This window comes from Martes martes (genome assembly GCF_963455335.1).
Source record: "Martes martes genome assembly, chromosome: 13".
Taxonomy (NCBI): Eukaryota; Metazoa; Chordata; class Mammalia; order Carnivora; family Mustelidae; genus Martes; species Martes martes.
Genome location: NC_137901.1, coordinates 49500225 through 49644403, shown reverse-complemented (window position 1 = coordinate 49644403; position 144179 = coordinate 49500225). Strand labels below are relative to the sequence as shown.

General features: G+C 36.5%; 3 protein-coding genes across 8 annotated transcripts in view; 1 reads left to right on the top strand and 2 right to left on the bottom strand.

The window, feature by feature from the left end:
• Nucleotides 1-12288: 12288 nt before the first annotated feature.
• On the top strand, nt 12289-62911 carry THOC1 (THO complex subunit 1). The gene is made up of 21 exons (XM_080821101.1): nt 12289-12382; nt 14537-14610; nt 14705-14765; nt 16007-16073; nt 19374-19492; nt 19927-19975; nt 20677-20772; nt 26199-26281; nt 29169-29242; nt 34113-34221; nt 36047-36178; nt 49797-49897; nt 51299-51365; nt 51564-51614; nt 51706-51776; nt 52192-52287; nt 52850-52915; nt 57739-57822; nt 60992-61139; nt 61891-61966; nt 62478-62911. The coding sequence occupies exons 1-21, from the start codon at nt 12329-12331 to the stop codon at nt 62771-62773; spliced, it is 1974 nt and encodes a 657-aa protein (XP_080677227.1). The 5' UTR covers nt 12289-12328; the 3' UTR covers nt 62774-62911.
• Nucleotides 62912-65102: 2191 nt separating this feature from the next.
• USP14 (ubiquitin specific peptidase 14) lies at nt 65103-112116 on the bottom strand (the record flags this gene model as incomplete). 4 transcript variants are annotated; one of them, XM_080821102.1, is made up of 16 exons in its annotated part: nt 65103-65865; nt 66534-66641; nt 66995-67055; nt 73761-73889; nt 75435-75527; nt 75676-75741; nt 78473-78587; nt 80541-80626; nt 81000-81080; nt 82039-82169; nt 85495-85553; nt 92661-92764; nt 93585-93689; nt 105504-105536; nt 108002-108147; nt 111732-112116. In XM_080821102.1, the coding sequence occupies 16 exons, from the start codon at nt 111745-111747 to the stop codon at nt 65714-65716; spliced, it is 1485 nt and encodes a 494-aa protein (XP_080677228.1). In that variant the 3' UTR covers nt 65103-65713. The 4 variants fall into 4 exon arrangements, with proteins under 4 accessions (XP_080677228.1, XP_080677230.1, XP_080677231.1 ...); XM_080821104.1 differs by lacking the exon at nt 111732-112116 and adding an exon at nt 109084-109198; XM_080821105.1 differs by lacking the exon at nt 93585-93689.
• A 29659-nt stretch (nt 112117-141775) lies between these two features.
• Nucleotides 141776-144179, bottom strand: part of ROCK1 (Rho associated coiled-coil containing protein kinase 1) — a 148260-nt gene continuing 145856 nt past the window's right edge. For 2 of the 3 annotated variants that reach the window (XM_080821096.1, XM_080821098.1), the window contains exon 33: nt 141776-143333. In XM_080821096.1, coding sequence (XP_080677222.1) covers nt 143327-143333 — 7 coding nt within the window. In that variant the 3' untranslated portion in view covers nt 141776-143326. The remainder of the gene's footprint in view (nt 143334-144179) is intronic. The other variant, XM_080821097.1, reaches the window with a different exon arrangement.

Sequence of the window (144179 nt, the reverse complement as noted above, 5' to 3'; positions counted from 1 at the left end):
CAATTGCACTACTGGGTATTTACCTTAAAGATACAAAAGTAGTGATCCAAAGGGTCACATGCACCAAATGTTTATAACAGCAATATCCACAATAGCCAAACTATGGAAAGAACCTCGATGTCCATCAACATATGAACGGATAAAGAAGAGGTGGTGTATATATATATACAATGGAATATTATGCAGCCATCAAAATAAATGAACTCTTGCCATTTTGCAACGATGTGGATGGAACTAGAGGGTATTATGCTGAGCAAAATAAGTCAATCAGAAAAAGACAATTATCATATGATCTCCCTGATATGAGGAATTTGAGAGGCAGAGTGGGGGGCTTACGGGGGTAGGGAAGGAAAAAAAATGAAGATGGGATTGGGAGGGAAATAAACCATAAGAGACTCTTAATCTCACAAAATAAACTGAGGGTTGCCGGGGGGGGGGGCGTAGGGAGAGGATGGTGGGGTAATGGACATTGGGGAGGGTATGTGCTATGGTGAGGCTGTGAAATGTATAAACCTGGAGATTCACAGACCTGTACCCCTGGGGCTAATAATACATTACATGTTTATAAATTTTTTTTAATTATTTAAAAAATAAAGACTATCTGGATGATATATGTGAATGAACCCAGTTAAGGTCTTCATATAAATTTTAAGATCTGGTGGCCAAGTATGGAGACTACCCTTGCTGCCACCCAAGTCAAACTTCATATATAAGTTCCCTTGCCTATTAAACCTGCCACCTACCAATCTGGAGTGGCCTGCCTATTTCTTCAGTCTTTTCTGTCCTCCTCGTGTGGGGGTCGGTTTCAGACTACAACTGGCAAGCTACGGGGGAGCTTGTGACCAAGCCAGCATCTTTGTCTTGTTCCTGAGTTTAGAGGAAGAGCTGTCAGCTTTTCACCATTAGGTATGACAGCTGTGGGCTTTTCATATACAACCTTTATTATGTTGAGGTAAATTCCTTCCATACCTAATTTATTGAGAGTTTTTATTATGAAAGGATATTGAATTTTTGACTATCAAATGTTTTTTCTGCATCTATTGAAATTATCATGTGATTGTTATCCTTAATTCCATTAAGGTGGTGTATTTATTACATTTATTCATTTGCATGTATCGAACTATCCTTGCATCCCAGGAATAAATCCCGCTTGGTCATGGTGTATAATACTTTTAGTGCTATTGAATTTGGTTTGTATTTTATGGCGGATTCTTGCATCTGTCTTCATTAAGGATATTGACCTGTAGTTTTCTTTCTTGTGGATCTTTCTCTGGTTTTGGTATCAAGGTAATGTTGGTCTCATTTGGAAGTGTTCCCTCCTCTTCAATTATTTGGAAGAATTTGAGGATTGGCATTAATTCTTTAAATGTTTGGTAAAATTCACCAGTAAAACCATCTGGTCCTGGGCTTTCGCTTATTGGGAGGTTTTTTGATTATGGATTTAATCTCCTTACTAGTTATAGGTCTTATTAGACTTTATTTCTTCATGATTCATTCTTGGTAAGTTTTATGTTTCTAGTAATTCAGTCATTTCTTATAGGCTATCAGGCTTTGTGGTGTCTAATTGTTCATTATAGTCTCATGATCCTTTTTATTTCTATGGCATTGATTGCAACATCTTCTCTTTCATTAATTTGATGTTGAGTCATTTTTTAGTTTAGCTAAGGTTTTGTCAATTTTACCTCTTAAAGAAACCAAATCATAGCTTCACTGATTTTTTTTTCCATTGTTTTTCTACTCTCTATTTCACTTAATTTCAAAGTCATTCAAAGGTCCTCCTTTTCCAGGGCACCTGGGTGGCTCAGTCTGTTAAGCATCCAACTCTTGGTTTTGGCTCAAGTCATGATCTCAGGGTCCTGGGATCGGCCCTACCTTGAGCCACATGCTTGGCAGGGAGTCTGCCTGAGATTCTTTCCCTCTCCTTCTGCTCCTTCTCCTACTCGCACTCTCTCAAACAAATAAAATCTTAAAAATCTTCCATTTCCAATTCCATTTACACCTTTGTCAAAAATCAAGTGGCCAACTCTGAGTCTATTTTTCGACTCTCTTCTGTTTCTCTAGTCTACTTTTTTATCCTTATTCTTTTATTGACATCATTACAATAGTTTTATAGAAAATCTCCAAATCTGGTCGTGTAATTTCTCTTTGTTCTTCAAGATTATTTTAGCTACTTTAAATCCTTTGGATGTCTTTGTAAATATTAAAATCTGCTTACCAATTTCTACAAAATATTTGCTGGGATTTTTTATTAAGATTTTACTGAACCAATTCATCAATTGGTCAAATTGATCAATTTGGAAGACGATTTTGGAAAGAATTGATACCTTTTTAGTACTGAATCTTCAAATCCATCCACATCATTTGTCGTTTCATTTATTCATGTCTTCTTTATCTCAGCAATGTTTTAAAATTTTTACATTTTTTATTAAATTCATTCTTAGGTATTTGATGGGGTTTATGCTATTAAAAATGGTACTTATTTTAAACTTTATTTTCCAAACTTTAAAGAATACTACAAAGAAAGAAAACTAGATTGATCTTATATCCTGTAATCTTGCTAAACTCACTTATTAGTACTAATAGTTCATTTTAATATACTTTTTTATACCTTAAATTTCCTACATAAAAAAAAATCATGCCATTTGCAGATAAAGACAGCTGTATCTCTTCCTTTTGAATTCTTGTCTTTCTCTTTTTTTTTTTCTTGTGTTAATACATTGGCTAGGACCTTCATTATAATGTTGAATAAGGGTGATGATTGTGAACATCATTATCTTCCAGATTTTAGGGGTAAAGATTTCCATATTTTACTATTATTATGTTAGTTGAAGATTTTTTAAAACATCTTTTATCAGATTGAACATTTTCTTTTTATTCCTAGTTTGTGGATTTTTAAGAAAATTATGAATGGATGTTGAGTTTTATCATTTTTCCTTTATCTATTGAGATGCTTATATTTTTTCTCCTTTATACTTTTCTTAAAATTTTTTATTTTGGGGGCACCCAAAATAAAAAATTTTTTATTTGGTGGATTTTTAAGAAAATTATGAATGGATGTTGAGTTTTATCATTTTTCCTTTATCTATTGAGATGCTTATATTTTTTCTCCTTTATACTTTTCTTAAAATTTTTTATTTTGGGGGCACCCAAAATAAAAAATTTTTTATTTGGGTGGCTCAGTTGGTTAAGCAACTGCCTTCGGCTCAGGTCATGATCCCAGAGTCCTGGGGTTGAGTCCCACATCGGGCTCCCAGCTCCATGGGAAGCTTGCTTCTCCCTCTGACCTTCTCCCCTCTCACGCTCTCTCTCACTCTCAAATAAATAAATAAATAAATAAAATTTTTATTTTTTTATTAACATAGAATGTATTATTAGCTCCAGGGGTACAGGTCTGTGAATTGCCAGGTTTACACACTTCACAGCACTCACCATAACACATACCTTCCCAATGTCCATAACCCAACCACCCTCTCCCTAACCCCCTCCCCCCAGCAACCCTCAGTTTGTTTTGTGTTTCTCCTTTATTCTGATAACATGGTGATATATTTCAAGTATTAAACCAAATATATATATTTCAAATATTTATGAAATATAAGTATGAAATATATTTATGAAATATAAATATATTTCAAATATTAAACCAAACTTATATTCCTTACTTGCTAATGATGTACTCACTCACCTTTTGATATATTGCTGGATTTGAGTTTTTTCTTTTGGGACTTTTGTATCCAAGTTCATAAGGGATATTAGTCTGTAATTTTATTTTCTTACAATGTACTTCTAAAACTGAAATCAAAATTATGCTAGGCTCATAAAACAAGTTGGTAAATGTCTATTCGTCGTTCATTCTCTAAAAGATCTTGGTGTAAAATTACTTCTTGTATAATAAAATTTACCAGTGGAGCCCTCTAGACCTGGAGTTTGCTCTCTGGAAATGTTTTTATTACACATTCAATTTCTTTAACAGAAATAGCACTATTTATATGTCTTATTTCTTTGTCAGTTTTGTTAACTTGTGTTTCACAAAAAATCTCCAAAATTTAAAAAGTTGTCAGATCTATTGCCTCAAAAATGTAGGAGAAAGCATTATGGAGGGATTATTGGGTAGTTAATGTTACTTTGAATTTCATGATTTTGTGACATCTGTCATGGATTGTCATTTTTTCCCCTTATTCCAAGCAAATATTCACTTTATATCTAATTTTGTATTTGTAATTTTGTAATTACAAAATGTGTAATTTTGTGTTATTCGTCTTAAAGACCAAACTGTAAAAACTTCAGGCTCGATCCATCCCTCCTTTTATGTATATCTGTTTTTTGTCTCTACCATCATAATTTTTAATTTACTAGATATACCTGTGTATATACTTAAACATATGCTCATTCTCTTTCTCCATCTAAACACACACACACACACACACACACACACACACACACACGGGAGAGCATTTGGGGTGGGGCAGGAGAGGGGGAGAGGGAGGAAGAGGAGAGAGAGGGGAGGGAAAGGGAAGGGAAGGAATGAGATTTTGTAGTTTTCCAGTCTTCTAACTCTTGTTAATTTGAACTTATTTTATTTCTTATTATCTTCTCCAGTGATCTGGGGGTATACATATTATCTTAGATTCTACTAAGGGTTATCATTTATGTTTTTAAAATCTATATAATTTAATGTATTTTTTTTAACTCAGCTAAGACCCAACTAAAAAGTTTTATTTTGGATCCCCTTATGTATGATAAAGAATTCAGCACATTTTCTCCCTTATATAGACATCCTTGGTCCTGCCTCCTATCCCCTGGACCTTCTTTTTACTCTCGTCACTGCTGAGAGCCAGCTCCACACAGTGATTCACCTCGGCTGCATCATATATCTTCTTTTTCTGCCTCAAGGTTTCTCCAATATAGCGCTATTTCAAGAACTCCGTGGGAACCCCCCCATGTGCTCCTGTGTACACAACAGCAATGGCCTGTAAGTCAGCCTTTGATGACTAGAGATTCAAAGTCAGTGCATAAATGCCTTCCTCCCATTTCTTTGGGCAGGCCATTTGGAGACACGTTATATACAGCTTCTCAAAAGATTCCAGCGCCATGGATCTCCATTCACCTACAGCAGTGACTGATACTATAAGGTAGCTTTGTAATGGCCTTTTCCTCCTCGGTTTGATTCTCCCTACTTCAACTGTTTCCCTGGATCACATTTCAAATAATTTATATGGACAGGAGTTGGCTTACTTTGGGAGTTAAGCCAAACCAAAACACTCTTTTTCCATCCCTCTCCCAAACTTCCCAAGCTCTGTTAAGAAAAACTGAGGTCTTAGCATCACCAATACCACAGAAGAGGAATCCTATTTATGAGATCACTCACTGTTCATGTAATGATAGGCTCATATTCATGTCTACAGCCATTCAGGTCATGCCTATTACTTGCCTGTGCAATCAGAAAAAAGATCTACCACCACTCTGAGGCAAAAATCCAAATACAGACTTCAGCTGTACCTCATGGGAGGCAAGTAAGGCACACACCTGCTGGATCATAATCTCCAGTGCACTGGATCCTTTGAGAGTCAATCCACCCTATTCACAACATCCGAGGTGTGGCCCTGCCTCCTCTTTGTTGGATTGAGAAATAAAAAGAAAACTAAACAATAACTTAAACTGTTGTAGATGAGCTCCTGCATTAATTCAGTCTCTCAGAAAGCAAATAAAAGAAATACAACTGCAAACAGCCTTAAACTATTATAAAAGGGAATTATTTGTGTGAAGACGGTACTGAAGCAGTCATCTGACATGAAAAAGAGCAGTGCTCCGACTCTTCTACGATTAATCTTTTCCCAACACTTTCCCATCCTCTCTCCTCACGCATCTCTCCTTCCCAATTAATGTCTTTCTCTTCGTCTTTCCATTTCCTATAGACCAGCTCTCAGCACAGTTTCTGTGTGTTGGCCTCATTTGCTCTTTCGGCAGATGGGTTCAGTCCAAGTGATAAGGAAGATGGCAACATTAGCTCAAAATTCACCACAGCCCCTGAGGTGACAGAAATTGTACTGGACAGCCAGAAGGGCCAATGGATATCATCCCACTGGCTGTCTGGCATCCAAAGACCCTTTCCAATGGAAGGGAAATCCCAAATGGGGCACACTACTAAAGCTGAAAGCAAGGAGGGCCAGGTATCACTTTTCCTCTTCTCTGGAAGCTAGAACATGAACAGAAGAGCTGAGTAGAGCCACTCAGATACTCCCAGCCATGATCTCAAACCTAGAGGAAGAGGTGCAAAGTTTGAGGACTAGAGGTGATGCAGTACAGCTGCAAAGGCATGGTGTGGTGGTGAGTGTTCAGTGACGTGATGGCAAGTGTCTACCGACCACAGAAACCAGGAACAGAGCCAAACCACTGAAGATGGCATTAGCAGGGGCATCTTAAGACTGATGGCATATATATTTTTTAAGATTTGATTTCTTTGAGAGAGAGAGCAAGCAGTAGCAGAAAGGAAGGGCAGAGGGAGAGGGAGAAGCAGCACCACTCCTCCTCCCCCGCAGCCAGGGAGCCCAACTTGGGGTAGGGCTTAATCCCCGGACCCAAGATCACAACCAAAGCCGAAGGCAGATGTTTAACCAACTGAGCCACCCAGGTGCCCCAAGACTGATGGTACGTCTTGCTTCCATTGAGGACTGTCCAAGCTTCATCTCTAGCCTTTGTTGTATTAACTTCTGGATACCCTTCCAAAAAATTACTTTACAAAACACTAACCAGAGTAGGTTTCCCTGTTGTTTATAAAACTCTAATGACAGACATATTTTCCAGACACAGAAGGAAAATTGTAAAGAGTTGCTACTAGTTAAGCCATCATACGCCCACCACTGTTTTGTCAGTTAAAAGAATGGGGTGAAGGGGGGTGGGAATGGCAAGTCAGGAATGGGAAACGTAGGGGCTGAAGAGCCCCTGCAATAGTTCTTAGAACTGAGCCATCTTGACCTTCATTTATAAACATGAATCCATAATGAAAAATCACCAGTAACATGAAGGAAATCAGATACTCCACAGAGCGAAAGCAATGTGGTCAACGAAAGCAAAGGACTCTCTGAAACAATTAATGCAAACAATAGAGAACTTTCAAAACAAACTTTTGTGTGTTCAATGAGATTCCAGAAGGCTAGAGTATACCATAGAGGAGAATTAAACTCCAGTGAAATACAAGGTCCTGAACAATCTGGCCCTGTCCATGTCTCCAACCTCATTGCCCACTGCTTTCCATCTTGCTCCCACGATGCCGCTTTTCAGTTCTCAAATATGCTAACCTCCTTCTTAACATGAGGCCATTGCACACACTGCTCCTTCTACCTGGGATGTTCTTTCTTACCTTCCCCTCCCAAGTTCCACTCTCAAAAATACAACTAAGGCCTTTCCATCCTTTAAGTTTTGGCTTTCATATGACTCCCTCAAAGAAGCCTTTTTTGACAACTCTATTTATATCCTGCTCAAGCACTGTCTGCCTGAGTCTCACACTCCTTTGATTCTGAGTGACCATGGGCTAAGTTACTTCAGCGCCGCTCAAGCTCTTCACCTATAGACTGGGAATAATAAAGAGTAAACCTCCTAAGTTTGCTGGGAAAATTGAGGGAGTTCACAGATGCAAAGCACTTAGAATTGGAGCACACAACCACACTCAGTAGATGCTATAATTCCCTGCGTGGCATTTATCACACAATGAAATTGTTACATTTTTATTTACTTTTTTAAAAAATCTGCTCTTCTGCAGAATCACAGCTCCATGAGAGCAATAACTGTTCTGTTTTGTTCACAGTGCCTTGTTCATATTTATTTGTTGAGAATAAACAAATGAAAATATTTTCCAAAAATGAATGAATAAAACATGATTATATGAATACCCTAGGATACTGTTGTGGCCCTGGAAATGTTCCACTCAGATCTTTTTGCTGTAGGGAGCACAGATGACTGACAGCCCTCGCTGCTAACTTCTGGATCCACCACACTGGCATGGAGGCCAGACTTTTGGAGGGTGCTTCTAGTCAATGAGCATGGCAGAGGTCCTAGTTCAGGCTCATTCCAGAAAACTGCAAGACTCTTCTAACAAGAAGTTTGAGGTGAGGACTCCTCATCGGCAAAGTCAGACCTTTCTTGTAGCTGCACTTCACTCAGAAACTTCCTACCTATGCCTCCCTCCTTCCCTCTTTCCTTCCACAGGTATCAGCCCCACGTTGTGGTCCAGAGGCTTTTCTGCCTGCCCCTGCTCCCTTCATAACAAATGCTTGCATGCTAATCCTGTGCTGGTGTCTGCTTCTTGGTAGACCCAAACTACTACAGTCAGAACCTTCAGAAGCACACCCTGAGGTGAGAATTTGTGGGCAAATCATTTAGCTGTTGTTGGGAGAAGCCAGTAAGGGAGGGAGAGAAAGAATCCGGACAAGAAAGGGGAACAAGTCAAACAACGGTACTATTTCATGCAAAATCTCTGCCTAACCCTGGAGGGAAGGTAGGCTTACCAGGGCAAGGAAGTCATCCATTCATCCATTTCTGTCACTTCTATTCTCACCTCAAATTATGCTCATCTGTGTGTTTCAACCAAGCTTACCACACAGGATTTTATAATGTACACTAGATAATGACATTTACAGTACTTAAAATTTAATAAAATACTACATATATAATCAATAATATTGTATTTGTGCCTGGTGGATAGTAAGCACACAATAAGTAAGTATTGAATGACTAGTACAATAGTAACAATATAAAATGCTTGAAAACTGCCAACACCCTATTAAAAAAATACAGTATCCACATATAGTTTCCATATAGTTCCTTTTTCCTCAAAAATTAAGTCCCAAATATGTACAAAGTGCTATCCCTCTTCCATTTTTATACTTTACAGTTCCACTCCTCTCCAAATGCAGGAATCTCATTCTTTTTGCTCAACTTTTCCTCTCAAACTTCAGTTCTGTTTCAATCCACTCAAGTTACAAAGAGAAAAAGAAAGATGGCTAGGGTCCAGAACATGAACCAGCAAAAGCGGCAATCCAACATCCTAATGTAGCTAGTGAGCATTTCCTTAGGCCCAGACTAGAGGATAAAGAGAACAAAAGACTAAGCTATCTCCTTGGTCCTTTTCTGTCATCATTCCAACAGTAAACTGAATCCCAGTGAAAGTACACCAAAGAAAAGAAGGGGAACCATGATGTGAATGCTTCGAATTTATCTAAGCCACCAAGCCTACAATTCTCATTGGAGGGTATTTGCTAAGGGAGCCAGTCCCTGTTCCCCCTTACCTCACTAAGAGAAACAGGTGCTCATTAACTCTAAGTGAGGTTGTTATGTGCCACTGGATGTCTGCCCTTTGAGTGTTATTACATACTTTTGAAAACTCATAATGTTTTGTTATGACAATATGATCCTCACCCTTAGTGGACTATAAGGAAATAATTTATGGGACAATAATTAGGCCTGTGGCTTGGTAATGATCCAAGAGTTAAGACTTGAGAAGAATACAGGCTCTGGGAATAAAGCTAGGCCCAATTCCCAAATTAGCTTTCTCTAGCCATGTGAGCTACGACAAAGGAACCTCTTTCCTATTATATAACTACATGGAATATGGTTATAAAGAGTAGAAATACCACAAGAAAGTGTCATAAGGAGATACTAATACTTGAGCATTATCTGTGACAATATAATATAGTGTAATGAGCATGAAATTTGGAATCAAAACTCCTGGGTAGTCTTATTTTGCTGACTGACTCTATCAAGAACCCTTAAGTTTGCTTCCTCCTGGATGAATTAATTGTAGGATAACTGTATTACCCACCTCAAAATATCATATAGAGGATCAAATGAGGTAATACAGTCAAGTGCATTTGGAATTATAAAACATTTATTTACATGATCTAAATGCTACAATATTTTTACTATAGTGGCTTTTGATGCATACCTTTCAAAAATGCATTCTCTACTTCTTGGCCTTATTGAATATAACCTTATTCTGAGTTTTCAAGATCATACCAATATTTTTGATGTTTTTGCCTTTTTTTAAGCTATCTAGCGCCATATGGTACATTTTTAAAAACAGGTTTTCTTTTTAAATTTTCATTGTGGTACAATATACATAAAATTTGGTATTTTAATCATTTTTAAGTGTACAATTCAGTGGCATTATTATTATGGTACAATTCAGATTGTTGTGTAATCATTATGACTATCCATCTCTAGAACTTTGTCATCATCCCAAGCTAAAATCTGCACCCATTAAACAGTAAGTCCCCATTGTCACCTGATTACTTTTTTCCCATACTCCTTCATCTGGTGTTGCTTCACTCATTAGCAGCAAAACATATTCATTTCTCTCCACTCCAAAATTTACTGCCAGTAATAACTTGCTATAAAAATGAATGGCTAGGGGCACCTGGGTGGCTCAGTGGGTTAAGCTGCTGCCTTCGGCTCAGGTCATGATCTCAGGGTCCTGGGATCGAGTCCCGCATCTGGCTCTCTGCTCAGCAGGGAGCCTGCTTCCCTCTCTCTCCCTCTCTCTCCCTCTCTCTCTCTCTCTGCTTACTTGTGATCTCTCTCTGTCAAATAAATAAAATCTTTAAAAAAAAAAAATGAATGGCTATCTTTCACTGTACCTTCTCTCTTCCACACTTCTGCTCATACCATTCCTTCCATTGGGAAGGTTTCTCCTATTCATTCTTTGCTACTCCCACCTACGTCTATTGGAATCCTTCAAGGTCCAGTTCATCCAGTCTATCTTCTCTGCAAAGCCTCCTTGACCACTATATATGGCATTGATTCTCTCTTTTGATCACTTATAGGAGCTATTATCTAAATTAGTCATGATAATAACCTTAGTTATTTCTTTTGGGTCAACTGGAGCTCCTCAAAAAAGAATTAAGCTATAGTACTCTGTTCATTCCATTATTTGTTCAAATATTTGTTATTCATTCAACAAATACTATCCACTATGTACAAAGTGCCTAACAGATGTTTGCTGAATAAGCAAATAGAATTCTAAGTCACTGGGCCTTGATGAATGATTCAAGAAACTCCAGCTCTTCTTCTGTTTGAATTCTTGTAAAAGAAAAAAAAAAAGACAAATTTATTTACCTTTCAGGTCTTAGTTGTGATCCAGATAGTTAATAATCATCTGTAATATAATAATAATAATCCTATTACATCATCTACCTATCAATTAATACCAAGTTTTTCAGCCAATTTGGAATTTTAAGTCATACAAACTTGAATGATTCTGTTGATTCTATAGAAGACTGTAATGCTTCAGGGAGCCACCATCGTTCACAACTCCCACTTAAGGGCAAGACTATGCAAAGTTATCTTTTGGTTAAGCTTCCTGTATTCTTGTTCGACGTCAATGAAGGGAGAAGGTACACATGGAAGGGAATAAGAGTGTTTAGGTCAGTGTTGCTTTCCCCACAGCATAATTCCAACGGAGAAAGTTAACCGCCGCTTGGCTTTTCATCGGTAAAGCCTTTCCAGTGAGGAGACAAGGGAAGAAGTTGCCGAGGAGAAAGGATTTTGCAACCGGTGCCTCTACCCTGGACGCAGTGCCACCCATTTAAAAAAAAACACCGAGCACTGCATTCCTCTTCGGTCTTTCTCTTTCAGCCGAGTCCTCTATCTGCAGCAAAGTTAATGGATACCAAGATACTGATACTGATACTCATATTCCCACTGAAGCCACATTTGTTTTCAGTATTTCATTTGGGCTTTTCGACAGTCCTGTGAAACAGGCATTATTTCTATTTCACAGTGGAGGGAAACTGCTCCTAAGCTACGGTGCCCAATGAGCTACACGGTCCATTAACTAACTGCTCAGCAAGGCAGTAGCTAAGACCACTCCCTCGGGGAGAATGGCTGCAGTCCGGAGATCACCGGCACTGTCATCACTTCCCCAGCCTGAGGCACTCCCTGATAAACCACCTGCCCCGGATTCCCAGGCGGCGGTTACCTTCCCGAGAGACTCAGTAAGCCTTACTAGCCGTCATTCACCCAGCTTCCCCAATCAGGAAAATCACTGCAGGTGCGCGTCCCGGCCTATTCCCCGCCAGGCAGCACCGAGCTTACAGGGCGAGGACGCCCATATGGCGTCACCCCAGAGGTTCTCCACGAATCCCGACTGACCACAGTGTGGTTGACTCAGCCTTCCAACGGTGGCTGAACTCTCCCCACAGCAGCTCCCAGCTCCCAGCCGGCCCACCCCTTGGCTCACAGGCCGCTCTAGCCGCTCCCGAAGACACAATCTCGTTGCTCCCGCTTGACGTCATCCGCGGGCGCCGCAGCGCGGTGGCGGGCACGCGCAGCCGAGAAGATGTCTCCGACGCCGCCGCTTTTCAGTTTGCCCGAAGCGCGGACGCGGTTTACGGTGAGTGCACGGTGGGCGGGTGGGGCCCTAACCCGGGTCTATCTTTTTCCTCCTCTCCCAGAAAATACCCGAATTTTGCCCTGGGGTAAAGCGGGAGCTGAGGTGTGTACGGCGCGGTGTAGGCTCCTGGCCCCGTCGGGGGCTGGGAGGTGGGAAAGACGCATTACTTGCCTCTTCCGTGCGTCCTGTGCTGTCTGCCGCCGTCCTTCTGCTCGCAGGTCTCTGAACCCGGCGTTCTGAGCGCCTTTGTGACCGGCGTGGAGGACTTATCCGCAGACTACCTCCGGTGCGGTCGAACTCTTCTGCAGTGCTCGCTTAGCCGGACAGGTGTCTCCAAAATTGCTTAAGGGTCAGGGTGCCTGTGGTTTTAGCCCAGAGAATTGGCTCCTGCTCCGCGAATTAATCTGCCAGGTGGTGGTCCCGGCCCCTTACTCACCACCCTTTAACCCTCCATGTCTCACTCCTAAGAGATTAACAAGGAGCTCCTGAGTAGGAAGAGGCAAACAAATCAGCTTGGGTATTGTTGCCGGCTGTCATTTTATTCTTACACAATGAGGAAGAGTAGTTTGAGCATTTGGGGAAACGCCTTGCACAGCGTTTTCATGTTAGCTTATTTAACTCAGAATAGCACAGTGAAGTAGGCGAAGTTCTGTTAACCCTGGTGGATGAGATAGAACTTGAGACCACATACACACCCCCCAAAAAAGTAAGGTGATGTACTTCGCTGGTGTTTCTGACTTCAGGCCCAGTATTCTTTTTTTGTTGCCCATCAGAGCATGAAGAACCCTGTTCTGAGTTGGTTGCCTGTATTTCTTTTCAGAATTTGCACCAATATTTCGAGTCATGATTCAACTACTCAAATATTTAATTGTGCTTATCTAGTTCTAGTAACGCCAGAGTAAAAAGTTTTCTTGTGTGCAGGTTATTTTTAAATTCCATACAATGAGGGTTGGTTGGTTTGTTAACCAGGTTAAATTTTGTTTATGCCTTCAGAGTCGTTTTCTTTCTGTGTATTTTGCTGTAATCCCTGGTGTTCTGAAATTCTGCTAAGTAACTACTAGAAATATCCAGTATTATATTAGTCCCTGAGGGGATTTGAGATTAGCTGGTGCAGTGGCTCTTAAGGTTCAGTGTGCAGTGGAATCACTTGGAGATTCTGGTTCAGTAGGTCTGGAATGGAGCCTGAAAGCTGCATTTCTCATAAGTTTCCAGGTAGTGCCACTGCTGCTGTTAGTAATAAGCATCTACCATAGCCCCCTTATTTAAGAGGAAACTGAAGCACAAAGAGGTAAGGAGATATGCCCAAGATTACACAGTCTATTCTTGGCAGAGTCAGGAATGGACGTTTCCAGTGTAAATCAAACTCATGGGGGTAATGAGATGGCTTTCCAAGTGTATGTGAATTTTCACAGAATGAATTACTTTGCAATATTTTTGTCTTTCATATTTCTTTTTTACGGTTTTATTTTTAAATAATCCCTACACCTGAAGGGGGCTTTGAACTTACAACCCCAGTGTCAAGAGTAACATGCTCTACCTACGAGCCAAAACCTCCTTTTCATTGTTTTGGCTTTCAGTTATGACTAAGACAATTAGCAAGTATACCTTGTTGACTGTGTGTCAGGGACTGGGTTGATCAAACTAGAGAAGGGAGGGCTTGCAGTGGGTCTTGAAGAATGGATAGAATTTTTACAAGCAGGTGGGAAGAACAGTGAGTGAATACTTGATAGATAATGAAAAAAATAAATAGACCTTAGTGGAGACTGTGTTAGGTGGTAGTGGGAAATAAGGTTGGGTAGACTGAGGGAGATAAGGTCAAGGACCTTGAGAGGGAGCTATCACATTTTAAAAACAAAGCTTATAAATAAGAGCATTGGGGGGGGGGGCAGAATACGCTCATGAATGTGATATTTAAAGAAATGGTAGGAGGGAAAGCCTGGAATGAGAAAGTCTAGTTGGCAAGCTCTCATCAAGTTTAAAGTGATTAGAGTCTGTATCATTAAGTGGCATTTGAATAAGAATTACTGATAGAATGATAGGTAGTTTTTTCCCAAGTATAAGTGTTTCCAGTTAGACATACTGTTGATTAGTGATGTTTTTCAGTAAATAATGAGCAAAAATCTTTCCACTTACATGCTATTTTTATTTTTCTAGAAGTCTACCAGAGAGGCCCTAAACAACAAAAATATCAAGCCATTGTTGAGTACCTTCAGCCAATTACCTGGCAGGTAAAGCATTGATATCCATAAAATACACTTGCCGAGATCTTTATACATTACCTTAAGCTGCTTGAAAAATGCAGGTGTCTTTTGTTTTTAATAGTGAAAATGAAAAAAAATGTACCCTTGACCAAGCTTTCAGAGGTGTTCTAGAAGAAGAAATTGTAAGTATGTTTTTCTTTACTGTTAAAATTTTGTTACCAAATTAATCAGTGTTATTTTTTAAATTGCTTTTATCCTCAGAGTGGATATTTATACAAGATTATTTTTTCTACAGTGAGCTTGCTACTTTGTGAAAGCTGATTTGCTCATAGCATAGGAATTATGTAATAGTTAAGATTTTGACAGCACAAGTATAATTTAAGGGTTTAGTTTAATGAATGAGCTCTCTCCAAGTGAATATAAGAAAAGTTGTTATGAGATTTTCCTGAGCAAGAACTGTATTTGAAGGTGGGTGCTCTCACATTGCTCTATAAACAGTGACACATTTTTTGGTAGCATCAAAGGTCTAGTCCAAGGATGTTCATCAAGGGAGCTGGGATTCCATGTCCTCATTTTCCTGTGGTAACCTCATCAGTTAGCATACAAAAATAACCAGAGTCTATCCAACTTGAGTAGAAAAATTTAACCTAAACATGAAAATTCTGAATTTATTTACCATTAGAGGGGCACCCAAAGGAAAGGAAAACTTTCAGCAGTTTATTCTTGGTTAAGTGAAGGTTGTGTCCCAAGAAGCTGGATCATTTTTTAATGGCCAAATACAGTGTTCCTTTCTTTTGAACAGTTCTGTATCAAAACTTATTTTTGTCCTCCTCTTCAGACCTAGGCACTTACATGTTGTAAGGCCTTGGGCAAGTTACTTTGCTTTTCTGAGCCTCAGTTTCTTTTGTAAGAGGGAATATAACATTCTTTCAAGGTTGTATAAAACAACACATAGTGAGCACTCAAAAAATGCTAGTTTCTATAATGTTACAGAATCTAAGTACTACCTCCCTTCTATTAAAACCTTTACTTAGACATATTGATGCACCAGTACAATTAATTCCCCTGCCCCTGCCTTTGCCCTGTGCCATTGATTGATATGGCCTCAGCACTTCTGTACTTCATTAGCTTGTAGCCATCATCATGCTAATGTAACCATCTTCCTAAGACCATTGGATTTTAAGTGAATCACCTTTTATTTATAATCACCCTTATTATTTACTGGATCTATTTTAACAATTAATGATTCTATTACTATTAGTCATTTTTTGTATTTTCATCTTAGAAAGTAATTTTGTTTCCTATAAGAAATATGTGTATCTTCTATTTCTTATGCTTTAATGTCAGAGGATGTGTTTGTATTATTACCAAACTAGTCTTGACTCTGGCCCCTAAATCAAATTGTTTTTTCCTCTGTTGGTAGATAAATCACTCATCATGTGAAAACGTTTTAGCTATTATTTCTCTTGCTATTGGGGGAGTAACTGAAGGTAAGTACAGTGTTGTTTTTCTAAAGTAATCATGGATGTGACGTGCTTTATTTAGAACTTATTCTCCCTATACCTCTCCATCTATTTGATTTTGTTCATTTTTCAAGTTCTGCCTACCACCTTTGCCAGGAAGTTGTCCCAATGAAATTAGCTCACACTTCCTCGTCTCTAGTATACTGCACACATTTTGGCACTTTCTTTTTTTTCCAGTTGTTTCATTCATTCAGTAAATATTTATTGAGCATCTACTATGTGCCTGGTACTGAGGTAGGACTAAAGGATTCAATGGTAAAGAAAACATATCCCTGCATATAAGGAGCTTAGTGGCTAATGGAGGAAATGGATGTGTAAATTTTTTACTGAGGTATGATTACTGTGAAGTGTGGTTGAAGTTTCTAAACTCTAAAGGAATCACGAAAGTCTTAGAAGGAAAGCTGTAACAAGAGCTGGGATGTGAGGGTTGATGATTTGTCAGGCAGAAAGAGAAGGAAATACATAGCTATGTAAAGATGAGTTCAGCCTGGCTGAAGAGTTGGTTGGAGCAGAAGGGTGAGAGGATGATGACCATCGTGAGGAAGGAAACGGGAAGTAGCTTAGGGTCATTTGTGAAGGGCTTTGTATACCATGCTAACAGGGAGCTATGGAGGAAGAGTTAGATTGGGAGAGAATGCTGGCAGAAATACTAGTTAGGGGACTATTAAAATGGTTGCAGTGGCAGTGGAGGATAATTTCAAGAATAAAAAAGGCATATAGGAAGTACACAGTGCCTAACACATGGTAGGAGCTCGTTAAATATTTGCAGAAAGAAGCAGTGAAGTGTAAAGCATTGCTTACGTATTTATTATTTTGATACCTATTCCTACAAAAACTAGACCATTCAAGGTAAAAATGGTTTGCTGGTGTAGCAGCAAGCCATTCTGTGAACTTAAGCATAATTCATAAATTCTAACTTCACACATTAAACTTTTATGCAAGATGTTCATTCATTCAGCATACTTGAATTGGTGCTGTAGTGGATTGTTCCTTGCCCAGTTTCTGTCAAACAGCAGTCTGCTTAGTTCATTGATTACCTTGACGTGTTACTCTTGTAGACTGGTAATATTTTTAACTCTTGAATTTGTACAAAGTCTATTTTTAGAACATTTACTTTATTTGAGAAAGATAAGGATTTCTGATAAAAGCTTAGAAAAGTTTTTTCTTTTAATTGGATGGGAAAAAGTCCTTCTGGAGAGAGATTATTATTGTATTCTTTATGTGACATGTTTTCAGATTATCCATAAATATGTTTTGTTGAATTCAACTCAGCAGATATTTATTGAGCTTCTGTTTAGTGTCAGACACTCTCCTGGTTAAAAAGTACAAAAATGCCTGCCCTCAGAAAGCTCGTTGTCTCCCTGAAAATAAACAAGATATGATAAATGCTATAATTTATTTATACTATGCTTTTCAGAAGTGTAGATGGGGTGGCCTGTTGAAAATATCAGGAGTTTTTTTTAGATATTCTGATATTTACTGTGTGCTTTGAAAGATGGAGCAGGAATTTGCCATGCGATAGGAAGAAGACTGAATAGACAGAAAAAAGCATTGTATACAAAGCCATGGAAGTATCAACATAGCAAGGTCCTTGGGAACTGAAGAGAGAGTATCTGTGGACAAGGTTAAGGTGAAGCAAAGAGGGCGTGCAGTGGCTGGTGCGCACGCAGGTTGTGAAAATGCTGGGGGAATCACTCTATAGTCCAGTTCATCAGAGTCATCCATGAATCTGTATTTTTAAATGAGATTGCAAAGCCTGAGCTTAGTTTTACCGAATCAGAATCTTGGGAGTGGAATCTAGCTAATTTTCTTAATTTATATAATTAAACATGAGTTAATTTATGTCAAACTATGTTGCAACTACAATTAGGAGTATACCTCTCAAAGCAGGCATTAGGTCAAACAGGGAATATAGTATCTTAGAACCTTCAGTGGTGAGGGAATTCAGCAGTTGTCTGCTCTCATCTCTGGTTTTCCTTCTTCCCTCTGTAATGTCCGTGGCAGGTGGTCATCTAGCATCTGTGCCAATTGATGGGGCTTACTGTTTTGATTTCTATTAGATAGTCTTGTCAGGTTTCCCTTAAACTGAGTTGCAGTCTGCTTCTTTTTGCCACCCACTGGTTCTTGGCAATTTCCCTCACATCACATTCCAGATGTGATCATACCAGTGCAGAGTGGAGCTGGATATATTACTTCCTTTTTTTGAACATACTGTATTAACTGCAGTGTTTGGGGCTAACAGTGCTCCCCAAATATTTTCTTTGCATACCACGCTTAAAAGGCTACTTTTCTTAAACACTTAATGAAGTGTTAGTGTTACCTTTAAATAGAATGAGCAGGGAGATGAAAATATCTTTAGCTAGTCCAAATGACCTTTTCTTTTAAAAATGTTTTAATTTATTGCTTTAGTTAATGACTTTTGAAATAACAACTTTTTACTATACCATTCTTTCCCCTGAAACAGTGCTTTTATTTTAAATGTTTATTAGTTGAAATCAGTATCAGACTTTTTTATTATCTTTTTTGAAGGTAAATCACAAAGATATTTAGCAACATTATGGAACATTTGGAAATGAGCAAAGGGAAAATATTATTCATAATTCCTCTACTTTAAAAAACTACCATTCATTTTGGTATATGTTTTTAGTTTCTCTAGTCTTTTTAAAAACCTTTATTGTTGTAACCATAATATACGTACAGTTTTGAATCCTGCCTTTTTCACTTAACATTATATCATAAGCATTTTCCAAGTTATTATAGTCGTCATAACCATCGTTTTTAATTGGCTGCATTATATTCTTTTGAATAGCTTAGTGGTGAAGAAAACAGACTGTGGAGCCAGACTGCCTGGGTTCGTATCCCAGCTCTACCACTTACTGGCTCTATGGCCTTGGGCAAGTTATTTAACTTCTCTGTGTCTCAGTTTTCCCATTCTATAAACTGGAGGTGATATTATCTGCCTCATAAGGTTATAAGGATTAAGTATGTTAGTATACGTAAAGCACTTAGTGTGCCTGACATATAGTAAATGCTCTAGAAGTGTTATCAAGAATTATCATCATCATTATTATTGAGTGCACATACCAAAATTTACCTAAGTATGTCCCATTTGGGGACTTTTAGGTTGCTTCCATTTCTTGTCTCTTAAAAATTTGTTAGGAGTGACTAAGTGTACTATTAAGATATTCTTCAGAATTATTTTGCATGGGCTATTTTACTGTACAGTTTTTTTTTAAACTTTTAAATTGGCTTGTGCTCCACTTGAAGGTATTTGTACCGCCTCTACACCTTTTGTATTGTTGGGAGATGTTTTGGATTGTCTTCCTTTGGATCAGTGTGACACAATATTCACTTTTGTGGAAAAAAATGTTGCTACTTGGAAATCAGTAAGTGCCTTCGTTTCTTTTTCTGCTAACATCTTTCTGTAGATCCAGAGTTCAGAAGATAGAATTTTTTTTTTTTTTTGCTTATATTTTAGTATTGCTGACTGCCAAAAATTTGTCCTTCTGAGGGAATTCTATTGCTGTCTTGAGGGGCCAAGTAAGAGTCATGGTGTAGAAAAAGTTGACGTGCAAAATTTGACTGAGTAGAACAATTAATTTGAAAATGCACACTTTCACGTGTTTAAAACAGTTATTTAGTATCATGTTTTGTTATATACATGAAAATATATTTAATTGAAAATGCTATTTGTGGGGAAAATAGTGAAAGTGGCATAGTAGACTCAGTGTATGTCAGTATTTAATATCATACTTGCTGTGACTTATTGAAGAGTTCAAAAACTTCTGAATAGTAATAGTACTTTCTGTCTTAATTTCAGAACACATTCTATTCTGCTGGGAAAAACTATTTACTACGTATGTGCAATGGTAAGTAATTCAGTTGTAAATGATTGTTTTTTAAAACAAATGTTTTTTTCTTTTTTTAAAATTTAATTTAATTTGTGTGTGTGTGTGTGTTCCAAAATTCATTGTTTATGTGTTTAAAAAAAAAAGCAGGTGGTTGAATTAAACACAAGTGATAAAATTTTAAAAATAGATTAGTATCTTCATTTTTAAGTAACGGACTGATTTATTACAACTGATCATTCCCTTTAAATTAAACTGTTCCTGGGGCACCTGGGTGGCTCAATGGGTTGAGCCTCTGCCTTTGGCTCAGTTATGGTTGGCTCAGGTCATGGTCTTAGGGTCCTGGGATTGTGCCCCACGTTGGGCTCTCTGCTCAGCAGGGAGCCTGCTTCCCCTTCTCTCTCTGCCTGCTTGTGATCTCTCTCTCTCTGTCAAATAAATAAATAAAATCTTAAAAAAAAATTAAACTGTTCCTGTTGTGGGTGTAAACTTAAAACCAAAAAAAAATTCAGTAAAGTTTATCTTGCCCATGCTAAATTCATTTTATTCCTGATTTTTTTTTTTATTCCTGATTTTTTTTAATGCTTTTTTGGAACAATAGTTTGTACTCCCAATTTTGATGACTGCTTTAGGAAAATACTCTTGACAGACTAACAAATCTGGGTATAGTTATAATAAACACAGGATGATTTCCTATAACCTTCATTTCCATATATTGTTAGATCTCCTGAGAAGATTATCAAAATCCCAAAATACAGTCTTCTGTGGACGAATTCAACTCTTTTTGGCCAGGCTTTTCCCTTTATCTGAGAAATCAGGTAAGCTTTTATACATTAATTAATGCTTTGAAGGAAAATCTTTTTCAGTTTTTAATGGATTAGAAGCTGCTCTGATGATACAATGATGTGTGATTATATGTGATGATACAATACAGATAACCCTTAAAGTCATTGATTTTTTTTTTTTGGAAGTATAGTTGACATGTATTAGTTTCAGATGTACAACATAGTAATTTAACAGTTGATTCTTTTCAGGTTCCAAGCTTATTAATAATAAAAATGTGTAGTTGAATCACACATATGTAGATATGAACTGTCAGGTCTCTATTTCATTTTATAATGTATGCTGATTTTTCTGCTTCCATTTTCTCCCTCACAGTCACTATTTAGGCACACTTATTTCCTTTCATTTCTTTTACCATTTTTTATTGTGAAATATAGCATTCATATAGAAAAACGCATAAAATGTATACTATAATTATTCTGAATCAAATCCTTATATAACCACTGTCAAACTCCAGAAATGGAATATAACCAGTTCTCCAGAGCTCTCCACATTCTGTTCACATATGCCAGATTTTAATACCTCTTTTCTTTAGTCTTCCTTTCCTTAATATCTGGCTAATATACCACCTACTTCATATGTTGTTGTGAGGACTAAATGAATTAAAATACATGAATAGCTTACAACAGTGCATGCATATAGTGACATCCACAGTATATGCTGGCAGTGGTTTCTATATGTTTCCTTTTTTGTCACACTAGATCTGTGTTCTTTTTTTCCTTTCCTACTTATTTAATGTGATCAAGATTAATTTAGATTACTAAGGTATTTACTGCTTGTATTTCTGACCTTTTAGTTCTGAAAAATCTCCCCCTTAGACTTTTCTTTAGTGCAGGTGTATGTTTTGTCTGAAAATCTTTATTCTTGAAGAGTGATTTCAATACATAAAAGATTGTAGGTTGGCACTAGATAGAGGATTTCATGGTGTGTGAGATAACCTTGCCTTCTGTCTTCCCTTGTTCTGTAGACAACACAAATATCAGTGTAACCTCTTGGAAGATAATCTAGATTTTTTTTTCTCTCTTTGCTCTTAAGATTTTTTTTCTTGGTTTTGGGTTCTTTGGGGTTTTTTCCCAGTTGTCCTAAGAGGTATCTTACTGTGGATTTCTTTATCGTTTTTGAGATTTGTGGGAATCTTAAATCTGTGGATTAGTGTCTCATCCAGTTTGTAAAATTTTAGCCATTGTTTTGTCAAATATTGTGTATGCCTCTTTCTTTTCTTTCTGGAATTGCAGTAAACATTATTACACCTTGTTCCATATCCTCTGTCTCTTATTTTTTCTATATTTTCATCTACTTATCTCTGGTTGTCACTTCTGAATAGTTTCTTCAGAATGGTTTTCCAGTTCACTATCTCTTAAGCTATGGATATCAGCTGCTAAATGAATTTTTAATTTTAGTTTTTGTTGTTTTCATTGTATTTTATTTTTATTTTTCACTTGTTAAAGGTCTTTTTTAAGTGTGCTGTGTCACTTTCTAGTTTCTTATTCCCCACTCGTATTTTCAAACTTATTCTTTAGTTTTTTAACCAGGATAAGCGTTGTTATGTATCTGATCATTCTAGTACCTTCAGGCTTTGTGGGTTTGTTTCTACTGTTCCTCAGGATGTCTTATCTGTTTGAGTATCTGGTGAGTGTTGGATGTTACTTTTGAGAAAATATTGAGGGATTAGTTTTAAGGTCTCGGATAGATACTTTTCTCCAGATAGAGTTCTCATTGCTTCTGCCAGGCACCTTTAGAAGGAGGCTATCACCAGTCCTTCAAACATTGAGAAGACTTGGCACTGAACTATAGTTTGGTTCATTTTAACCTGAGACTTATAACCCTACAGGTTCCTAGCATTAAGATGGTTGGGGTGGGATTTATTAGATTCCCTACCCTTTTGGGGCCCAGATTTGTTTTTAAAATTCCAGCTTCGGGAAAGCTACAAAAAGGGTAGCTCAATTTTACAACTGATTCTTCTCTGTTTGGCAGATGTACTCAAGACAGAAGTGGCTTTAAGTATTCATGATGCATTGCTTATCTTACTTGCCTTCTGGATGTTTGCCACATATTCCTTTCTTGTCAGCTCTTTACTGTTTAAAAAAAAAAACAACCAGCATTTTTTACTTCATTGCCTTGAACAGGATGTGAACGTGGTTTATACCCTGTGAATTTTTATGGAATTAATGTAATTTATCCAAGTTTTTAGTTGTTTGGGTAGGGTTGATCTGAATTAATTAGCAAATTGGCCTTTTGTTACTGGAAACTCACCTTTTTTATTTTTTTAAAAGCTTTCAACATGTGAGTCCACATATCATACAATTCACCATTTAAAGTGTGCAATTTTTTTTTTTTTTTAGCATATTGACAGGGTTGTACAACAATGACTACAGTCTAATTTTTGAACATTTTTCCTACCCTATACCTAGTAACTGTCACTCCTCACTCATCATCATTCTTACCCTCTCCTCAGGCCCTAAACAACCATTAATTTGCTTGTTCACTATAGATTCTGGACATTTAAAAAATGGAATAATGAAATAGGTGGTCTTTTATTGACTGGCTTTTTTTTTTTAAGATTTTGTTCATTTATTTGTCAGATAGAGATCACAAGTAGGCGGAGAGGCAGGCAGGGAGAGGAGGAAGCAGGCTCCCTGCTGAGCATAGAGCCCGATGCGGGGCTCCATCCCAGGACCCTGGGATCATGACCTCAGCCAAAGGCAGAGGCTTTAACCCACTGATCCACCCAGGCGCCCCTTGACTGGCTTTTTTAACATGGCATAACGTTTTTAAGATTTATCTGTGTTATAGCATGTATCAGGATTTCATTTTTTTAAATATTCTCAATATGGATATGTCATATTTTGTTTATCCATTCAGTTGATGGACATTTGGGTGGTTTCTGCCTTTTTGCCTATTATGAATAATGCTTCTGTGAACTTTTGTTTATAAGATTTTATTTGGACATATATTTTCATTTCTCTTTGGCATATACCTAAAGTGAAATTGATAAGTCATATGGTAACTCTGTATTTAAATTCTTGATGAACTACCAAACTGTTTTGCAAAGAAGCTGCACCATTTTACAATCCTGTCATCAGTGTATATGGGTTCCGATTTCTCCACATCCTTGTTAACACTTACTATTGTCTTAATTTTTTTGTTACAGCCATCTTAGTAGATATGAAGTGGTATCTTGTGGTTTTGATTGGCATTTTCCTAATGACTAGAGATGTTAAGCATTTTTTCATGTGCTTACTGGTCATTTGTATGTCTTCCTTAAAGAAATGGCTATTTTCCATTTTTAAAATTGGATTGTCTTTTTCTTATTCAGTTGTATGAGTTCTCTTTCTATTGTAGGTAGTACACTCTTATCAGATGTGTAATTTGCAGATATTTTCTCCCATTCTGTGGATTTCCTTTCACTTTATTGATAGTATTGTTTGCAGCAGAGAAGTTTTATATTTTGATGAAGTTTGATATACCTATCTCTTCCTTTGTTGCTTGTGCTCTTAGTGTCATATCTAAGAAATCATTGCATAACCTAAGGTCTAAAATATTTATTCTTGTGTTTTCTTATAAGAGATTTAGCTCTGTGGTCCATTTTGAGTTAATTTTTGTGTATGGTCTGAGGTGGGAGTACAGTTTCATTCTTTTGTGTGTTAACACCCAGTTGTCCCAGCATCATTTGTTGAAAAAACCATTCTTTCCCTATTGAATTGGCATCTCACGTTCTTTAGGCCTTCAAAATCCCAGGATCAGTAGAACCTTAGGGTGTTGACTCTAACTCTTCCCTCTGTAAACCTTTTTGTTCTTTAGTGTGACACTACTGACTTTTCTTTTTTAAAGATTTTATTTATTTGTTTGACAGAGAGATCACAAGTAGGCAGACACACAGGCAGAGAGAGGAGGAAGCAGACTTCCTCCTGAGCAGAAAGCCCGAAATGGGGCTCGATCCCAGGACCCTGGGATCATGACTAGAGCCGAAGGCCGAGGCTTTAACCCACTGAGCCACCCAGGCGCCCCCATACTACTGACTCTTGCTGTCGGTCTCAATTTTACTTCCTCAGCAAGCCTCTCTTTCAGCATCTAATCTAAACCTGCCACCGCAGTCACCCATTATCACCACCTGATTTCAGATCTCTTCCATCTGGCATTTTCAGTGTATTTGTGTTTTTTACTTCTGTGATCTCTGTGTGCCTAGAACAGTGCCAGACACCTAGTTGCCATTTAAATCTGTGATAAATGAAGGCTGCGTTCTATGAAACTAAATGTGCCCCCTCCTAAGTACTAATTTGTAGTTTCTTTTCTGGAAGTTACAGAAGATAGAAGAATAAAAACAAGGTTTCAATTCTCAGCTTTTTTTTTTTTTTTTTTACATTGCATAATCTAAATTTCGTTGTGATATGGCCTCTTTATAAAATGTAGCTGGATTTAGAATGTTAATTTTTTTAGGGATATGTGAATTTAGTTCAGGAAGGAGAGTGGCCTGTAAATTTTCCTCTAATGATCTTGTTAGATTTTTTGTAGTGGATTAAACTACTTTCATAAAATGAATTGAAAGTTTTCACATTTCTTCTTTTCTGGACGAGTTGGAGTAATTGTGTATTATTTCTTTCATGAATGTTTGGTAGAATTTACGAGTAAAAAAACCACAATAACTTTCTGTGGCTACGGATTTGATTTATGTAACAGATTTGGAACTATTCAGACTTTTCATTTTTTCTTGAGACAGTTTTGGTAACTTTTTTCCCTCTGGGAATTTGTGAATATTATCTAAAATTTCAAATGTATATTATTTATAGCTTTGTTTTTCTTTTCTATTTTTTTAATTGAAGTATAATTAACATACATTGTTTTGTTAGTTTCAAATGTATGATATAATGATTCAGGAATTCTGTTACTCCGTGCTCATCAAGTTAAGTGTGCTCTTAATCCCCTTTATTTGTAGATCTCATCATTTTTTTAAAGAACATTTTAGACCTCTCTTTCAATGTACAGCATTACTAATTTGGCAAGACAGAGAGAAACCATTTTTTTCTTTCTCTTATTGACTGGTTGAAAAACTAATAATGTATTGCTAAGGGTGCTTTAAACAATATATATCCTTTAATAAATGTTTTTAAATTTAATTTCTAAATTATAAAAATAACATGACCTATTTCAGAAGATTTGGAAGATGAAGGAAAAAAAGCTGTTTATAATTAATCCTACCACCCTAACATAAGCTAGGTTGGCATTTTGGGATATTTTCTTAGAAAGGATTTGGAAATCAAGTGTGGTGTTATTTCTGACTTGATCTTTTGTTTAATTATGGATTTATCATTTTATATGTTTTGGTTATATGACAACAAAGTTACAGTCTTAAGTTTAGTTGTTTGGTGGAATTGCTTTGAAAATCTTTTCTTCTCTTTAATAGGTCTTAACTTGCAAAGTCAATTTAATCTGGAAAATGTTACTGTTTTCAATACCAATGAGCAGGAAAGCACCCTGGGTCAGAAGGTGAGGCTGATAAGAAATCTTACTTTATAAATAAAAACTTATAAAATCTAATCATATTTATAAGTATGTTCTAAGATATCTCCTATGAATGGGTATTCTAAGTCACCAAAAATTTTGAAAACCTTTATTTCTAATTTATAGAAATAATGTGTATTCTGTGTAGAAAATGCAGACAAAACAGAAATATTTAAAATAGAAAGTACAACTATCCCATAATCCAAGGCCCCAAAGATAACCACTCTTAGCATGTCTGTCTTTATAGGACTTACTGTGTGTATAGTTTTATTCTAAAACTGTGGTCATACAGTACATACTGTTCTGAAATTCACTTTCTTCTTTTAACATTAAAGATTTTTTTTTTTTTTTTTTTTTTTTTTAGATTTTATTTATTTATTTGACAAAGATCACGAGTAGGCAGAGGGGCAGGGAGAGAGAGAGAGGAAGGGAAGCAGGCTCCCTGCTGAGCAGAGAGCCCAATGCGGGGCTCGATCCCAGGACTCTGGGATCATGACCTGAGCTGAAGGCAGAGGCTTTAACCCACTGAGCCACCCAGGCACCCCTTCTTTTAACATTATAAAATGGATGCATTTCTGTATCAGTACATTTAGATCTTAGTGTTTTAATGGTTCATATTAAGTCTTCTAAGTGGATATTTATCGTAATCCTGTCAATGGGCATTTAGATAATTTCTAATAGTGAAAAATGGTTAATAGCTTTACAGTGAATAGTACTGTATATAGAATTGCTAAATTATGCAGGTGTTGCCTTAGGATAAATTCCAGTAAATGAAATTGTTGTGTCAAATGTATGCATATATCAGATTTTGATAGCTGTTGACCAGTTACTTCTCAAAAAGGTTGTACCCATTTATATCATCACCAGTGGCACTTGGAGAATATCTGTCCATTTTCCCACAGCCTCATCTTGGGAATTACCAATTTTTTAAAATCTTTGCTTAATTGATACACACTTGAAAAGTAAATGTTTGTGGGACGCCTGGGTGGCTCAGTTGGTTAAGCAGCTGCCTTTGGCTCAGGTCATGATTCCAGCGTCCTGGGATCGAGTCCCACATCGGGCTCCTTGCTCGGCAGGGAGCCTGCTTCTCACTCTGCCTGTGCGCGCGCGCGCGCTCTCTCTCTCTCTCTCTCTCTCTCTGACAAATAAATAAATAAATCTTTAAAAAAAAGAAAGAAAGAAAGAAAGAAAGAAAAGTAAATGTTTGTTTTAACTTACATTTCCTTGGTTATTAGTGAAGTTGAGGGATCTACTATATATTTATTGGAATTTATTTTTCTTCTGTGCCAATTAGAAACAGTGAGGAAGAGGATTACTTATTCATGCCATTTGCCCATTTTACTTTTAAAATGTCTTTTTCTTACTGATGTGTAGAAGCTCATATTGAATATTATTAATTCATTGCCTACCATTTTGTTGATTTATTTCTCAGTTTATAGTTTTTCTTATAACTTTATTTATGGTGCCTTTACTGTATAGAACTTTTAAGTTTGGATATAATATTAATGTTTATTGGTCTTTTGTTCAGTTGTTTCTGGCCTTGTGTCATGCTAAAGGCTTCCACTCCAGAAGAATAAGTTATTGTTGTTTTCTTTTGATGCTTTTGTGATTTATTTTTTAAATAAATCTTTAATCCAGCATGACTGTTGGTATATGGAATAGGTTGTGTTATGATTTTATTTTTTCCAAATGGTGAGCCAGTTAACTCAGAACCATATGTTAAATAATCCATATTTGCCCACTGATTTTTAAAAAGACATCAGCTATAATCAACTTTATTTTTAAAGATTATTTATGATATATCCAAAAGACAGTCCAAGTTGGCAAATTTCTGGACATTTAGCACTTGTTCTGCACTTAGGAACAAGTTATGAATTTTGAAAAATTATTAATTAGATCTAGCTAATATCTCATAGTAAATTAGATTATTTTACGTAATTTGTTCCTTAAAATGTAATGATTATCAATTTGGAAATGATGTTGACTTAAGATTTTTTTAAATTTTAGAGGTAGGGTGGGGGTCGTAGAGGCCAGGGAGGGAAGAAAATGAAACAAGATGGAATCAGGAGGGAGACATACCATAAGGGACTCTTAATCTCGGGAAACAAACTGAGGTTTGCTTGGGGGTACAGGGGTTGGGATAGGGTGGCTGGGTTATGGATATTGTGGGGGGTATGTGCTATGGGAGTACTGTGAAGTGTGTAAGACTGATGATTCAAAGATCTGTACCCCTGAAGGAAATAATGCATTATATGTTAATTTAAAAAAATTTTTTTTTAATTTTGTCTTTCACTTTTATGTATCTTTTGGTGCTTCTTAGACTATTTCATATAAACTTGTTATTTTGAATTTCTCACTGTAGAGCTAGACACTCAGCATATCCTGAAGTGTTCCCCAATAATAAGAATTCTCTGTGGGGTTGGGGAGAATTTTTATGGTCCAATTAAAGTTGGGGACAAAAGTACTTAGGTATACTTCGAGTTATTTACTGCAATTCTTCAGAGTTTTTAATATACTATATATAAGTGTATAATACACTTCTGTCTAAAAGATCATCATATATATTTCTAAGATATATTTTGCCATAGACCCTTTATTCCCATAGAGAATCTACAGACCATGTTTGAAGAAATACTGATTTAAAACTTCCTGCAGATCTTCATGACTATCTTATATCATCATCATACTGCTCTTGCGTTCTCAGATCCTTGTCACATAGAATTGCCATTGCCTTAAAGATTAACTGTCTAGACAGAAGTGCAACTAGATTTCTCTAACAGTGTTTGTCTAGCAATGTGTGAATGATGTTATTCCAGCATTTCTTCTGGCTGACAACTGCTTTGTAACAGACTGTACATTTTTTAAAATTTAGCACACTGAGGATAGAGAAGAAGGAATGGATGTAGAAGAAGGTGAGATGGGAGATGATGAAGCTCCAACAACTTGGTGAGTTTTTGAAGTTCAGATGTCGTGATTTACAAAACTAATACTTAAAAACTTATCAAGTACTAGTGTCAGGGTATACACAAAGAGGAATCATGCTTGCAGATTTATTTGTATTTTTTATGTATATTACTTAAAATTATAAATCCTAAATCATTAATATGCTCTGTTAGTTGGTTTCTAAATTCCATGCTGACCGTTCATTGTTTACATGGTCTATTGTTTGCATATTCCTAATATTTGGAAAGCCAACCATAGGCAACCTAGATACTCCTCCCCTTTTTCCTTCCATTTAACTTGATGGACTTAGTGCCTGTGGATAATGAGCTGACTTTTTAATGAAGTGGAAGGAATTAGTAACCTCCTTTCCGTCTTCTCCCCTTCCCACTCCCATCCCTTGTTTCCTATCTCATCTGCTAACTCTGTGCTTTCTTTCAAATAATTTCTTCCTAATGCTGATTAGAAGGAATGAGGAAGAGAAAAAGGGAGATATGAAGGAAAGTTTTTACTTCCAGGTATCTGAGGTAACAATAGTTATCATCAGTTGCAACTGAATTTCTGGAGGATCAAGAAGAGTTTCCAATATCTGCACAGGGAGATGTATTCCTGGCATCCCAGGTTTCAGATTCAAACACATATCTCCAAGAAACTTTGAGAGTAGTGTGCCTCCAGGCTGAATTCCAGTCCTAGTCGTGTAACCTACAAATTACCTAACTTCTGAAACTGAGTTTCAGGGTCTTTAAAATGTAGTAATGCCACCTACCTGCTTGTTGAAATTATTAAATGAGATGCTGCTTGGACATGGTCTGTTAAGGTACAATATAGTTACCCTTATTATTACCATAGTTGTTGATGTTATATATAATGATATATGGAAAGCACTAGAACAGTATTTATTCAGTTGCTATTATTACTAGCTATAGTTCTGTGTTTTGGGTTTGGTTTTTTTTTTTTTTGTCAGCCCCATTGATTGTTTATAAGCTGGTCCCAGTGGCAGAAAAATCACTTAAACAGGATTCAACACTCAGCTGCCTCTCTGTCTGTCACAATCATTATATTTTTTTTTCTTTTCCTTTTTTTATTGAAATGAAGTTGACCTACAATATTACATTAGTTTCTGGTATACAACATAGTGATTCAACATTTATACACATTAGGAAGTGATCACCAGGATAAGTCTAGCTACCATCTGTCAACCATACAATTACAATATTGTTGTATTGTTGACTGTATTCCCTATGCTATACTTTACATTCGAGTGACTTATTTTAAAACTGTAAGTTTTACCTTTAATCCCCTTCACTATTTTTTGAATGGAGGAAGAGATTGGGAAATTACTTTGTGACAAAGCAGTGTGACCAACTGTATCACCAGAGTATTTTAGACACTGTAATTTACAAAGAACATATTACCCATGTATCTATGGTATGAATCCCATTTCAGATTTGGCTCAAATATACCAGTAAAAAATTTTGTATTAAAAAAAATTCTAATATAATCTCTCAAATCACTAGTTGAACATCTAAAAAAAATATGTCAAGTTGCAGAACATCTTGGTTAAAATAGTTATAAAACATTTTATTTTTAGGGGCGCCTGGGTGGCTCAGTGGGTTAAAGCCTCTGCCTTCCGCTCAGGTCATGATCCCAGGGTCCTGGGATCCAGCCCCACATCCAGCTCTCTGCTCAGCGGGGAGCCTGCTTCCTCCTCTCTCTTTGCCTGCCTCTCTGCCTACTTGTGATCTTTGTCAAATAAATAAATAAATAATCTTAAAAAAAAAAAAAACCATTTTATTTTTAGACAGTAACTTTCACCTTAATTTGTTATGGTTTGCATATACAATAAGGAGTCACATTTGCTTTGTGCGGATAAATACAGAATCCAAATGTATCTGTGGGATGGTGAAGTTAGAAGGCACATTGCAGTGAGTCCAAACATTGAAGGAGGGTAAAGAAGTGTTGACATGGAGTGTAGACAACTCTTTCAAGATGTTTAGATACGAAGGAATAGCCATGGAGGCACAGCATGGATTGGGACTTTCAGAGGAGAGGATTTTTTAAAAATGTTAGTGTCTCAACTATAAAAGTTCCCTGGTAGTCATATATTAATACTACTTTCAAATTTCTTCTATGAGGCATCTCAAATAAATACTAGGCCAACTAAAAATAAAAGGAGGGAGATCAGAAGCTTTTACAAGTAGGAGATGATAATTAGCACCTTAGATTATTGTTAGTATCAAGCATTAAATTAAAATGTGAGTTTTCTGGCAACCAAGACAGTAGTGGACCATACAATGGTTACATAATTCTCATTCTCTGATTAGAGGTAGTGTCCCATTTCTTAACAGGCCAACTTTCCTTATACTACAATTCAAGAGGTATTTATTATATTCTTACATGTGGTAACTGATTAACATTTTATGTGTGTGCATATAACTATATGTATAAAACTATATAAAATCTTCAAAAACAGTTTTGTTTCAAAAACATCCTTTATTAAGTGTATGGAACTACACAAATACTAGTTATAGTATTATTTCATGGGTGTAAATCATTTTATATGTGGCTTTTTCTTTTTCCAATTCACTTGCACATTTTGGAAAATGTTCCTTTTGTGGCTTTGTTTTTTTGGTGTGTGTGGCTTTTTTTTTTAACTTGATCAGTAGAAAACCCAAACTTACAACCTTATTGTTATAAATCAATAAAATCACTTCAGTTATAGAAAATAGTTTATGTCAGTTGATGTTCAGATCATTATTTTCCTGTTTTCAGAGTTGTTACTAGGAAAGAGTGAAAGTTAACATACCCATTAGATTATTTCAAATACTGTTGGTTCTTGTTAAAAGTTCTGGCAGGAGCTGGATTTTGGTCAATTAAAAGTTGTCAGTACTCTTCATTATTGGTTTGAAGGAAGATCCACATGTTTCAGATACTAGTAATTGGTCTAGCAAAGTTAAGAGTTCTTTTATCAAAATTAGCTAGCTTGCTTAATTATTTACCTTTATACATAATTCAAAGCGATTGTAATCTGGGTAAGTACCTAAGCATAACTTCAAGCCTCTTTTGTAAAATAAAGAGCATGCAATCTATGACTGCTATTTACTTGCAGACCAAGGACTTTTTCAATTATTGCCAAGTTCACATCTTAGTTCCAGACAGTTAACAGTTGTCAGAAGTGTGAATGTAAGATAAGTGATCCGTTACTATGTATGTAGATATGTGAGGGTTTTTTCATTGATATGCCAATTAATATAAATTTAATAAAATTCTTTAAGCAGGTATTTTATGATACCAACTAGTAGTTTGTAATCTTAACCATATGTGAATTAGAGTCATGGTGAGAATCTTCATCAGATGTTCTTCCATATGTTTTACTAAACTACTTTTCCCTTTGTCATTCTTAACGAATGCCTTTTAAGACATTTTTCTAGAAAACTGATTTTTTACACTAGCAAATTATTTTTTACTTTTCTACTCTAATTTTCCTTTACATATATATATATATAAAGTAAGGCATTTTTTCAGTCTTTTAAACTTTTACACTCCCGTCCAAGAAAGCTTAAAAAGTACATGACAAAAATGATACTCGTTTAATTTACTATAATCCTTTAAAATGCATTATGATATGGCCCACGATATTCCATAGTCATTAAAGTAATTTTAAACATACCCATCTCAAAGATGAAGAGTGGAAGATTACTTATTTCCTATTATTGACCAGAATAGAGATGTTAAGACCCTTAATATCATAGTACTGTGTGGATCACTAAACCCCCTTCCTGTTTCCCACATAAAATTACAGTCTTCCTTGGGACACTTGTATGGCTGTGATGCTTAGAAAAAATGCTAACTGTAATCCATAGATTCAGTTTATTAAGTTTATTTAGAAAGAATAGAAGGTAGTACACAATTGTGTTTACAAGTAAAATTAATTTTACAAAGGTGATGTTGAAAATTTTTGTGGATATTTGAGGATATGAGATAGTCAATACCTAAAGCATTTTTGATAATGGCTGTTTGGAATGATATAGATTTTGTTAAAAACAAAAATCTCTTGGGTAAAAAAGTCAAATGTTTTAACTTCTAAAATTAAAACATAGTATAACAATTTTGGTAAATTTAAAAATTAAAAGAATGTATTGATACTGCAGCTTTGTAATGGTGAAATTGCAAGTTCAATTAGTAATGCTGTAATAAAGAGACTAAACAGGAGGCAATTTTTATATATATATAAATATAAATTTATATATATACAGTTGATATGTATTTTACATATTTGTCTCATGCTATGGCTTTTAGCTTAGGTTCAAGGTGACATTAGCTTAAACAATGTGGAAGTTGATATCTTTCTTATGGAAAAGTCTGGAGACAGGCATTTCAGAGCTGGGAGATTGTCTAGGGGCCTGTGTTCCTCCTAACTTCTTGTCCCACCTTTTCTTGGTGTTTGCTTTTTTTTGTCTATAGTCCATGTGACTCATCATCATATCTGCATTCTGGCCAGCAGAAAGGGAAAAAGGAAAATGATAAAACATGGCCCCAAATTTGCACATATGACTTTTACTCCCAACTAGCCAGAACTTAACCACGGGGCCACACCTAGTTGCAAGAGAGGTTGAGAAAGATAGTCTTTAGTTCTAAATAACCATGTATCGGGGCACAATTCAGGGGTTCTACCACTATAGATAAAGTGGCTCTGTTAGGGTCTATGAATCCCCTGGAATTGTTGATAAAAGTTTGTTTAAGTGCACTTCTCTGGGGAAAGGAGCTGTAGCTTTCATCAGCTTCTTCGAGGGGTGTATGACCTAAAGTTAGGAGCACTTAGATTATTTCTAAAAGAACTTAAGTGATTTATTTAACATAACATTTATTTTATTAGCTCCATTCCAATTGATTACAACCTGTATCGAAAATTCTGGTCACTTCAGGATTACTTCAGGAACCCTGTGCAATGCTATGAGAAGATTTCCTGGAAGACTTTTCTTAAGGTGAGTTCAGTCATAGACTACCCAAAACCCTATATTCTACAGTTAATGGCAGAGGCAAAACTTGACTCTTATCCAGCATACTTTTTATTATAAAATTTTATCTCTTACATTTTTATGCCTATTTCATATTGTTAAACCACTGATTTTGTGGAGTAGTTTGTAAATGACTTAGGGATTTAAAAGCTCATAATTACAGACTTGGGTTTTTTGTTTGTTTCTACATAGTATTATCAATATGAACTGATGAATTTTTGTCAAATATATTGTCTTTGCACAAAATTATTTCAAGTATACTGTTAGAACAGGGACTGCAAACTAATGGCTATAGGCCAAATCCAGGCTCCTGCCTGTTTTCCTAGACAGAGATATTGGCACACAGCCAAGCTAATACTTGCAGCTGTTTATATGCTGTAACGGCAGACTTGAGTAGTGTGACTGGGACCATATCAGCCATATAGCCTGTGAAAATTAATAGAAGGAAACCTCGTTTAAAATGGAATCAGGTAGCCAGTAGAGGGACTCTCACATTCTGCACTAGTTGTCATTTGTGGAGCCAACTGGAAGAGATGGACCTTGCCAGTCAAAGTACTTTACTATCCCAACAGAAGGAAGGAAGATTTCTTCCTCTCCCAGCAACAGTCCAGACAATGAGAGGCAGTCACTGCTCAGCCAATGAGAAGCCATAATACTTGGAACTCCCAGTTTAGTCCAGTGGACTTGTAGTTTATAACAGCCCCTACTGATTCCTCCTTTCCGCTATAAAGGAGCATTCCTCTTTGTTCTCTCAGACCTGGAGCTTGCTTATCCCAGATTACAGTTCTTAGTTATTCTCAAATAAACCCCTCCCCCCCCTTTTTTTTTGCTGGTGAAATAACAGTTTAATTTTATTTTGAGGAATTATTTATTTTGGAGAACATGAGCAGGAGAGGCTAAGGGAGAGTGAGAAAGAACCTCAGGCAGACTCCACCCTGAGCACAGAGCCTGATGTGGGGCTTGATATAAGGACCCTGAGATCATGACCTGAGCTAAAACAAAGAGCCAGATACTTAACCATCTGTGGCACCCAGGCTCCTTTGGTGGTTTCATTTTGAAGGTTAACAAGCCTGTGGGTTACCTTGCAGGCTCAGTAGAGCATGCTACTCTTGATTTCAGGGTTGTAAGTTCAGGTCACACTTGGGGTGTAGAGATTCCTTAAAAATAAAATCTTAAAAAAAAAAGGTTAACAAGCCTAACATACGTATTATCAGAAAAAAATGGGTAATTCTTGTTTTGTAAGAATTCTCTTTATTTCTTTATTTGGCGACTTAAATATCAGTTGTCCTTTTTGGTTGTAGTCAAAATCCAAGGTAAATAGGTCGCTCCTAAAAGTAGCATGGTTATGTGTTCAGATTAAGTGGTGAGTGAGAAATCATGTGGGATTATTCCCCAGCTGGATAGCATTTGACATCCTATCATTTTATTTGGTCACAACATTTAGCCCAAGAAATGCTTGAGTATTTTCCACTACCGGTAAAACTCTAATTTCACTTTTAAATTTCTGTATACTTTCAAAGCATTACTTTCTCTTTTTGCCCCTTAAACAAACTGCGTAAGAAATTACATTTTTTTAGTAGAGAGTTTATTCTTGTTTTGACAATACATGAACTCTTCATACCGAGTAGTTTTAATCCCATTTGCCATCATAGTTTTTCTTATTTAATGTGCTTTACAGTGTGCATACACGATTAACTATGAGTAAATTGTAAGTATTTTGATATAGAAAAGCACTAAAAAAATTATTGGGCAGTAATGCCAACTCAAACTATTTGGTGTTTTTACTTTGCAGTATTCTGAAGAAGTTCTAGCTGTTTTTAAGAGTTATAAATTAGATGATACTCAGGCGTCCAGGAAAAAGATGGAAGAATTAAAAACAGGAGGAGAACATGTATATTTTGCAAAATTTTTAACAAGTGAAAAGGTATAAATTTTTCTTTTTTGCTAAGCATAATAAGTAATGGTCTTTTTTTTTTTTTTCTATTTAGCTGATATTCTTTTTAAGTTTCATAGAAATGTTTGTTTTTGGTTAAAGCTGGTAAGTATTAGTTTGAGAGTCCTGTGAATTCCTTGCACAAGTAAGAGTAATTTGATTTCAGAGGTGAAAGAAGTTGTTCTGCATTGTCTGTTTTGTAGGCTTATTTTGCAGTTTAATTTTCAGGTGTATTATATTTTGACCCTCTGGTTAGGATTTAATTTGCATTTATGAAAACAATATTTTATAATTAGTTTGTCATTTAAGAACAAATAAGGGGTTTCCCTGCAGTAAATTTTGTTCAGATACAGTGCTAAGGGATTATGTAAATTTTCCAGTCAAGATGACACATTAAGTGTATGTTTTGACTTAACTCCCTTAGCTCCAAACACATAGAAATGACAGGTAAAATACGAAAGGAGAAAACCAAAAGACAAAGCTGGCCTTCCAGAAACAAGAAAAGTATCTTAATGGCCCAGAAACACCAAGTAGTAAGTGAAACTGAAGTCTCAGGCCTAATGGCCTCATCCCAAGCAGGAGGTGACACCCAAGAGTTTGTCTACAAGTGATAGACACCAGGTGTCTTTCATGTGGGTCCAGGGACCAGAGCCAGATTCATTGCTTGAAGCCAAGATCTGAGGTGGAACGTCACTTAACCTTTGAAAAGAAGCTAAGAAAAGATGTTACCAATCTTTCTACCCAGGGCTGTGGATTCATAGGAAGATGTGGGTCCAGCTTTGTGTTGGTTTGCTCTGTACTGGTTGTATGATATCTACAATATACTAATGAAAGAGTTGGCTCCAGAAATTCATCATAAGGCCTTTTCCAAACTTGACTCCAGAGGTCCTGTTGGAAGCAAATGCAAAACTACTGACAAGAAAGGATGTACACAGGGAGAAAGAAGGAGAAATAAACAAAACAAAAGCCTCTCATTCAAAACTCTGATACATTTCAATTTTGAAATTCATAAAGAAATTCAATACTAGGAAAGATCACCAACCACATCAGTTATTGGGATGTACGTGTATTTATTTCAGATACATGGCTTGGCCATGACTTAAAAACTTTAAAATCATTCAAAGAGATAATTGATGATATAGCATCCACTGAGAATGAGTAAAAAATTGTGAAACTGAAACAGACAGAAATGAAATAGAGTGATTGACTATGACAACTAATTGAGAGACTTAGAAATGAAAAATGTGATCATCTAAACCAAAGCAGAACATACAGGATTAAACTATAGATTGGACATAGAGGAAAAGAGAACTAGTGACTGGAAGATAATGATAAGAAGTTCACCCAGAACATCCAGATACGGGGTGTGGGGTGGGGAGAGGTGGAAGGAGTTTGTTAACTTGGAAGGAGCCGTTAGGACAAGGCATGGTCAATTGAGAAATTCCGGCAAATATCCAATAGGATTTTTAAAGAACAAAATAGAGGGAATGGTAGGGAAACTATATTGAAAAGAATTAAAGGTAATAACCAAGTTCTCAGATTAAAAGTATGCTACAACTACCAGCAGAATAAAGAAAGTTAAATCCATACTTCAGTACATCATGCTATAATTTCAGGGGTAAAGAGAAAACCTTAAAAACCAAAGGAAAACAACTTGTGGCTCCTAAACAACAAAAAGCTAAAGGGGGCACAGGAAGGAATATAGATGATTTTGTAAACCCAACTGATGGCAGGAAGGGAGAAAAAAAATACAAAAAAGTAGGTAGAAGTAAATCCAACTATATCAATAATAGGAAGTATAAACAGATTTAAGACAGATGATTTATCAGAATGGATTTTTTTTTAAACTCTGGCCATATTTGTTAACAGAAATACATAAAAACTCTTTGGTTGAATAAAGAATTCAAAATTTTTACTTTACCCTATTTAGAAGAGGGGAAGAAAATCCCAAAGCTCTTCTAGCTTTAACAAAGAACCTTCCTAAAGACACACTTCAGAAAGCTTAGATGTCTATTTAAATAATAACTGGGGCAAAAAACTTCCAAAATAAAACCAGTAAAATTTCTGTATACTTTTAGGAGTTACAAGTTACATTTTTCAGGATATGACAACTATATCAAAACTCTGGATGTTGTTAAAAGTTCTTTGAATAAATAACATTTCTAAGGACATTTTAACAATAGAAAACAACAAGAATATACACCTTTCAGAGAAATTTCTACATTGGAGTATTAATTCTATGCCTTTGTACTGGTTTCTATGTACTACTTTCTCAGAACTGGCTCTCTGAGTAGTTTCTTTATTGATTCTTTGTGTGCTTTCTTTCCCCAACCGTTAGGAGAGCATGAACTTTCCAGGGTTAAGCTCTGGAATTCTATTACGTAATACCATGAGCGGTAAAAGCAACTTTTAGAAGCTTCATACTTTATAAAATGGAAAAGAGAAAAGGCACAGAGAATTGTAACAAAGAGAATGTGAAGCATGTAATGTTTTGTATCTTCAGTTTTCTTCTTTACTACCTCTTAAGTTAACAATTTTATCTTAAACTTAAATCTGTATAAGAACCCTTCTTGTACATTCTTCATATTTTTACAGTGTATTTGCCGTGTTTACTACTCAGTACAAAATGAAAATATGTGTAGTGCATTACCTGTAGCATTAAAAGTATGCACCATATTGTAAGTTTTACTGTTCTCTGAAAGAAGCCTTCCACATCTCTGTAATACTTTACAGGATGTTTTAAACCCATTTGATACATTTAAACCCGTTTGATACACTCGCACATCTAATGCGAATGTTATTACCCAGAAGCATTGTGTTTTGCTTATATGAATGTGATCATACTTTTCCTTAGGGAAGGAGAATCAATATCAGTGCACAGAAAGGATGATACAACCTTTGTAGTTATAGGCAGACCGTTTATATGGTAACCACAGGTAGGCACGGGTTCTACAAATAAAATAGGTGTTTTTGTAAGTTATCATACCTTCTTTGTTTCTCCTAGAAACAAAGTTATTGTAATTTTCAAGGGCCACTTTTTTATGCTGCGTTGGGTATGATTGCGAACACTAAGTTCTAACTACAGTTTTCTTATTAGCATAGTAAAATAATTCAATAGCAGTCACTGAATGTAGTGCTGAGGAATTTGGGGACTTTGGGGCTTTTTGTTTCTTTTTGGGTTTTTTGGTGGAGAAGTACCTGTTCCTTCAGATTAGTCCAGAATCATACTCAGAAATTTTTTTTTTTTAAGATTTTATTTATTTATTTGACAGACAGATTACAAGTAGGCAAGAGAGGCAGGCAGAGAGAGGGGGGAAGCAGGCTCTCCACGGAGCAGAGAGCCCGATGTGGGGCTCGATCCCAGGACCCTGGGATCATGACCTGAGCTGAAGGCAGAGGCTTTAACCCACTGAGCCACCCAGGCGCCCCCATACTCAGAAATTTTTAAGGGAGAATTTCACCTCTAATTATCCAATTTATCATACCTACATAAAAGTCACTGGTATTGTAGAGATCCCTCCTTCAGCACTATGTAGCATGTAAAAGCAGAACCAACATTTTAAAGTATTTAAGTACCACGATATTAACACGATAGTTAACATAATATTAAAAGGAATGTATTCTGGTATCTGAGTTCTCATAGCAAAGAGTACTACTAGTAACAAGGTGTAGACATCAGGATTGCCCAGTTCTTCACAGTACTAACTCTTGTTCCCTGGAGAGTTGAGACTCTGTCCAAATGGAAAAGATGAGGTGGAATACTTGGCAGTCAGCAGTTACCAGAGTAGCCACCAGTCCCACAATATTGATCTTAGTGTGGGCATTAAGGCCATTCTTGTTCACAGGGAAAAGAAAATTAACAGCCTGCCCAGACTCTGCATTGTGTGCAGAACTCTCAAGTAAAGACTTAGTCATTTTAAAAAAGAGAATTCCTGGTAGAAAGTTGTTCTGCCTTAAATGTTTTATACTTTCTGTATCCATTTGAGAAGTATCTGAGGTAGAAATCTTTGCAGTGAAGGCGAAGATAGGTCTATTCCTTTATGACACATATTACAGCTTAGTTAGGAACAGACAGGCTAATCTGTATCCTGTAATTTTGTCTCATTAGTCGTTTCATGGGAGCCTCCCTTTAAACAGGTTTGGGAGGTTTTTGGACAGCTCTGGAACATGGTTTGGGTTTTCTTTGTCTGCAGGCCAGAGATAGAGCCAGCCCTCCAGCAAATTCCAGGACTTTATCAGGAGGTTCTTGTAGGTCATTATCATGGTCTGAAATTTAAATAGAAACTAGATTGTTGGTCCCTGTGCTTTGAGACAAAACAGTTAATAGCAAAAGCTGTTAAATGGGCAGGGGCTGGGCACCTGGGTGGCTTGGTGGGTTAAAGCCTCTGCCTTCGGCTCAGGTCATGATCCCCGGGTACTGGGATCAAGCCCCACGTCGGGCTCTCTGCTCAGTGGGGAGCCTGCTTCCTTTTCTCTCTCTGCCTGCCTCTCTGCCTGCTTGTGATCTCTGTCAAATAAAAAAAAAAAAAAAAAATAGGCAGGGGCTAACATTTTCTTTTGGTTCCAGGATGGAAGAAGGTCTTATTTTAAAAATCAAATAAGGACTCAGCAGCTCTTAGCAGGACTGGAGTGATATTTTTTACTAATTGACATTTTCTACTAGTGAACCTTAATGTAAATCAGTCATTGAGCTTTACGTCTTGACACTGCCCATCTGAGTCAGCTTATAGGACTTCTCACAGCTGTGATTGAAATGGTTTGACAGACTTGATTTGGGCTTTGATATAATTGAACATAAGGCCCATTAATGTTGGGCCTTGTGTGGCCACTGAGAAATGGAAAGTAAATGGAAACTTTATTGGCCTACCATTAATATTTCTTGAGAGAGAGCAGGTTATAGATCTCACTGTTGTACAAGCTATAGATAATGTGTCTAGACTCGTCAGTTGAATTATGTACAGACTTTTGGGTTACTTTATTTTTCAGAGTTTTATTTGGTTATTTGCCTATCTCTGCTATGGGCAGTGAAGGCATTGATGAATCTTTAGAGCTTTACAGACTTTGCAGTTTGAAGTGTTCCGCTGACACCTCAGTTTTAGCATGTAGGTATGCACCCACCCATCTGAAAAGATAAATGCATAAGACTAAGAGTTTGTTTTGTTTTGTTTTGTTTTGTTTTAGAAAGGAACACAATAACCTTTTTCTAAAGATTTTATTTATTTATTTGACAGAGATCACAAGTAGGCAGAGAGGCAGGCAGAGAGAGAGGGGGAAGCAGGCTCCCCGCTGAGCAGAGAGCCCGATGCGGGGCTCGATCCCTGGACCCTGGGATCATGACCTGAGCCGAAGGCAGAGGCTTTAACCCACTGAGCCACCCAGGCGCCCCAAGACTAAGAGTTTTTAATATGATTAACTTTTTTTATGTGAATAAAATCTGTCTGAAGTGGTCCTCAAAGTGGGAGGCATGAGCTGTGCTCTTAATTTTGACACTTTTGTACTTTGTGGGCCTGACAAATAAGGTAGCTCTTTAAATATCATTGAGCATATTGGAAAATTTAGAGCATACTCATCATTCTATTGTTTTTAGAATCCCCTCTGTTTGTGATTCAAGTCATGGTTATGCAAGCAAGATAAAAAAGTCTCATCTCTGGTGCTGCCAAGCAGTGATATAGGAAAGGCTGCAGAAATGGTACAAAAGGTACCCATAGGCCATGGATTTGGAGCCTGAATCTGAAGAAGGACAAAGTCTAGAAGAGTTGCCCAGGAGACTGGTTAATTGATAAGATAAAGATAAGAGCAAAGATAGAATGAGAAATGGCCTAACCTTTCTGTGTCATTATCCAGAATAATAGAAACTAATAGTCATTTCTGTTAATTATTAATAACATTAAAATCTTTGCTCCTTTAGAAATGACAGCTCTTATCTCATTTTATGTGGTCAAGATTTACACAAAAGCATAAAATAGTATATTCATAAATGTAAACAGTTCTTTAAAGAGAAAATGTGCTTTGATGAGGGCAGTGATTACTACCACCTGACAGAATGTGTGGAAGACAAAGAACATTTTCCTACCCTTGAGAATGGACTGAATCCCAGGAACTTAATTTTGTCTTTCTGAGTTAATGAAGTTCCCTCCTCTAAGTGTTTTTAAACTTTAAATATACGTTAATATTTATGTTTTAATATATCAAACAATATGTTTAATGACAGTATTAATGTTTTAAAACTAGTTTTTAAAATAATTTTATCAAGTACTTTAAAAGTACACACTGATTTCATCATCCTAATTTGAGTGTTCTGAAGGATAAATGTGTTTATATATAGTGAGAGAGACTTAGGTTAAAAACACATAGGAATTGGGTGGCTCAGTGGGTTAAGCCTCTGCCTTCGGCTCAGGTCATGATCTCAGGGTCCTGGGATTGAGCCCCGCATCGGGATCTCTGATCAGCAGGGAACCTGCTCCCCGATCCTGCCTGCCTCTCTGCCTACTTGTGATCTCTATCTGTTAAATGAATAAATAAAATCTTTAAAAAAAAAACACACGTAGGAATGATACAGTGATTAGGTACTTTTTATTTCTTTCCATATCTGAATTTTAATGTCTTTAGAAGTTTCTTAAGGAAACTACAGATTATTGAAACTTTACCAAATAGCATAGGAGTATTCAGTAGAGTCACATAATTTGCAATATTGTCTGAGGTTTAAATATGTAGAGAGAGAGACATTGGCTGTTTAATCACAACTTGATTTAGTTGTTCACCTGTGTTTGTTTAAGTAATCCTAAATCTTTGTATGGGTAACAACATAACCTGTATTGGTTAGGAAATTCCAGTTAATTTAAGCTTTTGGAGGCCAAAAAGAAGTCTTGCATTTACTAAAATTGCATTTACTAAAATAAGTACTTTGTATTTTACATTAATTAGATATATTAGGGGAAAGAGATTTAAAATGTAAATTTTGAGTATTTATTTTACTGAGGGATATTAAGTCCTCTAAATCTCCTTAAAAGTATGAGAAGGTTTTCTTAGAATCCTTTAATTTATAACCATAGCTATAAGTAACCTTTTTAACTGAAGCAAAAGAGCTGACAGGTAATACCTTCTGCTTTGCTGTGGACATACTTTCTTAATCCTGTAACTCAGCTGGGACACTGAGATCCTTAAGCTAAAATTAGATTCTTCATTTTTTTTTAACTTTTTTTTTTTTCTGAAGGAAAATTTTTAAAAAAATTATTAGTAAATAGGAGTACTATTTAAGTGTTAGTTTTTATGTAATAGGTTATATATTATTTTTCTCCTCAGAAACCAGATGTCTGATAATTTAGTTGAATAAGATATATGAACCTATTCCAGGTAGAAAACTACTTTACAGTTTAGTCTGCTAAACCCTAATTCAATATCCAATATTTGTGAAAATTAAAAGTTTAAACGATGGCACTTTTTTAAAGTAATAACTCTGGAACTTCTATTTCTCCCAGTTTGGGGAGAAAATGGATATATTCAAAGCATTTGGAGTTTTGGCTTATTTCTTTCTTAATTGTCCAAAAGGAGTTTTTCACAGCTCTCCCAGAAATATAAGAACTTAGTGATGCTGGGGCACCTGGGTGACTTGGTTGGTTAAGCGTCCCAACTCTTTTTTTTTTTTAAGATTTTATTTATTTATTTGACAGAGAGAGATCACAAGTAGGCAGAGAGGCAGGCAGAGAGAGAGAGAAAAGCAGACGCCCTGCTGAGCAGGGCCCTGAAATCGTGACCTGAGCCGAAGGCAGAGGCTTAACCCTCTGAGCCACCCAGGCACCCAAGCATCCCAACTCTTGATTTTGGCTCAGATCATTATCTCAGGGTCCTGAGATCGAGCCCTGGGTCAGACTCCGTGCTCAGCTGGGAGTCTGCTTAAGATTCTCTGTCTTTCCCTCTGTCCCTCTGCACATACCGCCACAACCACCCCCAACACATGCGTGTGTGCTCTCAAAAAAAAAAAAAAAAAGGAACTTAGTGGTGTCTTTAAACAATTTAAGAAGGACTCTAGTATGCTTGAAAGATTTTATACTTTCCTAGAAATCTCTCAAGACACATAGTTGACTTGAGTTTTATGCCTCATACTAATACACTCATTACTTTTTGGCGAAATCTGCAGCTCCTGCAGCCGTATTACTTAGGCATCAGAAAGACTGCTGCCTGATTCCTGCTCCCTGACCCATAATTCAGTGGGCTTTCACAAAACGAAAAAAAATGTTATAATTTTATGTCCGCATAGGTTATATGCCTTAAAACTGTTCAAAAAGGTTGAAATGTTAGGATGGAAAGAGACACATGAAGCTAGAATCAACAACAAAACAGCTACATAAATACCAAATAAAATAGAATTTAAGGCACAAAGCTTAAGTAGGATAAAGGATACTACATTAACGAGTCACCAAGAAGATGTCGTGAACGCCTATGCACTCAAAATCTATTAAGAAAAAAAGCAGTCTCCCACTGTGGTGCTCCGTGGAGACCTGGCCAAAGTACAGCGAGCTGTGTGCATGCTGAGCAACACTGCAGCCATTGCTGGGGCCTGGCCTCACCTGGACGATAAGGTTGACCAGAGGTATGCCAAGCGTGCCTTTGTTCACTGGTATGTGGGGGAGGGCATGGAGGAAGGAGAGTTTTCTGAGGCCCTTGAGGACATGACTGCCCTTGAGAGGGATTATGAGGAGGTTGGAGAGGATAGTGCTGAGGGAGACGAGGGTGAAGAGTATTAGCCTTTCTCTACGATTTTACACTCTGTTGTCTTAGGACTGTCTTGTTTCTGTTCTGGAAGCTGTCTTTTGTGGCTCTAACTTGTCAATAAAAGTGATGTTTCCATTTAAAAGATAAAAGAAAAAACTTGTAAAATTATGAAAGAAAAAACTTGTAAAATCATGAGAAGTTGGCAGATCATAAATTTTAATGAGTTATTTTCAAGTGCTTTAATCAAAACTGTTGGGATGAGCAGACTAAAAGATTAGTAAGTATATGGGAGATTTGAACAACAAAAATAATCTTGATTTGCTGATGGATAAAGCAGACCAGTATTAAGAAGTCTATGATAGATTTGAACAATAAAAGTAATAAGCTTATTGTAGTATATATGGAAACCTGTACACAAGAAATAATTATTCTGTTTTAGTACATCTGGAACATTCACAAAATTTGACTGTGTACTAGGCCATATAGGAAATCTTAGCAAATTTGAAAGATTCTATATGATGCAGAGCACATTCTCTGGCCACAGTGCAGTTAAATTAGAACTATAAAAAGGATGGCTTAAAGGAGGTAACTTACCAAGTTGAAAAGCTTTCCCCAGGAATTAAAGAGGAAATAAAAAATGGAAGCTCTAAATTTGCTGTAAAGATATTGTATAGCAAAACTGTATTATAATGTCAGATGTGTGGGTTAAAAATACAGTGAGGAGTAAAGAGAAAATTACACCTTTAACTACATTAATGAAAAATTTAAGAATGACAGATGAATTGAGAATACCGTTCAAGAAGCTAGGTACAGAATCTTAAGAAAGTAGAAGTAAATAATAATTGTACAAATTGATGAAGTAGAGCAAGGAAAATATAGAACTTCAGTAAAACCAAAAGCTGTTTCTTTTTAAAGAAAAATTATATAGAAACAATTTTTATAAAAATTTTATAGCAGGCCTGAAAGGAAAAAAAGTGAAAAGGTACCAGTAAACAATAAGATGAATAAATAACAAAAATGGGCATAATTGAAAACATAGAAATAGTGAATATATGTAAGAGAATGTATTCTGAACAACTTCTGCTGATACCTTTTTAAATCTAAAGAAATAGTAACTCTGTAGAAAAATTTCATCACCAAATAGACTCAGAAATAGAAAACTTGAATAAACAAGTAATTATTAGAGAAATTGTAGTCAAAAAATGATACCTTTTGAATGACATCAGGCTGATTTTTTTACTCACATACTATCAGCTCTTCGAGGAATGGATATAAGTGAAAATTTTCAGAGGTTAGAAGAAGAAAAGCAACCAGGTCCTTAATATGAGATTGATGTAACGTTTAAATAAAATCCCAGTAAGGATAGAACAGGAAAGAAGTATGTATATATCAGTCTCACAAATAGAGATGAAAAAAATTTAACTCAATAAATCAAAAGTAGTTATTTTGTTTAAGTATAGGCTAAATAGGATTTATCCCAGGAGTGTAAGTTCAACATCAGAAAGATTAATACCAAATTAACAGCCTTAAGGCTTAAAGGTTTAAATATTTTAGGTTTAAATATTTTAAAACTATATGATATCTCATATGCCAAGAAATTCTTACAGTAAAATCTAATGTTCAGTGCAAAAACAAATCAGAAGTGGAAGGGAATATTCCTAGCTTAAGGGGATTAATAAAAACTGTGTGGCAAGTATCATACATAATGATCAAACTTTGAGAAATTTTCCTAGTAAACTCAAGAACAAGGCATGGATGTCTACTAACCATATTTCTGTTCAACGTAATAGTGGTGGACCTAGTCATTTCAATATAAGCTATAGAGCACTGAGAGTGGATTCACTGGAGCAGGGGTCGGCAAATCTGGCTTCCCATCTGTTTGGGTTTTTTTGCTTGTTTGTTTGTTTTTTAAAAGATTTTATTTATTTATTTGACAGAGAAAGATCACAGGCAGGCAGAGAGAAAGAGAGAGAGGGAAGCAGGCTCCCTGCTGAGCAGGGGGCCCGATGCAGGGCTCGATCCCAGGACCCTGAGATCATGACCTGAGCCAAAGGCAGGGACTCAACCCACCGAGCCACCCAGGCTCCCCTTCCCACTTTTTTTTTTATAAGTGAGTTTTAGTGGAGCCCACAGCGGCTGTCTGTTTATCCGCATGTTGTCAGTGGCTGCTTCTGCACTGGCACAGCAGAAAGCAGTAGTTGTGATGGAGACTGTAGGACCCACAGAGCCTAAAATAATTTACTAACTGGCCCTTCGCAGGAATTTGCCAACCCCTGCACTAGTGCTACATGTATTAAGTTGTATAAATTTCAAACATAATGTCCTGTGAAAATAGCTTAATGCAGAATAATATGTATCAGATAGAGTTTGAAAACATGCAAAATATCTATTATTTATAGATACTACTTATGTAGTGATATCAAACATTGAATGTAGCCAATTCTTTGAAGATGTTTGGCTGTTCAATGAGGATGGGGAGAGGCCGAGGATCTCTTTGAGACTCAGATAATTTAGGGAGATTGGGATGTCCAGATGTGCATGAAGCAACTAAAGCTTCCAGTTTAATATATTTTTCTCATTGAAGGTGTTGGTAGTTAATGTACTGAGAGTGAGAGGGTGGTGAAGTAATGCTTGTGATAAATTGAAAGGGTTTGTTGTGGAGAAGAGGAGAGAATAATAGCCTTGGAGAGTAAAGAAAGATCGCTGATTAGAGACCAGTTTTTTGTTTTTGTTTTTGTTTTTGTTTTTAGAATTTTTATTTATTTATTTGACAGACAGAGATCACAAGTAGGCAGAGAAGGGGGAGGAAGCAGGCTCCCAGCAGAGCAGAGAGCCCGATGTGGGGCTCGATCCTAGGACCCCGGGATCGTGACCTGAGCCGAAGGCAGAGGCTTTAACCCACTGAGCCTCCCAGGCGCCCCTAGAGACCAGTTTTAAGGTGGAGGCAAGAGCACAGCGGTGCTACCATCTGCAGAGCTGTGTGGTTTGTATTTTCTTTCAGGCAGCTCCACCTGCATCCTGCATGGGAAGTCTTAGTGTTGATAGAGGGTGAGTAACTTAGTCTGATCTGGGGTTGCCATTTTGCACCGTAGATGTGACAGAAGTGTGGCACAAAGGCGTTGAGGAAGTTGGCAACAAAGTAGTTGAAGAGATAAACCAAAAAGTCAGGACCAGGGCTCAGCCACCTGCAGCCCCGGGCCAAATCTGACTGCTTGTTTTGTTTTTTTTCATTTTAAATGTTTATAAAAGTTCCTGTGTAATATCTTATAATATGCCCCCTTGGCTCACATAGCCTAAAATATGTACCAAGAAAAGTTTGCTGACCCCTTATCTCAACCAAAATAGGGTTACAGTAAAAACAGAATGGGACTGACAGGTGGACATAGAAGGTTCAGGGACTGAAGGTCTCAGTCAGATCTTGGGATAGCTGAGTAGGAGACTGTAAGAGTAGGAGGCTATAGTGAGAGGATTGTGAGTTCAAGGTTTCAGAGCTGGGGCAGCTGTGCTTGAGCTTTTGGCCATGGCAGTGGGACCACAGTAGAGGCCGTGCCTATCCGTGGAACTGTCAAGGAACTTGAGAGCCTGTGTGGGGATGATGAAGTCACCCAGGAGTTGCAGGAAAGGAAGTCAAGGAGTTGTGCCATTCAGATTGGGATGAGGTAGTTAATCTGATAAATAACAAAATCAAAGAGTCAATCTCTAAAGGGGAGGCACACCAGACTAGAAGGCCAGTGATGTTTAAAAAGGTGAAAGTCAAGCAGAGAGAGTCTATCATATGGTTTCACTTACTTGTGGAGCATAAGGAATAACACAGAGGACATTGGGAGATGGAGAGGAGAAGTGAGTTGGGGGAAATTGGAGGGGGGAGACAAACCATTAAGACTGTGGACTCTAAGAAACAAACTGAGGGTTTTGGAGGGGAGGGGGGTTGGGGGATGGGTGAACCTGGTGGTGGTTATTATGGAGGGCATGTATTGTAGGGAGCACTGGGTGTGGTGCATAAATAATGAATTTTGGAACACTGAAAAAAATTAAATAATGAATGAATGAATGAATGAAATGTGAAAAAAAAAAGTTGGAGTGGCTAGTGAATGTTGGGTAATGGAAACATAGCCAAAGGAACTTAGGACCTTCAACTGGATTCCATTCCTAGGGCTTTCAGGTGTCTTACGGGTTGGTCATTCATTTAAAATAAGGCAGCTTTCCATTGTTGCTCTAGCTTGGGAAGGCCAAAGCAGGGCACCTTTGTGGATAATAGACTTCAGCGTTCCTCAGTGCTCTAGGGACATAATCAGCCTGACTGCCTTCATGCTGGAAGCCGTTCTTATTGATTACCTAGGGGCAGAGTTGTTGAACAACTTTCTCATAAGTCCTTTCTGATGCCGAGTCTGTGATAATACAAATATGATTCAGTTTTCTCTAAAATATAAGGAAATAGCCCACTTAATTCACAGATGATTTTTCACTTGTAATTCCTTGTTTATTACCAAGCACCAGCTAGCTCTGTTGCAGGCACTTCGTAGGGCTACAAAAATGAGCATCCCTTGGTGTTATCTGTATATGGACCGGTCTCTAGCCATCGTTTTTTTATATATGAGCAAGTGGCAGCCATGCTTTGACCTATGTCTGTTTCTGCTCTGCTTTTTCTTGACTTCGGGACCACAGATGTAATAGTGCTATCTACCAACATAAATATCTCATGGCATAAAATGCCTAAAAACTCTGAAGCCTTTGTTCCTCTGTCTTAGGGCTTGTGCAGTAATGCCTCTTATTCAGTGAGCCCTCAGCGAATGTTTTTTTAATTAAAATCTTTCATTTCTACAATAGCATAACCTATACCTTTATGCAAAACTTGAATTTAATGTGTTTTGTGTTTGTGTGCCTGTTTTTCAACTAGTTGATGGATTTACAACTGAGTGACAGTAACTTTCGTCGACACATCCTGTTGCAATATCTCATTTTATTCCAGTATCTCAAGGGGCAGGTCAAATTCAAAAGGTAAGTTCATATGGGTGGGTAGTAAATGATTTCTAAACAGCCCTTTCTAAAAGAGGACTCACATACTGATATATTTTTCTTATGTATCAGACACATTTAATGCGTGAGGGTCACATCCCTGAAACCTTCCTTTTGCAGCAACTCTGGATAGTCAGAGGCTTTTCTTAGAGATTCTAGATGTTAGGATAGTTGTTTCAGAGAAAGGTGTTGACTAGATCTGCTGTCAGTGGCAGTCAGTCCTGCTGAGCACTGAGGTTGCTGGGGTCCTCAGCTGTGTGGGTGCATCTCTGTTCCAGACTTCCACCATTCACCTCTCACCTCACTCAGGCATCTCCAAACCTGATTGGAAGACTAAGCCTGTAATATTTCTTTCACGAGGTGTGGAACGGTCTAGGACATTAGAACTCAAAAAAGTGAAGTAAATCTTTGAAGAACAGAGGAGTTCCAGTTTCTTTGGGATTTTAGAAACCCTAATCAGCTCCTCGGCTTCCTGAGTACCTCCACCTGCAGCACAGACCACTTCCTCTTAACCTACCCATAACTGAAGTCGAGTTCATCATTACTCGTTGGTGTTTTTAAGTTTGCAAAGCAATGTTGCATTTTTAGTTTTGGGAAAAACATGCCTTTACTGCCTGCTAGCTTTGAGTCCCACTCTCATGACACACTGGGTGCAATTCAGCTTTCAGACTTGTGATTTTAAGATGACACATAGCAAGTACTCAAAATGTTATTTCTTATCCTTCTGTTGTTGAGTTTCAATATAGCAGGGCAGGAGGATGAGGGACTTTGGAGCCAGACCTAGGTTTGAATTCAAGCTTTATCTGTATGGTCTCTGTTTAATAAGCATACATCCTCATTCCGAGAATTAAATGAATAACGCATCTACAGTGCTCATCCTGGCACAGTAGTCTGTCACTGTTTACTGCCTGGCTATAAAGCATTCGGTGCTAGTGAAAGCTGGAGTAATGGCACCCATTAACACTTTGGTCTGCCTTCAGCTTTCTCTAAGGTTTTCTATTCTTGTATTTTGATTGCCTTTTGGAGCAATGTATCAGTGTACAACATGGAGAGGAATATGTTATTCTCTCTGAGGTTTTCATTCCACATTAAATTTCCTATTTTAGGAAACACTCATTGCTCTGTTCATAGTTAATCAGACTGAGTGTTATCCTCCCTCATAAACCTTTGTGTCTTAAATTCTAACCATCTTAAATGCAAGAATTTTCTCTTATAATCCTCTCATTTGTGATTGTTCTTAACTTGATAATTTTTGACACTATTTGACACTTTTGGTTAACTTACCTATTATATGCGTTGGGTTTTTATAAGACCGTATATAAGCCTTAAAATTGAATATGCATTGCTATAACTCAAGCCTGCTTTTGTTGCTTTGTTCCCTAGTTCAAACTATGTTTTAACTGATGAGCAATCACTCTGGATTGAAGATACTACAAAATCAGTGTATCAAGTAAGTTCAACATGCAACAAACCCATGATTGAACAAAATGGAAATTTAGAATTTTCTTTGTTTCAGCCCCAAATAGGAAAATAAGGATAAAGTTAAGCTCAGGTACAAGACCACAAACACTTCTTGGTCCTCTGCCTACAAACCACTCCTATGATGCAGAAAGTTGTTGAAAGCTTAGTATATTCTTTCTAATCACAGCTACTATCTGAAAACCCCCCCGATGGAGAAAGATTTTCAAAGATGGTAGAGGTATGTGTTTTATATTTACATAGTCTTCTTTAGCACCAAATAGAATTTCAAGGCCTTCATTACACAAATTAATTTCTGTGTTTTTTCCCAGCATATATTAAATACTGAAGAAAACTGGAACTCATGGAAAAATGAAGGCTGTCCAAGTTTTGTGAAAGAAAGGTAAATATATACTCATTTCAAGCACTATGAGAAGAAAGACATTTCAAAATACAGTTTGACGTGATTATTTTACATCATGTACAGATGTATATGTGTATTTCATATTAAAAAGTATAGGTTTAAGTCTGTAAGAATACAACTGTTTTTACTTCTACTTGAATCTTTCACCTTAGATTTCTTGTTATTAAGTTTCCAGAACAGATTAATCTATTATTATTGGGGAAAAAATAGTATATACCCACTCCTTGTAATTTGTCCCTGGATGTGGCATTTTTGTCTTCTGATGAGTGTTCTATAATAATAGAAGACGTTTATGTTTTTATAGGAAGAAAACAATAATTGAATTTTCTTTTAAATTAAACACTTTTTATGTGTGCTATCCATTTGTAATTCCAGTGTGCTTTATTCACCACAGAACATCAGACACCAAGCCAACAAGAGTAGCTCGCAAGAGAACAGCACCAGAGGACTTCCTAGGGAAAGGACCCAACAAAAAGATTCTGATGGGAAAGTAGGTTAACCTGTCTCCATATGTAGGATGGTATTTTTCTTTTTTTTAAGATGTTAGTGTAAGACCTCCCCAGTTTTTGTGTTTTTCACATTTTTTGTGTGTTTGGTACATACACAGATGACTAACAGACCACATGCTCTCAATCTCAAGGGCCCTTTACTTGGATTCACATAGATAGATAAGCTTCCATTTTGTCTCCTGTTTCCCAGATCCATGGCTCTAGACTGTTCTGTTTTTCCCATGTCACAGACAGTATAATTGCTATTAGATTGATCCAGCTCACTTCCAGTTGCTGCAAGGTACCATGATGCTTCAATTTCTGTTACCTTCCAGTTAATTATTCATTGCTTTATATTCTGCTTGAATATTTTTAGAAAAAACAAATGATTGTTATCATTAAATACAAGCATATGTAGAAAATTTGCCAAATACCCAAAATTAATGAAGAAAATTAAAACTCATTCTGTCACCCCCTAAAAATTCACTGTTTAAGTATTTTTACAATCCTAAGGCATATGAGGGTGATGTCCATTAAAAATGTATTTATGTGTCTGTTTTGTAGTGAGGAGTTAACAAGGCTTTGGAATCTCTGTCCTGATAATATGGAAGCTTGCAAATCAGAGACAAGGCAAGTTTAAAATGTTTCACATGAGGTATTGCTTTTCTCAAATGTTAAGTGAATGAAATTAATTTGTTATGGTTGATTTTGGCATAGCAGAGTATGGCTTCCCACCATGAAACACCTAGAAGTGTGGATAAAATACTTTTAGAAATCACAGGAAAATACAAATTTATAAAAGAAGAGGGTTAGGGAACCAAAAACCAAAGTATGAGCCAATATGGGTGTTTCTAGCTGGAAAGTTTGCAGATGCATCCCACTTTGGGGAGCCAGGGAGCTTGGGTTTTAAGAGCCATGAAGGACAGAAGGTAGGGCCTTTGGCCTGCACAGAGTTTTTACTGAGTTTCCTTTGAATAAAGCTGAGGCCCTTGAAGCACTGCACTAAACATAAAAGAAGAGCAGACTGGGGAGGAGGGACGTGCTCACTGGGCCAGGAAATAAGCTTGTCCATTTCTAACTGGGGTGTGGGTGAAAAGAAAAACAGTCCACCTGGAGAAACAATAACCACAGGTCTGCTGTCATGCAGTCCTCCAGTTTGTATTTATACCGCCGGTGGTGTAAAGGAACACCCTAGCTGAGGGGGTGAATTCAGATGTCTCAGTCTGATGTTACAAAGCTTTCTGAAGGTCATACCTTCAACCTAAGCCACACAAGGATCCTACAGATAAAAGTCTGAAGATACTCAAGCATCTGAACTTAAAACATTCGAGAAAACAATGTACCATGAGAAAGAATCAGCAGGTAGAACAAACAAAACAAACAACGGAAGTTAGACAACCACTTCAGATAATGAAACCATCCAGTAAATACAGCTTAAAATAAGTATGTTTAAGATAAAGATATAAAAGAAGGAATTGAAACTTAAAAAGGAATAGGACACTCTCAGGACCAAACAAATTTGAAAAAAACAGTAATTCTAGCAATAAAAAAAAAACAGTCATTGAAATTTTAAGATTTAATAGGCATGTTAAATATTAGACTAGACACAGGTGGAAATAGGAATTAATGAGTAAGAAATCACCAGGAAGGCAGTAAAAGGGATCAAGAGTTAGAAAATATGAAAGAGTGCAATCAAGAACCACAGAATGAGGAAATAAAGTGAGAGACAGTAACAAGATAATGACTGAGAATTCTTCAGAACTGAAAATGGGCATAAATTCTTAGGTTCAAGAAATACAGGTTTTAAGCAGGATAAACAGAATAAATCCATTATCTCTACACTTTGTTGTAAAGTCACCAGAGAGAAAAACCACACTACCTGTAAAAAAGCAAAATTAGACTGACAGCTGACTTTAAGAATAAAAGAAACCAGAAAATTGGAATGACAGCTTCACAGTGTTAAAGTATCAACCCAAATTTCTATAACAGGTTAAACAGTGGATCAGTCAGGAGTGATTGAGACATAAAGTTACTTTAAGATTAAAGCCATAAGAATTTGTTATCAACAGTTCTTAATAAAAAAGCTGTCAAAGAAATTGGCCCCAGAAACAGAGTAAATTGCAAGAAGCATTGCTGTTCGAAGACATTGGTAAACGTGAATAAATCTCATCAAGAACTTGCTGTATAAAGGCAGTAATAATTCCTATTTGAGGATTATTTTAAAAGGTGGAACTAAATATTTGATAAAAGTAACATGATACAAGGAATGATCAGAATTAAAGAATGTTACATATGAAGATAGAGATAATTAATAACTCATCTTCTATTAAGCATGCTTGCTAAGTATGTAAAAGAAATAGAATATATAACTTTCAGATGAGAACAAAAGAAAATAAGAAAACTCAAGCAATCAAATAAAAATAGGCAAGGAGAAAAACGCACATAAGAAACAAGTGATGGAATTTAGGCATAAAACAATATAGTTAAAAGAAATTCAGGTACAACAATAAAGGGAAATGGACTTTCTAGTTCAAAGATAGAAGTTGGTATTCTATTTTAAAAGCCCATCTATATGTTATTTATAAGAAACACCTTAAGGATATGGAAAGGCTGAAACTAAAAAAAGTGATATAGGAAGAATAGTTATATTGATATCAGACAGAAGAGTCTTAAAGGCAGAAAGCATTATTAAAAATATAATCAATGCAGAAAGATACAAGAAAAAAATGCATCAGAAATAGATATTCTAAGCCTTGTTTCTAAAAAATATAGTTTCAAGAAACTGACAGAATTAGAATGAGAAATTAACCAATCCATCATCCTGATACTTTATTTTGACACTTCTGCAAAATGTTTTACTAGAATTTTGACTCAGTACTTTCAGTATTTAGTAAGTTTGCTTAAATTTAGGATTTAACAAGATGATTAACAGACTTCAGTCTTACAGAAAACAGAAATGCTTTTTTTTTCTTTTTTTCCGATTTTATTTATTTGACAGACAGCAAGAGAGAGAACACAAGCAGGGGGAGTGGGAGAGGGAGAAGCAGGCTTCCCACTGAGCAGGGAGCCTGATGCAGGGCTCAATCCAGGACCCTGGGATCATGACCTGAGCCGAAGGCAGACGCTTAACTGAGCCACCTAGGCACTCCCAGAAATGCATTTAAATTATACGTGAGTAACAAAATATATTTTAAAAGCTTTCAGATACTTCTAAGTAACGCCAGAATCAAAGAAATCATATGGGGCGCCTAGATGGCTCAGTCAGTAAAGCGTCTGCCTTTGGCTCAGGTCATAATCCTGGGATCCTGGGATTGAACCCCACATCAGGCTCTCTGCTCGGCGGGGAGCCTGCTTCCCCCTCTCTCTCTGCCTGCCTCTCTGCCTACTTGTGATCTCTCTCTGCCAAATAAATAAATTAAGTTCTTTAAAAAAAAAAATCATTTGCCAGTGATGCTTGTGGGAGCCTAAATTGGTACTGCCACTTTGGAAAACAAATTTGGCAGTAACTAGAAATTAAAGATGTGCATACCCTACATCCTGACAATTCTACTCCTGGGTTGGTTGATCTTAAGGTAGTTCTTTTAAAACTACAGGTTGAGAATTGCTCATTTGTGAAGTCAGTTTATTAGTTGCCACTGGCATTTTTTTTAGTGAAACAGAAAATACATTTTTGTGAAACATTAGTTTTACTTACATATTATGATACACATACTCGCATTTATGTGTGTGTTTTGGGTTGTAATATCAAGTTAATTCCTTACTGTGGGTTGTAGGGGAAGTTTGAAGACCATAGTGTCTAAACAAACTAGTTAACCTGCACAAATGAGACTGGTACTAGAATGTTCATTTAGCAATGTCATAGCAAAAATGGGGGAACCACCTAAATATATAAGGGAGAATGGATAATCTGTGACATGTTTGTGTAGGGGACTGCTGTACATCGGGCATCAGAATGAGGTTGAGGACTATTGCATAAGATAGACATACTTCAGAAAAATCAGGGTTAGAAGTTTGAAAGGCTTCAAACAGTATACACTCAATTTAAAAAAAAAAACAAAAATACTAAGTGATAAATATCAGATTCTGAAGTGTGGCCACCTCTGGGGAAAGAGAACGAGATCAGAGAGGAGAGTTGTATTTGTAGTGTTTGTAAAACACTACATAAATACTGATAGTTTTTTTTATTTTTATATATTTTTATTTGTATATATTTTAATTGTATATATATATTTGTAGTTATTTTTATATATTTGTATTTTTAAAACACATACATATATATGGCAGTGCCTGGGAGGTTTGTTCCATTTTTAGTCTTGATTGCTCTTGGTATAGTTGACCCTCGAACACGGGTTAGGGTGCCAACCCCCACACAGTAAAAAATGCATAAGTAACTTTTGATTCCCCCAAAACTTCAGTAGCCTACTGTTGATTGGAAGCCTTACTCATAACATACACAGGTGATACATTGATATACAAAATATGAATACATTTTGTATGTTGTATGTATTATATACTGTATTCTTACGGTAAGGGAAGCTGGAGAAAAAAATACTAAAATAATAAGGAAGAAAAAATACATTTAGAGTACTGTATTTATTTTTTAAAAATCCACAAATAAGTGGACCCACACAGTTCAAACTCAGTGATGTTCAAGGATCAATTGTATAAATAATTTTTAAACTAATAAATGGTTCCAAACACTGATCAATGATAGTCTGGTTGGGATTTTAGTGTCACCTTGCTTTGTCTAGTGTGATACATAAAAGAGTGGTGGTAAACTCCAGGGAAACCTTCCAGCCCTCTTAATGTTTACCAGTTAGAGAGTGTTATTGTAATGAAAGTTCTAAGATTGAGTGCTTGAGTTTTCCTTACAGAGCCCATTTTTCTAGTTTTTAGTCAAAGATGTCTTATAATCAGACCCTTGGATCTTACTTATTTGCTTGACTATCAAAATCTTATTTCTAAAACCAAATTCCAGAAAGATGCAATTAAAAACCAACCACACTATCATGGGAATGACCTAAAATAAGCTCACAGTTAAATAAATCTCAGTGTGGCCTGGGTGTTAGTGTAGGTTTTATTAATTCTGGCTTAAAGAAAAAAGTCCTTGAATACGGACACTGGATGTGACACTTTCCTCCTTGCTGCGGAAATTCAAATGCTATGAAAGCCCCAGCTGCCCCTGTGACCAAGTAACATTACAGGATAGAGCCCAGTGACTGTTAGTGAGACATTACATGGAGTGTAGTATATGACATGATGCAGGACCGCAGTATTGTCCTCTGAGAAGTTCCGTTTTGAGTCATTTACCTCCTTAAAAATCGGAGTTCATAAGTAATGTAACTAACTCAAGTATGAGTAATATTAGAATCTTTCAGTCCCACTATTTTAGGAGTATTTGTTATTAAGAACAAACACATATGATCCTCACTAGTTGTTTTTTTAACACCCAGGGAATACATGCCAACTTTGGAGGAATTTTTTGAAGAAGCCATTGAACAGGCAGACCCTGAGAACATGGTTGAAAATGAATACAAGTAAGTAGTATTTATTATGAGCTAATATTCTATAATTTTTTTTAGGACTTGTATGTACATTAGAACACTAATCAAGGGAGACCATTGATAGGTTAGTACTTTTCCTCTTAGGTGAATTTATGTACTGGTTCACGTAGGTACACGTTCCTGATTTCAATGGCCATGCCCACTGACCAGCATGACAGAATCACACTTGTTTTGAAAATTAAGAACAATCCCCTTGGGCCTCCACCTTCCCTCTAATGATCCCCTTCAAATCGGTGCCTCCTGAGACATGTTGATAACCATTGCCTTCATTTCCTCACCTCCCATTCCCTTGTCAGCTCACTGCCACTGGGTAATCTCCCTCTTCCTCCACTGAAGTAGCGGCTGTCAAGGTCATAGCATCTTTTTTCCAACCTCCCAGCATTTCCCACTTTTCTCTCCTTCCATAATGTATTCTCTTGACACCCATTAAACTACACTCCTGCCTCACTGCGTCTCAGCTGGCTCCCCATCCACTCTGCCTAACTCCCAGATTTTGGAGTAACCTTAGGGCTCAGTCTCAGGTTCTTCATCTAATCTAGGCAACACCACACAGCCCTGTTTTTAAAGATTTTTTTTTTAAGATTTTATTTATTTACTTATTTTAGAGAGATTGTATAAGCAAGGTGAGGGGCAAAGGGAGAGAATCTCAAGCAGACTCCATGGTGAGGGTGGAGCCCTACATGGGGCTTGATCTCACAACCCTGAGATCATGACCTGAGCAGAAACCAAAGCCGGGCACTCAACTAACTGAGCTACCCATGTACCCCAGCCCCATGGCTATTTCTTTTTTTCTTTTTTTTTTTAAGATTTTATTTGAGAGAATGAGCACAAGCAGAGAGAGAGAAGCAGGCTCCCTGCTGAGCTGGGATCATGACCTTAGCCGAAGGCAGATGCTTAACTGACAACCACCCAGGTTCCCCAGCCCCATGGTTTTAAATAGGCATTGTGTTGTCATATTTTAAGGGCAAGGGCTTTGTCAGATTGCCTGGGTTCCAATCCAAGACACTTATATCACTCACTGGATAGACTGCTAGGGTGACTATAACCCTTTCTGCTTGTTTTCTCATTGCTACGTAGTAATAATACCCATTTCATGGGGTTATTCTGAGGATTAAATAAGATGATTCTCTTTGAACCACACAGGACATGTAGTTAGCACACAGTAAATAGAGTGCTGTGACTAGTGTGACCTTGTGACTAGTTATGAGTTAGTTACTATGATGTCTTAATGAAGGAGGCTCTGGTCAGTTCTCCAGCATGAGAATTGTAATCTTTAAACTCAAAAAGTCTGATCTGCTTAAACTGTTTCAGTGACTGCCTGGATGAAACCCAAACTCCTTACTGGAGCCTAAAAGACCTCAGTCTGGCTGCTGCCAACTTTCAACCACATTTCCTTTGTTCATTTTGTCTCTGCTCTCGCTACATCAGCCAGGTTTCTGTTCTTCAACTCAAAAAGGCCGTTCCAGGGCACCTGGGTGGCTCAGTGGGTTAAAGCCTCTGCCTTCCGCTCAGGTCATGATCCCAGGGTCCTGGGATCGAGCCCCACATTGGGCTCTCTGCTCAGCAGGGAGCCTGCTTCCCCCCTCTCTGCCTGCCTCTCTCCCTACTTGTGATCTCTGTCAAATAAATAAATAAAATCTTTAAAAAAAAAAAAAAAGTCATTCCACCTCAGGACCTTGGCCTTTGCTATTATGTTTACTTGAAACTTCTCCCCAAGCTATTCCTGTGGTATGGGCTCACTTCATCTCTCCTCGGAGATACTGCCTAAGGGCAGTTTTCCCTGGACCAGAAGCTCCTCCTTACCTGAAATTCTCATTTCTTATGTTCTCATCCTTACCACTGTGTGAAATTCTTATACCTTGTGTTTATCAGTAGCAGTGATACTTGCCAGTACATTTACACATTCACTGTCAGGGACTCCCTGAGCACTTACCATATTTACCTCTATGGTAGAAACTACCCCTATCTCCATTTTACAGTTAAACAAAGTGAGGCAGAGAGTGAATCATGTATTGAAGTTCTCATCTAGTAAATGCCAGAGCCAGGTAATCATTCTAGCCTCAAGGCCCTGCTCCTAACTGCAAGATTATAGCATCTCAAGTGTTCAGGGTACCCATAAGGTCTGAGTGTTGTTGAGTGAATGAAGGTTAGATAGTTCTCCACGAACCTTGGTTTCAGAACCTGAGTGTTATGGATTCCCGGAGAGTAAGAAAGTTTGTATGTATAACTGGCGGGAATTTTGAAAATGCTTAAAAGACTGAAACTGCTTAAATGGAAAGTTGTCAGAGAGGCTGGTTAACTGATCAGGCAAAGCCTTATACCATGACATTAAGTTGGCAAGACCACAGTGTAAGAGTAGTTTTGCAAGTTTAGCACTTGTTAAAATTAGAGGCTCATTTGTAAGAGAGGACTAAATAAACCAGGTTGCTACCCTTAAGAACTTAGGGGGATCTTCACAATTTGTACTCTGGATTCTTCTGCAGCGTGGCTGGTTCTGGAACATCATTTTTAGCATTTGTGAGGTTTCCATTCTCCCTGTGCAGCACCTGCTGCTGTGCTTCATTAGGGAACAGTTCGTGGACTCTTGTCATCACTGCTCACTGGGGTGGCTATTCCATGTTTCCCCCTTTTTGTTTTGGAACCATTTTTATTCACTGAGTTTGGTATTAAGCAAATTAAAATGAGATGTTTATATAAACGGAAAATGACATATTGAATATGGTCAAAAGTTAATGCTGAACTTATAAAATACTCTGAAATTCACACCTACAGGTGACATTGCCAGTATATCAACTCACTGAATATAGTAAACCTATTAATTTTTTTTCCAAAGAGGTAGATGATTACTGTCCTGCACACAGAACCTCATGACTATACACATACCAGCTTATTAAATTAAGTAAAATGTATATAAACTTTTCAGATGTGTTTGCTGCATAAGAACCTGCCTCATCAGATTCTGAGTTCTAGTGTTCATTTGTAAGTGTATTGCACCCTTAGAGGTTCTTTAGGAATAAGATCAGAATAAAGAGAATGGTGCCTTCAGCTACTTAACCTAATTTACTGTGTGACATTCTATACTCTAACTGGAAGGCATATAGAAATAAAAAACCAATTACAAGACTGACATTTCTTTTCCTAGGGCTGTGAACAATTCAAATTATGGTTGGAGAGCCCTGAGACTATTAGCACGGAGAAGCCCTCACTTCTTCCAGCCAACCAACCAGCAATTTAAAAGTTTGCCAGAGTATCTCGAAAACATGGTAATAAAGCTAGCAAAGGAATTACCAGTAAGTAATATCCATCAGCGTTTTCATAGTCTTTGGTTGTTATCTTACTTAAAAGTACTATCGCTAAGAAGCTGAATTTACAGTTCATCATATGGAAAAAAATCATCTACAAACCTTCATATTTAAGAATAAGGAAAAATGCATTTCGGTGTACATTTATAGGAAGTACAAAAATTGATAAAATTTTTATAAAGCATGTAATTTAATTTTAAAGCTCACAGTATTTTGGTTAAACAATTATCTCACCTGTAAACTCAGACATGAATTTCTCCTGTCTGCCAATGTGTCTTCTTTATCAAACAGGATCTATTACGGGTAGCAGTGGGTACCTTGACCTTTCTACTCTGTTCTCTTTTCCAATACAGTTTTCTCATTGTATTACTACAATATGGTAAAATTATCCTGCAAAATTTCTCAATAATTTTTAAGGACCTGGTTGCTTCCCTAGTTTTCTCTAGTCCATTGTTACTGTACACTAGATGTTGCAAATCATCTTTCATCTTACCATACTCCTTAGTGGCTCCCTTTTTCCCAGGTGTGCGGGAAGGGGAGTCTTTCCCATCCACTCCTTCTCCAGGTTAACACCATCCCACATTTGTGATCCTTACCAGACATTCACATATAACATGCTTAAGGATAAAGTTCTGGGCCCTGTATGTGGAATCTCAGCCACTCGTGTCTAAACCAGTAATATTCCCAGTTTTTTTACAAGTTGGCATTCGTTTTTAAACTTTCTTCTTCCTCATTTTAGCCTCCTTCTGAAGAAATAAAAACAGGTGAGGATGAAGATGAGGAAGATAATGATGCTTTACTGAAGGAAAATGAAAGTAAGAATTGAATTTTCTTGGCTATTTTACAAAATTGGAAAAGATGGGGGTTCTTTGTTGAGAGGTACGTTATTTGATCTACTTCTCAACTTCTACCATTTATCTCAGCTGTTTCTTATAGTGAGGAATTTTAAACATTGCTTGACAACTTCTAAAATATTACACTTTATGCAATAAAATTTGGAAGTGATGGGAAGGGAAGTATTTACATTTGAAGGCGACTCACCTGTTAATGGAGGGGGGCAGTTAGCTGCTTTTCAGGGGAGGCCTTCATAATTACAATAAAGGCAACAGCTTCCATTTTAAAAGTATTGCTACCTAGTGATCATGTCTGTAAGAACAGTATTTACCCCATGGAAAATATAGAAAGGAATTATTCTAATTCTAAAATAAAGCTTATGAAAGGTGATTAATATTTCAGTGGCCCTGTATCTTCCCAGTTCTGTTGTATATTTTGAACTGTACAAGTCCTCACACTTTGTACATAATTCACATCTCCTGTGTTTCCTAGGCCCTGATGTTCGACGAGACAAACCTGTAACAGGGGAACAAATAGAGGTGTTTGCCAGTAAACTGGGCGAGCAATGGAAGATCCTGGCTCCCTACTTGGAAATGAAAGACTCGGAAATTAGACAAATTGAGTGTGACAGCGAAGACATGAAGATGAGAGCTAAGCAGCTACTGGTCGCCTGGCAAGATCAGGAGGGAGTGCATGCAACACCTGAGAATCTGATGAACGCACTGATTAAGTCCGGATTAAGTGACCTTGCAGAAAGTCTAACTAATGACAATGAGACAAATAGTTAGCTTCTTTCTTTCTTTTTTTTTTTTTTATTAAAACTGTGATAAGATTTTGTTACCAAGCAGCATTTGATAAGAGGTCCAATGGTTTTGGTAAACAATAAACATTTTTATAACAGTTGTTGTACAGTTGCCTGGTGCTCCAAGAATAACAATGTGTATTGGCTCTTGATAACTGATCTCAGGGTTTCAGGAGAAGGGAATAGGCTGGGAAAGTGGACAAAATAAAGTGACTTCAAGGTCACATATTTTTCTTAAATATTTATAATGAAGTCACTAAGCAATATTTAGGGAGCATGGTGTTTCCTAAGATACACCATGCCAACTGCGTTTTCTACATGCCATTAGTAGTTACAAAATTTAACTTGCTCTTCTGGAAATCCCAGAATGACTTTCTGAAACCATATGACTGCTCTAGTCTTATTTACGCTTTCGAGCAGAGAATCAGCAAATAGCCCATTTCCCACTTATTTTTACAAGTAAAATTTTATCAGCACACAACTCAGCTGACTTAAGTACAGCTCCTTTTACGCTACAACAGCGCAAGTTAGTTATGTCAAAGATATGGTCTGCAAAACTGGAAATATTTACTATCCACCCCACCCACTACAGAAAATGTTTGCCAGCCCCCAACTTTAGAAGAAATAGGGTGAAATCTAAAAAATTCTAAGTCCTTAAAACAGGGATGCATACTCCCAGGACTGATGTGAAGTTTGAGATGTAGGTGAAAGCAATCTATAAACAGCAAAGCACTATGTAATAATGGCTGGAAACAGTACCATCTACTTTTTTTGTTCCCACTTAAGTGTAATTACCTTGTAGGGCTCTAACATTAGGGCATTATTGTTTTGTATCCTGAAAGCCTACTAAGTGGATATTATACCATAAATGTTCTCGCTTGGGCATAACCTCACTGGCTAGTCCAACAGTGATACACCACAGCTCTAACAGCAGAAGGGTCTCAGTGCTCATGGCACAGCACAGAAGGCACACTCAGGAATCAAGACATTTTCTCAACCACTTTCCCTTCTCAAAGAACTTATATGTAAGGCTGAACTCTAGCCTTATTTAAAGGCATAAAATTTAAAACACAGTATAGGTCCAATTTCTTAAAAAAAAAAATCTTTGGAATAATGCTTATTTGGATCAAATAAAATGAAATCAATTTTTATAAGTAACGAATTACAATTTTAAAATTTTAATTCCATTCAAGGCATATACTTTGTTCTAAACCTACCTCATCTATCTACCAACTACAGCATCCTGCAAATCAGAAACTAGAATTCTAATTGCTAAATTTATGTCCTCAGAATTGTTCAGACCAAGTAAGACTGAATAAGAAATGCAGAGTCACAAGCATCATAACAATACCTAAGAATCATTACACTTCTTAGGGTCTCCTCCTCCCCATTCTAATCTGCACTCTCCACCAAGGCAAAGGGAGTAATGATTACCAGTAACTACCATTTAGCTGAAGAAGCTACATATAAATAAGTTTCCCCGAAATCCTTATTTTATCCCCTAGTGTTCTCAGATATTATCACATTGTTCAAAGTTAAGAGGAAAATGGCCACTATTCTCTATGAATCTAATATGAATCTAACAGTTACCAGTGCTATGCTGTGCAGAGCATGAAGACAGCATAAGCATAAGATTTCATTTTATAAACCTTATAAAAACTTCATTTTATATACCTCACTCAAAATCAGAGACAAATAGCTAATTTCCTATCCTCTGTCTAGCAATCAAGGCCCTTGAAACAAAGGTGAGGAACTAATTAATTAGAATGTATTAAAATGTAAGAAACCTACCACACTGAAACATCACTTACTCTTTGCACTTTCACCATCACTTTAAAAATCATTGCTGTTATTCAATTCTGAGATAAGACATTAAGATTTTGGGACTAGACGAGAGTAAAGACATCAACTGAGCCAAAGAAAAGAGACCAATAAACATCATTGCATTCAGCATCCAAAGAACTCCATTAATTTTACAACTTTATATTTCTTTTAAACAGAACATAATGTGAGAAGGCAGAAGAGAACATTTTTAAATGGATGCTTAACAGCAGAGTAAAACTAACCACGTGCAGCAACTGCTTGCTATTAAATATACCTAAACAAGCCAAGCTCTAACACTCAGACAAAAGACTTGAGGTCAGAAGCTGTTAGTCCCTCTTTTTTTTTTTTTATTAAATATCCTCATTTTCTAAAAATAAGCAACCAGAGCTTGTCAACGTTTTTTAAGGTTGATTACTACAAAACCATTGCAAAGTTAAATATACAAACCATAGTACATCAGAGAGACACAATAATGAATGTATAATCAAGTGTACTATTACTGATCACAATTTATTTTAAAGTCATGAAAAGCCAGCAACAGTCAGGCTGGACAAATACTTGATTGTACCCATGTTTCCATGGGATGTGGGCAGCAGCACTGAGTAACACAATGAGAGCAACACTTACTTCCTTTCCACTTTCCTGGCAAAATTTTTGTTAGATAAGGCAAAGGATGGGCAGCTATGAATCACTGGTGGTTTGAACCATGCAAGAACAACAACAACAAAAAGAGTAATAGGTGTGCAATAAACATCTGATTGCTGAATCCTGGGCTGAAAAGGCAGGGAGAAAAATTTATCACAGAAGGTAATGGCTGAAAGGCATTTCAAATCAGAATTTTTAAAGATTAATGCAAGAAATAAGCTTTTTAAAAATGTCTTCCTGCAACCTTTGTACAGGGCAACACAGTCCCAAAGGCAATTTTCTTTCTTCTGTAATTTTTTTAGGTTGATCCAGAGTGGTCTGCTTCACCCTCTTTTGTTCCACATGAGAGGGGAACACATAACACCACCTAAATATCTTCCTCTACAGCTCTGGATTATAGAAATGATCAACAAATAACATTTATTTCACACCTAAACATAAATAGCTAAAATGAAGATTACTGTTCACTTTCCTCTTCCATTATTTCAACTCTGCGAGGCCCATAGAGTAAAACATATGCTATGTGCCAGTCTCCACCACCAGAAAGCCGTAAGATATCCTCTGGTGTCACGATGCTGACCTTATCATCATCAAACTTAATCCATTCATCTAAAGAGCAAGAGAAGAAAATGAAATTAATATTTTATTAATGGTTTTCTCAGTTCCATTCCAAAAAAGGTACTGAGTAATTTTATTATGCACAGCAGTATTCCATCTGCCACACTAACAGTTGAAAACCACTCAGGTTTTCAAAACCATTTCAGGGGTACCATGAAGGTCACAAATTTTTTACCACCACTAAAGCATTATTTGCTTTTTTCCCCTCATTCTTTCAAGTGTGCTTTGGAATTTTCCAGAAGAAACAGGATGTGTGATAAAGCAAGAGACTAAATGCAGAAACAGGAGGATCCAGCTGTCTCCTATTAAGCCAGACAAAGCAGGCCTACAAAAACAAATCAATACTATTTCTTGCTGTTTTTTTGTTTTTGGAAAATACTGTTATCTTTGTTACTTATGTGGTATGTAATGGGTTTATTACTGCCAGTTTCCAATGAGTTAATTTCTGAATTTTAAGTTCTATTATAGTAAATATTAAAGAGAATCCTCAAACAAAAGCTCTTTGTGGACCTCAACAATTAAGAATGTAAAGAGGTTCTGATACTAAAAAGTTTGAAAACCACTGTGCTACAAAATTTGTACTAAACTGCTAAAATAATTAACAATTGGGGAAACAAAACAAAACAAAACAAACCAGAAACAAAAAGCAGAATCCTTACCTTGTTTCCTTTTCACCCATGATACATAATGGCCAGAAGAGCTAGACCTTCCCTGATGTGTTAACACTGCTTGTAAGTCATAGTATCCACAATTATTGGAGCCAATGTCTAAAGAAAGATGTAAATCCCACAATATTAGACAATGAAGAGATGTGCTTTCTCCAGCTAGGTAGCAAGCAAGAAGTCTGAAGGTTAGCCTATTATTAGAATTCAGTAAGATACTACAGTTCAAAGCTAAGGATTTATGGAAGATATGTTAAGTAGTATGGTATTCACAGAACTATAAAGACTGATTTTTACTGCATGTCTAATTTAAGGTAACATATTTTAAGAAATCTTTCTTTTTAAAAAAAGCATGATATCAAAAAAATAGGTAAGTCTGTCAAGACCGTAATTTTACCTTAAACACACAAATACACACACACAGAGTAACTCAATTGAAATGATTTTTTTCCACTTACCATCAGCAAAAGAAAAAGGCTCATATTTAACTTCTTTCTGGGGACTACTCTTTTTCTCACTCTGAGGGGAAAAAATTTAATTTTAAATCATGACACTGGAAATAAAATTTGTATTCTCAATAAGTATTCCACAAATATTTACTGGCTACAATGCAAAACACTACCTTACAAAATTACTAAAACTATACAACTATAGTTAAAACTATAAACCCAAAGGAGCTACACTTAAACAATATATAGTCTTGTATGCACAGTAACAGACCCTCTGATTCTAGGACAAACTATGAGCTGCTAAACCTACAACCTACAGCATACCAGTGAATACAGCAGTACAAATAAACAGCACTCTAGGGTAGGAAAGGAAAACCCAACTCTATATTTTTAACCAAAATACTATCAAAAACCACACAGGATTTAAAAAAAAAAAAAAAAAGGTACCACAATGAAACAAAAGTCAAATTACTGCAAAAAACGTTAAACCTACTAAGACATGGCCACCTGCTCAAATGAACTCAGTATTGAAAGAGACAGGATTTACTATTTTAGACAAAGATTTTTGGTGGGAATTCCCTGCCTCAACCCAGTTCAGTGTAATATAAAAATATTAAATTTATCTAGGCATATGGGCACAAAGTTATTAAAAACTATAATGGTGATGAACACAATGCAAGTAGATTAAAGATAGCTGGAGTGACAAGTTAAAGGCTCCTACAACAAAAAAATGGCAATTAAGTCAACGAAGACAACCATTCCTTTTTGTCTTAAAATTTCACACCTAGGGCAACCATAGAAAAATGTATACAGAGAAAAATATTTTTTTAAAAAATTGAAGGTAAGTCAAATTAGATTTCTATTATATGTTCAAGTAAACCTACAAGGCAACAGGGAGAAGTGAAAAACAGAAGAGAAAGCAAAATACAACAGATTTAACTAACAAATCAAGTTATATTAAATGTAAATGGTCTAAATACACCAATAAAAGATAAAACAGTATATTAAAAAACATGACCAACTCTATGCTGTCTATAAGAAACTTCAAATATAGTAATATAGGCAAATTTAAAGTAAAAGAATACAGAAAGATATCATGCAAACATTAACAGAAACAAAGCAGCATTGACAATAGTAATTATCAGAAAAGTAAACTTCAGAATAAAGAAAATCACCAAGGACAGCGGGACATTGCATATTATAAAAAGGTCACTCCACCAAGAATACTTAGCAATCTTAAAGGTGTACACACCAAATAACAGAACTACAAAACATGCAAAGCAAAAGCTGACAAAACTGAATGGAGAAACACATAAAAATCATAATTTTAGCTTCCTCACTCATCTCACAAAAACTAACTGAACAACTAGACAAACAGCATCGTTATAGAACATGCAAGACTACCATCAACCAACTGGATCTAATCAACATCTATAGAAAACTCATTCCATTCAACAACAGTAGATACAATTTTTCCCCCCCAAGTACCCATGGAACATATACCAAGATAGAGCACATCCTAAGCCATAAAGCAAACTTGAACAAATTTAAAGGAATTTAAATCACACAAGTGCTTTCTCTCATAATGAAATCAAACTAGAAGCAATAACAGCAAGATAATAGATAAATTTCCAAATATTTGGAAACTAAACCAGACACTTATGAATAATCCAAGGTCAAAGAGAAGTCTCAAGGGAGATTTTTTAAAAATACAAGCAGCAGAGAGGTGCCTGGGTGGCTCAGTTGGATCACGATCCATGCCCCACATAGAGCTCCCTAATTTGGTAAGTCTGCTTCTTCCTCTATGTCAGCCCCACCCCAACCCCTGCTCATGCTCTCTCTTGTTCTTGTGCTCTCTGTAATAAATCAGTAAAATCCTAAAAAAAAAAACAAAACAAAAAACAAGGAACAGAATGAAAATGCAAATACAATGTAACAATTTGTAGGACACAGTGAAAGCACTGCTGAGACAAACCTTACGGCACTAAATGAATACGTTAGGGGAAAGTATGAAGTAAAAAACCTAAGCTCTCACAATTTAAGAACCTAGAAGAAGGAAAACAAAATAAAACCCAAACAAGCAGAAGAAGAGTAGAAATCATTAATATTACAGAAAAACAGAGACAAATCCATTTAGCTAGTTCTTTGAAAAGATCATAAAACAGATAATCCTCTAACAAAACTGATAAAGGAAAAAGAAAAAAGACAAATTACTAGTATCAGGAATGAAACAGAGGACAGATATCATTACAGACCCTGTAGACATCAAAAATAAATAAATAACTACAAGGAACAACTCTACAACACAAAATTGACAACCTAGATAAAATGGATCAATTCCATGAAAACAAAGTACCAAAACAAACCTAATACAAAACACATCATTTGAATAGCCCATAACTACAAAGGAAGTCAAATATTTAATTTAAAAATGTCTGGGAGGGGCACCTGGCTCAGTGGGTTAAAGCCTCTGCCTTTGGCTCAGGTCATGATCCCAGGGTCCTGGGATCGAGCCCCACATCGGGATCTCTGCTCAGTGGGGAGCCTGCTTCCCCCCCCAACCGCACCTCCTGCCTCTCTACCTACTTGTGATCTCTGTCAAATAAATAAATAAATAAAATCTTTACAAAAAAAAAAATGGGGAAAAAAATCTCCAGGCTGACTTTTTCACGAATGTTCTACCAAATCTTAAAAAAAAAAGAATTAACATTAATTCTACACAATCTCTTTCAAAAAATAAAAGAGGTAAAAAAGAAACAATAAACCAATTCAGCAAAGGAGAGGATACAAGATCAATATACAATAATCAATTACAAATAATCCCAAAATGAAATTAAGAAAGCAATGCCACTTACTCAAACATCAAAAAAGAATAAAATACTTAAGAATAAAGTTAGCCAAAGTACAAGATTTATAGACTATAAACTATAAGACATGTTGAAAAAAATTAATGAACATGCAAATAAATACAAAGACATATCAAATTCATGGACTGCCAAGACTTAATGCTGTTAAAATAGGAATCCTTCCCAAATTGATCTACAGATTCAATGCAATCCCATCAAAATTCCAACTGTTTTTTTTTTTTTGAAGAAACAGACAGGCTGATCCTAAAATTATAGAAATACCAGAGATTCATAAAGCCAAAACAATCTTGAAGAAAAGCCGAAATTCTCAGATTTTGCTGCATCCTTACTACAAAATTACAGTAACCAAGACTGTGGTACTGGCATAAGGAAAGATACAAAGACCTGTGGAATAAAACTGAGATTCCAGCAATATATGTATCTATAGTCAACTGATTCTTTTTACAAGGGCCCCAAGACCATTCAGTGGGGAAAGAACAGGCTACTCACATGCAATGGAATGAATGTGGATATGCATCTCACCCCACATACAAAAATTAACCCAGAATGGATCAAAAACCTAAATTGGAAGAACTAAAACTATAAAACTCTTAAAAGAAAAACAGATATACATCTTTGCCTTTTACTAGGCAATGGTTTCTTAGATATGACACCAAAAGCAAGAACAACCAAAGAAAACAATACACTGGATTACCTAAAAATGAAAAACTTTTCCTCTGCAAAAGACCCTTAAGAAGATGAAAAGACAAAGACAAAGGCAAGGAGAAAATATATGAAAGCCATGTATCTGACAAAGGATTAGTATTTATAATATAAAGAACTCTCAAAATTCAAGAGTGAAAAATAGAAAAAAATAGAATATGAAGAAATATTTCACCAAAGAGGATACACAGATAGCAAATAAATACACGAAGACACATTGAACATCATTAGCCATTAGGAAAAAGCAAATTAAAAACCACAATGATGGGACGCCTGGGTGGCTCAGTTGGTTAAGCAGCTGCCTTCGGCTCAGGTCATGATCCCAGCGTCCTGGGATCGAGTCCCACATTGGGCTCCTTGCTCAGCAGGGAGCCTGCTTCTCCCTCTGCCTCTGCCTGCCACTGTCTGCCTGTGCTCGCTCGCTCGCTCTCTCTCTGACAAATAAATAAAATCTTAAAAAAAAAAAAAAAACCACAATGATGTATCACTGCAAACCTAACCAAATGGCTAAAATAAAGAATACTGATACCACCAAATTCTAGCAAGAATGCACAAAGTGGATCAGTCATATACTGCTAATGAGCATCTAAAATGGTATAGTCCCTATATAGTCCCTAAATGGTATAGTCACTATAGTCCCTATAGTGTCAAAATCTTTGACACTTTCTTTAAAAATTATACAACTACCATGCTATCTAGCAATTATACTACTGGGTATCTATTCCCAGAGAAATGAAAGGTTATGTTTACACTAAACCTGGTACATGAGGGGTGCCTGGGTGGCTATGTCGATTAAGTGTCTGCCTTCGGCTCAGGTCATGATCCCAGGGTCCTGGGATTGAGCGCCGCATCGGGCTCCCTGCTCAGCCCGGAGTTTGCTTCTCCCTCTCTGTCCCTACCCCTGCTCATGCTCTCAAATAGATAAATAATCTTTTTTAAAAATGGTACATGAATACTTATAGTAGCTTTATGCAAAATAAATGAAACTAGAAAGAATCCAGCTCTCCTTCAACAGCTGAACGATTAAGCAAAATATGGTATATGCATACCATGGAATACTCTTCAGCAACAAAAAAGGACCTGCTGCTATACAAAATGACCTGGGCTAATTTCCCAAGAATTATGTACGCTGAGAAAAAAATCCCAAAAGGTTACATACTATATGATTTCATTTACATAGTATTATATATATATATAAGATATATATATATAAAACATATATAATATATATATAATATATATATAATGGATATACAGATATAGATATACAAATATCCCATTTCATATCTTAAAATGACGAAACTACAGAAATGGAGAACATATTAGCAGTTGCTAGGAATTGAGGAGGCGGCAGGGGCCAAAGGAAAGTCGGTTTGGCTACAAAGGGGCAGTACGTGGAATCTTTGTAGGGATGGGAATGTACTGTATCTAGACTGCATCAAAGTTAATATCCAAATCATGATACTGTATTATTGTTTTGAAAGGTATTACCAAAGGGTAAACTTGGTAAAAGGTATCTGGATCTCTACTTTTTTTATCTTTTTAAATATTTATTTATTTGACAGAGAGAGAGAACATGCGCACAAAAAGGGCGAGTGGCAGGCAGAGGGAAAAGAAGCAAGGAGCTGAGCAGGGAGCCCAATGCAAGGCTCAACGGCAGGACCCTGGGATCATGACCTGAGCTGAGAGCGGTCACTTAACTGAGCCACCCACGCGCCCCTCTTCATATTATTTCTTATAAATGCAGTGATTCCACAATTATCTCAAAATAAAGTTTAATGTTTTTTTAAAAAAAGCATTTAACACACATACACAGCAATTGCAGAAGAATATAAATATACATAATATCACACTGGAAATATTTCTAGTTACCAGAAAGATCTTTTTCACCATGGGGAAAAAAAAAATCCAACACAGTTCAGCTGTACCCTAAAGTAATACAACTTATTAAAGTTTCCTAAGGTTGTGATTTTAGCAGTTACAGGCAGGCATATAAGCAGCACTTATTAAAAGATACAATTTATCACACCTGTCAGAATGGCTAAAATTAACAACACAAAAGAACAACAGTTGTTGGTGAGGATGCAGAGAAAAGGGGAACCCATCTTGCACTGCTGGTGGGAAGCCACTCTGGAAAACACTATGGAAGTTCCTTAAAAAGTTAAAAATAGAAATACCCTACAATCCAGTAATTGCACAATTAGGTATTTACCCAAAGAATACAAAAAGACAGATTCGATTCGAAGGGGTACATACATCCTGATGTTGACAGCATTATCAACAACAGTCAAACTATGGAAAAAGCCCAAATGTCCACTGGATAAAGATATGTGTGTATGTACACACACACACACGCGCGCGCGCGCGCGTGCACGCACACAGGAGTATTACTCAACCATCAAAAAGAAGGACATCCTGCCATTTGCAAAGACGTGAATGGAGCTAGAGTGTATTACACTAAGTGAAATGAGTCAGTCAGAGAAAGACAAACACCATTATGACTTCACTCATGTGGAATTTAAGAAACAAAACGGATAAACAGAGGGGGAGGAAGGAAAAAAAAGAAGAGAGAGGGAAACAAACCATAAAAGACTCTTAACCATACAGAACAAAGTGAGGCTTGATGGAGGGAGGCAGGTGGGAGATGGACTATATGGTGATGGGCATTAAGAAGAGCACTTGTTATGATGACCACTGGGTGTTATATACAAGTGATGAATCACTGAATTCTACTCCTGAAACCAATACTGCACTCTATGTTAACTAACCTGAATTTAAATAAAAATTAAAAGATACACTTATTTAACTATAGGCATAGATAAGTCAATATTCTACACCACTAATTCCATCTAAAAATAGAGGTAACTCCATGACTTACAAGGAAAACAATAAAATACACTGAAAATACTAGGCAAGATTTTACGTGAAATGCTCTGAGGAGATAAATATAAAAGGACTACAGGTTACAGATTACAGGAGAAAAGAAAATATTAAGCTTACTCTACCATAAGGGGCCTATTTACCATAACTAGAGTCCTTTTTCTTACACTAAAATACACCTAAAACTTTGTGCATGTGCTAAGCAAAATACAGGTTCATCCATTTTTACTAAGAGATTAACAAATTACTGACATTAACAAGGTAACTGCTGAATATTAATTAAAGACTAAACTATTAAGATGAGAAAATCAGCAAAAAGAACCTACTGTCTTTGGCTGCTGATTCACTTTTTTATCTTCTAGATCCTTGAATTTTGATCGAAAAGAGACCATTTTCTCCTGAAGTTCTGGGGTACACAGCTCATACACATCCAACATAAGAGGAAATTTTACATCCTATATACAAAAAGAAAAAATATGTGTCAACAACCTTATAAAAAGTAGTTATTTAAAATATCTATTATGCTTTTACAGTAGTACTTTCATAATCCAAATGAAGTTGAAAATAAAATTTATTAAAAAATCACTTGGACATCTATGCAGCTGAAATCATAGTGCTTACTTTCAAAATCAGGTGCCAATTTTTTTTAAAAAATAAGCTCCATGCCTAATGTGGGGCTTGAATTTACAACCCTAAGATCAAGAGTTGCATGCTCTACTGACTGAGCTAACCAGGCACCCCTGGTCCTAACTTTTTAAGATTAAAAAAATTTGTTTAGCTTTTTTCCCAATTAAACCCATGACTCTGACCACAGAAGAGTTACCAAAACATACATGACAAAAGAAGCATTTCAGAAACACAGCACATCAGCCTCTGTGAAAATAATGGATACCTACAATTAAAAATGGAGTCAATTTACAAATGGGGGTCACTTAATGACTTTTTGTAATGTGAAATACACCTTTACACAGAAATAAGTGATATGGTTCAATAACTAATATTAATACATAAAGTTGGGGTGCCTGGGTGGCCCAGTGGGTTAAAACCTCTGCCTTTGGCTCAGGTCATGATCCTAGGGTTCTGGTATCGAGCCCCACATCAGGCTCTCTGCTCAGCAGGGAGCCTGCTTCCCCTTCTCATTGTCTCTGCCTGCCTCTCTGCCTACTTGTGATCTCTGTCAAATAAATAAATAAAATCTTTAAAAAAAATACATAAAGTTAACAGTATTAAATATTCTAAATACATTTAACCTTATTGTATAATAGTAAGTATATTTGAAATTGTATTATGAATTTTAGCTCAGGAGGTTAGAATTATATTTACCTCTCCCTGGGATCATGGAGTGTGGATATGTAGCAGAGCTACTGTTCTACAAAACAGTTACATCATAAGGTTGGCTCTTACTCAAGAAACTAAAATTATTGCACTAGAGAATGCAGCATGCCTTCTTCTCCACACTCCCATCCTCCAAACCTGCTGGGTCAGTATCTGTGGAGTTGAGGATCTGGTCAAGAGCAGTATTTCTGGGGAGTGGAGGGCATCCATGAGAACTAATTGGGAATCTTTTGAACAATTTTTAGGACTCAGGCCCTACCTAATCAAACGCTAGGGGTGGGCTGGTGGTGAAAGACAGGCATGCGTATGTTTAAAAATAAAAAGGATGGGGCGCCTAGGTGGGTTAGTCAGTTACTCATCTGTCTTCAGCTCAGGTCATGATCTCAGGGTCCTGGGATCAAGTCCAGCATCGGGCTCACTGCTCAGTGGGGAGTCTGCTTCTCTCTCTGCCTCCTGCTCTCCCTGCTTGTGTGCGCTCACTCTCTAACAAATAAATAAAATCTTAAAAAAAAAAAAAAAAAGAACACTTGTCTAATGTTAATAACTTCCATACTTAGAATATTTCAAAGAAAGTTTCTCCCTAAAGGAAGAAAGAAATCTATTGTGAATTAGGGATTACTGTCAAAGAATTACAATGTTTTATTATACTGAAGTTCATTACTAACCTTAAGAACTTTAGCGTTCACAGATTCCTTCTCTTTATAAAAAAATCGAACCATCTGAATAGTCAAGTAAGCAGGTAGTCGGCTGATCTTAGACTGAGGGAAAAAAATGCAAGAAATCCTATCAATGCAAATACAACACAAGTTTTTAATGCCTTGGTTTGGCAAAAACAAAGACTGGGTAAAATTTATTGGAAATTTTTCATCAAAATGGATTTAATTTCAAAAGGAATGCACAACTTACAGATTTGATATATAAAGCATTTCTTTGCAATGTTGGAGACTGTTTAGTGATTTCTTCCTGAAGTCGCTAAAAAAAGAACATAACAGGAGACCAAACATTTTTAGTTTTAAAGAATATTTTTCTGCAATATAGAATCACACTTTTTTTCCTAAAGTAAGCTCTACACCCAAAGTGGGGCTTGAACTGATGACCTCAAGGACCAAGAGTCACATGCCAGCAAGGTACCCCTAGAAGCACACTTTTAGTTCTTTTAAAAATTAGTATTCCTTAATAGACAACATACATCGATGGATTCATACCACTGAAAAATAATTTCGATGAAGACTATGTAGGAAAGTTTTTAAATATGAGTCAGTTCTTAAAAGGTATCAATTTATACTGGTGTGAATTCCTCAGAACGTAAATAATGTTTGAAGTTTTAAACTGTAACCCAAATGTTGCTCAGATTCTGAGTTTACAATGTATTTTATATAACATAAAAAAGCCTTTATGGCTTCTGCCTATATACAGATTATCAGAATACTCATACAGAAGGACAATTATGAGAAGGTAGGAAACCCCTGTTCTTTATTCTTTATGTATAAACGCCTTCTAGAAGCAAATTATTCTCAAATGAGAAAAGTCACACAGAAAACCTGTTAATCTAACAAATGTGGAAAAGACTTTAGCCACTATACATATCTTTACCATCGTGTCTGCCTTTCCATTTTTTACAGCCTGTGTAACACTCAGCGAGACAGTTATCCCCTCTGGGCATCATACGGAAATGATGATAATACCTATATCATAGTGCTGTCATTAGAACTACAGAAGTTAGGTACATGTAAAAAAAAAACATGGACAACCATTTGGCATATATTCTATATTCAATAGACATAAGCTACTATTTCTAATTTTTAAAAAAGCACTATTAATGTGCTCTGCTTTGTAAGAACATTAATACACAAGAAATTAGACTTAAAAATTTACTGTTAATGTTCACTGTAAGCACACTACTTGTATAAAAAAATTTTTTTAATTACTAATCTCATTACAAAAGGAATCACTGTGTACCTTTTTAACATTTAATCAAGTCTGTTTGGCAACAAAAAGGTAAAGAAATATGGAGTCAAATCACTCTAGAATAATCAGAACCAATGATGATAACACATCTAAACAGTGGGCAAGATAACACAACATCTCATAAATACATGCTTCTCAAGAACATGTATCTGGTGTGATGTTATTCGTCAGGTAAGCTACACATATTATCACCAATCCACTATCATCTAGAAGTTCCAAGTATATCTAGTCTTTTTCTGGGATTTTATAAAATTATGAAGAAAAGTATCATCCTGGAGAGTCCCTGCCAAAACATTCCATTCTATACTCTCCAATTACACTTATGCTTCTTGTTTTGATGTCCTGAAACTTGCACATTATAACCTGCTATAGTACTCTTAGTGATTAGCTATTATTAAGCTTTTAAAATGAACTTCTCTTAAAAGTATGCCTCACTTTTCTCCTCTCTCTCTGCCTGCCTCTCTGCCTACTTGTGATCTCTGTCTGTCAAATAAATAATCTTTAAAAAAAAAAAAAAAAAAAAAAAAGGGGCGCCTGGGTGGCTCAGTGGGTTAAAGCCTCTGCCTTCGGCTCAGGTCATGATCCCAGGGTCCTGGGATCGAGCCCCGCATCGGGCTCTCTACTCTGTGGAGAGCCTGCTTTCTCCTCTCTCTCTGCCTGCCTCTCTGCCTACTTGTGATCTCTGTCTGTCAAATAAATAATCTTTAAAAAAAAAAAAAAAAAAAAGTATGCCTCACTACAGTCCCCCTCAGTATCACAGGGCAGAGAATAGTACTTTCTATTTGCCTCTTATATCTGCATTTACCAACCACTCTCCCAACTGATCTTATGTAGATGGGAACTCCCTAATGACAAATTATCTTGTTTATCAATGCAATCCTTGCCCCAATTCATTGCCTATCCTTCAAAACATGTACATATTTCCCAAACCATATCAAAGTACTAAATTCACAAGCCAAACTTTTATATTTTATCAATCTGCTCATTAGAGTGCATTCTATAGTATGAAAATGGTGAAAGAGTGCTAACTGGAGAATCAGAGAATCAAGTTCTAGACCCAGCTCTGCCACAAAGCAATGAAGTCACTTACATTCCAGGGCCTCAACTGCAATACTGGTAAAAGGCAGAGGGCCTACGTGGCCTGATTTACATAGTATGATCCCAGCTTATACCTCGTCATTACTAATAAACCCTTATTAAATACTCAGAGGCCTCCTGCAATGCTTTTGTTTGACCTATCAATACACAACCTTGTGTTATGTATGTTTCTATTTAATGACAATTCATGGTCTTCACAGCCAACTATACTATAACTCATCCCTAAATGAAGCTTATCCAACATTTTCTCCTTAAGGCTTATCTAAATAAACATTCACACAGAGCCTTCTTGGGCTTAGAACACTAGACAGCACTTCAGCGATATGGCTGAAGGCCTATTTTAAATAGCACACCACCAATAAAAAGCACAAAATTGAAAAAAAAAATGTATGTACTAAAATTACTGTAGAAGGACACTTGTTAACAGTATGAACTGAAACAAGAAAGCAAAGCATCACCTTTTTGGAGCTCAGGTGAGACTGGCAACTCAAATTTTTTGCCAGTCAGAGCAGGTCTACAAATGACCATGAAAGCACCAAAGTACTGATGTTGAGAGTTACAAATACATTTTAGCAAGTAAGTACATCTGCAAATACAGAATCCATTTATAATGAGGATCAACTGTAACTGATCTTACCAATTTAAGTCCTGTAAAAAGATACTTGACTTCTTGATTGATAAAACAGCTAAGCTGAAGCTGATTTTCCTTTCCTTTAGTGACCTCTTCTTCTTCAGATTCTGTACATTTCATGCTTTGAGAAATCAGATAAGGAATATCCCAACAGGTAATCAATCTGCTATAATATAATAAATTATATGTTGAACATAATAAATTATCCTCTTGCTATTAAAATTAATAGCATCAATATTTGCAAATGATATCTGATAAAGGGTGAGTATCCAAAATATATAAAGAACTTATACAACACCAAAATAATAATAATTCAATTTAAAAATAGGCCGAAGATATAAAGAGAATAGACATTTCTCCAAAGACATAGAGAAGGCTAACACATGAAAAGATGTTCAATGTCACTTATCATCAGGGAAATGAAAATCAAAACCACAATGTCACCTCACACTTTATCGGAATAGCTAAAATCAAAAACATGAAAAACAAGTGCTGGGGTCCCTGTGTGGCTAGTTGTAAACATCCGACTCTTGATTTCAGCTTAGGTCATATCTTGGAGTTGTGAGATTGACCCCCACGTCAGGCTCTGCACTGGACATGGAGCCTACTACTTAAGATTCTTCCTCTCTCCACCCCACCTCTCTCTCTCCCTCTCTGGGGTGGGGGAAAAAATCAAGTGTTGGTGAGGAAAAGGAACTCTCATACACATCTGTGGGTGGGAATGCAAACTGGTGCAGCCACTATGGAAAACAGTATGGAGTTTCCTCAAATAATTAAAAATAGAACCACCTCGGGGCGACTGGGTGGCTCAGTGGGTTAAGGCCTCTGCCTTCGGCTCAGGTCATGATCCTGGGGTCCTGGGATCAAGCCCCGCATCAGGCTCACTGCTTAGCAGGAAGCCTGCTTCCTCCTCCTCTCTCTCTGCCTGCCTCTGTGCCTACTTGTGATCTCTGTCAAATAAATAAATAAAATCTTTAAAAAAAAAAAAGAACCGTCTCAAAAAATTAAAAATAGAACTACCATTTGATCCAGTAATTCCACTACTAGGTATTTGCACAAAGAATACAAAACACTACTTTGAAAAGACATATGCACCCTTATGTTTATTGCAGTATTATTTACCATAGCCAAATTATGGAAGCAACCCAACTATCCATCAATAGATGAATAGATAAAGATGATGTGGGAGGTATATACAATGGAATATTATTCAGCCATAAAAAAGAATGAAATCTTGCATTTACAACAACATAGATGGATCAAAGGTGTATAATAAAAGTGAAGTAAGTCAGTCAGAGAAAGAAATACTATTATTTCACTCTCAACAAGAATAAAGGAGGTGGGTGAGGGTCTGGATGAAACAGTGATAGGGATTAAGAGTACACTTGTTGTAATGAGCACTGAGTAATGTATGGAACTGTTGCATCACTATATCGTACATCTGAAACCAATGTAACACTGTATCTTAATTTTACTGAAATTTTAAAAATAGCATTATCCATTGGTATTTAAACATTTTGTGTTTCAACATATTTTAAAGTGCTTCATGCACTTCCCAACAATATGAGTAATGAATAATAAAAGTAATAAAAGGATAAACTAAACAAATATAAGTTGGTACTTATACAGTCTTAAAATGGTTTTAACACAAAAATATATAAAAAGAAATCTGAGTCTCCGCCCATGACCTAGAAAACTGTCCTTCCCTGAATTCATGAATTCATGTTTTATGAATTGGTTCAATCTTATATATATAATCTGGCTGATATACTCTATTTCATGCAATTAAAAATTAATTCCCTATGAAGTGGATTAATGAGGCTGACTCTGCTAAAGATATTCTTAGGAAAAAATAATATCCTTAAAGTGTACATTTATCTAAACTTTAGGATTACTCTGATGGGGTACTTTTCCAAATTCCTAAGTTTCATTATATCTTTTAGGCATAAAAACCTCTGAAGAATTTACCTATATACCCCACCCACCACTCCAATGAGTCAATAAGGCTACTGATACCAATTCACTTCTAGTAAGTTATGAGTACATCTCTACAAATCTTGGCTCATAAGGATACGTAGTTTCAAATTCAACTCCGAAGAACTGATCAATTAAGCTTTTCTTTTTAGAAGGTGTCACTGCTGATGCAGATGAAGAATCTGTCTGCAAAAATTAAAATAAAATAAAAATTCTAATTTTTCTTTATATAGGTACTAATGTATATCTTCCCCACACAATCCAGTTTAGTAAATACATATTTAGGCTTTTAAAAATGTAATCCCTTTCTGGAAAATCCTTCTACTGTTCAAAAAACACTACTAAAAGACTACAGATGCTCAGTGATATCAATTAAGTTTAATAAATAATACAATGCATTCAAGTGTCAAATGCAAGCTTTCAAATTCTAACTACAAGCTGAGCATCCAAAGTATTCAAATACATGTCTATTAGGATAACTTTATTTCCAGCTTTTGGTGTGGGGGGGTATAATTATCAAGGTATAATGAAAATCTATAATCACAAACGTGTCAATTACCTCTTTAACAGAATCATCCTCTATGGCTTCCAATTTCTGTTGCAATACTCGCATCATTTGTATCCAACATTCATTAGCATCCTGTAATTTAAAAAATGACAAAGTAAATAATCCTGGCTGTTGATAATGTTTTATCTACAAAATCCTTCCAAAAGAATTACTGGTTCCTTAGAGAAGGGGAAAAAAGCTGTTTTTTTATTTAAAAATATTAAGTCAAATTAGATTATTATACAATCTTCAGAACAATGAGGAATTCCAAAATATTCATTTATTCAAGAGATGTTTACTGAGCTCTTCCTTATGCTAACTACTGTTTTAGACACAGGAATAAACAGCAGTAACCAAAACAGAAAACATTCTCAATGGGGACATAAACAAAATATAACAAATTCATCTAAAGACAAGAGTTATGAATTTAAAAAAGCAGTATGAAAAAAATAATAAAAATAACAATAACTAAAGTAATATGGGAACAGAAAGTGATGAAGGAAAAGAAGTGTACTATTTCAATGGGAGAGTCAAGGAAACGTCTGTGATGCCTTGACATTTGAGCCATGAGACCTGAGTGAGGTGAGGAAGCAAGCCATGCACTATCTGAGAGCCAAAGAAATAAGAGCAAAGACCCTGCATAAAGATGATACTGGAGGGTTTAAAAAGTAAGTAGGAAGCCAGTGTGTTTGAGAGTCAAAAGAAGTAAGCAAGGGAGAGAGTGGCACATGAGAGCTCAGACAGGGACATAGGACCTCGATTATTCAGGACTAGGACAGAAAATCACTAGGAGGTAACAAAACAAGGGACCAAGATAACCGTATTTACATTTTATAGACTCTGGAGACTATGTGGAGAAGCACTGCAGAAGGACAAAAACAGGAGCAAGGTAACAGTTAACAGACCACTCCAGCCAAGAAATGAGGATGATGTGAACCACAGAGGACTTGAAAATTGGAGCATGTTTGGAAATACAAATAAACACAGTAAGTGTACAACACCTAAGTTTTACATTTACAAAATGAAAACCATAGAACCTTGCCCTGTTTACCTGTTGAAGATATTGGCCTTGTTCACCCTTCTCTGCAAACTGTGGAAAAGCCATGTGCAAAAACTGCAGTAGAATAATAGGTGGAATACTAGAAGAAGTTTTATCCATGGAATCAAACAAATCTCTAAGGGCTTAAAAACAAAGCAAACACTGCTTTAATAAAATGATGACATATTTAATACATGTTACTGTATATTAATTCTAGATTAATACAAACAAAAACTGCTGAGTAATATTTTTAAGTATATCTACTACTTTTGTAGTTGTCAAATTCACAATAAGAAAAAGATTTGTTTTGGGGCATCTGGGTGGCTCAGTCGTTAAACATCTGCCTTTGGCTCAGGTCATGATCCCAGGGTCCTGGGATCCAGCACATCAGGCTTCCTGCTCAGCAGGAAGCCTGCTTCTCCCTCTCCTACTCCCCCTGCCTGTGTTCCCTCTCTCGCTGTTTCTCGCTTTCTGTCAAATAAATAAATAAAATCTTTTTCAAAAAAAATTTGGTTTTAAATCTTGAAGAACTGACCAGACTTTATAATGTAATGACTAACTATAAACAACTTCTGAGTCCTACCCCTCAGTCTCTCTCTCCTTGCCAGGCTTTGTCTTCCCAAACAAAGCAGGGCATATTCATTCACTAGAGCAAACACATAACCTCTGTCTAGAAATCAAACAGGCTAATGTTACTGTTCTGGTACTACGCCATTATCAGGCCATCAGGTCACCACTCTCAACCTACCTCCTTTTAAGCCTGTACTTAGTTCCCATCTATTCAACTCCTAAATTTTAAAATTTGTTAAACATACTTCATGACTCTATTGATAGCTAAAAACCAAAATTAGTTTGCCTTCTTCAAAATCTTTCCTCTACCATCCTCTCTCACCTTCAAAAATCTCATGGTCAGTCACAGCCCTGCTCTGGGAGTTGAGAATACTTTTCCTCTGCTGACTTCCTAGCTATCACACCTTGCCTTTACTTCAAGTACAGCAAAATTCTAGTCTAGCCTCTCCTGACTTGTTTTATTAACTGATATGTGAAATGTTATCTACCATTATTATACAAACGGAAGACCCGCAAATACTGTATCTCTGCACAAAGCCAGTGTTTAATAAAATGTTCCCAAATAAGACAACTAAACATGGTGTTTAAAATATTCTGGGGGGATTCCTGGGTGGCTCAGTCAGTTAAGCATCTGTCTCCGGCTCTGGTCATGATCCCAGTTTCCTGGGATCAAGTCCCACATCAGGGTCCCTGCTTAATGGAGAGTCTGCTTCTCCATCTCCCTCTGCTGCTCCCCCTCTGCTTGTGTGCATGTGTGCTGACAAATAAATAAAATCTTTAAAAAAACTTTTGGGAGGAGGGATAGTAAAATCCTGTATCACTACAAATCTAATATTTCTTAAAATAGAAAAGCCCAAATTGTAATATCACTTTAAGGTACACATTACTTAAAATAAAAAATGATTTAAGATTTAATGTATACCATAAACAGCATCTCAAAGTACTTCATTAGTTTGAAATAAAAAAGTCAAAAATGCACTCACTGTACATTAAGAGACTAGTTGGACATGACGACTAAACGCAATCAATATGTGATCCTAAACTGGATCAAAGCAAAATAGAAAAACAACTTTATAACGGGCAATATTGGGTCAACTGACAAAATTTAAGTCATTTGTATTTTAGAGTACTTTATCCATGTTAAACTCCTAGACTTTGAAAAATGGTGATTGTCTTGTGGTTATGAATGTCCTTATTCTTGGGAAATACATACTAAAGTATTCAGGAATAAGACAGGATGTCTGTACCTTACTCTCAAATAGTTCAGAAAAAAAGAACACTATTATAGAGAATGATGAATCAGCTGTGAAAAAAGTTTGTAATTGGTGAATTCTTGGAACTGTTCTTTGTGCTAATTTTAAATTTAGCACAGAATAAAATTTAAAAATGAAGAACAGTATCTTTCATCCCTTCACTACAAGACTCCTAGGATACTGGAGAAGTTGCTGCCATTCCGAGTTACTCTCAGATACACAAGCAATCAAGTAAACTAGATATAAGTGATCATATTTTTCTCATTAAAAACCTCATTTCAACAAATAAATCTACTTTCAGGAAAAAAAAAGGTCAAAGAAAAATCTCTAACTCCAAATGACACAAAGAAACCTACTGTTTATAGTATTACAAATGAACAGCTGACCACAATGAGATACCACTTCACACCCCTAGGCTGGCTATAATCAAAGACAGACAATACTGAGTATTATTAAGAGAAATTGGAACCCTCATTCATGGGAGAAATATAAAATGATGCCAACTGCTTTGGAAAACAGCCTGGCAGTTCCTCAAAAAGTTAAATATAGTTACCATATGACCCAGCAATTTCACTCCCAGATACACACCCAAGAAAAATAAAAACATTATGTCCATAGAAAAGTTTGTACAAATTTTCAGCAATACTTGTAATAGTCAAAAAGTGGAAACCACCCAAATGTCTATCAGGGATGAAAGGACAAACGGAATGTGATATATCCCTACAATGGAATCTTATTCAGCAATTAAAAGAAAAAAAGTACTAATACATACTAAAATGTCAATGAACCCTGAAAACATTCTAAGTGAAAGAAGCCAGTCAAAAAAGACCACATACTATATAATTCCATTTATGTCAAAAGTTCAGAATAGGTAAATATACTGAGACTGACAGTAGATTAATGATTGCATATAGCTGGGAGTGGTGAGGAGAAAACAGATTGAGTGCTAAATGTTACAGTTTCTTTTTCAAGGCTACAAAAACATTCTAAAATTGTGGTAATGGCTGCACAGCTCTGCATATACTAAAAGACACTGAATTATACACATAAGTGGGTGAATTGTATGGGATAAGAATTTTATCTCCATAAAGCTGTCACCCTCTACCCCAAAAAAGGCACAGCTATAAAAATACCCTACACCAACCTAACCTAATGATTTAAGAGTATTCATTTTTAAAACCAGCCCAAAACAAATGGGGACAAAATATATGGTCTCATGTAATGAAGAAATAAGTTATTTCTATCCTTTAAGAATTTCTGTTTCTCCTCATACTTCATACTATTTCCTTACACTAACACCCACTAAGACGCTCTCTTATAATGACTGTATCAACTACAATAAAACCTCTCTCTGTATATCCCCAGAGATATATTTTACTAATAGAACCTAAAGCCAAAATTAATTTTAATCCAAAAACTCCAGACTATTTTTCAGAAAAAACAGACATCATTGGTTTATAATTTGAATAATAAAATAGGTCCTGAAGTTGCTTAACACTAAGTATAAGTACTTCAGTTTTAAATGAGACGATGTTTTACAAAACATCTTTTGTAAACTGAAAGCTACTAAACAAACAGAGTGAAAAGTAACATTTCTTGAATACTACACTGTCCTGTCAGAAAGGCATATATTTAAGATACTGACCTGCAGTAATATACTGTGCTGAAGCCATTTCCCCTGAAGCTCTCAAGGCACCTGCATACCTGGGAACATTAAGGCAGAATTAAATAGGATTCAATTCATTCTGAAACTCAAAAGGGAAGAAATTAATTAAAAGAGTTTATGATGACACCCTCAACTGCAACTTAATCTGAGTTGTTCCCATCTTTTATCTTCTTCCCTTCTGGTCTTATTCCTATAACCATTATACGGGCAAAGAAGGAACACTAGGAAAAAAGGGAATTTAGATGAATGAAGCCTACTTGAAATTCTTTCTCCTAACTTATTAAAAAAAAAAAATTTCCTGAAAACAATGTGTAACAAAAAAGTACACTCTTAATGTCCATTATTACAAAGAAAATAAAATACACTTTCAGAAATAAGAAAAAACCTTAGGTCAAAAACATTAAATCAAAGTTAATACACCTACATTCAGCATTCACTTGTTATGTAACCTTAAATAAGTCACTTAATTTTCAAGTCCATCGGCTACCTATATACTGCAGTGTTTCTATTAAACGACTTCTAAATTCACTTTGAATTTATAATCCTCATTTAATTTACAACAGCACAAAGGACTGGCCATCCAAAGGAAATAAACAATAGCATTCACTCATACAATGTTTTATGACACAGGATCAGAAATTATCATTCAGATAATATCAAACACTTGAGAGGTAGGGGAATGACTGCCTATTCACTATGATTAAAACAGCCAGCGGAGAGGCACCTGGGTGGCTCAGTCAGTTAAGCGTCTGCCTTTGGCTCAGGTCATGATCCCATGGTCCTGGATTCGAGCCCCTCGTTGGGCTCCCTGTGCAGCAGGAAGCCTGCTTCTCCCTCTCCCCTGGCTTTTGTTCCCTTTCTTGCTGCCACTCTGTCAAATAAATAAATAAAGCCTTAAAAAACAAAACAAAACAAAACACCCACTGGAGGGACTAAAATGAAAAAGACTGAAATCAACCAAGAGTGGCAATAATGTGGACCAACCAAACTATCCATACCATCAATAACATGGATAAATTTCAAAGACTATGATGGTGAACTAAGCCAAATCTCTGTACATTTAACTTCCAGAATGAACAAAACTAATAACAGGTCAGTAGCTGCTTGCAGAGGTGGGTGGTGGAGGGGATGAGGACTGGGAAAAGATACAGGTACAAAAATATCCTGAGATGAGGGAAATGTTCTACAGTTTGTAAAGTGGGTTACAGAAAATTTGCACTTATCAAAACTGATCACACCAAACACAAGATATTTCATATTTACTATATGTAAATATTTCCATTTAAAAACAAAAAAACCTCTGTGCTATATAAGTAGAATGAAAGAGGTCACAGAAAATATGTTAAATTATATCCAATTAAGAAGTTCTGTTTTTCTCTTTTGTCTGTTTATTTAGATCTTTCAGAAATTGCTGTGACTCAAGTTTTTTTTTTAATTTTTAATATACAATTCATAATGTCTAAATTACATATGTTCTTTTTAAAAAGGGAACATCATTAAGTTTCCCATTCAGTTTACAACTACCTAAAAGGCATTTCTGAAGTTGAAGTACCAATAAAGCAAGTGTATCCCAAAACATCAGTGAAGTATGTAATGACACAACTGCTGCTGTTACTGATTTTACTTCTAGTTACAGGGTGACACTACTAAGTAACTATTCCTACATTTATGGCAAAGGCTATACCAATAATGTTTTCTTAATAACTGAGAATGGAAAATCATGAATGATTTAATAGCATTCCCCCACAAAAAACTCTCATTACACCAACATTTAATTTCTAAGTAAGATAAAACCATCCAATAAACCAAATAATATTAACAATTAAACTTTACAAAGAATAACTGTTAGAAAGTAAAAGGAGAAATTGACCTGAATACTGAGAGATGTAACAGAAATATGTAAAAAAAAAAAAGAGTACATTTTCTAGTCCTTATCAAGTCAACAATATATAAAAAGTAATGATACAGAAAATCTGAATATAATTAATCAACTTAATGTCTACTAATACTTTATCACCTACAAAAAGAGTATGCCTTGACTCTTCTATCATCTGTGAAATATTCACATCAATCATACATCAGCTCAACCCAAACATTCATCAACAGAAAAATGGGTAATTATTTGGTAGTATGTGCAAACAGTGTTATACTCTACAGGATATATATGAATGAACTACAACTACAAACATACAGTTAACCCAAAAATAATGAGCTAGACCCAAATGAACAAAATCTATGTTTCTGTTCACAAAGAGTTCCAAACAGGCAAAATTAATCTATGAGGTTAAAAGTCACATTAGTATTAACAATTCTGAACAGAAAGGTGGAGTAGCAATCAGGAAGGGAGAATCGTGAGGGGATTTTTAGAAGCTGATAAGGTTCTGTTTGTATTGGTTACACAGATGTGTTCACTCTGGTATAGTTCGTTTGTACTCTTTTTTGTATGTTAATGTCTGTTAAATTAAATGTCTGTTAAATTAAAAATTTGGGGGTCAAAAGGAAGAAATTTTACAGTCTTTAAAAAAAACATATCTGAACAGCCTCATCTAATGAATAGGGAATAGAGGCCAACACTCAAAACTAAATACTTTCATTAGTACAAAGAACAAATAAATGATCTAAGCATACAACTTAAAATAAAACAGCCTAAGGAAAACAAATAAATCAAAACAAACAAAAAGAGGATGAGTCAGACAATGAAAAGAACTGACCGAATAAACCTACTAGCTGACTTCTGTGAAAAATAAAGTATACAAACCTCTGGCAAGATAATCAATGGTAAATTTATATGTATAAATTTCTATATATCTAGCAAGTAAGAAATGAAAATAGGGAAAAATACAGGTCCAAAATAGAGAACTCTTATGCTAAAATATCTCAAAGACCTAAGGACAAATTCATAGGAAAACAAATTTTAAAAAACTGACCCTAAAAGACACAGAAAATGTACCTTTAAAATGCAAACAAAAAAAAAAGGTTGGGTCAAACCAATTTTATAGTTAAGTTTTATCACGAACAGATCATCCTTATACAAATCTGAAAATGCAAGTAAAAAAACAACCTAGTAATTGCTAATGAAAAAACTATGTGCTACTTCCCAAAAGGTGCCTTGCCGATAAGTAAGATAAAAATATGGCCATGAGATACTGTTTTTCATAACTCACAGAATTTAAGGGTAATTTTTATTATATACACTTTTCACTTTAAGTTCTAAATTCAGAACTCCTACATTATCATGAGGTTCCACTATTGGGCAGCATCAACCAAATCAGATTTTACCTATAGCTCTGGTTCCTGGCCCTCATTGCCTCTTCAGCTAAGCCAGACTATTTCCTTTCTAGCCTTTATAACATATATCCCACTCTCCAGAACCTGCCAAATAAAAATCCTTAAGTATTTAAGCATGAGCTTCAGCATCACCAGTTGTAAAACATCTTCCATGGAAATTTTCCTCTCTTCTTTCATTCCTATTTTATCAGTTAGCACCATTTTTCCAAAGACATACAACCCCATCCATGTCCTCTTGTATTGTTAGTTAAGTACAACAGTTTCCAACCTCTTGTAAAATCGAAGCATTCAAAAATTACTTCATCTGGTTTCAAGAACACTGAATCAACAGGATGAAATCTCCCCTGCTTATTATACAAAACTCAGAGAAATAACTCCAAAACATGGAAGAGTTCTCTTTGGAATAGAAGCTAGAAGGTATCCTAGGTGAAAAAAGTACAGAGGAAGTCTTGGGAAAAAAGGCAAGTCTCTCCCACGTAGCCACCTTGTAGGGCAGGGAGCTGCCCAACAAGCTGCGCATTAGATCATTTGCAATTGGGACATGGTTGCCTAAGTACACAATCTTCAAACAAATATGAGATCAATCCTTACATCTCAAGAGATCAGTTAAAATCGAAAGGACCAAATTGGCTGGGTGGGAGGGAGGTAAAAAGAGTACTTCAGAGCCTCAGAGAAATAAAAGCAGGAATCATCCAAAATTAAGAACAGGAGATTAAAGAAAAGAAGGTTGTGATAAATAAGCTGTGAAACAAAGCTAGTGCACAAATAGTGAAATGTACAATAGAACTGACACACTCTCCTGGAACACGGCACACAAAAATAAAAAAATTAAAAGTGTAGAGGGAAGAAAAAGAAATGTGAAAAATAGATCCAAAAATTCTACTATTCAGAATATCAGGGAAGCTATATAAAATACAGAAGCTTCTCTCAAAAAGGAAGAGTCAAGAATGTCCAAAGTTGGGGAGCCTGGGTGGCTCAGTGTGGTAAAGCCTCTGCCTTCGGCTCAGGTCATGATTCCAGGGTCATGGGATCGAGCCCCACATCGGGCTCTCCGCTCAGCAGGAGCCTGCTTCCCCCTCTCTCTCTGCCTACTTGTGATCTCTGTCTGTCAAATAAATAAAGAAAATCTTTAAAAAAAAAAAAAAAGAAAAAAAAAAGAATGTCCAAAGTTTAGGACAAGAGTCCTCAGAATGAAAGGGCTCACTCAGGGCACCAGGGTGACTCAGCCGGTTAAGAGTCTGCCTTCAGCTCAAGTCACAATCCCAGGGTCCTGGGACAGAGTCCCACACTGGCCTCCCTGCTCGGCAAGGAGTCTGCTTCTCTCTCTGCCCCTCTTTCCTGCCCGTCCATTTGCGCGCGCGCGCGCTCTCTCTCTCCCCCTCTGTAAAATAAATAAATAAAATCTTAAAAAAAGAAAAAAGAAAAAGTGCTCACTCAGCACTAAATAAGATAAAAAAGAAAATCCCACACCTACCCTATTGGAAAACTATGAAAAACAAAAATAAAGGAAAAACCCTAAAAGTTATTAACGGAAAAGAGTAAGAAATAAGACTGATACTAGATCTTTTATCAGTAACTAGCCGCATAGGAAAACAGTAGAGAAATAACTACAAACCCCTGAGGAAAAATAACTTTGACTTTAACATTTCCCAACAAAGCAGTTCTGAAACAGTACCAAACTTGACGGCCTTTCTCAGTTAAGACTATAAGTGCCTGGAAGACAGGTCCGGTGTCTTGTACACTAATAAGTACATCAGCTACAATCCAGGCAACTTCATAAGTACTTGACAACTATTCACTTCAGAGAAACTCAGAAAACCTTCAGTTACTCTCAGGTTTCTGCATAATCCTTCTCTCTCTTCTCTACTGCTCAGTTCTATCAAAGCATTTCCCAAGCCACTAAGGAAAAAAAACAAAAAACAAAAACCAACATTCTTAAAGCTGGCTAAGAATCCAAACTACAGTTTACAACTCTAACCTACATTAAGAAGTGACAGTGTATATATCAAAACAGTTGCAATAAATTTAGTCAGAATTCAGTTCTATATTTTTAAGTTACATATTTATACTCACTGAGAAGTGATTCTCATTTATAGACTATTTCACAGGCTTTCAAAACATGGATAATTGTTTATTCTTTTTTCTTTTGTATATGGTATAAAACAAAGTTTTACTTCTTTGTAAAATCATTACTCACTAGCATTAGGACAAATCAATACAAATCAATGTATTTATTTCTAAACTAGAACTGAGAGTCCAGAAATAAATCTTATTACATACATCTTATGAGCAAATGATTTTTAAAGGTGCTAGGGCAATTCCACAGGGAAAAGAGTAGTCTTCAACAAATGGTACTTGAAAAACTAGATACCAATTTGCAAAAGAATGGGATGGAATACCAACTACCAACTCCCCACTATACATAAAAATTAACTGAAAATGGATCAAAATAAAAATGGATCAGAGACCTAAATTTAAGAGCTTAAAACTCTTAACAAAATAGGAGTAAATATTTGTGACCTAGGATTAGTCAATGGTTTCACACGTAAGCTATACACATATAAAACACAAAAATTAAATTAATCAAAAATAAAAACTTGTGTGTTACAAAACAACATCAAGAAACTGAAGACAAGGGGCGCCTGGGTGGCTCAGTGGGTTAAAGCCTCTGCCTTCGGCTCAGGTCATGATCCCAGTATCTTGGGATGGAGCCCCGCATCGGGTTCTCTGCTCAACAGGGAGCCTGCTTCCCTTCCTCTCTCTCTGCCTGCCTCTGCCTACTTGTGATCTCTGTCTGTCAAATAAATAATAAATAAAATCTTAAAAAAAAAAAAAAGGTGAAGACAACTCATAAAATGAAAAATTTATAAATTATCTATCTGAAAAAGGACTTGTATCCAGAATATATAAAGAACACTTAGAACTGAATAATAAAAAGATGAACCATTTAAAACACAGGCAAAGGATTTAAACACACATCTCTCCAAAGATATACATGCCAGTAAGCACATGAAAGAATGCTCAACCTCACTAGTCATGATGTAAATGTAAATGACAACTACAAATGAGAGACGATTTTACCCTTAGAATGACTATAATCAAAGACATACAATAACAATACTGGCATGGAGGTGGAGAAATTGGAACTCCCTTACATTGGTGGTAAAATGGTGCCTAGCAGTTTGACAGTTCCTCAAAATGTTGTTTAACATAGTTACTATGTGGCCAAGCAAGCCACTCATAACCAAAAGAAATGAAAAAAACTGGTCTGCATAAAAACTTGTCCTTGAATGTTCATGGTAGCATGACTCAAAGGAGCCACAAACTAGAAATGAATCAAATGTTAACAGATGAACTGATCAACAAAATGCAGTCTGTTCATTAATAATGGGCTATTATTCAGAAATAAAAAAGAATGAAGTACTGATACATACTACAACATGAATAAACCCAGAAAATATTATGCTAAGTAAAAGAATCCAGTCACAAAAAGTCACCCACTGTATGATTCCATTTATATGAAATGTCCAGAACAGGAAAATCTGTAAGACAGAAAGTAGGGAAATGGTTGCCTAAAGCTGGAGGTGGGAATGGTAAAATGCGTGATTGCTTGTGAATATAAGGTTTCTTTGTGGTGGGGAAGAAAAGATCCTAGAATTAGACTGTTGTGATAGTTGTACAACCTGCTGAATAAAGACCATTTAACTGAATACCTTAAAGAGATGAATTATACAATAAAGCAGTATCTCAGTAAAGCTGCTAAAAAATTATACACATATTTATACACAAAACACTACTCACCAAAATGTGAGTGTCCCTTACCCACCAAAAGGACTCACATTTATCTTCTGTCTTACCTTTTAAGGGCATCTTTGAGTTCAGGCACAGAACGAATACACTGAACTGTAGCATTCATGTAGCAAGTGTTACCAAGGTTTGTCAATCCACATGGTAATTCCATCTGTAAAGGACAAGGATTAAAACATTTTTTTTAAATGACATAGCATATATAAAATCACTAAAGTTCACACTTTGAAGTATAATTTACCAACTCATACCAATTTATATTCCAACTTTACCCAAAAATAACAGTTTTACACTCCTAACAGAAATGTTCACTTGCATTATGTTGACATTCTGTTTTAATTCCCTTCTCAAAAATATTGAAAGCCTCTTTTCCCATAAAATAATAGCACTGTTAGCACTGCCCAACACTTATTTATTAAAGACACTAATTGACTTTACACTGAATTATCCAATCATATCAGGACTCCTCAAGCCAATTCCAAAAATAAAACCTTTTAGTTCTAAAAACATACATCTTGGGGAGCCCAGGTCAGGCTCCACGTTCAGTGTGGAGTCTGCTGGAGATTTTCTCTCCCTCTCCCTCTGCCCTTCCCCCCCCAACTCACCCATGTGCTTTAATAAAATCTTCAAAATAAACAAGAACATATATCTTGATATTACCAATTAAATCTTCAAAACACTTATTTTTTTTAAAGATTTATTTATTTTAGAGAGACAGTGTGTGCACTTGAGCAGGGGAAGGGGCAAAGGAAGAGGGAGAGAATCTCAAGCAGACTCTTCTTAGAGGTGGAGCCCATCATAGGGCTTGATTCCACGACCCTGATATCATGACCTGAGCTGAAATCAAGAGTCAGACGCTTAACCGACTGAGCTACCCAGGCGCCCCAAATCTTTAAAACGTTTAGATGCTACTTTCTGAAAGGCATCTTAGTACCTGTAGCAATCATTTTTATACAAAACGTGGTATATCTTACCGCAGATGCTAACTGTTCTTCTGTCATGTCTTCTACAAAGACAGTTTTAGCTGAGGGTTCCTCAGGAAGAGCATCTGCTGACCCCATCATTAGTAGAGTCATACCCTGTTTTAAAAAAAATTTCATTTCATAAAAATGCTCAGAAGTTGATAATGCTTATGTCCAATGAAAGAAGCCAGACACAGAAAAATAAAACATACTGTATGCTTGTATTTGCCAGAAAAGGTAAATCTACAGACACAAGGCAGACTAGCGATTGCTAAGACTAAAGGTGGGAAGAGGGAGTGACTTTAAACAGACACCTATTTCTTTCTGGGGTGATGGAAATGTTCTGAAATTAGATTGTGGTGAAGGTTACACAATTCTTGTCAATACTAAAAATCACCAACAGTTAAAAAAAAAAAAAAAAGTACTGAGGTGGCTGCTTCAAGCCAAAGGTCCCCTGCTTATATTCAAAGGGGCACAAAGAAACTTTTCAGAATGATAAAAGTTCTGTATCTTGATTGTGGTGGTAGTTACATGACTGTATAGAACTACCCAAATTTAAACTGTATGCTAAAAATAGGTGAATTTTAATCCATATAAATTATACTTTAATGAAGCTAGGGAAAAATAAATACTGTCATAAAAATGATTGAGAGTGTTTAAAATACTGGAGGGGAGGGAATTCTCGAAATGATTATTAACATTTAGTGGAATCATTTCTCCCCATAACAAAGTGCAGATAGCATTCTTTTTGTGAAATGTCTATTGTATAACTGTAACAATTACTTATAATTGAATGGAATTATTTTGAGAGTACCAAACCCTCCATTATTGGAAAACATTACACCAAACACATAAATTAGTTCAAAATATCCACTTTTATAATTCTACACTATAGAATATATATAAGGGAAAATATATATATATATACATATATATATATATATATATAGGATATATATAAGGGAATATTTACATTCAACACATATGTAACATTCCATACAACAGAAAAACAATGAAGATGACACTGTCCCCTAAATCACATAATCCTGAAATGTTAACAATATCTTACTATGGAAGATATAAACACATAAGACAAAGAAAAGAGTAGGGAGGTTAAAAAAAAAAAAAAAAGAGCCAAAAAATGGAGGTTTAAGAAGAAAAAAAGACAGTAAGAGAAGATAGAAATTTCCACATGAGGATTAAAATTAGAAAGTTAAAAAGTTTGGGGCACCTGGCTAGCTTAGTCAGTAGAGCATGTGACTCTTGATCTCAGGATTGTAAGTCTGAGCCCCATGTTGGGTGTAGAGATTACTTAAAAATAAAACCTTAAAAAAACTTTTTTAAAAGAAAATTAGTAAGGATAACAAACTCAGTCCTGAGAGCACCTATGCTGAAATCCAGTAACCTTCATTCTACCACCCATTATTTTAACTTAAGCTTTCTGTGATAGCAGAAGGAATACTAAACCATCACTAAAAAATCTTTTTCCAAAGACTACCCTCAGGAAAACCAAATATTTAAAGGATGTACTAGCAAATAGTCTGTTATAAACATGATATAAAAGAAAGAAAATGGGGTGCCTGGGTGGCTCAGTCTTTACACATCTGCCTTCAGCCCAGGTCATGACCCCAAGGTCCTGGGATCAAGTCTCACATCAGGCTCCCTGCAGAGCGGGAAGCCTGCTTCTCCCTCTCCCACTTCCCCTGCTTGTGTGCTCACTCTCGCTATGTCTCTCCCTGTCAAATAAATAAAATCTTACAAAAGAAAAAAGAAAAGAAAGAATATCAGTAAATAACAGTAAATGTAAGAATATACCTGTAATATTTTAATAAGAAAACTATAAAGCTTTACTTAGGAATATGAAATACACCTAAATAATAAATTGAAAATAATTAACAGTTTCTAGACAGGAAAAATTACTATAAAGATGTGATTCTAAATTATTACATGAATTTAATTTTTTTGAAACTTTACAAAATGATTCATTCATATACCAGATTTATACCCATAATAACAGCTAAGAAATTTCTAAAAAATAAAGATTAAAACAATGCCATTTAAGAAGAAAATAGATTATACAATGAGGAATGTTGAGAAAAACTGAATAATTTAGAAAAAAAATATCATCAGTTCTCCACCTCACGGTATGCCATACCCAAAATGAATTAAAAGACTTAAGAAATAAAACAAAGCGTGCCTGGGTGGGTCAGTGGGTTAAGCGTCCGACACTTGGTTTCAGCTCAGGTCATGATCTCATGGGTAGAGAGTATTGAGCCCCACAACGATGGGCTCCACACTCAGCCAGGAGTCTGCATAAAGATTCCCTCCCTCAGCCCTTCCCCCAACCTGCGCGCACACGCTCACTCTCTTTCTCTTTAAAATAAATAAATAAATAAGACAAATAATTACAAAAACATGTAGGTGAATTAAAAAAACCTTGCTTTGCTGGAATATTTTCTAAAAGTGACATAAAAGATGAAAGGACTAATGTTACCACATAGTTCTTGAAAACTTCTATAAAACATTACCAGTCAAAATTTTAAAGGAAAAGGGTAAAAAGGTTACACTATATAGAAGCACATTAAAAAAAAAAATCAGTAAAGCAAACACAATAGAAAACTGGACAAAAGATACAAACAGCAGGGGCACCTGGGTGGCTCAGTGGGTTACGGCTCAGGTCATAAACTCAGGGTCCTGGGATCGAGGCCCACATCAGGCTCTCTGCTCAGCGGGGAGCCTGCTTCCCCCTCTCTCTCTGCCTGGCTCTCTGCCTACTTGTGATCTCTCTCTCTGTCAAATAAATAAATAAAATCTTAAAAAAAAAAATTTAATTAAAAAAAAAGATACAAACAGTAAACAAAAGGGCTTAAAATAAATTAAGCTTCTACCGTAAGAAGCTAGAAAAAGTATACAAATTAAAAGAAGGAAATAAAGCAAAGAGGTGAAATCAATAAAATAATAAATAAACAAAAGTTGATTCTCTTGGGTGGTAAATCCATGAAATTGACAAACCTCTGGGTAGGTAATGAAGAAAGTTAGAGAGAAACCACAATTTGCCAATACCAGGAAAAAAAAAAGAGAGAGAAAACATCACTAGAGACTCTAGAATTAAAGGATAGTAAGAATGTATTATGCCAATCAAGTTGATAATTTAAGCTGTAAATTAAATGGGCCAATTCCTTAAAAGATGTTATTATCAAAACAGATGTCAAAGAAAACATAACATCAAGACTCCTACATTTATTAAATACATTAGATTCCTAACTGAAAGTCTTCCCACAAAGAAAGCTCCAAGCTTCAATGGAGAATTCTATGAACCATTTAAAGAAAATCTCTTTCAGAAAACAGAAGAGGTGGGGATGCCTCCTAACCCATTTTACATGGCCAGGATTACACTGACAGCAAAAGCAGACAAAGACAAATAAAAAAACTATAAACTAGTAATTCTCACAACTAGAAACACAAAAATCCTTTACAAAATACCACCAAATAGAATCCAGCAATATATAAAAAGGAAAATACATAATGACTAAGTGGGGTTTAGCCCAAGAATGAAAGGATGGTTTACTGTTTAAAAGAGTCGATGTATTTATTTCACCACATTAACAAATTAAAGGATAAAAAATTGATCCTTGCAATAGACATGGAAAAATTATTTGAAAAATTCAACTTCCATTCATGAATAAAAACTCTCAGCAAATTACAAATAGAGGAGAACTTCCTCAAACTAATGATGAACATCTATAAAACAATTCCAACAAAAACTGGAGATTTTTCTCCTAGGATCAGGAAAAAAACCAATGATGTGTACAATGTCAACCACTTCTACTCAACATTGTGCTGAACATCCTAACCGGTGCAGTAAAGCAAGAGAAAAAAAAAAAAAAGAAATAAAAGGCATGCAGATTGAAAAGGAAAAAATAAAACCATTCTTATTTGCAACATGATTGTATCCTACCTACATAATCCTAAACACTAATATGTAAAAATCAGCAAAATCACAGGATACAATAATTAATTCTATTTGTATATGTTAGCAATAAATAACTGCAAAATGACATTTGAAAAATGCTATTTTTGATAGCATGAAATACCATGAAATATTTTATGACATTTAACAAAAAACATGTATACGATACTGTATTGAAAATAAAATGGTGCCTGGGTGGCTCAGCTAATTAAGCATCCAACTCTTGGTTTCAGCTCAGGTCATGATCTCATGGGTCGTGAGATCAAGCCCCTTGTTGGGCTCCATGCTCAGTAAGGAGTCTACTTGAAGATTTTCTCCCTTTGTCCCTTCCCTGATGCGCGTGCATGTGTGTGCATATTCTCTCTCTCAAATAAAAAAATCTTTAAAAAAAGAAAAGAAAAAAATAAATAAAATAGGGCCCCTGGGTGGTTCAGTAGGTTAAACGTCTGCCTTTGGCTCAGGTCATGATCCCAGGGTCCTGGGATCAAGCCCTGCATCGGACTCCCTGTTTGGCAAGGAGTCTGCTTCTCTCTCTTCTTCTGCCCCCCACTCAAGCACGTACTTTTGTTCTCAAATAAATAAATAAAATCTTTAAAACAAAAGAAAAAAATATATAAAACATTGTTGTGGGAAATTTTTTTCAGAAGATTCAAGATGTCCCGATTTGGGGGTTCTAGCTGGCTCCATCAGTTAAGCATCTGACTCTCGATTTTGGCTCAGGTCACGACCTCAGGGTTGTGAGATCAAGCCCGACATGGGGCTCCATGCTGTGCATGAAGCCTGCTTAAGATTCTCTCTCCCCAAATGAAAAGATGGGATTGGGAGGGAGACAAACCATAAAAGACTCAATCTCAAGAAACAGACTGAGGGTTGCTGGGGGGAGGGTGGACGGGAGAGGGTGGTGGGGAAATGGACATTGGGGAGGGTATGTGCTATGATGAGTGCTGTGAAATGTGTAAACCTGGCGATTCACAGACCTGTACCCCTGGGGATAAAAATACATTATATGTTTATTAAAATAAAAAAATTTTTTTAAAAATGGAAAAAAAAAAAAAAAAGATTCTCTCTCCCCGTATCCCAATGCCACTGGCCCTCCCCCGCCACTCATGCATACAAGCGCTCTTTCAAAATAGAAAAATGTTTAAAAAATTTTTAAAAAGACATCCCAGTTTGATATATAGTATCAATGTAATTTCAATCAAAATCCCAGAAGACTCTTGTAGAAAATAAACTGAGTCTAAAATGTCCAAAGGACACACAAAGACTTTAGAATAGCCAGTAAGTTTTGAAAAAGAAGAACAATCTGGACTCCTACTACTTGGATTTCAAGTCTTGAATAATCAAGATGGTGGGAGTGGGTACTGGTGTAAAGGTAAATATACAAATCAACAGAACAGAATCCAGAAATAGACTTACATGTGCTCATACAACTGAACATTCATATGAAAAAAATAAACCTTAACCACTACTTAACAACAAACACAAGAGTCTGCTCAAAACAGATGATATACCTAAGTATAAAAGATAAAACTTGTAAAAGTTTTAGAAAACAGAAGTCTCTTGTGACCTTGACACAGGCAAAGATTTCTTAGATGGGATACAAACAGTCAAAACCATATAAGAAAGAAACTGATAGGTTATACTTGAACAAAATTTAAAATTTCTACTCAAAAAAACATTTTTAAAAAGACAAATCAGAAACTGAGAGAAAATATCACAGCAGATATATCTCACAAAAGACTTGATCCCAGTATGTATTCTTTATATGCAAGTAAGAAAATAACCCATTTAAAAATATATAAAGATCTGAACAGACCTTTCACAAAAAGATATAAAAGGTACCAATAAGCTTAAAGCATTTTCATCATATAAATGTAAACTAAAACCACAAGGAAGTATCACTACACACCCACCAGAATGACTAAAAGAAAAAATGACTGACAACAGTCAAATGCTGTGATGGTAGAACAACTGGATCTATCATATACTGTTCATAAGAATGTAGAATGGTACAACCATCACTTTGGAAAGTATGTTAAACACATACTTAACTTCATAAGACCCAGCAATTTCACTCACAGGTTATTTACTCAAGAAAAAGGAAAATAAGCATCTACAAAAATGAAGGTTCCCAGCAGTTCTGTTCATAACAGTCAAAAAGTAGAAACAGAAATATCCATCAACAGATGAACATGCGTGTATACACACACACACATAAAAGGGACCAAAATTTTACAATGGGCAAAACTACCCAACATATGGAATTGTAGTCTCAAAAAAGAGGAGGGAGAAGGGCACACAGAAAACAAACTTAAATAGCTAAAACTTTTCCAAATTTAATAAAAACTATAAACTCACAAATCCAAGAAACTCAGAATAAATATAAGCAAACCTCTCCAAGACATGTAATTAAATTGCTGAAAAGCAATCTCAAAAGCATCAGGAGGAACAAGACATATTATATGCAAAGGAATTAAGAATGACAACTATGCAGATCAGAAGACATTTTTCATGTATTCAAAGAAAAAGTGTTAATCTTGAAATCTATACCTATTAAATATGTCTTTCAAAAATAAAGGTGAAATAAAGAGCTTTTCAGAAAAACAAAAGCAGAGAAAATTCATAGATATGCTCTGTAAGAAATGTGTAAGTTCCTGAAGCAGAAGAAAATGGTATCTGATGGAAATCTGTATTTGAATCCAAAAGAAGAATGCCAAAAATGGTAAATGAGTTTTAAACATTTTTACTCTCTTTAAATGATAAATGACTACTTAAGGCAAAAATAGGAATGAAGTATAAGATTTCTAACATGTGGAAGTAAACTGTATGACAACAATAGCACCAAGGACCAGGGAAATGGAGGCATACTATTTTAAGAATCTTATACTATACCTGAAGTCATTTGTTATTTAAGGCAGAGGATGATTAAAAATATGTAATATAAATCCTAAAGGAGCAGCTCAAAGTCATCATCTTAGCACCCTTATACCAAGAGTCAGCAAACTTTTCCTATTAAGGACCACATAATAAACATTTTAGGCTTTCTGGGCCATATACAGTCCATTAACAATGATCAATAAACTCAGATGACGAAAATAACATTGGTATGTTCTGGGACTACACAGAACCAAATGAGAAATATGTAACAGAAATGTATTAGAAAAAGGCCCAAATAATTGGAGATGAAACAACATAATTCTAAACAATCTATAGGTAAAAGAGCAAAAAACTAAACAATATAAACACCCACAACATAAGAAAATACTTAAATGCATAATAAAAACATAGCACATCAAAAGTTGTGGCTACAACTACAAGTGATTAAACAGAAAATAATAATTTTAAGTGTCTACATAAGGAAAGAAGGTATTAAAAAAAATCAATGATTTAAGCACACACCTAAAAAAGCAAGAAATTGAAGCAATTTAAACCCAAGGCAGAAAAAAAGAAAATAACGTAGAGTAAATATCAGTAAAGTGGAAAATGGATAATATATGAAGTAAACAAAGTAAACAATTGAAAAGAGTAATTGATAAATCCTTAGCAACACTGACCAAAAACAAAACACCAAAGACTTATCAGGTATGGGAAGGGGGGAACATCAACAAATAAAGATAACAGATATAAAAGAATAATTCATGAGCAGTCTCGATATTATGAACAACTTCATGCCAATAAATTCAATATATTTAAACAAATTTTCTCAAAGAGAAAATTCACCAAAACTGGCATAAAAAACAGAAAATCTAAATACCCTTTATCTATTAAAGAAATTTAAATATCAATCAAATTCTTAAAGAAAATCCAGGTCCAGATAAAATTCACTGGTAAATTATTTCAAGTATTTACAGAAATGCCAATCTTACATAAACTCATTTAGAAAAGAAAGAGCAATACATTCCCAAATAAAAATATTAATACCTCTCATGAACATATATACAAATATCTTTTTTTTTTAAATGAGAAAATTAAATCCAGCAATGTATAAAGGAGATAAATAAATCATGACTCAATGGGTTTGTCCCACTTCTCAAAGTGTTTGTGAACCCCTACTGGTCTCTGAAATTCTTTCAGAGCCAGCAAGATCAAAACTATTTTCATAATACTATGATGTTACTGTCCCTTTTTCACTGTGCTGTCATCTGCACTAATGGTGGTAAATCACTTGAGGCTAAAAATTTTTTAACAGTTTAGCACAATAAATTGGTAAAAATGATTACTGATTTTATTAAATCTTGACCTTTGAATACATTTCTTTGTGATATTCTGTCTTATGAAATGGGAAGTTCCCATTCAAAAAAGACTTACTTTCCTGGCAACCAAGATCTCCTTCAGTAGGTGAATAAAACTCTGGTACATCCATAAAATGGACTATATTCAGCACTAAAAAGAACTATACTATCAAAGCCATGCAGAGACATGGAGGAAATTTAAATACATATTACTAAGTGAAAGAAAGGACACATCTTGTAGGATTCCAAATACATGACACTCTAGAAAAAGGCCAAACAATGGAGACAGTAAAAATATCAATGGTTGTCAGGGGGTTGAAGGGCTGAATAGGCAGAGCACACAGAATTTTGGGTACAATAAAACTACTCTGTATGACACTATAATGGTGAATACATGTCATTATACATTTGTCCAAACCCACAGAATGTATAACACCAACAGTCAATCCTCACGTAAACCCTGGACTTTGGGCAACAATGATGTGTCAATATAAGTTCATCAATTATAACAAATGTGGGATGCTTGGGTGGCTCAGTTGGTTAAGCTTCTGCCTTTAGGTCAGGTACAGGGACCCAGGATCAAGTCCCACATGGGGCTCCTTGCCCAGCAGGGAGCCTGGCTTCTCCCTCTGCCTACTGTGCCCCCTGCTTGTGTGCTCACATACGTGCCTGCACTCTCTCTGACAAATAAAATCTTAAAAAAAAAAAATTATAACCAATGTGCCGTCCTGGTAGGAGATGCTGGTAATAGAGGAGGCTTCTGCCTGTGTGGGGAAGAGGATATATGGGAAAGCTCTGTTTCTTCCACTCATTTTTTGCTGTGAACCTAAAACTGTTCTACAAAATAAAGTCTATTAAAAATATATCAGATGAAGGGCACCTGGGTGACTTAGTCGGTTAAGCATCTGTCTTCGGCTCAGGTCATGATTCCAGGATCCTGGGATTGAGCCCCACATCGGGCTCCCTGCTCAGCGAAGAGCCTGCTTCTCCCTCTCCCTCTGCCTGCTCTTCTGCCTACTTACGCTCTCTTTGTCAAATAAATAAAATCTTAAAATATATATAGATATATGGGGCACCTCGTAGCTCAGTTGGTTAAGCATCCAATGCTTGATGTCCGTCTCAATTTTGGCTAAGGTCACGATCTCAAGGTTGTGAGATGGAGACCTGTGTCAGGCTCTTGCTAGGCACAGAGCCTGCTTAAGATTCTCTCTCTCTCACTTTTTCTGCCCCTACCCACTCCTTCTCTAAATAAATTACATACACACACACATATGAAAATAATCAATAGAAATAACACATCTGTATACCAAAACATGATCATTTTCTTCAGGATAGCTTGTGTTAAATATATGAGTTGCAAACCAGACTAGTTACTTTTTCAGTATCATTTTTACTTAAAACTACAAATTATGGGTTTTTATACTCAAGTACTTAGCCAATATTTCTCAAATAAATGAAGTGAGCTTGCTGCTTTAGGAAAAACAAATGACTACATAAAGTTGCCAATGACAAAATTAGAGCTTTCGAGTGAAAATTCGAATTTTATATCTGTCACTATATACTTGGCACCTTTTGAATTATAGCCAAGTAGATTTCTATGCACAAAAAGTCACTGATATGGTTTCTACCACAAACTAACCAATAATTAGCTATTACATGTTGAGTTTGGGTATACTATGAAAGATGAATGTTCACAATTTTATCAGAAAAGATACCTCCCTTTTGAAACTATTTATGTGAGGCCAGATTTACTATACATACCTCAACTAAAACAACTTATCGCAGCAGACTGAATGTAAAAGCAACTATGAGAATTCAATTATATTCTATTAAGATAGATTTTCAAGAGATTTGCGAAAATATAGAGCACTGCCAGTCCTTTCACAATCTTTCTGGGGAAACATTTAAAAATACAAAATTAGGGGCACCTGGGTGGCTCAGGCATTAGGCGTCTGCCTTCGGCTCAGGTCATGATCTCAGGGTCCTGGGATCGAGTCCCGCATTGGGCTCCCTGCTCAGCGGGGAGCCTGCTTCTCCCACTCCTACTCCCCCTGCTTGTGTTCCCCCCCGCTCTGTCAAATAAATAAATAAAATCTTAAAAAAAAAATACAAAATTAACATGTAATGGGTTTGTCATTGTTATTTCTAAATAAATAGACTTTTTAATTTGTTTTAATTTCTAATATGGTAAATGCCAATAGATATAAACTAATATATATGAAACTCTTTGGGGTTTAAAAATAATTTTTAAGAGTGCAATTAGGGCTGCAAAAAAAAATTTGAGGGTTGCACATCCCAGGAATGCAATATTTAACAATTAAAAGTCAATGAGGGATGCCTGAGTAGCTCAGTCAGTTAAGCGTCTGCCTACCGCTCAGGCCATGATCTCAGGTCCTGGGATAGAGCCCCACATCTGGCTCCCTGCTAGGTAGGGAGTCTGCTTCTCCCTCTCGCTCTGCTCCCCGCCCCCACCGGTTCATGCACTCTCTCGCTCTCTCTCTCAAATACACAAATAAATAAACTTAAAAAAAATTAAAAATAGGGGCGCCTGGGTGGCTCAGTGGGTTAAAGTCTCTGCCTTCAGCTCAGGTCATGATCCCAGAGTCCTGGGATGGAGCCCTGCATCGGGCTCTCTGCTCAGCAGGGAGCCTGCTTCCCTTCCTCTCTCACTGCCTGCCTCTCTGCCTACTTGTGATCTCTGTCTGTCAAATAAATAAATACAATCTTTAAAAAAATTAAGTAAATAAAAAATCAATGAGATTAACCAGATTATCAGAATAAAGTAGGAAAATCGTATGATCTTTTTTAAAACTTAACAAAATTCGACAGCCATTCATAATTTAAAAAGTCCTAGTGAACAAGTTAGGATAAGACAAAGATGACCATTCTCACCACTTTCTATTCAACATTGTATTATCAGAAGTCCTAACCTGGTGAAATAAGGCAATAATAAGAAATAAAAGTCATAAAGATTGGAAAGGAAGAAGTAAAAATACCTCTATTTGCAGATAACATGCTCATGTACATAAAAAACCCCAGTGGAATCTAGAAAATAACTAATGAAACTATTAAGTGAATTTAGCAAGGTCACAGGAGAAAATAAACTACGTTTTTATAACCTACCCATGAACACTGGAAAACAATTTTTTTAAAAATATCATTTAACAGCCACGAAACCTTAAGTACAAAGAATCTAACAAAAACCATGAAGATCCTACACTAAGAAGCTACAAACTCAGTTTAGGGGAATATAAAGACCTAAACAGAGTACATCATTTTAAGGATTTTATACTAAATACTGTCAAGATGGCCATTTTTCCCAAACTGAACAAAGAACCAATACGATCTTAAAATTCCAAAAGCCCATTTGCAAAAATTGACAGACTTACTCTAAAATTAAAAGGAAATGCAAAGAAGCTAAAACAGCTAAAATATTCTTGCAGAAGTTGGAGAACTTGTACTATCTCATTTCAAGACTTATTAAAAGCTTTAATCACTAAGACCACGTGTACTAGCACAAGTTATAATCAAATATATCAATGAAAGAGGAATCCAAAAGTAAATCTGCCATGGATTTTCCCAAGACAAGTCAACGGGAAAAAGAGAGTATTTTCAATAAATAGTGCTGGAACAACTGGATACATTTATGGAAAAAAGGCATCTGCAATGCATTTGTGTATAATAATTAAGAAACTGAATTATAGTAAATGCTCTTAGGATAATACTCACATTTTTTATTTTGATGTTTCCCCAATCATCATCCTGTTTTAAAAACAAATGAAAAACATTTAACCACCCCTGTAAAATTTGAACATATTCTAATAATCAATGAATTTTAAGCTACTCCAAAACAGAATTTTTTTTGCAGATTTTTACTTATTTAAAAAATAATTTTATTTTTAAAATTACTTATTAAAAAAAGTAAGTCTTACCTAAAATTACTATAATCAAAAGTATTTTGTTTTAAATGCAGTGTTACAGTCAGTAAGTCTTACAATTGCTTTAACTACATTGGGGGCTTGTGGGGGTGTAGGGAGGGAAAAAATGAAAACAAAAGGGGACCGGGGAGGGAGACAAACCTTAGGAGACTCAATCTCAGGAAACAAACTGAGGGTTGCTGGGTGGTGGCAGGGTGGTGGGGAGAGGGTGGCTGGGTTATGGACACTGGGGAGGGTATGTGCTATGGTGAGTGCTGTGAATTGTGTTAAGACTGATGACTCACAGACCTGTATCCCTGAAACAAATAATACATTATCTGTTAATAATTTTAAAAAAACAATTGCTTAAACTACAAGACACAACACAATCTAAAAAACAATAAACCTGACTGTACTAAACCTTGATGATAGATTATTAATTTTTCTCCATGTTTGTTACATGTATGCACCCAGCAAAACTAATAATTAGCTTATGTGACAGGAATTAAGAGTAACTTATGAAATAAGGTCTAAATATTATATAATTTACTGTCCAAAGCAAGAGATTCTTTTTTTCTTTTTCTTTTTTTTTTTCAAAGCAGGAGATTCTTAAGAATGAAAGTGCTATTAAAAATTATACCAGGAATAACAGAAGCAAACTACTCTTAAGGACATCTGCTGTGTCCACAAATGTTTTTCAAGTCCTAAATTTCACATCTATGAAGTAATTAAATATTTTCACTTCAATATATTCAATTAAAACAATTTTTTTTAATGCCATGACTGGCCCCCAGACATCTTGGCCTACCGCATACTGCAGCTAGACTCTTTCCCTTCACAGAATAAAGTCATTTCCACATAACTTTTCAGACAAAATGGCAGGCACCCAGTATGCTTCCCTTTGGTAGTGCCAATTTTTTCTTTGGGCATCATGCTTCAAAGTGCAAGAGTAACTTCCTAAATATCCTTCTCAGTTTAAGGTCCATTTCTATTAATCATAAGGAATGATAACTATATACATGCTCCCTCAGTTCCCTTATCTGAGGTCACACAAAGCTGAAAAAATGAACCGAGATTTGCTTGGCTTGTAAATCACATGCTCTTCTGGTAACCTGCTGTATGTTACTTAAATCTCTCTGATGCTAAGTTTTCTCATTTATTAAATTATAAAATACATTTATTCTCATTTTTTCAATATACAGAGTTGAGAATTAAAGAAAATAAAAGCCTGGCACAGAATAATTATTCAATAAGTGATTACTATTAGTAGTGAGTTTCATTTAATTACTATTTCTCTGTAATTCTCCATAGTACACCACCAGTATACAGCTCATCACAAATTCAGTTATCAAGTCACTAATGACTAAAAAGCTCATACTGCAACCTGGAGGGGAAACAATGTTTTCTTCACCAACATCAATTTCCTTGCCCACCTGACAGGGGCAACCAAGCCACATCTCTAAAGTTAACTACAGCTCTTGGCATTTCACACCTAACTCTTGAGGGTATTTTTTTTTAAAACTATACTTCCATAGTTTTACAAACAGTAATACTTTCATCTTTTTGTGGCCCGTCACCAATGACACCAGAAAGCTTAAGACTCCTAACTGTAGTCAATATGACCATCCCAAGGAAACTAAAGGAAAAACTATGTTTGCTCTTTTAACAGAAATACTTTCACCTACCTCCAAACAGGTTTTACATAGCAATTACTCCCTAAGTGATAAGAGCTCTTTTTCAATGAGTAGAATATGAAACAGGCCAAAAAAGTTAACAGTTCTCCAGTATTCCAGAAGTGAGGCTTTGGTAAAGATGTTGAAATATTCTGAATTTCAACATTTGAATGCATATACAAAAATACCTTCTGCAGTCTTTTTTTTTTAAATCTACCATATTGTTCCATATTTTTAAGAGATAAAATTTTTTCCACCCCATAACAGAAAACTACTAAGGATGTATAGATTTTTGTATTAATCTAAACAAAATAAAATATTTTTAACACACCCTCACCAAGAAAAAAATCCAAACAACAGAGATAAATGGAAAATTCCCCACTCCCCTGACTCCTATGAATATTCAGTGATACAATGCATTTTAAAATAAAAATTTTAATGATGCTTCTATAATATAGTGTTTTGAAATGGCTACAGTGTTCCTTTCTACACTAATATGAATAAGAAAGTTTTAAATTCACAGACTATACACTCTCAACAAATTAAAAAATATATATACCTCAAATGCTACATTTTCTGGTGTTTGTTTCCACTAATTATATAACAGTATATAATGAAAATCTGGACTAAATTTTACCTTCAATGTTCCTCCTTTCACCATAACTTTCTGTCTGGCCGGCTGGACTCCAGTGAGTGCAAAAAGCTGAGCCTTGAACACCATTGGAGGTTCATCAGTGTTCAATTCTACACCTTCAAATTTCTCCTTTCCCCATTTCACAGTAACTGCAAACAAAACCATAATTTATTTTTTTCATTTATAAAAATAAAGCATATTTAAAAAAATAAAATAATATAATATTTAAAACAGGTGTAGGAATGCATATTCTGAATTATAAGAAGAAAGTTTCCATGGGAGAATTGAAAGGTGTGGTTCCTATGCAAGAGGTGGTCAAATATTAAGAATCCAAATATTAGGGGCGCCTGGGTGGCTTAATGGGTTAAGGCCTCTGCCTTCGGCTCAGGTCATGATCCCAGGGTCCTGGGATCAAGCCCCGAATCGGGCTCTCTCCTCAGTGGGGAGCCTGCTTCCCCCTTTCTCTCTGCCTGCCTCTCCACCTACTTGAGATCTCTGTCTGTCAAATAAATAAAATCTTAAAAAAAAAAATCCAAAAATGAAAAGATGCAGAAATTTCAAAATTAAAAATAAATTTAAAAATACAGAAATCTTTCTTCAGTCATTTGGATGGCTATTAAAAAAAGAAGCCAACGAAGAAGAAAATACCAAGTGCTGGTGAGAATGTAGAAAAAATAGAACCCTTGAACATTCCTGATGGGAATATAGAACAGTACAGCCACTGCAGAAAAAAGTATGGTGGTTCCTCAAAAAATTAAGCTTACCATATGATCCAGGAATTCCATTTCTAAGTATATACTCAAAAGCATGAAGCAGGGACTCAAACTGCTATCTGTATACCCCTGTTCATAGTGCATTATTCCCAAAAGACTCAAAGATGTGAGTGACCCAAATGTCCATCAACAGATAAACAGATGAACAAAATGTGGTACAGACCTACAATGGATATTATTCAGCCTTTAAAAGTAATGAAATTCTTATACATACTATACAACATGGATGAACCTTGGAGACATTATGCTAAACAAAGTAAGCCAGAGGCCAAAAGTCAAAACATTATGATTTCCCTTATGTGAGGTACCTACAGTAGTCAAATTCACAGACAGAAAGTAGGATGATGGTTGCCAGGAGGCTGGAAGGAAGAGGAAATGGAGAGTTATTGTTCAATGGGTACAGAATTTCAGTGTAGGAACATGAAAAAGCTCTGAAGGTGGATGGTGATGATAGTCGCACAACAATATGAATGTACTTAATGCCAAAATGTACACTTAAAAATGGTTTAAGCAGTACATTTTTGGTTACATATATTTTACCATATAATAAAAAAAAGTCTATTGGCCTCATGAAATAACTTTTGAAATAACATAAAAGTAAACACAATATACATAGCTTGCCACTGAAAACTTCATACCTACTCAAATAAGAATCTCACAAGAGTTGTCTGTTTTCCCAATAAAACCAAAATATGAAAAACTAATCCTTACTCCAAATCCCAACTCCTTCACTAGTTCAATTAATGTGTTTAACATTCATTCAATAAGCCCCAGAACAAGCTCTAGGAAGATTCTATGAACTTATAATCTAATAAAAGAGAGAAAAGGGGGAGAAAAGGTAAAAATAATTAACAATACAATATAAATATAAATATTATAAATGTTAGAGGATCACAAAGGAATGCTTCATGAGTGAAAGATTGCCTGGAGGAAGTGGTAACTTCTCTTTGAGTTGAGTCTCAAAGAAAAAAATAAGTGTTAGCCTAAATATAAGCATTCCTGGAAAAGATAAGAAAAACATCAAAAGCATAAAACTGCATTTTGTGCTCTGAGATTTAAGTAATTCCCTGAGAGAGGGGGGAGGAAACTGAAACTGGAAGCTGGCCAAGGAGAAAGTCACAAAAGATAACATGTCATGCTAAAACAAACAGGCTTTGGGTTTTATGTTATAGAAATGCAGTATCTGTGAAAGGTTTTCATAAACGCCACTTTAGTCTGGTTTGAACATCAGAACGTTCTAGCAGCAGCTAGGAAAAATGGGTTTGAAGAGGACACAACTGTAATCTTGAAATAAACTAGGAACAGAGAACAATGTACAAGCAAAAGATTAAACTAAACTAAAACAGTACTAGAAATAATGAGGAGGAACCTCTCTGAAATTAATTTAGCTGTGTCACCATGAGCAAGTTCCTTAAACTTTTTGTTTATCCATCAAAGAGAATTATACTGGTGTCACAGGTTATGCTGAAGGTTAAAACAAAGCAACATGTATAAAAATACTAGCTTTGTGCCAGGTATACAGGTGTCCATTAATTTTAACAGCACTTATCCTTAACCATATACAAATCTATTTAATTTTCTACTAAAACTTATGAAATAGTACTTAAAATATTCTCATTTTAATATAGGGTTTTTTTGCAGAACCTGAAAATATAAATTCTCGATATGGAGAGGTCAAAGAAGAAACCGTAGAAATCTACTTCAATTCTCTCATTTTGGAAATAAGGGAAAGATATGGTTAAAATATTTAAGACAGAACTTAATGTTAAGATAGATAGTTTGGTGCATACAAGTATTTTTTGAGGAGAACAAAGAGAGGTTGGTGGTGTTGTATGAGTCTACCCGTGTGTTTAAGCATTAGCATACACTGGTATTTATCGCCATCACTTAATAAATAACCCCTCAATTCTACATTGCATAAATAGATTATTTCAAGTACCATTCTACTGTTAATCTTGGCTATAGAAAGAGGTTGAGCAATCATTAAAGCATTCAGTTCAAGATTCTAGAACACCAAGAATCCACATCGAAATTAAACATTGTTCCTTTGATTCATATCATTCTTTGGAAATGCTGAATCTTCAATAAAGAAATTATGATGGAGTTAGGAATGGCCAATGAATCACACATTCACTGCGAACCAAAGTCACCACATACGTTTTAGGTGCCATTTTGAAAAAGACTAGGAACAGCAAGGTCCATTAACTAAGTGAAAATGTGATCCCTGGCTAATACCTTGGCCTGCCTCAACCAAAATAAAATAAAAACTGCCAAACGCCACTTAAAAGGAAATGACGCCTGCGGGTATTTGTGTTCATCTAAGTCTCAAAGCTTAACATCATGCTTCAGACCTAGAAACCCAATATAACGTTTGATGAAAACAATAAGTCCACAATCTACCTCGGGATAAAACTGAAATTGGTACAAAAGGGGTGTTTGAGCCAAAGGCAGCAAGGGGTAAGCTATCGGAAGCTGTTAAGGGAAACCCGAAGCACCCTGAAAGCTAACCGTCCATCCCAGGTCCTTCCATCCCTCCCTTTCCTCAGGCTTCCCCCTCCCTACCCTCTCCTTCCGCAGCTACCACTGACGAGTCCAAGCAAATCCCACTACACTTCTAGCCTGGTCCCGGGGGCCTCGGGACACACCCTCACCTCTCCTGGCTCACTAGGACATGACAGAAAAACTGTTCTGCAGAGTCACCACTCCCAGAAGCTGACTCGCGCTCCCCATCCCCACTCCCACCCACCGGGGCCGGAAGGGACAGCGATCCCTCAGGTTGCAGAGCTCGGAAACAGCGGGCGGAGAGAAAGGGGCCAGGGTCGTCGCCCGCCGCAGTAGCCCCCACCAATGCCTGCCCGTCCCCTCCCCCGCCCCATGCTCAGCCGGGTGCTGGCCCTGCAGGCCCGGCCTACTCAGAGGCCTAGCGCAGGACGGAAGTGCAGGGCGAGGAAGGAGCTCACCGGAATAAAGCGGCATGGCGGCGGAAGAGGCGGCGGCGGTGCAGGAAGGCTGGGCCTGGCAAGGGCGACGAAGGGAAAGGAACGCGATGTAACTGTGGCGGCGGCCGAGGCAGAGGCGCAGTAGTGGCGGCAGCACGGGTGCGACGAGAGTCTCATTCAAACCGGCCACTGGCGATGACGCAGCAACACGCAGTTTGCCCGCCGCGGAACCACAGGGCGACTGCAGGAGAAGACCCGGCGGGCTGAGCCGGCGAGGCGGGGCCTGCAGGGTGGAGACCTGAGGGAGGTGGGAGCGGAGCCGCGCGAGGCGGCGGGCAAGCGCGGGCACGCGGCCCCTGCACCAGTACAGGTGCACGCCTGCGCATTGCCCTGTGCTGCCCGCGCCCGCCACAAAGTGGGCTGGCCCTGCCCTTCTGGCCTCCGCTGGATGCCAGCCATGGGCCTCGCAGCTGACTTTTAAGAAAGTCTTTCTCCCCTTTTTCGAAAGAGGGGTTCGATTTGAGCTGGGCATTTTTTCCCCCTTGTTAATATACCCGGTAAAAAAACCTCAGGCCTTGCTCGACCCCCCTCACCTGGGTCTACTTAATAAAAATAACCCGCTCTCCCTTTTAGGATTTTGTGACAAAATGCGTGTCAGAAGACTTTGAATGCTGCAGAGATAGGTCTGCCTTGATTGTGATGTGTTACTGTTGTTCCTCAAAACCGGTTTGGACTCTAGGTTGAATCCAGTGAGAAGAAAAAATAAAAATAAAATAATAAAATAAAATGCCCTACGATGGTGAGAGTTGCCCATAGCCTTTACTTGTCTTGGACCGGTTTCCCCAATCTGGAAAAAGAGGGAATTCAACTGGATTGTTTCTGAGGCCTCTTCAAACTCAAAATTGTCATGGGAAAGGTAAATTCAAGCATTCTAGATGAGAAGTAGAGTCTATAAGTTAAAGGAGAAATTTCAAAGAAATTCAAGTCAAATTTGAGGTACTTTCTTGCCTCACAGAGGCTTTATTACTACTCTAAATGCTGCAAACGTGTTGAAACTGTCCATAATTTAAGACGTAAATTGTCCACATTTCAAAACGCTACAACCCATTCAGAGACCAATTTTATGAATATACATCAGGAGTCTTATTCACCCTTCACTACATAAAGACCTATGAGCACAGGATCCAAAATGTGATGGAAACAACACAACAGTGCTATAGAATTTTTTTTTAAAGATTTTATTTATTTATTTGACAGACAGAGATCACAAGTAGGCAGAGAGGCAGGCAGAAAGAGAGGGGGAAGCAGGATCCCTGCTGCACACAGAGCCAGATGCAGGGCTCGATCCCAGAACCCTGGGATCATGACCTGAGCTGAAGGCAGAGGTTTGAACCCACGGAGCCACCCAGGCACCCCTAGAATATCTTCTAAAGTGATGTAATATTAAGGGGAAACAGGATATCAAACTTACTCAGCATTATGATTGCAAGTACCTAAAATTAAAATTAATAGTCATAAAGACTCGCCTGCATCCAGTTATTACTAGCTGTGTGACCTCTCAACTCCAGTTTCCTTCTTTGAAATCAAGAATAATAGCTATATTATAGGATTCCTCTGAAGATTAAGTAAGATACATATAGAAGATGCTTAGCACAGTGCATTACACCTAGTATAGCGATTACAGGTTACACACTAAAAACTCCAGAGGGATTTTGTAGGGTATGGTTAGAGCACCAGACCATAGGTAGCTTTATTCTCTATTTCCCAAATGTTCAGTCATATATTTATATAAAATGTATCTTTTTATTTAATTTTAATTCCAGTGTAGTTACCATACAGTGCTCTATTAGTTTGGGATGTAAAATATAGCGAGTCAACAATTCCATACAACAAACACACAGTGCTTATCACGAGTGGACTTCTTTTTTTTTTTTTTAAGGTTTTATTTATTTATTTGACAGAGGGAGAGAGAGATCACAAGTAGGCAGAGAGGCAGGCAGAGAGAGGGCGAAGCAGGCTCCCCGCTGAGCAGAGAGCCCGATGCCGGGCTTGATCCCAGGACCCTGAGATCATGACCCGAGCCGAAGGCAGAGGCTTTAACCCACTGAGCCACCCAGGTGCCCCACAAGTGGACTTCTTGATCCCCATCACCTATTTCACCCACTCCTGACCCTCTTCCCCTCTGGTAACCATCCTTTTGTTCTCTCTATAATTAAGAGTCTGGTTCTTGGCTTCTTTTTCCTAAAATATATATTTAAAAATATATTGGAGGGGTGCTTGGGTGGCTCAGTCGGTTGAGCCACTGCCTTCAGCTCAGGTCATGATCCCAGGGTCCTGGAATTGAGCCCTGCATTGGGATCCTTGTTCAGCAGAAAGCCTGCTTCTCCCTCTCCCTCTCCCTCTCCCTCTGACCCTGCTTGTGTTCCCTCTCTCACTGTCTCTCTCTCTGTCAAATAAATAAAATCTTTAAAAAAAAAATATATATATATATGTATAGGAAAGATCCCTTATGGGAAAAATCTTTGTTGCTCTGTATGATGTTCACATTAAGGGAGATCCTAAAGATGGAAAGATGACCCTGCAAATCTTCCTCTGTACTGTGCTCTCATTGTACCCTGTTTTCCCTCCAGTAACTTTCATCAAACTTATGTTTCTTTAATGTCTGTATTCCCCCACCAGCCTATGAACAGAAATCATGGCTGTCCAGTAGGCACTCTGGAATGATTTGATGCTATGAGAACTGGATGTGAGAGCAACCAATTTCGAACTTAACTCATTCTATACACACCCAGAGAGTCTTCCAGAACAAGTCTGTTTTCACTCACATTGACCAAAGCTTCAGTAAAACTAACTTCTTTCCTGGTTGCAGGATCAAGAACCTGAGTTTAAGACAAATGGAACAGAGTGAAGATGTGGACCAGTGCTAGCAACTAAAAGGAAGCATGAGGGGCGCCTGGGTGGCTCAGTGGGTAAAGCCTCTGCCTTCGGCTCAGGTCAAGATCCAGGACCTGGGACTGAGCCCCGCATTGGGCTCTCTGCTCAGCAGGGAGCCTGCTTCCCCCTCTCTCTCTCTGCCTGCCTCTCTGTCTATTTGTGATCTCAATCTGTCAAATAAATAAATAAAATCTTTTTAAATAAATAAATAAATAAATAAATAAATAAATAAAATAAAAGGAAGCATGAAAGGGAACAGTAGATGATAGTAAACTTACCCTATATACCGTCTGTTATAAGCCCTGGTCTATATGTGTCTAATGGATGGAATCTTCTATTTAAGGTTGGCCTCTTTAAATAATGAATATATTAGAAATATCTTAATCTGCATGCTTGTAAATAAATAATATTGGTGAAATATAGACAAGTATCAGAATAGTTTTTCTTAAAATATTTTTTTATTTGATAGAGAGAGAGAGTAGGCGGGGGTGGTGGTGAAGCAGGCTCCCTGCTGAGCAGAAAGCCCGACGGAATAGTTTTTATTGGTGAACTACCTATGGTAGCTTGCATAAAATGCCCCCTCCTTATCTAGCTAATAGAAATCTTATCCAATTTTAAGGTCTCCATTTGATGGTAATTCTTTCATCTGTACTTAAAGCCTCCTCCTACAATTACCCCTTTCCATCAAGTAGTATTACATTGTAACTGTTTGATCCTCTTATTCAACAAGTATATATTATGTGCAGGACACTCAACACAGAATCTGTAAATACAAAGGTGAATCAAACAAAGGTCTTGCCCTCATAAGACTGAGAATCTAATAGGTATATTGAAATATGCACAGGTTGGGGGGGGGCACTTGGCTGGCTCAGTCAGTAGAGTACAGGACTCTTGATCTTGGTTCATGAGTTCAAACCCCATGTTGGGTGTAAATACTACTAAAAAATAAAATCTTTTAAAATGAAAGAAATAGGCACAAATTAACTCCATGGGTCTCTGAATTAGAGCTCTTGGCTATAAACAATGGGAGGAATTGACTGGTAGAATATAGGGTAAGCTAACAGAATCAATAGGAACACCTGTGAACTAATCACAGATAAGGAATAGGAACCAAGGAGTAGCAGTGAACATAGGCAAGGTCATGTCACAAAAACAGTCTGGCCACTCCTGCCAACACCTCCATGAGTAATTTCTAATTCCTTGACCACCTCAATCCCTCAAGATTCTGTGTCCTGATTAAGACTAGGATTAAGATTAGGGTGCCTGAGTGGCTCAGTCAGTTAAGCATCAGTTTTTGGCTCAGGTTGTGATCCCAGGATTCTGGGATTGAGTCCCTCATCGGGCTCCCTGCTTGGTGGGGAGTCTGCTTTTCCCTCTGCCCCTCCTCGCACTCTTTCTCTCAATCTCCCTCCCTCTCTCAAATAAATAAATAAAATCTTTAAAAAAAAAACCAATATATAATTAGCTAATGATGAGGAGAGGATTGTCTGGCTCTGCCTCCCATGTAGACATATTGCGATACAGGATGTGGGCTGCCCAAAATGCAGTAACCATGTATTTGTCTTCTATTGCTGCTGTAACAGATTATCACAAACTAAGTGGCCTGGACAAAACAAATGTATCATCTTACTGTTCCCGCAGACAGAGTTCAACAGTGGTCTCAATCTTTAGGTATTGGTAAGATTGTACCCTTTCCAGCTCTAGGGGAGAATCCAGTTCTTACCTTTTCCAGATACTAGAGGATGCCCACATTCCATGTCTCCCTGTCCCCTTCCAGCAATGCCATCCCTTCAACCCCTACTTCCATCCTCATAGCTCTGCCTCTCACTCCGATCCTCTGCCTTCCTCTTTATAAGGATGCTGTATTACATTGGTTCCACCTGAATAACTCAGGGTAATCTTCTCATCTTAAAATCCTTAACTTAATCACACTCTGCAAAGTTCCTTTTGACATACAAAGTAACATATTCATGGGTTCAGGAGATTAAGACATTAAGATACCTTTAGGGGAGCATTATTTTGTCCTACAAAAACAAAACAAAACAGAACAAAAAACAACACTGAAACCAGCAATATCCAATACACTTTCTGGTAGCTTCTGTAATTTTTATATTCTTATGTCTTTTTTTCTCTACTAAATTTTAAACTCGAGGGGAAAAGCCCAGCTTTTAATAATTTGGAAATAAATATACATTATCCAAATGATTTATTTTTCTATGAGAACATATTTATATGCATAAAAACTAAATTATTTACATACCTAATATATATATGTATAATATTGTATATATTTGTATATACTTATACATATAAATATATCTTGAAACAGTATTTGCCTATAAAATATGTTCAGTAAGTATTTCCTAATGAATTCCTAAATGAATGCATGCCCTACTTTTGGCTCAACAGATGAGGCAAATTGTGTTAGGCTGAATCTTATGCTACTATAACAAAAAGACCCCAAAATTCAATAGCTCAAAGAAGATAACAGGTTGTGGAGGAGTGGGGGGGAGAGCAAAGGCTATACTTCATGAGGTTATTAAAAAACCAACATTCCACTATATAGTTCTTCTGCTATCTCCAGAAGCACTTCTGTAAGTTTAATGCAAATGTGAATCACCCGAGAGTTTGTTAAAATGAAGATTCTGATTCAGGAGTTCCTTGTTCTTCGATGAAATTTAAGATACTAACAAACTCTCAGGAAATCACTATTTTGAGCAGTAAGGCATTAAGGGACTTGTCTTTTTCTAATTGTTGGAAGATGGACTGCAGGCACATTTGAGATTCAGCTTCCAGGAAGAAAAAATGGAAGGGGGGAAAAAAAGCACAGGGCAGCAATCTCCTTTTAAGCAAGAGTAATGGGAGGGATGTGCATAAATCACTTCCAATTCACATTTCATTGGTGAAAACAGTTTTATGGCCTAACTGCATGGAATTCTAGGAAATGTAGTCTCTAACAGGGCAGGGGTATTACTCAAGCTTACACTCTACCATTATGCAAGAAGGAGAAAATAGACTTTGGTGGAAAACCAACAAATGTTGAATTCCTTTGTAAGTAATCGTCAAGCTTATGAAGTTTTCTTAAAACATGTGACAAAATTCCTGGGTATTTAATTTTCTCACCTGTAAAATGAAAATTATATTATTTGTCTCCAGATGCTCATTGTCATAAGATTTAAATCATTAGTTGAGTACATATAAGTTGGGAATAATGACCAAATAGAGCTGATCTCGAACAGAACAAATACCAGGTGCACTGATATGTTTATACATCTGCTTCTAGGCTAAGTTCAGCTCCAGAAGCTTTAATTAGTGAACCTAAAACAGGAGAAGCAAATGATTCGTAATCCTCATCGTCAAAAAGTTTCTTTCAGGGTGCCTGGGTGGCTCAGTCAGTTAAGCGTCTACCTTTGACTCAGGTCATGGTCTCAGGGTCCTGGGATCTAGCCCCGTGTCAGGCTCCTCCTCAGCAGGGAGTCTGCGTCTCTCTCTCCCTCTCCCTCTCAAATAAATAAACAAAATCTTTTAAAAAAAGGTTTCTTTCAAAAACAAAAGTCTCCACAACCAGACGCAAACAGTTCTGGCTCAACATTTCCCTACCTATACATTCTGCCGCCATTAAATTCAACTATGCTTTCTTGCCTTCCATGTTTTGTCCCCAAAAGTCAACTAAGCATTTAAATTTAATGATTTAAATATTGGAATCAAGTTCTCCCCACTTCCTCTCCACTTGCTCACATCTCACCTCCATAATACAAACTGCAAAGTCTCTGAGCAATTGCTTTTTGCATAATTCATTTAACATTTAATAGTTGCTGTGTTTTTTACGTATGCAAATAGCAGATATATTTTATCCTTCCATCTAGGCTGTGAATACTTCTTTGTACTTCCTTCAGAAATATTTCATAGTTAATTCAGTTAGAGAATTCAGGAACATAGAGTACTCTGAAGTAATTAGATCACTAACTATTTGTATATTAACTACTTCATATCTAGACAGCAACTACACCCATCTTGTTCATCTCTGTACGTTCAAGGTCTGCCACAGACCTAGCAAGGAGTAGGTGTCTTATATATTTGCTCAACAGTGGATTACACGTGTTGGTGATAGGCTTTCAGAGCAGAAAGAAATTGAAGCAAGTGGGAGGCAGTCGGGGACAGCAGGATTCTAGAGAAACAAAAAGCAAAACCTCAAAGCAATCAAATTCATTCATTTAATAATTTCTTGTTGATTGTCTACTGATGGGCCTTGCATTGCAGGAGCTCATGGTCTACCAGAAAATGTAGAAAAAATATTAAAGTAGGTAATAACTGTATGTGGAGGGTAGGAAGGAGACCAACTAGAATAGAGCAGAAGACATAGCACGGGGCTGTGGCAGTAGATAACGTGGGGTGGGTAAAATGGGATGTGATTATAGAGCCTGAGTCCCAGGATAAAACGTTTCATCTCAGTTATGTGGGATTTTCTAGCTCCTTAAAGCCACAAGCCACCACAAACAAGAAAAGTCATATTGAAATTTCCATATGTTAGATTTTCCCAGATTATCTCTCATTCCACAGCAATGATCTGACCTGTTAATGATTCTTATATAGGGATCCCTGTGTGTCAAAGCAGAAAAGCCACTTCACTGTTTTCTACTTTTACAATTAGTAAAGTAATACACAAACAAGGTTTAAAATTCCAACGTCACAGGACAATATTTAAAGATGAATGAAACTCTCTCTCTCCCCATCCCATTCTCAAACCTACTTCTCACAGGCAACTGACTTTAACCTCTTATGATTTTAGAACTTCCTTGTGGTCACCTTCATAATTCTAAATAATGTGCTTAAAATTCTATTTGTTTATTTATCAAGTTTAAGCAATATCAATTAATACCCCCTATAAAATATGAGGATGTAGCTTTTTCTGAGATATCCACCTCCTCTTCCCGTTTGCCCTCCTTCTTCCAATTTTTATAGTTATAAGTTTTAGTTCCTTTATTGGTTACTTTAAAATTGGTCATCTACTTAAACCTCCATTTCTTGTTCTGCGAACCTTAGGAGCTTCTTGACTGCAACTGTATCAGATAAGGATACAGCTTCCCCCACCCCTTTGTATCTCCCCTTTCACATTCCAGTATCTTCCAGCCATATCTCACTCTTACAAACTAAATGATTATCAACAACAGAAACTAATAATATTATGGTATCAACAAGAAATGGACAAAAACCAGAGTAGCTCCAAGGGGCTAGGAAACAAGAAGGATGTGATGACAATGACAGTCTGCTCAAGATGATGCTGATCAGATGAGTGAATTCCTCCACCCTGTGATTAATATAAACTCAATTAAGAATCCTTTTAGTCTTCACTAAACTATATCACCGAAACCGCCCTACTGTAGGTGGTGAGCTCTCTTCCTTAAGTACTGTACAACTTTAATATTTTTTCCAGTGAGTTTCTGAAAATGGTGAATCCTTTTATTCTATATTTGGCTGCAAATATCTTTATTTTAATCTTATTCTTGATGCTATCTTAGCGAATGGGGATTAGCAAATTGACATAATTTTCCCTTGGCACTTTGAAGATATTCTTTCATTGTCTTTTATCATCTAGTATTGCTGATGAGACTTTATTTTTTTTTAAAGATTTTTCTTTCTTTATTCAACAGACAGAGATCACAAGTAGGCAGAGAGGCAGGCAGAGAGAGAGGGGGAAGCAGGCTCCCCGCTGTGCAGAGAGCCTGATGTGGGACTCGATCCCAGGACCCTGGGATCATGACCTGAGCTGAAGGCAGAGGCTTTAACCCACTGAGCCACCCAGATGCCCGGAGACTTTATTTTTTAGTTTGTTATTTTGTAGGTATTGTCTTTTCTTTCTGGTAACTCTTAACATTTATTCCTGTTCTTACAATATGTCTGGGTGTGTATTTCTTTTAATTTATCCTTCTCAATACAAGGGGTAAACTCTTGAACTAAGGACTTACATTTTTTAATATTACTTATTCTCTCTTTGGGAATTACAATAGCAGTTTTGTTGAAATTTCCCTATCCTTCATTTCTCTTTTCTGGTCTTTCATATTTCTAATCTTTTTATCTCCCTGTGGTAAACTGTATCTGAATACTCAGTACTATCTTCTGTATCATTTATTCTTTCTTTGATTATGCCTAGTCTACAGTTTTTCCCATCTATTCTTTTGTATTTTAACAATGATATTTTACATTTTCAGGATTACTTATTGGCTTTTTTTCATAATTTTTTATCTTGATTTGTGTAATATTTGCCTATTTTGTATTCATAATTTATTGGCCTTTTTAAAGAAATTAGAATTTTTTTTTTAAGTTTTATTTTAAAGATCTTATTTATTTACTTATTTTAGAGAAAGAGAGCACAAGCAGAGAGGGAGGGGCAGAGGGAGAAGCAGACTCTGCACTGAGCGCAGAGCCCAACACAGGGCTTGCTCAATCTCACGACACTGAGGTCATGACCCAGGCAGAGATCAAGAGTCAACCACTTGGAACGCCTAGATGGCTCAGTTGGTTGAGCAGCTGCCTTCAGCTCAGGTCATGATCCCAGCATCCTGGGATCAAGTCCCACATCGGGCTTCTTGCTCGGCAGGGAGCCTGCTTTGCCTTCTGCCTCTGCCTGCCACTCTGTCTGCTTGTGCTCACGCTCTCTCTTTCTCTCTGACTAATAAATAAATAAAATCTTTTAAAATTTTTTTAAAAAATAAATAAAATGAGCTTATCTGGTTAAAAAGACCAAAAAAAGAATTCTGCATTTAAAAAAAAAGAGTCAAACGCTTAACTGACTGAGCTACCCAGGTGCCCTAAAAGAGAGGATTCTTTCGTTCATACTAACTCTTTTGTTGTCATGACTGTTTTAATGACAACTTATTATTTTGAAATAATTTCAAATTTACAGTAAATTTGCAAGAATAATACAAAGAACTATTTACCCCTCACTCAGATTCATCAGTTGTTAACATTTTGCCATATGGCCTTTTCTACCCATCAATCATCTAAATACACTCTCATGCTTTTTCTGAATCACTTGAGAGTAAGTTGCACATACATAAGAGTCCCCTTAGGCCTAAAGACTTCGGTGTATGTTCCCTAGGAACAGGGACACTCACTTAAATAACCATAGCACAATTACTAAAATCAGGATATTCAAAATTAATACAATAACACTATTACCTAATATATAGGCATTCCTCAAATTGTGCAAAATGTCCTTTATGGCAGTTCTTTTCCACTCCAGGATCCACTCCAAGATCATGCATTAATTGCATTTAGTTTTTTGCTCTTTGATCCCAAACAAGTACCCAGCCTAACTGCAAAGTCTTTAAAGGCTTCTTTATAAAATTAAATTAATGTAGAATAAAATTACAATGCCAGCTGGATACATAGTACAATGAACGTCTATATTACCAGTATCCAGGCTTAACCAAAATTCAACATTTGCTTAATTGCTTCATCTACATTTCCCCCTCTTTATTTCCTTAGATAAATATTAAATATTTAAGTAAATAAATAAATATTTCCTCAGGTAAGCATCTTTAAAAAATAAGGATTTTTCTTATACAACCTCAATGTCACTTAACAAAATAATAATGTCTTGGAAACATCTAATAATGGAGACTATAGTCAAGCTTCTACAATTGACTTTAAATGTTTGTTTGGTTGGTTGGTTCTTTCTAGAATCAGGATTTAATGAAATCCATATACTACATTATGTTATTTCTCCCAGGTTTCTTTTAAAATAAAGCAGCTCCCCCTTTTCCCTCCCTCACTTTATTTTTAATTTTTTTATTAACTTTTTAAAAAGCCAGGTAAATTGTTCCATACTATAAAATGTCCCACATTCTAGAGTTGTTGGTTTGCTTCTTAGTGGCATCATTTGTTTTCCTTTATACCTAATATTTTTTGTAAAAATAAATTAGCTCTAGAGGCTTAATGAAATTCTGGTTGAGCAGTACTCGGAGTGAAATAGTCCATACACATATATGCAATTGTATATTCTTTCTTTATCCATCAAGAAATTTACATTGATGCTAACTTCTATTCCAGATTGCTTATGCATTTCCAAAACTCCAGCTTAATCCTGTCCCATTTCTCATTGTTTTAAGATCCATTGCCGAGAGATTTGTGGGATTCTTTGTGGGGTGGTGTAGGGTGGCATCTAACACATGATCCTTATAGTGAGTCTTTGGCCTCGATCAAAAGAGACAAACATAACTAAATATAACTTACAATATAAGTAGAATAATGCCAAAGCTTCACCAACAATTTTTTTTCCACAAAAGCATGTAAAATTAGTCAAAAGCATGTTGCATTCAAGGATATTGATATTAGACAAGTCTAGCAATACCATTACTATGAAATGAGTAAAATATCCTTCAATCACTTCTTACTACCACCCCAGCTCCAGTTCCTTCATTACTCATCTTTAATTATGTAAACAATTTTTAAGTATGACATTTCTGGTATTATACTCAAAAGCAAAGTATTTTTGATAAGGTTTTAATCAAGTATAATTATTCAGGTATCCCTTTAAATTATTTAAAACTGGTGCCCCTGCATATTTACTTATTTAACATATTAAAGTTTCAGACTATCTAGTATAACTTGATTTTTAAAAAAATATTTTATTTATTCATTTGTCAGACAGACATCACAAATAGGCAGAGAGGCAGGCAGAGAGAGAGGCGGGGAAAGCAGGTTCACTGCCAAGCAGGGAGCCAATGCAGGGCTAGATCCCAGGTCCCTGAGATCATGACCTGAGCCAAAGGCAGAGGCTTAATCCTCTGAGCCACCCAGGCACCCCTATAACTTGATTTTTAAATGTGAAAAGGCATCTACAAAATTTCTGAAATGGACGTTTGCTTTCACAACTCCTACAGTGAGGTGGGGTCTGTCTATTCTGGAAAATAAATCAGGTGACTATGAAAGAAACACTTCATTACCCAGTACAGAAATGTCTATGCTCTCTCTAAACTAGTTTGAAATCAAAGTCTGAGATTCTTGTAAACTTCTAAGTTGCCAGTATCCTCAATAAATAATTGCCCTCTCTGGGTCACCTGAGTGGCTCAGTTGGTTGAGTATCTGATTCTTGATCTTGGCTCAGGTCTTGATCTCAGGATTGTGAATTCAATCCCCTCATTGGGCTTCACACTGGGCATGCCTCCCACTAAGAAAGGAAAGAGAGAGAGAGAGAGAAAGAAAAAGAAGAAAGAAAGAAAGAAAGAAAGAGGAAGGAAGGAAGGAAGGAAGATAGATATAAGGTACTTTTATTTCAGTCACTTCTTTTTCTGTTTTAAATATCAACATACATCTTGAAGTTCATTTTATTGATTGAATAGTGCACCTGAAGGTATAAGTTTTTACTGTGTTCTCTCTAACAAATCAACAATAAGGTAAATAATGATTTGAGTATCACGTAATTTGGAGGAAAATTTCTGGAACACTGAAGCAGAAAATCAAAATGGAAAACTGGTTGTAATAACAAAAGCAGTAGTTTAAAATTGTTCATTTGCTCTCAAGTGTTTTCTTGGTATGACAGGATATACTGTCAAAAAAACACAGTGGTGTTCTTGTTTTCCTGCTAGCGACTCACCTGGGAACCATAGCAACAAAACTAGAAATTTTTCTTCTCTGAGAAACCTACGCATATGTTAACAAAGATTGGTGGTGGGTGGTGTGGTTGGGAGGGAAACAGGAGAAAAATATGTAGACACTTCCCAAAGAAAAACAGACTCTTTTAATCATGTATTTTCATTCCCAGTTTATTTTTCATCCTCACATTCAGAGTTCTTTAATTCCACGGAAGAGTTCATCATGTTTACGCTAAAATTTCTTGTAGTAATCATTCCTGTATGTTATTTTCCACCATACACCTATTTACCAAATCCATTTTATGGTTTTTACTCATTTTTTAAAAAATAAAAATTTTGTGAAATTTCCTGGTCTTCCTCATGGAGAACTAGAGCAACCAGTAGCTCTGAGGAACAGTATTGCTTTTTCCTCCTGCCTTGGTTGGAAAGATTTTTCTTTCTTGGTTGGAAAGATTTTTTCTTGATTTTTCCCTTACAAACCAATCCTTTGTCCCCTCTCTGTGCAGGTAGTGTATGTGGGTCTGACCTCACGTGAACCTGGCATAACCAATCAGAACTCTGCTTCCCTGTGCCATAGTGATAGGCTCAAGGATAAACATATGACTCAAGCAGTGAGAGGATTTCCCCAGGTCCCTGGAACGATTAGGCTTTTGGCTGAGATACTACAATTCTAGAATGGAAGCCTGGTGCTTCAGTGACTGTGTTAGTAGAAGGTCTACCCAGAGGAGAAAATAGCCAAAGACATAAGGATCCTGATAACGTCATTCAAGCCCCTGGATTCATGGTCAAAGTCAACTTTTCCACTAAACGTTTTAATTACGCAAGTCAATAAATTTCCTCTTCTTTAACCAGTTTGGGCTGGGTTTTCTATTTGCAGCCAAAGGATTCCTTATACAAAAGCATATGTTGTAAAAATAATATCCTAACACAAGTTCTGTCTTTACATTTTTTTCCCACACATGGTTAAATGTTTCCTGTAGGGGTGCCTGGGGGGCTCAGTCAGTTAAGCATCTGCCTTCACCTCAGGTCATGATCCCAGGGTCCTGGAATCAGGTTCCGCATTGGGCTCTCTGCTCGGTGGGGAGCCTGCTTCTCCATCTACCTGCTACTCTCCCTGCTTATGCATGCTCTCTCGCTCTCTCTGGCAAATGAAATAAAATCTTTAAAAAATAAGTGTTTTCTATACTTATGTTTTACATACTGAATGATACCATGTGCTCTAACTTATTAAAAATCACACCATTTTAATAACTCAATTTTGGCAACAAAGCATTATCTGTGGTAGAAGAAGCATTCAATTATGAGCTGGGAGACTTGGGTTCTATCCTACTTTATATCTAACTGCAATTTAGGACATGGACATGTTGCAGTTTCTTCCCTGGATAATGATACTGTAAGTAGCTTGAGTTGGACTGTCCCTACGGCACTTCCAACATTAAAATTTTGTCACTCTTAAAAATATAGCCCAGAGCGGGAAAATGGAAGAGACTCTATTAAATAGGAAGAAATAGATAAGCAAAAACACTTTTCTTTCAGTAAAACGGTATTAATTTGAGGTGCTCATGTATAAAAACTTTGATATTTTGGGTCAAAGGAAAAAACTGTAGTAAGATACATTATTGTTCTCCAGTATTTCTTGCACTTCCCTATTGGACTATGATGTACCCTCACCCCCTTAATGGCAGGTTTGGCCTTTGGCTGTGCGATACGAATGGAAGTGACACGTGTGATGTCTGAGCAGAAGAGTTCACTCGTGGGTCACGTGTTCTCTTTTCCTTTGCGGTAATAATCCTTGATGTGCCAGGTGGACCGTGCCCCATCACCCAGAGTTCCAGAGTGAATAGGATGTGGAACAAAGCTGCTGCTTTGTGTCCATAAGGGACACGCATTGTGAGAGAAAAATAAACCTTTGTGTTTGTAAGCCATTGAGATCTGGGGAATTGTTTGATACCACAACATAATCCAGCCTCCCCTAACTAACGTTGCAATGGTGACTAGGCAAAGCTGCATTAGGATCACCATGCAGGCTAAGACTAAGGCTAGCACTGTATTAACACAGAAAATCTGTACCATCATTTTTTTCTCCAAATGTTTTTCTAAACTTAGTTGATTAGATGTCAATTGTATTACTTAGTAGTAAAAACAAATGGCCTGCAATAGTTCCAGAATCATAAAGGAGCCTCGTGTAGAGAAGTTTAGTAACAGGAAGCTTCTTCAAGCCTGAACTGATTTTATGTGAAAAGAAATTGCAATCGAAATAAGAAATAATGAAAAAAAATGAAAGGAAGAAAGAAAAGAAAAGAAAGAAGAAAGAATGATTTTAAAAGTGAGGCTGAAAAAAATTTTTTAAATGAAAGTGAGACTTATAGGTGGAAGCTGTGAAATCCTGAGACGTAAATCATAAGTGATTATATAAATTCCCTCAGGAATTGGAAAAGAGGTTAAAAATGCCATCTAGACAGAAGTACAGCAGCACTTGAAGCAATTATAATAAATTGTGTTCTAACTATGTATAAAACTTAATTATAATTTCCTTTTGGATTCTAAAAGAATATATTGAACACTAGTAATTAATATACCTGAGGCCTATAAAAATAGAGATTACTAGTTCAAGAGGCATTATTAACAGATGAATTACTGATTGTGAACAATTTTATGTGCCATGCTCTGAGGTAGGGAGTAGACTCCACGGGGGGGGAAAAAAAAAGGACTCTAAGGGAGCTTGCAAAGAAAAATGCTTTGAAGACAATAACAGAAACTATCCCATAATGAAGGACTGCTTGTTGTTTTTTTTTTTTACACCACTGGTGAATGGTGATTTTGAAAATATTTTCCTTGAAAAAAATAACATGAGCATTGAAATATAATTAATGATTGGCTAGGATTTCTAAATTAGAGCCCTAAAATTAGAAACAATGAGATAAGACTCCTTATCTAACCATGAGGACCTTCAGTGAGAAATATCTGACGCATTACTTCCATATCCTAACTAACTCTGAAATCCATTTCTCTTTTGGCCAACTCAAATGCAATATCATAAGAGTGTGGAATTATGGAAACCATAGTTCTGGTATAAAACCAACTTGACATGACACAAAAACCACAGGGAATTTTTCAGAATTTTCTTATGTCGTACTTACCTTTCCATGTCTGTACATACAAACCTAATTTCAGTTTATATCATGTGCATACAGAATTTTATAATTCAGATGTTCGTAAACTCAGATATTTTGACTTTAATTCTTTATTATGACAAAGACAATGATATAAATGGTCACGTGACACTCATTATAGGAAACATAGCCTTTGTTTTGCTATATAAAATAACATCTACATGCAGGTATACCTCAGAGACAGAATGCTGCAAAAAAGCCGATATTGCCATAGAGTAAGTCAAATGAATTTTTTGGTAACTCATGCATATAAAACTTATGTTTACACTAGACTATAGTCTATTAAATGCACAACGTTATTCTGAAAAAAAAAACAATGTACATACTTTAATTTTAAATGTTGTTATTGCTAAAAAATACTAAACATCATCTGAGCTTCAGGGAGTCAATCTTTTTGCTGGGGGAGGGTTTTGCCTTCATGTTTTGGCTGCTGATCACGGTGGGGGTTGCTAAGGTTTGGGGTGGCTGTGACAATTTCTTAAAATAAGACAACAATGAAGTTTGCCATATCAATTGACTCTTCCTTTCACGAATGACTTCTCTGTGGCATGAATGCTGTTTGACAGCATTTTACCCACAGAACTTCTTTCCAAACTGGAGTCAATCCTCTCAAAACCAACCACTGCTTTTGTTTAGGAAAGATTCTAAATCCATTATCATCATCTCAACAATCTTCACAGCATTTTCACCACGCGTAGATCCCCTCTCAAGAAACCACTCTCTGCTCATCCATTAGAAGCAACTCCTCATCCATTCAAGTTTGATCATGAGCCTGCACACCCTCAGGCTCCACTTCTAATGCTGCTTCTCTTGCTGTTTCCACCACATCTGCGGTGACTTCCTCCACTGAAGTCTAGAACTCCTCAAAGTCACCCGTGAGTGTTGGAATCAACTTCTGAACTTCTGGTAATGTTAATATTTTGACTTCTTACCATGAATCATGAATGTTCCTAATGCCATCTAGAATGGTGAATCACTTCTAGAAGGTTTCCAATCAACTTTTCCCCGATCCATCAGAACAACTCTCTCTATGGCAGCTGTGGCCTTACGAAACATATTTCTTAAATCACAAGACTTGAAGGACAAAATTACCCTTTCATCCACGAGCTACAGAAGGAATGTTAAGTTAACAGGCATGAAAGCCACATTCATCTCTTTGCACATCTCCATCACAGCTCTTGGGTGACCAGGTGTATTGGCAATGAGCAGTAATATTTTGAAAGAAATCTTTTTTCTGAGCAGTGGGTTTCAGCAGTGGGATTAAAATATTCAGTCAGTCACTTGTAAACAAACGTGGTGTCATCTAGGCTTTGTTGTTCCATTTCTGGAGCACAGGCAGAGTAGATTTAGCACAATTCTTCAGGGCCCTAGGATTTTCAGAATGCTCAACTTCAGAATGGTTTCAACTTAAAGTTACCAGCTCCATTAGTCCCTAAGAGGAGAGGCAGCCTGTCCTTTGAAACTTTGAAGCCAGGCACTGACTTCTCCCCTGTAACTGTGAAAGGCCAAGATGGCATCTTCTTCCAATAGAAGAAGGCAATTTCATCCACATTGAAAATCTGTTGTTCAGTGTAGCCACCTTCAGTAATGATCTTAGCTAGATCTTCTGAATCACTTGCGGTTTGTTTCACCTTGCACTTTGATGTTGTCCTTAAACCTCTGCCACGTTCAGACTTTTCTCCTGCAGTTTCCTCACCTCTCTCAGCCCTCACAGATTTGGAGAGAAAGTTAGGCCTGGCTCTGGATTGAGCTTTGGCTTAAGGGAATGTTGTGGCTCCTTTGATCTTCTATCCAGACAACTCAAACTTTCTCTCTATCAGCACTAAGACTGTTTTGCTTTCATATCATTCATGTGTTCACTGAAGTAGCACTTTTAATTTCCTTCAAGAACTTTTCCTTTGCATTCACAACATGGCTTACTGTTTGGCATAGAGGCCTAGCTTTCAGCCTATCATGGCTTGTAACATGCCTTCCTCACTGAACTTAATCATTTCTAGCTTTTAATTTGAAATGTGAGACATGTGGCTCTTTTCACTTAAACACCGAGAGGCCATTGAGGGTTACGCATTGATCTAATTTCAATATTGTTCTGTCTTAGGGATTAGGGAGGTCTGAGAAGAGGGAGATAGATAAGGGGAAGGCCAGTGAGTGAAGCAGTCAGAGCACACACATTTATTCTATCTATTTATTGCTTTAAGCAACTCTACCCCCAGCGTGGGGCTTGAACTCATGACCCTGAGATCAAGAGTCACATGCTCTAATGACTGAGCCAGATAGGTGACCCAACCACAATAATTGATTAAGTTGGCCATATTACAGTGGTGGTTCATGGTGACCCCAAACAATTACAATAGTAACATGAAAAAATCACTTTTCACAGATTACCGTGACAAATATAATAATAATAATAATAATAATGAAAAAAGTTTGAAATATTGTGACAATTACCAAAATGTGACACAGAGAAAGGAAGAGAACAAATGCTGTTGGGAAAATGACACTGATAGAATTGCTTGATGCAGGGTTGCCACAAACCTTCAATTTGTAGAAAATGCAGTGTTTGTAGGAAGTGCAATAACATGAGGGATGCCTGTATATTTTCTCCTGTTTTCCAAAGAAGATAAGACATTTACTATTATTACAGTGACCATTTCTCCCAGATTACACAGGTTGTCTTGGTATAACGAAGCCCCTTACTCTTTCAAAACATCCCAGCTTGACAATAGATAGGGTCACTCTACTACCAGTCATTCATATTTGGGGTCTTTGCCCTTCTCCACTAGATGGCACTGGAACCCAGGAGCTTATCTTGATCCAGGAAGATGGGAGGCATCTGGAATTTAATCCACAGAGGTTGCCCCTAATACTGCTAATCCTTCTGTTACCTATTTTAGATGCTACCATTGAAACTATCCACAGAGTCTGGGCTCTTCATGATTAGTCTTCCTTGGTACTCACACAGCCAGCCCTGTACAGTCCCCATATGAAGTCCACCTGGGGTCCGGGACCTCCATAGACTAACCCTCCCCACCTTCCTTCCCCATCCTGGATTAGTTTGGACCATCCTCCAATGTCCCTTAATTTATAGCACCCACTTTCTTTGCTTCTCCTTTAAACCATTCAACTGGATTCTCCTTTAGGGACACAGACCAATCAAGATAAACCCTGGGTTGGAGTTATGTTCGGGGGCCCTGAAGCACAAATATGATGATGAGGGGACACTAATATCTTGGTAATGTACTTTTACACTGCATTAAATTTCCTTATGTATGTATATCTTGGTGCATATATGCAAGCATTTCAATGGGACCAATTTATAGATATTTTATCAAAAGGCATATACATATTTTAAGCCACTTTATTGAGGTATGATTGACATGGATAAAGTTGTACATATTTAATGTACACAACTTGATTAATTTGAAGATGAGTACACATGCATGAAACCATTACCACAATTAATGCCATAATGCCATAAACATATCCCTCAGTTTCAGAAGTCTTCCCACCCGCTTTATTTACTTATTGTATGTGTCATAAGAACATCATAAGATCTGCCATCTTAGCAAGTTTTTAAGTATACAATTCAGTGTTATTAACCGTAAGTACTATGCTTAACAGTAGATATCTAGGACATATTCATCCTGCACAATTGCAACTTTGTACACTTCAACCAACACCTCTCCATTTCCTCTTCTCAGATTCTCTGCTTCTATGAGTTTAACTATTTTTTAGATTCCTCATATAAATGGGATCATGTAGTATTTGTTCTCTGGTGTCTTGCTTATTTCATCTACCATCAGGTCCTCCAGACTCATCCATGTTGTCACAAGTGGCAGGATTTTCTTCTTTTTCGTGGCTGAATAATATTCCGTTGTGAGTATATACTATATTTTCTTTATCCATTCATCCACTGATGGACATTTAGGTTGTTGCCATGTCTTCACTATTATGAACAGTGCTACAGAGACCATGGGAATGCAGATATCTCTTAAAGGTACTAATTTCAATTCCTTTGGATAGCTATCCTGAAGCAGAATTAATGGATCATATGATATTTCTATTTTTACTTTTCTTAGAAACCTCCATACCATTTTTATAGTGACTTCACTAATTTACACTCTGACCAACAGTGTCCAAAGTTCCCTTTTCTCTATGTCCTCACTGACATGAAAAAAATATATTTTTTAAAAAGATTTTATTTATTTATTGTATATAGAGAGAGTGAGAGCAGGGGGAGGGGTAAAGGAAGAGGGAAAGAGAGAATCTCAAGCGACTTTGCACTGAGCAGTGAGCCCGACATGGGGCTCAATCTGACAGCCTCACTGATATCATGACATGAGCTGAAATCAAAAGTCTGATACTTAACCAACTGAGACACCCAGGCACCCCCTGCCTTTTTCTTTTTAAATAATAGCCATCCTAACAGATGTGAGGTGGTATCTCACTGTGGTTTTAATTTGTTTTTCCCTGATAATTAGTAATACTGAATACCTTTTCAAATACCTGTTGGCCATTTATATAACTTCTTCAGAGAAACAGCTGTTCAGGTCCCTTGCCCATTTCTAGAATCAAGTTATTTGGTTCTTTTCACTATTGTTTGAGTTCCTAATATTTCTTGAATATTAATTCTTCATCAGATACTTGGCTTGCAAATATTTTCTTCTGTTCCATAGGTTGTCTTTTAGTTTGTTGATTTTCTCCTTTCCTGTGCAGAAGTTCAGTTTGATGTAACCGCATTTGTCTATTTTGCTTTTGTTGCCTGTTGCAATGCCTACATTGCATATGTACATTGCTTTGGTTTGTATGTACATTTTAATAATAAAAATTCTTCCAGTCCATGAACATAGAATGTACTTCCATTTATTTGTATCTTTAAAAAAATTTCTTTTGTCAGTGTTTTATAATTTTCAATGTACCAATCTTTCACCTCAAGTTTATTCCTAAATATTTTATTCTTATACTTTTTTTAAGATTTTCTTTATTTCTCAGAGAGAGAGCATAAGCAGGGTGAGTGGCAGGCAGAGGGGGAAGCAGAGTCCTGGGATCATGACTTGAGCTGAAGGCAGACACTTAACCAACTGAGCCACCCAGGGATCCCCTACATATTTTATTCTTTTTGATATGTTTGCAAATGGGATTGTTTTGATTTCGGTATCTTGTCTATTTCTTGATTAACTTATCTGGTTAAAACTTCTAGTACTATGTTGAATAGAAGTATCAAGAGGTAGCATCTTTGTCTTATCTTGATCTTAAAGGAAAAGCTTTCAGTTTTTTACCATTGAATATGATGTTAGTGGTAGGTTATTTATATATGACCTTTTATATCTTCTATATCTTAAAAGGATACTTATATCCTTTTATCATAAAAGGATATTTAGTTTGGTCAAATACTTTGTCTACATTGATCAAATGTAGATGTTGAGATGATCATGTGATTTTTATCCTTCATTCTTTTAATTCATGGATCACACTGATTGATTTGCATATGTTGAACTATCCTTGCATTCCCAAGGATAAGTTATGTATATCTTTTTAATGTGCAATTGAATTCAATTTTCTAATATTTTGTTAAGAATTTCTGAATCTATATTCATCAGGGATATTGGCTTTTTTCTTCCATTGTGATGTCTTTAACTGGTTTTGGTATCAGGGTGATGCTGGCTTTGTAAGTTTGGAAGCCTTCCCCCTCTTAAATGTTTAGGAACCAACAGTTTAAGATGGATTAGTATTAATTATTCCTTAAATATTTGGTAGAATTCAACTGCGAAGCCATCTGGTACTGGGATTTCCTTTTTTGGGAGCTTTTTTGTTTTTGTTTTTGTTTTTAAATTGAATCAATCTTCTTCTTTGTTACTGGTCTCTTCCAGCTTACTATTTCTTCTTCTATTACTGTATTGCTATCTATTTCTCCCTTCATATCTGTTAATGTTTGCTTTATAAATTTAGAAGCTCTGATGTTGGGTGCATACATATTCATAATTGTTCTATCTTCCTGTTGAATTGGCCCTTTTATCATTATATCATTATATATATGTATATATAATGTATATATATTTATGTATTGTTGTATCATTATATAATGATATATATAATTGACCCTTTTATCATTATATACCATTCATATATATATAAAGCACATATATCTTTGTCTCTTGTTAGGTTTTTTTTTTTTTTAAGATTTTATTACACATTTGACAGAGAAATATCACAAGTAAGGCAGAGAAACAGGCAGAGAGAGGAAGGGAAGCAGGCTATCCACTGAGCAGGGAGCCCAATGTGGGGCTTGATCCCAGGACCCTGGGATCATGACCTGAGCCAAAGGCAGAGGCTTTAACCCACTGAGCCACCCAGGTGCCCCAAGTCTCTTGTTAGTTTCTGACTTAAAGTCTATTTGTCTGCTATAAATATAGCCACCTCTGTTCTCTTTTGGTTACTACTTGCATGGAATGTCATTTTTCATCCCTTAATCTTTAGCCTATGTGTGCCTTTATAAAAAAGATTTATTTATTTTGAGAGCAGGAGTGTGGGGAGGGGCAGAGGGAGAGAGAGAATCTCAAGCTGACTCCCTGCTGAGTGTGGAGCCCCACACTGGGCTTGTTTCTGGGACTGGGAGATCATGACCTGAGCTGAAATTAAGAGTCAGCTACTCAACCAATTGAGTCACCCAGGTGCCCCTAGCCTATGTGTGTCTTACATGTGAATCTAAAGTGAGTTTTTATTTTTTTTTTAATTTTTAAAAAAGATTTACTTATTTATTTGAGAGGGACAGAGAGACAGAGGGGAGGCAGTAGCAGAGGGAGAGAGAGAATCTCGAGCAGACTCCAAGGTGAGCACAGACCCCAGCTGGGGGCTCAGTCCCCTGATCCTGAGACCATGACCAGAGCTGAAATCAAGACTCCCATGATCAGCTGACTCAGCCACCCAGACACCCCTAAAGTGAGTTCCTTTTAGACAGATTGCAGCTCCATCAATTTTTTTTTCTCCATTCAGCCATTCTATGTCTTTTAAATGGGGAGTTTAATTACTTTGCATCTAAAGTAATGATGGTCAGGTAAGGACATCATACTGCCATTTCATTAATCATTCTCAGTCTGTTTTGTAGTTCATTTTCTCCTTTCTTCCTCTCTTGCTATCTCCTGTTGTGATCTGATGAGTTTTCATATTGTTATGTTTTGATTCCTTTTTCTTTTGTACATTTTCTTTAGGTATTTTCTTTGTGACTGCTCTGATGCTTACATAAAACATAACAGTCCATTTTAAAGCTTCAATTGCATTAAAAAATACACTTTTACTTCATACACATACACTTCATTATTGATGTTATTGGTATTATATTATTGATGTCATAATTTGTATCTTTTATATTACGTATGTATTAACAGATTTTTTCAGTTATAGTTATTCTTAAAACTTTTATCTATTAACTTTTATTCTAGGGTTAAAGTTGACTTATGCACCACCATTACAGTGTTACATTATTCTGTGTTTGTCTATATATTTATCTTTACCCGTGAGATTTATTTATTTTTTAAGATTTTATTTATTTATTTATTTGGGGGGGGAGAGCATGAGCAGAGGGGGAGGGGCCAGCAGAGATGGAGAAGCAGGCTTCCTGCAAGCAGATCCCAGGACCCTGGGATCAGGACCTGAGCTGAAGGCAGATGCTTAACTGACTGAGACACTCGGATGTCCCTACCAGTGAGATTTATACATTCATATGCTTTTGTGTTGCTGTTTAGCATTCTTTCATTTCAACCTGAGGAACTTTCTTTAGCACTTCTTGTGAGGCATGTCTTGTGGTGACAAACTTCCTCAGTGTTACTTGTCTGGAGTCTGTCTCTCTTCCTTTTTTAAAGAACAGTTTTGCCAGGTATAGTGTTCTTGGTTGGCAGTTTGCTGTTACTTTTTTTATTTGTGTACCTTGAATAAATCACCCTACTCTCTTGTGACCTGCTAGGTTTATGCTGAAAAATCTGTTCATAATCTTTTGGGCATTCCTTGTAGGCAATGAGCTTTTCTCTTGCTGCTTTCAAAATTCGTTTTTTGTGTTTCACTTTTGACAATTTAAGTGTTTCAGTGTAGACCTCTTTAGGTTTGCCAGTCTTGGGGGGTTTGAGCTTCATGCATCTGGATGTCCATTCCCTCCCCATATTTGAAGAGTTTTCAACATTATTTCTTTAAATAAGCTTTCTCCCCCTTTCTCTTTCTCTGATTCTTCTGGGATTCCAATATGCATATATTGTTTTTCTTGATAGTATGCCTTAAGTCCTATAGACTTTCTTCATTTTTTTTTCATTCTTTCCTCTTTTTGCCCCTCTGACTGGATAATTTAAGATGATGTCTTTAAAATATAAATCAATCAGTCAGTCTTTGAGTTCATTAATTCTTCTTCTGCTTGATTGAGTCTGCTTTTAGAGCTCTCTGTTACATTTTTCATTTCATTTATTGTATTTGTCAGCCCTAGAATTTCAGTTCAGTTCTTATTTTATGGTTTCTCTTGGTGTCTATGTTCTTTTGCTGTTCATTGAGTTTAAGATTATTATTTTGAATTCTTTGTCAGGCAATTCATAGATCTCCATTTCCTTGGGATTAGTTTTTGGAGATTTATTTTCTGCCTTTAGTTGTGTTGTTTCCCTAATCTTCATGTCCCATGTAGACTTGTATTAATGTCTGTGCATTTGAAGAAGCAGTCACCTCTTCTAGCCTTTATTGACTTGCTTTCAAAATAAACTAGAGATTCTGTGGTTACTCAGAATGTATGAACACAGCTGCTCCACTCCTCTTTGCTGGTGTGGAAGTTTTAGGATTGTGTGCTTTCTCCCTACACTGCAGTGTTGTGCCACATGCTTAGAGTCGACCACTCCTTTTCCTAATGGCTGTGCACTGAGATGCTGTGATGATGAGCACAAGCTTCATGCCTCTCCCTCCCTCCCGAAGGAGCAATCTTAAGGTTGTGCACTTCTCCCAGTCTTGCAGAGTCAAGCCAACTTCTGAGATTCTTGATGGCTATGAGATCCATGAGCCATCTGAGTGTGTGTGGAGCTGCCATCTGCAGGGGCAGTGGGCACCAGCCACGGGGGTCTGTGGGCTACCAAAGGTCTCATTGACCAAAGACTTTGAGCCCTCACCCCTTCTTTGTTCTTAGCTGCCCCAGGTTATTTAGCCATATCTATTCCCTCAGCATTCTTAGTGAGGTGAAACACCCTTTTGAGCAGTGCCCCAAAAGGCTGGGGAAGCTGGATGTTCACATCATTCTGTTTCCCCTGTGAGAGAAATCAGGCACCAAAAGCAGCTCTCTCAGTGCTGAGCTGTGCCGGTTTGGAGGAGTGACAACAGTTAAATTGAAAGTGTTCTTACCTGGGGTACCTGGGTGGCTCAGTGGGTTAAGCCTCTGCCTTTGGCTCAGGTCCTGATCTCAGGGTCCTGGGATTGAGCTTGACATTGGGCTCTCTGCTCAGCAGGGTGCCTGTTGCCCACCCCCCTCTCTGCCTGCTGCTCTGTCTACTTGTGATCTGTCAAATAAATAAATAGGAGCGCCTGGGTGGCCCAGTGGGTTAGGGCCTCTGGCCTTCGGCTCAGGTCATGATCCCGGGGTCCTGGGATCGAGCCCCGCATCGGGCTCTCTGCTCAGCGGGGAGCCTGCTTCCTCCTCTCTCTCTACCTGCCTCTCTGTGACCTCCATCTGTCAAGTAAATAAATAAAATCTTAAAAAAAAAAAAATTAAATAAATAAATAAAATAAAAAAAAAGAAGAAAGTATTCTTACTCCTTTCAGTGCAGCTGCTCTTGGATTTTGTGCTCCATTGGGAGGCTGGATATTCTCAACTAGACTCCAGAGGTCTCATAAAGGTGCTTTTATCCACGGGTATTTGTTAAATTGGTGTTTGTCAGGATATGAAGGCTGGGTCCTCCTATTGCGCCATCTTGATGATGACATATACATATATATTTTTTAAGTATTTATAAATATACCAAAATAAATTTCACCTAATTAACAACCATTTTCCCATTTCCTGAAGATACTATCTAATTATAATGATTAAAAAATATAAACTTAATGGGCAAAAAATGGTTATGTTTGTTTTAATCTATAGTTTATCAGCCATTTGTATATTTAAATACATTTTCTATTCATTGCCTTTAGCTTATTTTTCTATAGGATTTTCCCCGCCACCCCACCATACTGTCCTTCCTTCCTTCCTTCATTTTTTTAAACTGTGGACAGGATTTTTAGAATTTTAATCTTCTGGGGCGCCTGGGTGCCTCAGTCGGTTAAGCGTCTGCCTTTGGCTCAGGTCATGATCTCAGGGTCCTGGGATTTAGCCCCGCATCTGGCTCCCTGCTCACAGGGGAGCCTGCTTCTCTATCCCCCTCTGCCTGCCACTCCTGCTTGTGCTCTCACTCTGTGTCAAATAAAATCTTAATTTAAATAAATATTTGTCAAATAAAATCTTAATTTTATTAAATTTATTAAATTAATTTTATTAAATTTATTAAATTTAAAAATTTAATCTTGTATTTTTCAAATATTTTTGCAGTGTCATTTATAGTTTAATTTTGCCTCAGGAGACTTTGATGGCATAGACCTTTACATTTTTACATATGAAGTGTGCTAAATGTTACATTTTTGACAGCACTGAAAATTCAGATGGTTTTAAATACTAGACATAACACAACTAGGTGAAGTGGCCCAGGTAGGACTGGAGGAACTGGAAAGTATATGCCCTATCAGAAATGGGTCAGGTGAGGCACCTGGGTGGCTCAGAAGATTAAAATGTCTGCCTTCCACTCAGGTCATGATCCTGGTGTTCTGGGATCAAGCCCCATGTTGGGCTTCTAGCTCAGTGGGGAGCCTGCTTCTCCCTCTCCCTCTGCTCATTCTCTCTCTCAAAATGAGTAAATAAAATCTTTTTTAAAAAATGGCTCAGGCAATTGCTTCTGTGCATGATTCAAGTCCAGTGTTACCCAAACTTACTCTTGACAAAGAATTACTGGAAATTGGGTTTTAACTGAAATACTCCAATTTAAAAACTAGCAACTAAACAGTTTAAAAACACTGTATGAGTCTAACAAAACAATTATGAAGGCTGAATATTACTAAGGTCTCTTGTTCTTGTAATTTTCCAGTTGATTTTTATGAACATTTTTGGTAAACAATCACATAACTAGCAAATAAAGACAGATTTACTTCTTCCTTTCAGTATTTGTAATACTTTTTTCTTTTTCTTATCTGTTGTATTTGTTAGGATCCTAGAATAAGGTTCAATAGTAAGAATCCTAGTCTTGTTCTGGAGTTTGATGGTTCCTTGTTAACTGTGTTTTTTCTAAGTTGACAGAGCACTTCTATAGTTAAATAGGGATTATTATGTAAATAATTTGTAAAAATTATGTGGTTAAGATCGTAATTACTGCTGATATGCTAGTATGTGGTTTTAACTTTTTGAGCATTTGTGGTGCAAGTGTGGATTAACTTAACTAATTAAAAAACATGAATCATATAATATATATGATTTATATATATTTATATTTATATTATATATTTATATATATATGATTTATATATGAAATATAATTTTAAGTGTATGATTATGAAGATGTTCCAACTTTCCAATTACATCAAATGCACTTTCTTGAAAGCCTGGCTGGGATGTTTATGCCACTAAAATAGAAAATATTTTAATTATAGTTTAACAATGTTATTTTTGCATAAATATTTTTTCTGCTTAGAAAATCAAAAATAGTGAAGCTGACTTAAAACTAACTACCAGGGGTTTCTACATGAAGATTTACATAAATAAAATGTTTAAATTTGGGAGGCAACTGTTACTATAGTAAGTTCTAATACTATTATTTCTTATAATGAAGTAAATAGATTATAAACACCATAAATAGCAACAATGAATGAAATAAACAAGTTATAGAATATTACAAATGAAAAATATAAAGTCGTTTATATAAATGTAAAGCCACATACAACTTTAAAGGGCTGAGATATGAATAAGAATAATACATATCAAAAAATTTTTTTTAAAGGTTTTATTATTTATTTGACAGAGATCAAAAGTAGGCAGAGAGGGAGGAGGATGCAGGCTTCCCGCTGAGCAGAGAGCCTGATTTGAGGCTCGATCCCAGGACCCTCGGATCATGACCTTAGCCTAAGGCAGAGGCTTTAACCCACTGAGCCACCCAGGAATCCCTAATACATATCAAATTAATGGCAGTTACTGCTTTGTGGATGGGGAGGAGGAACAAAAAGATCTTTGATTAAATGTTTTTCTTTTAAGAGCAATTTGAAGCAAATATAACATTTGCTGATTCTGGATGGTAAATATACAAATTCTGTTTTACATGTATATATATTTTAAAGATTTTATTTATTTGAGAGAGAGAGTGAGAGAGAGCATGAGAGGGGAGAAGGTCGGAGGGAGAAGCAGACTCCCCATGGAGCCGGGAGACCGACGCAGGACTCGATCCTGGGACTCTGGGATCATGACCCTAGCCGAAGGCAGTCGCCCAACCAACTGAGCCACCCAGGTGCCCCACGTTTTACATTCTTTTGCAGACTTAAAAATACCAATATTGTGAGTATAATTAGTAAGATAAATGGTCCTTTTTCCCCCCCAATATTTTATTTATTTGTCAGATTGACAGAGAGAGCCCACGAGTGGGAATGGAGGACCAGAGAGAGGTTTCCCAAGGAGGGAGTAAGAAATGAGGCTCAATCCAAGGACCCTGGAATCATGACCTGAGCCAAAGGCAGACGCTTAACCATCTGAGCCACCCAGGCGCCCTAGTTATTATAGAATATCTAATAATATGAAAATGAGAACATATTTTACCAAGCAGAATTTGATTGCCATTTTTTCTTTTCTTTTCTTTTTTAAGTAAAGTTATTTTAAGCTGTAACTTCAAATAATGACAAAGTGACTAACACTTACCAGCCTGTAAATAAGGACAGTGGCTGTTTTCTTTCTAGCCCAGAGCCCCTGGTCTCAGCACAAATTTGCAGGTGTGGTAAATGTGCACGCTTGATTGCTGGACCTCTTAGCATGTCTTCCTGTAGTAAAGTGGACAGAAAAGTGAGAGTACATTTCCCAAAATTCCTTGCAGCTGGAGTTCTGAATGTGATTGTTTTGGACAAGCAAATGTACCCACAGAAGACAAGTGAGATGATGAAAACTATTTTTCCGGCAGTGCTGACAGATTCCAGTGTCCAGACACAAGGTTTGTAAGTGGCAAGAATAGCAGAAATCATCTAACTTGGTGTGGATTGCAGCAGGCATAGCAAAAATACTGTCAAGAACCAGGAGTAGTTTGCCTTCCTGATCAAGGCACTCTCCTGGTCCTTGCCATGTTGGTATACTTGGGGATTAAGTGGTTTTCTTTCCTATTTTTTAAAATGTTATTTATTTGACATAGAGAGAGAGAGAGTAAAAGATCATAAGCAGGGGAAGTGGCAGAGGAAAAGGGAGAAGCAGGCTCCCCACAGAGCAGGGAGCCCAATGTGGGGCTGGATCCCAGGGTCCTGAGATCATGACCTGAGCTCAAGGCAGACACTTGACTGAGACACCTAGGCACCCCTAAGTGGTTTTCTGAACTTAGAAGAGAAGCAGCTTTCTTGGCTGACCTGATTCTACAATGTGGCATTTAGAGTCACTCCTCAAATATCCCTTAGTTCTCAAGAGTTTCATGCTCAGGTTAATTTTTCTTTTTAATATCCTCTCCTTCTTAAACTAATTCGAATTAACTGTTCTCTGTACTTTACTGGACCTTGCACAGAACCAAACAACTGTATACTAACAATATAGCAAGCAGCATGAGGTTCACACTCCTGTCAGTTCTCCTTGCCCTCCAAGGAGATGCAGATGCACAGTGGCCTAGGGGGTTACTGAGCATGCAGTGGGTTTGCATTACGGATGAGGAACCTGAAGTTTAGGGTACCTGAATCTTTTATAAGGAACATAAGCAAATCTGCCAGTTTTTGCTGTAGAGGGAGATATTATATTTTATTATACTGGACAGTAAAGAACTTGCCTTTCTTTGAGGAAGACATGATATTGTCCAAGGCTGTTGATTATACAAATCTCTTTGGTAAAGATAGTCCAGAACTAAAGCTGCCAGAGCCACTGCTCACAGGACATGGAAAAATGCAAGAGACCCACAGAAAACTGTTTCCCAAAAGACATTACTCAACTCTTCAACTGTAGCCACTAGTTTTAGAGCCAAACCAGATTTCTTTTAAAAATCCACTTTAATCTAATCATGGACTTTAACAAACATTTGTTTACAGTCAGGGACTAATTTATAACATTGTTTCTAATCATTTCAGCCACGAGAAAACACCAGTCATATTAAAGGTATCCATCCATAAATTACTTTTATTTCTCATTAAATGAGCACAGAGTCATTAGCATATTAATAACAGATATGTTTATTATTACATATCCATCAGTGCGGCTTTCAATACCACTTGAAACATGCATATCATCCTAGAGACGAATCAGTTTTCCAGTGCTTCTTATTTGATACACATTACTGCAAAGCCATTATAAATTACTGAGGAGGTATTTGGTTAAAAAAATAAACAATAAATCATACTGCCCATATGTATGAATCAACTCTTGTTATTGGACAAGAGTTTAACAGTATTTATCTGGTAATTCCTATGTTAACTGGAAAACATCACAGATGTATTGCCATAATTTTCTTTTATATTGACATAAACTTACATATCTTGCAGAATTTTATAAAGTCATTCATTATTGTAGCAGGTAGTTTAATGCAAAGATTGTACTCAATTTGTGAAAGTCCAACAAAACTCTAAATATTTTAAATTAAACCAATTATCAATGAAAAACCCACTGACACAAAATTTCTTGAAAATACGTTCTTTTGAAATTTCTATATTTAGTCATGGCAGTAAAATAATTCTTTCAAATTAAGGCACTAAAAGGGCAATGCAACTCCCATTGAAAGTGTTCTAAGAATAATTTACATTTCAAACAGTGCATACATTTCTTATATGTTTGTTAACTTAATGTCTTTATCATTTAAAACCACAAAGAAATACATTATACAATTATAGAAATGATGTACCCCACAAAATGCTTTTAAAACCTGGTTCTTTTGTACAGTTAGTTCCTAACGTCTCTAGTAGTAAAATAACTCAATATGGCTTGGCAAAAATGCATAGATTAAATGTAAATTTTTATTTTTTTTGCCTTTTCCCATTTCCCCAATCTATAAACGTGCTGAAACACATACAGTATTTTGTAAAGCATAATGTAAAATAATTATTCTCCATAAGTCCGCCACGGGCAATCAAAAGTGAGGCTTTTAAATTCTACAGTGAGGGCACTGAAGTCAAGTGATGTCACTGCTTTCTTAAAATAGTTTTGTATAGTCTTGCAAGAGCACAAAGACTGAAGTCATTTAAAAGAATTTCAGTTGTCTCATTTTGAGATATTTTCTTTACTCCTTCCATGAGCTGATCTTCATAGTGATGGCCATTCCACTTGAAAGTGAAAGTCCCTTCCTCTCACTCATATGAGGAAAACTGTGTTCTATCATGATTGACAGGCGTTTTCTTAGAAATTCAAAAAGGCAGCACCTTTTTAAAAAAATATACCTACCTAAGCTTTCCCCCAATTGTACTTGCATTACATAGTAATAATTAATCTAATCTACCTGTAGGCAAACCCGCAATTAAAAACAAAACAAAACAAAACAACAACAACAAAAAAACCCTCAGTGTGCTTTTGTGCCAAAGCAAGAACAGAATAACAGCAATCTTAACCCTGAAGCCTGTGATATTTGTGTCAAAGGAACAGCCTGTCTGCTCTGCATGGTTAAAGAAGCCTGGTTTATCAGGTAGCATTCCACATGATTCCACAAGGCGTTAGGTCACATGGTTAACTGCTGGAGAGGGAAGGGGGGCAGAAAAAGAAAAAAATTGTAATTAAGGAAATATACTCAGTTTAAAAATACAAGAAACAAAATTGTAGGGAGAGGTAAATATAAATTATCTTTATATGTGATTAAGAAATACACAAGATTTGGAAAACAGGAAAAGGAAAAATATACTTAGCATTATTTTCTTCTTGTACTCTATTTCAAACACATGGTCTTTTTTTGTTTTTTACAAAGCTATAATTCTATTTTAAGTAATTTTGGGTGCAGCTTTATCTTATACAGGAGAGAGGTGATAAAGGATTTTACAGAAGTCAGTCAGGAGTGAGGTGATAATACCCTGGAGTAGTAATGGTGGCTGAAGAATACAGATGGTGTAATACCTATTACTCATTTCAAAGGATTAGACTCAGTTACTGATAATAAGGAGTAAAGAAATGGGATGAATTTGACATTAACAGAGAGGCAAATCAACGTTAGGTCTCAGCTTCCTCAAATCAGTATTTCTCTTATATAGGGATTAAACTCTAGGAAAGTTGGTATTTGGTAAAGGAGAAAAAACTTAAGTTTGAGAATTGGATAAAAATAGGTTTCAACCCTGACTATGCCACTAGCTTGATGTGGGATCTTGTCCAAGTGGCTTAATTCCTCTGGGCCTCATTTATTCATGTATAAAATGAGAACTGAATGAGATATCTATCATAACCTCTCTTGAGGAAGGGATTTAATTATGTCCTATAATTGTTTATTACAACATATAAATATTTTTGAAAAAATTCTATCAAAACCAGTTAAAAAAAAGAGGTGTATACTTAACTGGGAAGTTTATTTGCAACACCATCATCAGTGATACCA

Bases quoted from the DNA above. Each gene is read 5' to 3' on its own strand.
- THOC1 (XM_080821101.1), top strand. From the start codon at position 12,329: ATGTCTCCGACGCCGCCGCTTTTCAGTTTGCCCGAAGCGCGGACGCGG. The intron at 51,777-52,191 runs GTAAATATATAC...TATTCACCACAG, and splicing joins CCAAGTTTTGTGAAAGAAAG to AACATCAGACACCAAGCCAA. The intron at 52,288-52,849 runs GTAGGTTAACCT...TCTGTTTTGTAG, and splicing joins AAAAAGATTCTGATGGGAAA to TGAGGAGTTAACAAGGCTTT.